This window comes from Amblyomma mixtum, chromosome 3, assembly GCF_055824585.1.
Source record: "Amblyomma mixtum isolate Tamu chromosome 3, ASM5582458v1, whole genome shotgun sequence".
In the NCBI taxonomy this organism is placed as follows: Eukaryota; Metazoa; Arthropoda; class Arachnida; order Ixodida; family Ixodidae; genus Amblyomma; species Amblyomma mixtum.
Window position 1 is genome coordinate 243,826,785 of NC_143014.1, and position 144,179 is coordinate 243,970,963.

Here is a 144,179-nt window from a genome sequence, read left to right on the forward strand (position 1 = left end):
AGAAAGAATAATTTCTACTATCTTCCTTCTAATATTCAAGGCATGGTGTGCAGTCAACTCCTTGGAAGTAGACGAGGATAGTGGAGTGGTGGACGAAAACGACGACTGTCCTCGCGGCGCGCTCGCGGCTCGGTGTCTCCTGCCCCGTGCTGAGGGCGTCGTGGCCGCAGCGCACTGAAGGCTAATGAGATTGAAACGCCCGCATGGAGGTAAGGCCTCGCAGCCTGCATGCCACCGCCGGAGGGCATCGTTCTCACGCGAGAGCGCACACGTCGTGTGCTTACCGCTTTAGTCCTCAAGTCCTGCGCCGCAGGCGGATTGCTTGGGAAGCCTGAGCACTTAGCGGTTTATTAGCGCCTGTTTTCAGCAAGAAGACGCGGGTACCCCCAATGAAAGAACAATGTTGAGGTTTTTTAGTGACGCTCCGCGCGCGCATTGTCGTAGTTGATCGTGCGTGCCAGCAGGGCCCAGTGGTCAGTACTTAGGCCTCGCGAAGGGCTGCGCCAGGCCAGCGCCAAGTTAGGGCACGCCTGAAGCCGCGGCCTGTCGTTCTGTTCTTGCCCTGGAACAGGCATGAGGAGGGGACTGTTTGGCGGCGCCCTCACTCAAATGTCCGGTAGTTCGATGGAGGCTCTAGCCGCGAGTACGAGTAGCAGCGAGGAGAAACAGCTGTCCGCCCCTGAGTCCCGAATGGACACAGCCCGCTCCTGGTTGGCCGCGGCCGCCTGTTCTGGTTACTCCTTCTTCACCTGGCTGCCAGTTGTGTGCTCGGCAGTCCTCTACGCGGGGTACATGGACCAGTATCCCAACGTGGCCCGCAAAGACGCATCCTGGCCCTTCACCATCATGCTGGTCGTCATCAATGTGGGAGGCAAGCCAAGAGCCCTTTCTTTACTGACAGCATTTGACACCTTTACAAACTCGCTTTGTGCCGTTTATTCAGTGTTGAAAAGCCAGAGCTCCCCGGAACAAGCGAACACTTGCGCGGTGTATACCGCAGCTCGGCGGGACGTTTGCAAAGGCGCGTCATCCTCCGGTGCGCAGACCTCTCGACAAATTAAGGAGTATTGTGAGACCTCAGCCGTCGCAGGATTTTTCGCTCGAGCTTATTACCGTATAATTACCGGTCTTGAAAATTTTAGGCACACAGACAACAGACATACTGAGAAAACCCACTCTTCAGCCTTCAGCAGCCTTCAACGTTACCAATTACCAATTACGCATTAAATTGAAATTTTGCTCCATGAACAACTTGCTACCTGCTATTCTTATTTCCGCAGGTGTTCTCTATGCCGTTGCTTTGGAGTGGTTCTCAGAGCGGTGCCTGTTGATTGTTGCTGCTTTCTTGTGCTCGGGTTCACTCGTCATCAGTTCCTTCACCCACGACATCATCGAGCTGGTTGTACTCTTAGGCGTGATGTACGGTAAGTGGATTTGAAAGCAAAGAGCTTTCGTATTCCTATTTGGTTATTTTAGTTCTAGCGTTTTATTTTTAATTTTTAAAGCGACCGTGTTTTATACACTATCACCCACCGCTTACAAATGTTCAATGCCTCCCATTGATAATCTTGATGTAACCACACTAGAAAATCTCATTTTTACATTGTTCCCCTACGCAGTAACACCAAAGGACCATGTCTAGTGCAATGCCCGCAGGGACTAGTGGCCCTACGAGGTACACGAATAAAAAATATTCCCTGAAAATTGTAGTTGCGTGATGTGACCAGTTGCACAACTGGACATCAGATGAGAACCGAATATGAGCATACATTTTGCACCATTCTAGTGTTCAGGCATAGTGTAAGAATACTGATGGTCATCTGGTAACGTCCTTGGGTTCATCGGGTTACGTTTACAGGTTATTTCACATGGTGTAGAGAAATTTAAGGGGAGAGGCATTTAAGGCTACTTACATGCTTTAAAAGCGAAAGCGGTGTTTTTTACTTTTATTTATTGTTTATTTTTGTCTAATTTTTCTAATGACACACTACTCATCAACATACAGTCATATGGCAACTCAGATACTAGGTTCATCTATGTTCTCAGAGAAGCAACGCGGTTTTGTGGCCTGTAGGTTCTCTGCTCACCTCGCAGTCATAAATTTACTGGGTTCAACTCTCCGCACCTTCGGAGGAAGTTTTATTTTTCCTTAATACCGCGGTGACGTCAGCTGAGATTTTTGGGACCACTGCTGCTAGACAACGCCGACGCCGGATTTCATTCCCGATGAGCTTCTAAAAATTTCCCATTAAAAGCGCCCGCCGAATCTATTTCACCAAGCAGTTTAATCAGCGGAAACATACGACAGGATAAGTACAGTCTTTGTCAAAAGTAACCAGGCTCCATTGTTTGCTTCTCATTCGTATAACAGAGGCCTCACGGCTTCCCTAAAGATCAAAAAGTTCTTTGAAGGTGAGAACAGGGGTTTTTCTTACCATACAGAGATTTAGACCTTGAGGCCTGGTATAACAGCTTCAATATTCGACTGAGAAGAAAAACGTGCAGCCTAATTACTTTTGACAAAGACTGTACTTGTTACTTGTGTCAGCTTTTTTATGGGAAACATCTTTGTGAACTTCCCCTCCGCTCTTTCCCCGCGGTCAGTTGAAGCTTGATTCCTGAGTTAAAATAAGCTTTACACCAGTGTCCGTGAAATCGGCTTAAAATGGTGCTTCCACATGAACTGCTGTTGAAAAAAAAAAAAAGCATATAAAATATTAATTCCTAATAAAATGACACACACACTCTTGTGTGCGTTTTGCAGTACTGTCGACAAGCATCTCACATTCTCATTTTAAGAAATGACGAATTTCTTTCACAAGTGCTGCTCGTAAGCATGGCATTTGCGTGTGTCTTGCAGGGTTGCGCAGTGCCAAAATGGCTGATGTTGGCAACTCAGTTCGTTTCCCCGTAGGGGCGCCTGCAATATGTAGTCATGTGGTGTGTCGTGACACTGTGCGCGTCAGCACGCACGCCTTGCAAGGGCCACGTGTGGTCTGTTTCCCTCCCCTTTGTCCTTTTCCCTCTCCTTACATCACCGCGGCATCGTTCCTGGGGGCGCGGTTGAGGTGGAGTCCGACAGAGTGGGACAGTTACTGCGCCTCTCCTATGTCGGCAAAATCGTCCTCCTCGCCGCCGCGGTGGCTCAGTGGTTACGGCATTCGGCTGCTGACCCGAAAGACGCGGGTTCGATCACGGCCGCGGCGGTCGGATTTCGATGGAGGCGAAATTCTAGAGGCCCGTGTACTGTGCGATGTGAGTGCACGTTAAAGAATCCCAGGAGGTCGAAATTTCCGGAGCCCTTCACTATACTGCGTTCCACATAACCTGTGTCACTTTTCGGGCGTTAAACCCCCTCAACCCAAAATCATCCTCCTCGCCATCTTGACTTTGTTTCATTGAAAGCGGAACAAATTATGGAATGTCTAGTCTGAAAAACATCAAAGCTTATCCAGCTGCCCTGGGTTCGGAAGAAGCAGTTGTAAAACATACCATACGAATCGCCTAAAAAAATTGTGAACATTTTGTCCCCTGGGCCAAAAACTATAATTCTAGCAATATTCGTCGTGCCCAGTTATCAGTGTGTTAAATAGCAACATGAAAAACATCCCTGTCCGCACTCGTATCTAGCGTGTTTCTTGAACGTTTTTGAGCAAGGGTGCATCGGCACTGCATGTTGAAATCGCTATACTCGCCGATGCAGTTCAAGAAAAGGAAGCCCTCCAACCAATGACGTCGACCTATTATTATTTTTACGACATCGCAGTCAACGGCCTTGCAACTGCTAGCGTGCACCTGCTAGCGGCTGTGGCAGGTGCAAGGGGGTTGACCGCCACGTCATAGCAGTAGGTCGACGCCATTGGCTGAAGGCACCCTTTGATAAGCATTCGCCGCCTCGTTTTTGAATTGTATACGAGTATAGTGAAAAATGTGTTCTGCCCTATCAACGAGTGTAATATTTGGTTTTGAAAGAGCTCTGAACATCACAGGGATCAGCAGCCAAATTAGAGTAATTAGTTAAGAGAGCAGCTTGCATTCACGAGCTTCAAGTGTGGTTTCTCGATCAACACGCAGGTATGGGTGTGGCGTCAACATCCATGGTCCCAACCGTGCTCATGATCCATCACTTCGAAAAGTACCGAGCAACCGCATTGGCGCTCGTGAGTGGGTCGGTGGATGTGTCGGGCATGATGACCCCGTCCCTGGTTCAGCTGTTCATTGACAAGTACAGCTTTTCGGGCTGCCTTCTACTGCTGGGCGGGCTTTCCCTGAACCTCTTCATCGCATGCATCTTCCTCAAGCGGCCGCGGAAGCACGAAACCACCGGCGAGGCAGCTGCCTTTGGGCAGCACAAAACCGAGGAAGGCGTGGCTAAGGCCCCGGAAATAACGACAACGGTTGGGGCTAGTGCACCGACGGGGCCCGGCAGTGGTCGCGGAGACCACGTCCCAGGCGACTGCACAGACAGCACGGTCGTAGCTGCATGGCAACCCAGCAGGGGAGATGTTCGTGCTTGGCTCAGGAACACAGTCTCCTTAGCCATGGTCCACGTGAGGCCAACGCCAAACAGCAACGTCGGCGACAGCTTGGGGAACACTGACGAGCCGGCAAAGCCGGCCCTCCCCGACAAGGACGCTCTTACTGAACAGGTTTCTTCGCTCAAGCTCTGCGAAAAGTCCGACGAGACATCAGAAGGCAGCAGCAGCATTGAAAGCAACATCTCCAAGCTGCAAAAAAAACGCATGCAGAATCTCGAGGAAGCTCGTAGAATCCAGGAACTCATGGACGTGATCGAAGTCCTACCGGACCCGGACGTCGACGAGGAACAAAACAAGGGCCCCCCTCAGAAGTTGGGGTTCATGCGCAAGCTCCGAGAAGTTTCCACCGGATACATCTGGATGGTGTGTCTGTCCAAAAGTGCAGCCAACTTCTGCTCTTACACGTTCGGCCTGGTGATCGTCGATTACGCCCATGGGAATGGAGTGCTGGGCCAAAAGGCTGCTCTGCTGCCCGCGCTGTTCTCCTTGGGCTGCCTCACTGCGACGCTGCTCACGGGACCAGCCGTGGACCGCAGCTGGGTCTCCAAGTGAGTGCTGGCAGTGGCGCAACACTCAGGACGGGAGGCCGTCGAGACGAAAAGCCGGTGAAGGGCTTTCGTTTTTCTTGGGGCAGACAGCGAGAACAGAAAAAGATAGCGCAAAGGTTACTCCAGTAAAGTACCATCAATTCAAAATACGATATTTTCACTGCATTAGGTTCCTCATAACAACAGTATTGTAAGGGCTGTGGGAGTTGTGAGGCTTCACTGGGAAAGACTGCATAACTCAGGACAGCGAGAAGCTAGTTCCCAATTTATATCGCTCATTTGTTTTCACTTTAGCCGTGAATTGCGCCGCAAAGAGCAACCGCGCCGCGCTCAAACCAAGGTATATACCTTGGCGTACCGTTCGCGCGCATCGGTGTCCCTTGGAGCGAGTTCTCAGGCTTCTCTCGGCAAAATGGCCTAGCAGCGATAAGCTTTGCGAGTTTCCAACACTGTTTGCGCAGTGCGCGATGTCGCTGAAAAACGGGAATAAGCGCTGATTCTCAGCAGCTTGCAAATGGCCAAATTCGGTGGCGATTTGCGTGAGTTCGAGGCTCCTGTAAGAAAATCGTTCCCGCGTGTCGAAAGGACACTGCGCGAGTAATAACATTCTGCACATTGAGAAATATGTGACAGCTGAAAAAAAGGGCAAATGGAAGCCTAAGGAGACTGCATTCGGTCAGAAGTTGGCGAGCAGCGCTTCCGAAGTCCCGAAGGTTTCAACGGAGTCACAGGCAACCTGGTAGGGTTTAAGCATTGTTTTTAAGAGTTTTGTACGCCTGCAGTAAAAGCTTCGCCACATAACCTACATGTCCTCTGAGTGGTTGGCTTCACTGCAGTGCATTAATGTAGTTAGGTGAACGGGTACGCCTGACTCACAACTACCGTCTTTACTGTGCAGTAGCGCGTTCCAGAGTAGCACTTCACAGCAAAAGAGAGAGAGAGGAGGAGGATACGAATCTAAATTCTAGCACATCGTCTCGATGTACTGAAAATGATGCCGAGGCTTTACGGCGCCTCGGCAGTGCTTGATACCAGGTGTTTCAAATTATTCAATATAGATTTTTTTTTTAAAGCCATGAGAGATAGCTACTGCGGCTTGCGCAGGTGGATTCTACGGCATAGCGGATATTATTTGCCTGATAAAGCTCTTTAATTAAACTATTAATTAACTAACTTTAACTAATCAACTTTTATATATAATGGACAAGGTTAAATTGCGAAATTCAAGGCAGGCAACATCGCCGGTGAGCCCAGTTTTTAAAATTGCTTTATCGGCAATATGGTTCAAAATATCGAATAGGCTTTTGAAAACTAGTTTAGTTGGCTTTTCCGCATTGCAGATTTATAAAATGGCGTTGCTGCGCGCAGTATTGCCATGGAAATCATTTCAACTGCATGCTCCTACATCATGAAATACAGAAACGGCGTCTGTATTTGCTGCGTTAGAAATGCGAGCGACGCCATTTCATAGATCTGCAGCGCAGGAGAGCCAACTCAGCGAGCTTTGGAATGCGTATTTTTGTCTTTCGATGTTTCGAATCACATCGCCGATTAAGAACATTTAAAAACTGGGCTCACCTTCGATATCGACGGCTTTTCAGTATGGCAATAGAATGTTCCCGCTAAAATCAAAAATAAAAAGTTCAGTTAAATTTATCTATTTGATCGTTTAATTACAGACCTCTATTAAGTACAGTCTTGGTCAAAAGTCTTAAGGCCAAAGGCTTTTCGCTTCAGCCACATAACAAAGCCATTACGGCACTATTAAAGGGCTGCTGAAGCGGTTTTAGAATTCGATGAGCTTAGGTCGCCGAATGTGCGAAACGGGCACGTAATGTCTGCGAAATCGTTTTGCTCTAGCATTTAAAATGGTGGCGTAATCGCCGAATAAAGTCGTCATCGGCGTTCAGGCTGCTCTGAAGTGCACAGCGACGGGCAGAGGGCCCGATAATGACGTCACGTATGACGGCCCTACATTTCCAGCGAAGAAACGGTTATTCCATTAAAGAAAACCGATGACATGGAAGGTGAAGCTCACGATGCATTGTTTCGCGCCATCTGACGACACACAGCAGCATGCAGGCGTAAGCAGCGGACATCTGAAATTTCGGCAACAATGACGTCACTGCCAAGTTTCGCCGCACTCCTCCAACGTAGTGAGAAGAAGCCAAACATCGTCGTGGTTTTAATCGCTGATTATGACATCATTTTAAATGCTAGTGCAAAAATACTTTTCATGCTTTATCTAGAAGCTTGATAGATTCGAATTCTTGAATAACCTTGAATTGTCAAAAAACCGTTTCAGCTTCCCTTCAAAGACCAAATGACCTTGAAATTCCATCAGAAGGCTTCTGCTTAACTTGTGTTTTGAATGATCCGCTGCCTTAAGACTTTTGACCAATCCGCCATGCTGCAGTATCCACCTGCACAAATCGCACTGCCGTATCTCTCGCGGCTTTTCAAAGAAAACCCTGTATTGAATCATTTCAAACACACGGTACACTGTCGAGAGAGGGGCCGCCGACATTTCTGTCACTGTTCCACATCGAGGCTCGCCACGAGACAATTTCTACCACCGTTTTCGCGATGGGAGCGCACCACGGCGTCTCAATGCGCACGGGGCTCGTGCTCGCAGGTACTCGGTGATGCTGCTCAGCTGCGTTGTCCAGGCAGCCGCCCTGCTGTCCGCAAGCGTGTGGAGCACCTTCCCGGTGCTGGCCGTCTGCTCCTTCTTTGGCGGCGTCGGACGCGGAGCTCGCTGCTTCCTCTTCCCGGTGCTCCTTTCCGACCGCTGTTCGCTGACCGAAATGCCCGCTGCCCTCTCCATCATGAACGCGGCCTGCAGCGTGACACTGTTCCTGAGGACGCCGGTCATTGGTGCGTCCCTGACTGGCATGCATGGCAGGACCGTTAGCTGTTCCGCCTGTCGTATCCGATACGCGTGCAACACGTGTGCATGATTTGGGTAGCAGAAGTCCTGCATGCCGGACGCTTCCCCAAGATTTCGCTCAAATTTCTAAAAACAGGTTTTTTTTTTTTTCACTTAGAAGAACGCTTTTTTCGCCATAGTATTGTCAGTGGCGTAGCGCATTGGAATACAGCTGAGACGTGCTAACTAGCAGGATCGTTAACTAATACTGAATAGTTAACGTTTTAACTATTACCGTTGTAGTCTCCTTGTTTATTGAGAGGCGGGTAGGCCAGCCGCCAGCGTAAGTGGCATCCATGTCAGATTTTAGAATATTGAAAACGCAATTACCGTCGGCGCTGCGGCTCAACTAAGGTTCGGCTGCTTCGACGAGTTACTCGCATTGGAGAAGGGGTTGCTTTTCCCACAAGCTTTTCGGTTTTGGTCCTGTTGTCTACCATAGTGTTCTGTCCTGTTTTTGCGCCTTACAAATCAAAATGAACCGAAGCCAACTAGCCCCACTAACGAGTTCTCGGTGGCCTAAGCATGCAGCCATGAACAGGTGGTTGTGCTCTGTTTAAGGTTTAAACATCAGCTCGCGAGTGCAATTTTACGAAAATATTCCACATGGTAGTTATGCGATGCTTAGGACTTGAGCTGGCACCGTATAATTGGATGGGGTGCATGTTAATTCTGGCCAGTTGCATAGCGCGAACAGCGGAACATGTACACCGGTGGAAAGTGGACTCTGGGCAATATAGCGCGGACTTCAGCTCAGAGCCCTGCGGACAGCGTACAAATTCAGTCCTTATGCAAGCCGGCGCTTAGTGTCCCGGATTCACCGTAGCGAAGCCACGAGACAAGGCGAAAAAGTGTACATATGCCACACAAAAGCGCTGGAAGATTAAAATTTTGCCATATTTTTTTATGTTCTCATAAATGCACACGTAGCCAGAAATCCTAGACAAACGCATTTTTGAACGGGAAGCTTTTTATGAGCGCAATTTTTCGCATATCATAAGCAGCTATAAAAGAGCGCCTGGATTCCTATTCCGTCATTTTAGTTGCAAGTTGCGCCTCTGTCCTGTTGTGTTTGTTTTCCTGTATTCGTCCTTTTAGCGCGCGACATTTTTTCAAGATTGCATCATAACAATCAATATATCCGCAGATCCCCCCTGTGAAGTTCGCTGAACTTTCCAATGCAACATCCAGCCTCCAGAACAGAGAGTACTTTGACATGTGCACCTGTCCCTGGTCGAAGGGTTACGAAATTCGTGGAACCGCGAATGCACGACGGAGGCTCGATGGCTGCTCTACAGTTGCCGGCGGCACAGTGGCCAGAGCGCTCGTTCTGTCCCCGTCTTGCTTCCCTACCATATATACTTTCTAGCGCGCAGCTTTGTGCAGTGTTCAGTGTTTGAATGCTTGCTGTCGTGTTTGCGGCCAGTGGATGTTTTTATTGCGAACGCAATACTACCCTAGGTTTTGAGCCTTCAGCGTGGTCCCGGCAGTAGTCACGTTTGACCTTTAGACGGCCTCCAGTTTGATGACGCGTGGAGGCGCTTGCGTCTGTGACGTCATACCGAGGTGAAATCTGAGCTACCAAGTCGGTTCGTCGGCGCGGTCCCAGCGGTAGCCACGGAGCGCCGCAGATCCCAGGCAGTAAGAGAGGGGACTGCGTTCATTTCGAGGAAAGGAAAGGCGTCATACCAACTCTGTGGTTTAGTGGACACCTCAATAACACTTTAAGCTAATTCCGGCGTTCATTGATGCGCTCTGACATAGAAAGCGTTGTAGACTGCGTTGATTTGGAGGAAAAGAAAGGCGCCTTACGAACTCTGTGGTTTAGTGGACACCTCAATAGCACTTTCAGCTAATTCCGGCGTTCCGTGCAGCACTCAGGCTTTCGCTTTTCACTACTTTAGTCGCTAAAGTTCCTCGTAATTTGCTTTCGCAACCTTCCGGGCTTAACCAAGCTAAGCCTCTGCCAATTTTTTTTTTTTTTTCAACCTCGCTTCCCTGAGTGTCAGTCATTTGCTCTGCTCATGTAAGTACAGGGTCCGTCAAAAGTTCCCAGGCCACATGGTCCGCTTTTCATCGGTATATCCTGGCACTTAAGATTCCGATAGAGCTATCGAGGTTCTCAGATGGTAGAACGATCCTTCTTCTATTCTCTACAGATATTTTGAGCTTCGAGGGTATCTCAACAGCCCGACTATGCTGCTCAAAAGCAAACCCTGTGGCCTTGGAACTTTTGACGGACCCTGTACATAGCTTACTGTGAGGACGCAGGTGTACGGTGGCCGATCGGTACGCGATGCGGCTCCAATGGGTCTATGAGCTTTGAGTACTCAGAAGAGCTGTCGTCGCCACTGGCCGCTTGACCGCTCAGCGACAGCTTTCTTCTTTTTGTATAAAGAACCTGGAGTGATTGTTCCCGGGGCATACGTGTGCCCCGTATGCACGTGTGCGGAAAGGAAACGTAGAAGACGGCAGAGGTTCGGAATGTAGTGAATTCTGTGCTGTTTTATGTGTACTCGGAACCCCTTCTTTCCTAAGTATTCGGTCAGCCGATATCCTTTCCCCAGTCTTTGATAAGCTGACGGAAACTTGATTTTCCTTTCCCTAACCATCGACTGGTGAGAAGTGTCGCCTAATTTATGATTGGTTGCTGTCGCCGCCGAGGGCGGAGACAGAGTGCTTAAATCTGAGCTCCCTCGGTTAAGCGGGGGCTGATTTCGTCTAATCAACGGTTCAGTCATGGTGTAAATAGTTTTCTCTTTGCTCATTTCTTCTTGTTTATTTATGTGTAAGTAAATAGTTAACCTTCTTTTCCCGCCATCGAGTAATGTGACTGTTTGCGAGTCCGAACCATCAATCCATCAAGGAACCTGATTTCATCATCAAATGTTTCCTCACATCGCCACGTGAAGGGGAAACTCAACTCCCCCCCTGGAGACTTCTTTTTTATTTTCTGCTATTTATTGCAAAAATCGCACCCCCTTGGTTTTATATGGTATGGCAGTCATTACTCGGTGCGAGTGCAGGGCAAATTTCAAAAATTTGGGGGACACAACGCCTTCGAGATAGCGTTAGTTGGTCCCGGCAGCGGCTCCTCTCCCCCGCCCCCACACACATGTAAAGCCCCGATGCAACCAAGCTGAACAAACGTACCCGCTTGGCCTGTTGGTAGCGTCGCTGACCTCCGACTCGCAATGCGACTGGGGTTCGATTCCAGACAACCTGCCACAATTTTCTTTTTCAGCGCAATTCCACGGTTGCCGCACAATTGTAAGTAATGTCCAAGAAAGGCGGACTTGATACACAAAAGGTAGTGGTGAGCTTTTAAGACCTTTATCTCCCGGCAAGTAACGCATCTGACGAGTGGCGGTGCATAGATATATGAAATACAACGCAGAAATGAGCTCCGTCCACCTTTGTGATAGGGCTTGGAGCTGAAACCTAACTTCGCTCTTGTGGCCAACGGTAATGAAACGCCCATGTAAAGTGCCCGTATTAATTCACGTTTTATGTCGTTCTCTTTCAGGGTTCATGCGTGACTACAGCGGGTCGTACGCAATGCTGCTGATGTGTCTGGCTGGCGTCAACTTCGTCCAGCTGGTGGTCTGGCTTGCGTACACCACAGCCACGAAGTGTCGCTAGGTGAAACGGGAAAGGAGCTGGAAAAAAAAAAAACAGCTGCCGGTTGGCCGTAGTCGGCATTCACAAATAAAGTGCCTCCAGCAGCTCTCGCAGACCTCCTCCCTCGGTGGTATTTGCCACTTGTTGATCACATTTGCTTTCGCGTTGAGGGATACGCTGCGACGTTTTTCGCTGCGCGAACTTCGCCGAAAAAAAAAAAAACGTCGCATGTATCCAGGCCTTTAGGCGTCCGTTTCTGCGTTGAGCGACGTACCGCGGCGTCGGCCTCTGGAAATAGGTCGGAAATAGGCGAACGAGTCCATCGTAGCAAGAGTGAACACACAGTGCAGCGGACAACGAAAGATAGCGATAGCGAAGAGCGCGCGGAGGAAAACTGAGGAGGGAACCGCAGCAGTGTAAACAGTAGCATAATAACATTGAAGGACTATGATAGAGATGAGTAGCGCGCGTCGTCTTATTTCTGATGACGTCCCCGATAAGGTATGCATGCCAGATAGTGCCGCTATGATCTGAGGAGAGAACGGCGGCAACGTGAAGAGTGGAAGAGCGCGCTGGTCGCTCGCCCGAGGCGACTTGACGGAGGAACGCTGCCCCCCCCCCCCCCCCCCTCCACCAAAGAAAAAAAGAAGAAAAATTAGTTATCAGGAAAGGAAATGGCGCAGTAGTTGTCCCACTTCTCGGCAGACACCTCAACCGCGCAGTAAGAGAGGAAGGTGGGAGTGAAAGAGGAAAGAGTGGTGCTGTAGTGGTGGGCTCCGTAGTACGTTCGGCCACCTGGGTATCTTCAGTGCGCACTGAGATCGCACAGCACACGGGCGCCTTTTGCGTTTCGCCTCCATCGAAACGCAACCGCCGCGGTCATGTTCGAACCCGGGTACTCCGGCTCAGTAGCCGAACGCCCTCACCACTGAGCCACAGAGGTGGGTATACACGCTGCCGCCTAGTCGAAACCCAGAGCCGCCTCCGTACGGCATGCGTGTTCCGTATGAGGTCGCCTACGGTTCGAGTAACGCAGCAGCTGCGCCCAAGAATCGCATTACCTCTCGAGAAGCGTAATAATTAGCTATTTTTTTTCGGAAGGCGCCCCCTTAATTCGTAACGAATTTTTTTTTTTCATTGTGAAAAATCCAGGCGCTGTGTCCCCTCTGTGTCGTTGTTTGTTAGCGCCTGGATTTTTCACAATGAATGTATACCAACTAGCTCAGCTTTCTGCCCTGTTGGAATTTTTTTTTTTTACCCACATGAGAAATTTCGTTCGCTGGAAGAAGGGACACATCGTCCATAGCAGGCGTGTGGAAGAAACCGCGAAATAAAAAGATAAGAAGTCTGCCACTTCTCCTCTACCCTCAACACCCCCGCCATCCTAGAAATTTACACTCCGCCCCATAATTCCCCTGCTCGAGAGAGAGTTCAGAACATCGGGCATTCTGCACATTGTACACAAAGTGCTCCCATAAAATTTGTATCATGCCGAAATGGGGCAAGCAACGCTATCTGACGCAGCGAACGACCCTCATGCGGCACGGTCGAACGTCTCGGCGTCGTACAGTCGTCCACATACCTGCCTAGAGCGCTCGGACGCCGCGCTCTTTTGTGTATTGGTGGCACTGCTTGGCGGGACTGATACTGCTTTTAAAGACATGAAGTTAAACGCAATTCATGGGAATTCTGTGCATGCACGATGAGATCAGGCTCCGAGGCCGCTCGCAAATGAGTGTACTACCCGATGAGCCGTTCGAGCGCTCTGTAGACAGACGTGTAGACGGCTGTACCACCTGTACCACGCGACTTTCGATTGAGTGTACGGTGCTTTCTCTTCCCACGCGCACGACGCGTCGTAGTCTTCAAACATGCCTTTCCCGGCATTTGTTCTCGGTGCTGACAAAAGTACGCGACGCATACGAGTAAGAATAAACGTTCAAGAAATGTAGAGAAACTTGGCTAAGCAAGCGCAGCGATGTAAAAGCGCGTTCGCACTGGCGAGTCGCGAAGGCGACCGGACTCGCGACAGGCGCCGAGCTAGCCTGTGTCCGCACAGGCGAGTCGAGTTTGCGACTCGCTTCCCGGGACCTCTCCCTCCAGGAGAGGCGCCGCTCACGTGCCCTCTCCCCCTTCAGCTCACGCATGAAGGTAGGTCTCTTCGATTTGGCAGCACCAGATGCACCAGTTCAAGGGGTGCAGCACCGTCGTCCTCGTTTTTCCGGTGCCGCGCGCGCCCGCTGCACTTTTCTCCTCGTTTTGTCAAGGTGCAGGCCTGGTTCTGCACGAGTTCTTCGCCGCCTTGCACTCGGTCTGAAGGTAGTGCTGGAAGTAGTGCAGCATGGCGCGGCTGCACTTGCGCCTTCGTTTTGCCAGTGGCCGGTGCGCGCTAGTGTACAGGCTGTATCTGCACTAAGTGCAAATACAGCCCGTACACTAGCGCGCAACAAGTGCAGTGCACTTGTTGAACTGGCGCTGCACGCTCACGTGACCGCTTGGCACCGCTGCAGAACTAGCACAGCCAGTGCAAGCCAAATCGAAGAGACCTGGGGTGGTATTCTGCCGCCGGTGTCGCCTTTTGCCATAGAGTTTCTTACTATTACCTAGAGGGAAAGCTGGCAGCCCGTCTATGGGAGTTTGCATGGCGACCCCTCGAGACCACTTCAGCTACAGAGGTTGTACTTCAGCCACTATGGGCGCTCAAAGCATCATGGGGCGGTGAGCTACTTGTTGCGGAACTGCAACTTTTGGTCAAAAAATAATAGAAAAATTAAGTTGTTTGATAACTACAAACGTCCTAATATTCAATATTGTCACGTTGTAGTGACGGCAGTCCAAAGGTCAGGAAGACACCAGCCAGTCTTGGAAACGAAGCTCTTTATTTGGGCTGACTTGCGCCCGCAAAATAACTGCATCACTCGGCGGTGGCGTAAGCAACAAACGTGCTCGTCGGTCGTCGAACTACGAATGACAGCCGCTCGCGGAAACGCTCAATTTAAAGCCGGCAAGGAAACTTCCAGATAATAGGTCAAGATCATCTACAGTAATCTGGAAAAACCTAGATGCAGCCTTTCATGGCTGCGATCAATCGAGATTAGTCTGGTCGCTTCTCGCGTCACGAACAAAAGTGATAACGACCCTTTCATGCAGCCTTGAGCATGAACGAACAAACACTACAATGATACGTGGCATTACCCCCCTTCCAAAGAAGCATCGTCTCGATGCTTTAAAATGAAAATAAACACGGAGAATAAAAACTTCGAGTCCTTTAGCGTTCATAATAAGGTTTAAGGGCAGCAGTAAAAGCTTCAAGCCTAGCCGTGTCGTCGTAGTTGTCGTCGTCGTTGTCGTCGTCGTCGTTGTTGTCGTCGTCGTTGTTGTCGTCGTCGTCGTTGTTGTCGTCGTCGTTGTTGTCGTCGTCGTCGTTGTCGTCGTCGTCGTTGTTGTCGTCGTCGTTGTTGTCGTCGTCGTTGTAGTCGTCGTCGTTGTAGTCGTCGTCGTTGTAGTCGTCGTCGTTGTAGTCGTCGTCGTTGTAGTCGTCGTCGTTGTAGTCGTCGTCGTTGTAGTCGTCGTTGTCGTCGTCGTCGTTGTTGTTGTCTTCGTCGTTGTTGTTGTCTTCGTCGTTGTAGTTGTCTTCGTCGTTGTAGTTGTCTTCGTCGTTGTAGTTGTCTTCGTCGTTGTAGTTGTCTTCGTCGTTGTAGTTGTCTTCGTCGTTGTAGTTGTCTTCGTCGTTGTAGTTGTCTTCGTCGTTGTAGTTGTCTTCGTCGTTGTAGTTGTCTTCGTCGTCGTAGGGGTCGTCGTAGTACTGGGTCGTCGTAGCTCTCGTCGTAGTTTAGGCATAGTCTTGTGTTTTCGTCGATGCAGGAACTTAGTTCTTGCGCTCAGAAGCAACCTCACCTCCAGAGGCTGCTTTATTCAATTGAACCTTCGAGGGCTGGGGGAGCGTCCACGCACTGCGTAGCTTCGGCTAGGAGATACATAGCGCGATGACGATGGCGACGGAGAACGAGATAGGCGGCTCAGCGATGAGTATTCTTCCCGACGCAAGAACTCTTCGATTGCGGCTGGTCGCAGGCCAGGTCGGGGTAGTGAGGCGTCGCAAGAAAATCATCGGATGCCCATTCTCCTGTATGGGCAGTACCGGAGAATGTCACCGGCTTCTCTGCAGTGGAAGCATAGTTGGCGGCGCTGGTCGGGTGTTCTCCCCTCGTCGCATTTCCTAGGCCGTGTGCGACGCTCGTAGGACGGGCGAGTTGGGGCGAGAGGGTGGCGCACCAGCGCAGCTGGCTAATGGCGATAGGGGCTTAGGTGCCGTCGTCGAGGTGCACGACGGCGCACTGCTGCGGCGTAAGTCATGGCTGGGGGCTGCAGTGGCTGCGTGGGTGTCGGCGTCACACCCAAGGCCTGTTGAACCTCATCCCGGATGACGTCAGTGAGCGATGAAAGTTGCGGCTGCGTTCCCGTTCGCAGCAATCGTTGGAGCTCTTCTCGCACAACTTGACGGATAACCTCCCGCAAGTTATCGTCGTTAACGGTGTCCAGGCAGTTTGCTGAGAAGACGCGCTGCTGGCGGTCATATTGGCGGGCTCGGGCGTCAAGGGTTTTTTCCATTGTGGATGCCTCTTCTACGAATTCCGTGACGGTTTTCGGTGGGTTGCGGACGAGGCCGGCAAAGAGTTGCTCTTTAACTCCTCGCATAAGCAACTTCACCTTCTCTTCTTCCTTCATGTTCATGTCGGCACGCCGGAAGAGACGCTTCATCTCCTCAGTATACACTGCAACGGTCTCGTTTGGGTGTTGTATGCGAGACTGTAGCAGCTGCTGGGCTCTCTCCTTTCGCACGACGTTTGTGAAGGTCTTCAGAAGCTGTTCCTTGAAGGTTTCCCAGTTGGCAAGGCTGGCTTCCTCATTCTCGAACCAGACTCTTGCTGGTCCCTCCAGGGCGAAGAAGACGTACCTAAATTTCATGGCATCGTCCCAGTTGTTGAAGACAGCCACACGGTCGAACTGCTCCAGCCATTCCTCGGGGTCGGCGCCAGGCGAAGCGTCGAAGGTTGGTGGCACCCGGGGCTGCTGCAGAATGATTGGAGTGGTCGTCTGGGGCAAGGTCATGATGGACGTTGGTACTTGCTTTCGCTTCCGGGTAGGGTCCGGCAGGGTCCCGAACTCAGGTGCGTCCCCTTGCAGGCGTCGGCTTGCGCGGTGGACTGGACTCAGGTCCTGCGGTAGATGACTCAGAGGGCTGGCGTCACGACTTGTTGGGGGTGTCCGGAACATGAAAGGCTACCCAGCACCTCCACCAGATGTCACGTTGTAGTGACGGCAGTCCAAAGGTCAGGAAGACACCAGCCAGTCTTGGAAATGAAGCTCTTTATTTGGGCTGACTTGCGCCCGCAAAATAACTGAATCACTCGGCGGTGGCGTAAGCAACAAACGTGCTCGTCGGTCGTCGAACTACGAATGACAGCCGCTCGCGGAAACGCTCAATTTAAAGCCGGCAAGGAAACTTCCAGATAATAGGTCAAGATCATCTACAGTAATCTGGAAAAACCTAGATGCAGCCTTTCATGGCTGCGATCAATCGAGATTAGTCTGGTCGCTTCTCGCGTCACGAACAAAAGTGATAACGACCCTTTCATGCAGCCTTGAGCATGAACGAACAAACACTACAATGATACGTGGCAATATCTTGTCTAATGATTGCAACAAACGAGCAGAAAAGCATTTAAGTGCAAAGTTTGCCCAAAATAAGAGACGACTCGCTCTCCTATTGGCCAAGTAGTGAACACTTTAAAAACTAATATTTCGTAATTAACAGGCGCACTTTTAAAAGTATATATGTTTTCAAAAAAGATGTTGTTGCTTAAATAATATAAGAGGTTTTTTAATGGCATTTCGGAAAAGTGAAACCTTTTATTAGCGTCGTGTGTCGTCGCGTTTTCACTACTATGGCTTTTGCACACTGCGTTCGCGCGAAAGTCGTCTGCGCACACACGGACAGCGTTTTTGGAATGAAACATCTTAGTAATGACACTCCGTGTTCCTGAAAAACTACGACTGTTCCGCAACAAGTAGCTCACCGCCCCATGATGCTTTGAGCGTCCATGGCGGCTGAAGTGCAGCGCCGCCAGCTTTCCCTCTAGGTAATAGTAAGAAACTCTATGCCTTTTGCGACATGTCGCATATGGGCGGGGCCTAAAAAAGTGCTTACAGATGCTCGAAGAAACGGAAAAAGCCGCCGGCACTTCTGCGGTGCATTCATTCACTCCGAGAAGCGACAATTTACCACTGCTGATTCACTAGCAGCAGTAGTTTCGTATCTTTTATAGCAAGAATATTTGCCATCATATGACGTCTAATGTTCAAAAAAACATTTGCAAATTTAATATAAACTCGCTTTACTTCATTTAAGTCTATAAAACACCGCGAAAAAGCTCCAAATCTATTTTTCTTTCGTTCCGGACAGTTGTGCTAGGTTTCGGCTGCGTTTCGGCAGTTGCAGACGGTAGCAGTGTAGCTGGAGGTCCCATTAGGCTTGCGCGCTCCAGAATCGACAGCGTATCTAAAAAACTAGGCTGAATTGCAGCTTAAACTTTATCGTCGAAGCAAGGTAAGTCATAGCGAAAAGTAACAACACCAGTAGTTGCCGGTAAACATGCCGACCGGAATCGCAAGGACTGCTGAATTGGCTGAAGCGGGCGGCTCTCGCTTGAAAGGACGTCGCCATGTTTTCACGCCAAGGGCGCAAAAGCCGCAACTGCCGATTGCGTTCGTACGCTAACGGTAGCCCGTCGCCCGCGCGAATCGCTTCAGCGCATTCCGTTGTTCGACTAAGCGTAGTAAATTTGGGCGACGTCACGATGACGTAGCAGGAAGGCGGGTCCGTGTCGTCACGCCGCCGTCACCGCGGCTCGAGCCAATCAGCGAAGAGCGAATGCGACATGTCGCATATGGGCGGGGCCTAAAAAAGTGCTTACAGATGCTCGAAGAAACGGAAAAAGACGCCGGCACTTTCGTCTGCGGTGCATTCATTCACTCCGAGAAGCGACAATTTACCACTGCTGATTCACTAGCAGCAGTAGTTTCGTATCTTTTATAGCAAGAATATTTGCCATCACATGACGTCTAATGTTCAAAAAAAAATATTTGCAAATTTAATATAAACTCGCTTTACTTCAGTTAAGTCTATAAAACACCGCGAAAAAGTTCCAAATCTATTTTTCTTTCGTTCCGGACGGTTGTGCTAGGTTTCGGCTGCGTTTCGGGCAGTTGCAGACGGTAGCAGTGTAGCTGGAGGTCCCATTAGGCTTGCGCGCTCCAGAATCGAGAGCGTATCTAAAAAACTAGGCTGAATTGCAGCTTAAACTTTATCGTCGAAGCAAGGTAAGTCTATAGCGAAAAGTAACAACACCAGTAGTTGCCGGTAAACATGCCGACCGGAATCGCAAGGACTGCTGAATTGGCTGAAGCGGGCGGCTCTCGCTTGAAAGGACGTCGCCATGTTTTCACGCTAAGGGCGCAAAAGCCGCAACTGCCGATTGCGTTCGTACGCTAACGGTAGCCCGTCGCCCGCCCGAATCGCTTCAGCGCATTCCGTTGTTCGACTAAGCGTAGTAAATTGGGGCGACGTCACTATGACGTTGCAGGAAGGCGGGTCCGTGTCGTCACGCCGCCGTCACCGCGGCTCGAGCCAATCAGCGAAGAGCGAATGCGACATGTCGCAAAAGGCGACACCGGGGGTGGTATTCTGCCGGTGTCGCCTTTTGCGACATGTTGCATATGGGCGGGGCCTAAAAAAGTGCTTACAGATGCTCGAAGAAACGGAAAAAGCCGCCGGCACTTTCGTCTGCGGTGCATTCATTCACTCCGAGAAGCGACAATTTACCACTGCTGATTCACTAGCAGCAGTAGTTTCGTATCTTTTATAGCAAGAATATTTGCCATCACATGACGTCTAATAATCAAAAAAACATTTGCAAATTTAATATAAACTCGCTTTACTTCGTTTAAGTCTATAAAACACCGCGAAAAAGCTGCAAATCTATTTTTCTTTCGTTCCGGACGGTTGTGCTAGGTTTCGGCTGCGTTTCGGGCAGTTGCAGACGGTAGCAGTGTAGCTGGAGGTCCCATTAGGCTTGCGCGCTCCAGAATCGAGAGCGTATCTAAAAAACTAGGCTGAATTGCAGCTTAAACTTTATCGCCGAAGCAAGGTAAGTCATAGCGAAAAGTAACAACACCAGTAGTTGCCGGTAAACATGCCGACCGGAATCGCAAGGACTAATGAAATGTCTGAAGCGGGCGGCTCTCGCTTGAAAGGACGTCGCCATGTTTTCACGCTAAGGGCGCAAAAGCCGCAACTGCCGATTGCGTTCGTACGCTAACGGTCATAGAGTTTCTTACTATTACCTAGAGGGAAAGCTGGCAAGCCGTCTATGGGAGTTTGCATGGAGACCCCACGTGACCACCTCAGCCACCATGGGCGCTCAAAGCATCATGGGGCGGTGAGCTACTTGTTGCGGAACTGTAACTTTTGGCCAAAAAATAATAAAAAAATAAAGCTGTTTGATAGCTACAAACGTCCTAACATTCAATATCTTGTCTAATGATTGCAACAAACGAGCAGAAAAGCATTTAAGTGCAAAGTTTGCCCAAAATTAGAGACGACTCGCTCTCCTATTGGCCAAGTGATGAACACTAAAAAAACTAATATTTCGTAATTAACAGGCGCACTTTTAAAAGTAAATATGTTTTAAAAAAAAATGTTGTTGTTTAGATACTTTAAGAGGTTTTTTAATAGCATTTCGGAAGAGTAAAACCTTTTATTGGCGTCGTGTGTCGTCGCGTCTTCACTACTATGGCTTTTGCACACTGCGTTCGCGCGAAAGTCGTCTGCGCACACACGAACTACGTTTTCGGAATGAAACGCTTTAGTACTGCCACTCTATGTTCCCGAAAAACTACGACTGTGCCGCAACAAGTAGCTCACCGCCCCATGATGCTTTGAGCGTCCATGTTGGCTGAAGTGCAGCGCCGCCAGCTTTCCCTCTAGGTAGTAGTAAGAAACTCTATGCTAACGGTAGCCCGTCGCCCGCACGAATCGCTTCAGCGCATTCCGTTGTTCGACTAAGCGTAGTAAATTGGGGCGACGTCACGATGACGTAGCAGGAAGGCGGGTCCGTGTCGTCACGCCGCCGTCACCGCGGCTCGAGCCAATCAGCAAAGAGCGAATGCGACATGTCGCAAAAGGCGACACCGGGAGAATACCACCCCTGGTGTGAGCGGCTTCGTCTCACCATGCAACACACTGCATACCTTTACTACCACATGTGGAGAAAAGGCCAAGGACATATACGCGTCACCTACCGACGCGTATTTAGAGTAACCTAATCGCGAAAAAACATATCGTTAATCGTCAATCAGGGAAAATTACTCACAGTAATCATCCCAATATGCAAAATGCACGCAATACACATGTTGTCTGTATGAATGTTCAAGACGTCTCTTTCCACGTTTCAGCTCTTTTTTATAGCGGCATATGAAATTGAGGTGCTGCTTAATCAGGCAATTTCCTCGCTGGCGTCCCAGAACCCTCCTCGCAGCGCCGCCCGTCCTCCTCCTGTTTTTCTCCCTTCTCCTCTTTTTTTCTTTCACGGCTGTTGCGCTCTTCGGTCTATTCCTCCGGCGAGTCTGCCTCCGCGCACCGCCGCCGCAAATCTGCGCGTCTTCTGGACCACGCGGTCTGTGTTTTAATATTTTTCATGTTTTATAGTTTAATTTCTTTATTATTTTGTTTCTTTTCATATTTGCATTTTTTTATTTGTTTTATTTCACTCACGAAACCCGCGCGTTCACTAGATCTGCCTTTATTCTTGCTCAAACCGTGTATGTGGAGGAATGGCAGCGACTACCCTTGAAGTATCTCTGGTGCGATTCCCAGTCTCAGTAAAGTTTTTTTTTTCTTCGCCGGAACTCGAACACGCTAGCATTCCCTGCTCACGACAGTATAAGGCATTAAAGGCTTTCGCCTTAATAAAGCGATTCTGCTCGTATTTTCTTTCACAGCTGTTCTGCTCCTGGCGAGCTTCTAGGGCGGCCGGCTCGCGATTTTCTCGTTGCCCTTCGAGCCATTTGTGTGGCCGGCACGTTCCTCGCGCTAAGAAGGCGACTGCGCACGTACTTAAAATGGCGTTAAAGGGCGATTCACACGACGGTCCGTTCGCCCGCGGCCCGCGCACTACCTGGTCTCCTTCCGTGATATTCTCTCGTATTACCGAGATAAACGAAGGGAATACGCACCCCCGCTCCGTCCCTCACCATAGCGCAGGCTGCACATCGGCGACAACTACAAACCCGGACTGCTCAATACCAAATACTGCTGCATGTCCGGTACCCAGACCAGTTCTCGTCATCATGCAAACTTTTGCGGCAAACCAGGCGCCCCTACGATTTACATCATTGGCAATAAACGTTTCCACCACCACCTACCTGTTCATGCGTCAGCACATTGAGAGGCGCGCTGACCAGGCCGCGGTCCAGAAGACGCGCAGATTTGCGGCGGCGGTGCGCGGAGGCAGACTCACCGGAGGAATAGACCGAAGAGCGCAACATTCGTGAAAGAAAAAAAGAGAAGGGAGAAAAACAGGAAGAGGAGGGGCGGCGCTGCGAGGAGGGTTCTGGGACGCCAGCGAGGAAATTGCCCTTAATCATATGATTAAGAATGAAAATTATTTTACCTCACTGTTGATTGCCTCCGCGGAAAATTTCATGACAGACACGAACATCTCGTCAAATATAGACAAGAACAACGAATGCAGCATAAGGCGCAGTGCGGCCGCCGAAGCGCGTTTGCAAACGGACGCCTAGAACGGGCGCGCCCGGCGGAGAAAGAACCCGGATATTAACGTCACGCGTAACACGGTGTCATAAGCCGCGTGTAGGTTCAGGAGTAGTGCGATATGAAGTCGAGTCGCAAGAAATCGGTCAGCCCTAGGAGGAGGAGGTTTGGATTGGTTGGTTTATGGGGTTTAACGTCCCAAAGCGGCTATGAGAGACGCCGTAGTGGAGGGCTCCGGAAATTTCGACCACCGGGGGTTCTTTAACGTGCACTGACATCGCACAGCACACGGGCCTCTAGAATTTCTCCTCCAAAGAAATTCAACCGCCGCGGTCGGGATCGAACCCCCGTCTTTCGGGTCAGCAGCCGAGCACCATAACCACTGAGCCACCGCGGCGGCGGAGGAGGAGGAGGAAAACATTTATTATGAGCATAAATACTGGGTCGGATCAGCAGAGAACCCATAGCTCTCAATCATAGTCCGGCCCCTCTCAACAAATGATTTCTGGTCTAGGGAACTGTGGCTATTAAGGATTGCCTCCGAGCCCTCATACGTCAGATCGAGATTGTTATGCAAGTCCGGGTTTTCTTGACATTCCCAATCTGTGTGAAACAATGTGCCAACTGTTCCACAGAAGGGGCAGGATGAATCGTATCCCAGGTAGCACAAACTGTGATACAAAACGTCTTCAAAGTAACCATCCGAAACAAAAAAAAAAAGTGGCTGCAAAATGTGCCTGAAAAATCCGTGCTCAGCTGGTTAACATCTTATATCATTCATATAGCTCATCTAATGTCCGGGTCAAAAGATGTTTCAGAATCAGTCTTCTAGGCGTAGTCAAGGAACTTCTAAAAATGGCCTACAGAATATCTCTTCCAAATGTTGTAAAAAAACGTCTAGAATTGATCAACATTGAAATGCCTTTTCTGTACGAATGCATAAGTAGTTTAGAAGGTGTTTGCAATATGATTTGTAGCCCGCATTTTGTTCCCGCGAATTTTATTTGTTTTGTTCTGCAAAAGACGAGCTAGGAGACTGCGGGCTCACATCAAGCTGGCACTGTGCACTGCACAACCACCCTGTTGCACGCTTGATGCAGGCGTCAGCTGCAGCTATTCCGCATAAATGAAGAGAAAAAATATCCACCCACGCTCTTTATTACAATGAATAAAATATCTTATCCAAAACAAACGTCCCAAGCAGCATGTTAGCTGGTTGCACTAAATATGAGGTAGCGGTGAAAAGAAGAGCGTACCTGGAATAAACATACCACGAGCATCTCATGCAGACGAATGATGCATCAGAAAAACAAAAAAGCAGCATTACACACAACCAGCTAAGATCCCATTCGGAATCTCCCAAAACGTGCTGCTTTACTTAGACGCGGTGGGATGCACATGTATGCCCGAGCTTGTTATGCCACGAAACATTGGTTATCAGTCGGGCAGCCCAAGAAAAACTAAAAATGACCCTGACTGCACCGTCCACGGCACAACGGTTTAAACCAGTTTAAAATAAATAACGAGGCAACAGATCTTGAACTTCCCCACCTCCTTGCACAGACTGCATGGCACACCGATCGTTATAAGCCACAAAATTACTGAATAGGCTGCAACTCCGGTCCAGTGTAAATAATCTGTGCGCACATCATTCGCCTGCCCCGAAGGCGACGAGACTGCATAAGCACAGCAAATCAATTATCTTGGCAAGGGGGAAAGCAGATTCTATATACTAATTTGATAAAAGAAGCGAATCAAGCCATACCCATGCATGCGAACAAGATAGGAGGAGTACTGTGACAATACTGCGGCATAAAGACTTATAGTTCTGCTGCTGCTCGTAACTCGAGATTGGAGAACAGGATTGTGAAGGAACTGGGCGTGTAACCAAGCAGAGGCAGAGGGAGATGCGGAGTGAGTAGAAGGGAATGTGGTACCTGAGTGCTAATCCAGGACACATGGAAGAAATGGGTCGAATGACAGACTTCGGCACCTCAGCTGGTACAGGACAATGACAATGGGCGGTGGGAAGTGCGGTGACAGTTAAGCCCATATGACACCCGTAAGAGCAGAGGGGCCTCCAGGCCCACACACCACACCCGGTGGTGTCTCCTGCAGTTGGCTGGCGACCTCATCTGCTGCAACATATGCAGTCGCTGCAGCCAATCCAGGAAGCACGATCTACCCCTAGCGTCAGCACCATCAGCTTCACCGAGGCATAGCAGCAGAGCGCGGAGGCAGCGTATAAGTCCAGTGAGACGCTGCAGCTGCAACAGCTCCATACACAATAATTAGACTCACAGGCTGCGTGCCGCGCCTTTGCGACGGGGACTTCATCTCTACAGGCTGTGCGCGTGCTAGCGCCCACGCACTCGCCCAGCAGCAACCTTATGGGCGCTGTAGACAGAAGCGGAAGCAGACACAGAGGGCGCCTTCGTGGCTCTGCACACTTACACTCACATCACAGAGTATTACCGCACACAAAGAACACTACCACCAACGCACCGAACACTGACCAAGGCCGAAGCTATGGCAGGGTGTCAACTTCAGACTCACACGTATCCTAAATCATATCATAAACACTTGTTCTTCCCCACCTATACCCGAACAAACACTGCAATGAATAACGACCTACTTTTTGGGCCCGCACAACACCACCCGGAGGCGTCCCACTCATAACCGTCCCCACCCCTTCCTCTTGGGACGGTGCCCTGTCAAGCACGGAGCCGACCAACCAGCACCGGCTCATCGAGCGCTCCAAGAAAATAGTCATGGCAAATGGGGTCATGGACTGAGTGCCCTTCTCAAGACCGCTCTGATCGGCACAAACCCGCATGACCAGCGACAGCTGCTCTGGCGGTCCTGCAGGATCACGGCGGCACATGGAACCCTGGACTGAGGGCTCCACTCAAGAAAATGAGCACAGTACAGTTTTCTAATAAAAGTATTTCCTCCTCCTCCTCCAGGGAAGGGGCTGTAAGCGACGATCGAGGCGCACATAGAGGCGGCGACAGTTCTCTAGGGTTGGACGGCAGCACTAGTAAATGGTATAATACACTCAGAGGCACGTGAACCGGACTTAGCACGGTGGAAATGCCGCGCAAGCAGGGGAAGATCGCTGAAGAACTACTACACAGCGATGGTGCGAAGAGGTGTGCGCTTTGGATTGTCGCTGCATGGCGGGGAGGTCGAACAGCAACAGAGAACCCGTTGGATACCACCGAAAAAGGGAAGAACATGCGATATCCACCGTGCTGTGAGGAAACCGCACGAAGGACAAAGGAACCACCGGTGTAACCTTGCTATAGTATATTAGCAGCGACGAGGACAGGGCTACAGACACGTGAACATCAGCGCGAAGGCCACTGCAAGATGGGTACTGGGCGACGATGAGAGGTCCACAGGGTACTCACGCATAGCGGTGGTTCGGAGTGCAGGGCCAGCGCACGAATTGGCTAAGCAATGGCCGCTTCGCAGCGGAGAAGCCGGACGAGAGATGAGGGATCCGCTGCTGAAACACGGCACAGTTGCGGCAAGGGGTGCGAATACAGGCACCCTCAAATGTAGCACCACGATGAGGAATCTGCACATCATGAATCAGGCTTGGTGTAGGAATTCTGAAGACAGCGCGCTTTGTTTCAGGTGTGCATCGTGGAGGCCGCAAAGATAGCGGAGCCGCCGCCGCCTGCCAGTGTCGAGACACGCAACTGCCTACTGAGAAAAATGCTGAGATGAAACAGTCCGCCAGAATTAGATGCCCCTTTCTGCAGAAACCTCTGTTGTCTATTACCCATCTTAAAGAGGGCAGTAATATTAACAGAACCTGCCGACAACCCAGCACACCACAAGACCGAAAAGCTCTCCAAAATTGAATGCTTTCCCGCCAAGACTTCTGTCATCTATAAGATGCCTTAAATAGAGGTGACACAGAACCAGTCTTTTGCCCTGCATCCATACCGAGGCCAAAAAGCCCGCCAAAATAAGAAGCCTTTCCTGCCAAAACTATGAGAGGGCAGAGATAGGAGCCGTCTTCTAAGCGTATCATTAGGACAGATGAAATTTTGACAGTAAAAGACCTCTTGAAAGCATTTATTTTGATCAAAAATCCTTTTGTGCGTTTTACCTCTAAAATAAACGTTCTGAAGACCTTGCGTGCTACCTGGGATGTGTCTGGGTACCATTTACTCATTAAGTAGGAATTGGGCAGAGTATTAGTTTGTAGTCGCCTGATTATGTGTTCTTCAAATTTGCTAAGAGGAAGAGGATATTTCCTTCTTTTGATCTTATCGTACCCCATAATTTCTGCGTAGCTAAGTAAGGGTGAGGGGTTGTTAATGGTGTCAGAGAGAGACTACGTGCCAGAAGCTCGGAGGATAAGAGCTTGACCAGCTTTGTTTGCCCTCCTGATTGCCCGTCGAGAGGTGCCCTGGCGTCCAGAAGATGTGGACAAACGCGGGATTTGAAATTTCCAAAATTTTCCGACATGGAGCGCCCACGCGACCCATGCCCCAAAAGGGTCGCTGGCGACTTGCTTGGGGCCCCCCTCCACGACGAATCGGCTCAACTGTGTCACACGATTTGGCAGTGTGAACGCGCTTTTAGACACTTTTAGCATACCGTGTACCATGCCGTGTTACCGTTACCGGAGTACTGGGAGCCCACGCGCCGTCAGTGCGCATGCGCAGGTCGCGTTGACGCCGCAAGAAACCCGGCCACTGCACGTGCGCCTGCCTCAAAGGGACCAATCAGCGCGTGTGCACGGGTGGTGGGTGACGACCCGGTACTCCGGTAACATGGTACACTAAAGTTGTCTATTAACGTCAGGTGAAGGGGTGTTGTATCCCAGGCACTGACGCCGCGGATTGGTTGAGGAATTCTGTGACATGGTTGAAGTGCTCCAGAATAACATGATGTCACTTCACAAGAAATCGGTCAATGAGCGAGTGGCCCAAAAGGGACGCTGGTGACTAGTTCCGGGCAGAGCTCCGTGACGAATAAGCTTAATTATGCGCGCGTCCTCCGCGACTTGCGAAATCCATGGAGGGAACAAAGCGCTCTCAGGAGGGCCGCGCCTAGCAACATGACTTGGGCGAGATTCTAAACCTCCGAGGAGCAAGAAAGGTGGCGCGCCCTCCTGCAAATAGCTCAAATAGCGACCCTGCGTTTACCCACAGCCGAGGTAAGCCAATCAGCTGGCTGAAAGTATATCCTAGGCATTACACTGAAAGCATGCTGCAGAAAAGGCGCGACAGAAACTGTTGCTCAAGGTCTTCGCGGCGCCCCAGCAGCCAAAAAGCACCAGAGGAAGTGAGCTTTCAAGCAACACTGAAGTGGCCGCGATACGAGAACAAGCGGCGCGTAAACTTCGGCTTCATCTCTCCATTCTCAGGCGTTTTCTGGTCACACGGGTGCATACAACTTTGCAATTCTAGACGGCATCGGACTAGTATTTTGAATAGAGAATGTGGACAGTACAAACATGCCAAAAATAGCATAGCGAAAAAACACTTTTGCACATTTTTTTTACATTTTTTTATGGGCAACTCCGGCTTTTTTTGCACCTCTACGGATTTTATTGCAACCTTTAAGATAAGTTCTGAAGAGTTTTCTGATTTCTCCGAAAATTCGCAGCTGGACGACTTTTTGCAGCGCAAATCAATTTTAAATTTTCTATTTCGTGGCCTCGATCGCGACTTCTACGGCAACCTGCGTCTGACATCACCGGTTGGTACACTTTTTGATATTTGCTCTGCGTTTGCTGACAAACAAATTTCGCGCTTGTTTTTGGTCCCTTCAGATAATATAAATAATAACCCAAGCTGTCGCTTACAGTCGACAGGTTAGTCAACCAAAATGCACACAATCAGTTTTGGAACAGTATCCATAACGTCATAGTTTGGGCAGAGCCCAGTTTCACTTCCTGCTGTTTTAAAATACTTGGAATGTCATTCATCAACCGAAAATGTTCAAAACAACCCCGGAGTTACCCACATCCCCCCATAAGAGGTAGCGAATAGAGGATATTTGACATAAATCGTACAGAGTACCTGGCCCTGCCCACGGCTTTTTCAGTTGTCGAGCAAATTTTACATGCTCAACGGCACCGATACAAGAGCCCCTATGATGAAGGCCCTCGCAGATACCTATTCGGAGTTAGGTTTATGAGGTTTAACGTTCCAAAGCGACTCGGGCTACGAGACGCCGTAGTGGAGGGCACTGGATAATTTCGACGAAACTGAGTTCTTTAACGTATTATCATCATCAGCCTGACTATGCCCACTGCATGGCAAAGACGTCTCCCATGTCTCCAATAAAAAGAGTATAGACACATAACTTTGGTGGCACGTTTTCTCTACAATGACGCAGAAGACAGTGTACTGTGCTTGAATCATCATATGGTATTCGCCTATGACCGCTAAAAGATTCTGAATCAAATTTTCCAGTCATGCTGTTACGGTTTCAGCATCCGAGCATGGCTGTTACATAAAAATGTGGTTACATACGACGCAAGGACTAGAAAAACTGCAATACAATCTCTGCTTGATCATTTTAATTCACTACAGTGCTGAGCCAGCCTTCAAGAGTCGGATTGGCAACGAATGTAGAAGCACCAATTATATTGCAGTTTTTTTTCATGCTTACGTGACCTATAACCACATTTTGGCGTCGCAGTCATCGTTTGGCTGTTGAAACCAAATTATCACGAGAAATGAGATTATAAATTATTTTGCGGTCATAGAATAACACTTGGTAAGCCATGTATAATGAAGCCTTAACACCTCAAAAGTTAGGTGTCTATACTCCTTTAACCCTGTCCTCTACTAGCTGTGGCCACCTTAACCCTGCAAACTTCTCAACCGCCCACATTGCTGGAGCCCCCATCGAAATGAGACCGCCACGGCCAAGATCGAACTCTCTTCTTTCAGGTCAGCAGCCGAGCACCATTACTCAGCCAAGGCGGTGGCTACTTGGAAGTACTTGCACACAATGCGCTTGTTCGCACCTTCACATAAAACTCCATGGTTCAGTTTTTTGCCAAAGTTGACGAGCGCCCGACTCTCGTCTGACCTGCAGCGGTCACAAAACGGACTGGGGCTGGCCTTCTGGAAGCCGAATGGAGATGAAGGGCACCTCCTCTCCTCCGTTCACTGAGCTCAAGTGGAAACATAGCGGTCTTTGAGTGGGGAGCCTGTCTTAGGTTACCCCTCTGTCCTCTTCCTTGTTCCAGGAAATTTGCAACTGGCCTACATATCTTAAAACCAACATGCTGATAAAGTAAGGAACAGGGCAAGAAAAACTATCCCAAGGACAATGCGGCTGTGTTCTGGGTCAACGAGAAAAAAAAAGGTAGATTTAGTCACATGAAGCTGGCTTTTTTTTTTTGTTCAAGTCCCTCGGTGCTCATCGCAATATGCGACACAGTTGAAAGAAAGCAGACTGAACAACGTACAGAAACGAATAGTAGTGATTGAATCTTTACTTGCATATATGAAGACATATGTACAAGTTGACTGAGCTTGTGAGAAAAAAACAAACAAACTTGGATATGGTAAGCAAATTAAGGTTGACTTTTTTATTCTTTACAAAATTATGATGGCAATGACTGCACATTGGTTGTCCTTTTGATTCTTTACACAAAATTACGATGGCAATGACTGTACATTGTACAGTGCATCCCCCAAGGAGCGCAGTGTACTTGAACTTCTTCACGAACATCAACACCGCTTTGTCATGTTTTCATGGGCACCAGACATCACAGCAAAGAATCCACATTCAGAATGTGGTCTTCGGTCTGCCGTGTATTTATGAGATTTCATTCTGAACCCACTTAACAAAAGCAACTAAATCCCTGAGTAGTCTGTAAAAGCACAATTCAAAGTCTGTAAAAGTACAACTCAAATGTGACAGTGCCACAATTAGCAACAGCAAGCCCCTTCCAATCAATGCCAGTTCACATCTGTTGCAGGCTGCACAAGAAAATGCTGGAAAATTAAAACCAATAAAAATTTTAGTTGAAAAATTCAGATAAATGAAAATAAACTTCCTTGAATTGAATTTAGCCAGCCTGCAGTTTCAATTCCATTTCATGGCAGGAAGTTCACAAAGTGCACCTGACTTTTCAGGCAGCAAAGAAGTTGCATGTGAGGCAATGAACTTTATCGGCATGGAAAGTAAAAAAAAAAAAGGCCCGCTTCTCGTTTTTCAAAAACTGCGCATGCACGCGCACACAAAAAAACAAAACATGACAGATCACTGAAAACAAAGCCAATGATGCAGGGCCAAATAATGAAAGAAAAATGGCAGTGACATGCCCTCCAGGCTGCTAACTGCTCTGTGGACCAAAGCAGGCAGCTCTGCTCTGGGCCTGAGCTCACACACATGGCAGCCCTCACAGGTAGAACAGCCGGTTGCACAGCTGTGGGCTCGGTTCCCGATGGATGCTGTCCCCAACAAGGTAGGCCAGCTTGTGGGCGTACTGATAAATAGTGCAGGGGAAAGAAGACAGAATCGGTGTTAAAGAAAATGGTCAAACCACACTAGCAGAAAGGGGCACATTAAGCAATAATTGTAGCTGGAATTAAAGAGGGTCACTGGTCTTAAAATGAAAATTTATACTATTAGATGCACCGTCATAAAAGTTGTACATGTATTTCCTCCTGTTTTCAAAACTATAATTTGTTTAAGTATATCTCAATTAGTTTTAATACTATGGGAAAATAACTGAACCTTAATTACGTAATTTTTTTACAGGTCATTAAGGCACTTTCTGTCAACATTTTCGTTCCAACTGAAATGGCACTGTAGCCAAAGACCTGCCCTGTGGAGTTATGCTATTTAAATTGTTACTGAGGCACATGAACTAAAAATATTGAGTTACGCCGAAGGACCAAAATCAACATATATAATTAGGTGACATTATTCACAAAATTAAATATGTTCAACTCTGCCATAGGAAAATAGCATAGCTCCATAGTTTAGTTCTTAATGAATTAAACAGCATAACTGATTAACGGAGTATGGACACCTAATTTTGGTGGCATGTTTTCTTCCCTTCACCATGCCGTACCACCATGTCGTATTCGCCCACGAACGGTAAATAATTTATCATCAAATTTTTTTCTCGTGCTGTTTCCGTTTCGGTTGCAACAGTCGAATGATGTCTGTGACGTCAAAGTGTGGTTTTATGTCATGTGGGGCATGGAAAAATGTCGATATAATCGCTGCTTCACCCCTTCAATTCACTACAGTGCTGATGCCAGCCTTCCTCAAGAGCCGGAATGACAAAGTATGCAGAAGCAGCGATTATATCACAGTTTTTTCATGCCTCAAGTGACCAATAACCACACTGACGTCACAGCCCTCGCTCGGCTGTTGAAACCGAAACAGCACGAGAAAAAAATGTGATTATAAATTACTTAGCAATCGTAGAATACCAGGCAGTAATCCAAGTATAATAATGCCTCATGCATCATTACAAACAATAAAACATGCACCCAAAAGTTAGGTATCTATGCTCCGTTAACTGAAATCGCACCATAAAAATGCAACAAAAACTTCCGCAAGGCTTGTCATGCTGGCAAAAACACACAATTCAGGAAATCGCATTTGAAGTGCATGCAACAGCCATTCAATGAGAAAATGGTGGAACACGGACGTCCCAAAAGGAGTTCACAATAGTGAGTAAAAACAGGATGTAGGGAAGAATGCGAGCTTTCAAACAAAACCAAGATGGTGGCCCCCAGGGATGCAGTTGCGAGAAGTGACCGGCGCAAACTTTTCCGGCATTTTTCTCTGAAATCACCATTTCGGTGCTTCGCAGGCATCAAATACATCAACTTGACAGGTAGGTCCTTCTCTTTCAATACCACACCACTAAGCACAAGACCACCGGTGACAGACAGATTGGAAGCGCAATTTCAATGCTGCCAGCGCTGCCGAGGAGGCTTTGTGCCATCAAATGGATTGTTTGGGCACCATACTTGAGCTTCCTGTGTAAGCTTGTATTTTCCCCGCAAGATGGAAATTTTTTAAATGCCCTTGAAGTTGAGGTTCCAGCATAATGTGCTCGCGGGATGACAGCAGCTGCAGGGATGGTGTGCGCTCAGAAAATTTGTTTCACGCGATTCTGCTGTACCTGCAGCAGAACTGAAGTGAATGAGGTAAAAAACCCCTGAAGGAGTGTTGCGTACGGCCTTGGGAACCAAGCGCTATCATCGTCACAATCGCTGGAGGAAGGAGGGGAGACCTTGCTGGGTCTCAGCTGCCGTGCAATGCTTTCTCACACAAACAGTTTCCACCCACTTCATGAACTGAGTAACAATATTTCTGAAAACACCCCCCAACTTTTGTCGTTGACGATTTACTTTTCTTCTTTTAAAGCGTTGTCTTTTCTTGGCGCGTTCCCGTTTCATGCTTTTTTTTTTCTTGGGGGGGGGGGGGTCCAGATAACTATAATTGGTTATAACTATCGGATTTTCAAATTTTCTCAATATTGTAGTGGACTGCACTAAAAAGTTAAACTGCGGTCCCATTTTGTCTTCCATAAACTATAAATTTTTTATCGTTAATAGTAAGGACTTGATTACAAAAAAGATTTAATAAATAGCGTCTGGCTATGGCAATGTATTTCCCGCAGAATGATGACGTGGTAGCACACATAAAGTCGATCGCGAGGCCAAGGTTCAGAGGCGAATGGATATCGAAGATGACAGGACGGAGCTTTTTGAGTACACTTCACAACCAAGCTCAAGAGCGCAATGAGAAGCAAACTTTGCGAATGTCTTGGAGCCATGAGGCAAAGCGCGCGGCGTGGACAAAAAAAAATTTTAAAAGCTGGCTATGAATGTAAAAAGCAGGCGCTGTCGTTTGCTGAGGAAGGAAGGCTAGAAAAAATGCGGCGACAATGAGTTTTAATTATGGGGTTTAATAATGTCCCAATGCGACTCTGGCTTATGAGGGACGCCGTAGTGAAGGGCTCCACAAATTTAGACCACCTGGGGTTCTTCAATGTGCACTGACATCCCACAGCACATGGGCCTCCAGGATTTTGCCTCCATCGAAATTCAACCACCACTGCTCGGAAAATGCAGTGATAGGTAGAGAAGAAAAGAAAAATGCAAACGTTCGCAGCACTGCAGAGGCGGCACTGCACAGGAGGTTTTGCCATGCTTAACAGTGTCGTGCATTTCTTTACTGCCTCTTAAATGACGCTGAGGCTGCGGAAAACAATGCCACACTCACGCAAACCTTTGGTTTTTACATGGAATTGAACTTTCATTATATTTGCAGCTGCACTGTATTCGTGCTAATGCCATACTTTACAAGACGTAAACGCAATCAAAAACGTGATAACAAAATAAATAATTATCACATAAAGGGTCGATGAGAGCAACACCCTAGAACCCTCCTATTTCTGGAAACCGGCTCTTCTGCAGCCCCTGGAACCCTTTGGAGACAATTTTCTGGCAAAAATCCTGTCTTTTTGCTTCCGCAAATAAGGCACACAATTTTCAAAAACACCAAGCACATGTGAGGCTGCTCAACTGCCATTTGCCTCCACACACAGACGATTCCACGTACGCTCGGGTCTAGGCCGGAACTTTGCTGTCAGGACACTTGAGGTCCTCGCAAGGCCTATCGGTATCCACGACTGCAGCAGGCTAGGTAGGCGATATTGATGTACCAAAATACCAAGCTGCCATTTTCTGATGTTGATGACAATAGGGTGCTGCTGGCTTAGTGTCATTTTCAAACTTTATTCTAACGCACATTATTTTCAGGCGATTTTTTTTCTGACAAAAAGAAAAAGGCGTGTGTTAGAACTGAGTAAATGCGGTAGTAAGAAGCCCACTTCAACGTTTGCGCTTTCCTCATGGGTACTGTGAAGTATGATGGGTCTTTTCAATTTTCATGCGAGCATACAGTGGCATTTGCGAGCATATATGTCAAGTAACACCCCCCCCAGCCCCCAATTTTCACAGTGCAAAGCATTAGAGACGCATGCCAAAGCATGCTCCATGTTATTTTTGCTGCAACTGTACACAATTAGGGACGTGTCTCATAATTATGGCCCAGAACATCGGGCACTGCCTATATATGTGCCTGTTGGTGCCTACATTTCGTGCTCTGGACTTAATTTTTTTTGTCAGCTGTAATTAAATATGGCCAATCTGCATTTTTTTTTTTTTACCTAGGAAAATATACAGTCACTAGGCAGGGTGGGCCTGTGTCATTTCAGTGGATGCTGGTTGCAGAACACTTTACTCTCACTCCCTTGCTCACATGCAGGAAGAGATGGGCGAGAAATACCAGCACTGCCCACTCTAGTGTTGCCAGCCTTTTTTCCCCCCTCTCCTCTTAACATACCTTCAGTTTTCCGCAAGATAAGTGTGCAATAACAACAGCGTATGTCAGTGCGAAAGAAATTTTTTTCGCTTTTAATTTTTTTTTTCTGGAGAAAATTGCAGATCCCTCCTTTCCAGTCATCCGGCAATGACATATCAAAATATTGTAAATCTAAGACTTCAACCAGCCATCTACTGCATTACCTTATCCGAAAACGCTGACCTACGAATTCTAATTAAGAAAGCAAATTAGAGACTCCAATGCATTTTCCACCAATGCAGTCTCATAATTTGAATCCAAGCCTCACCTGACAAGGAGCAGGCACACACACAGTGCCAGGCCAGTTATAGTACAAGTGTGTCAGCTTGTAGGTGAGCCGCTGTATCTGGTCAGGCGTCAGCCCAGTTGAATTCCGCAACACTACGTAGTGAGTTGGCGACACTGTGCCCTGGCGCACTTTCTGGGACACCAGGAAGAAGTCGCACCTGCACACAAGCAAGATCAACAAGCACATGAAAACACATTTTTGCTATATCATGAGCAAGGAAAGAAATTCTAAGTAGAGTAGAGGCACAGCAAAAAAAAAAAAAGGCACAAGGATCCAAGAGTGTAATACAGTCAAACCCGACTATATCGAACCCGTTTACATCGAATTACCCCGTATATTGAACAATTTATGAACATTGTATTGCTAAAATGAGAATATATAGCAAAAAATACTAATATATCGAATAAAAATAGCAGCCGCACTTGATATATCGAACTTCAAGCCGCGCAAAACTGCTCCACAAGTTGGCTTTCCCGCGTGGCGGCCGGGCGAGCTGCGCCAACATCCATCCCCCACCCCCCCTTCGACAAAGTGGTTTAGCCCAACAGCGCTCGCACGGCGCTGCTCTCGCTCCCTCAGACAGCCACCCGGCCACCCCTAGCAGAAGTGGTTCGACCGCGCACTCTGTTTACTCGCAGCCACGTGCGCCTGCATGCTGGTGTGTGACTCGCGCGACTGCCAATGCGACTGCTTTGTTCTGTGTGCTTCGGTTGCTTTGTGGGAGTGGTGAGCTCGTCCGCTTCGTGAAAGATGGCTGCTGTGAAGCGACAGAACCTAACCATATCTTCAAAGCTGGAGATCATCAGAAGAGTTGAGCGCGGAGAAAAGAAGTCGGCTGTCGCCGCAGCGTACAGCATCCACAGAAGCACGCTGAGTACGATTTTGAAAAATAAGGCCGACATTAGGGCTAAGGCGGACAAGAGGCCTGCTGCTACCACCAGCGCTCGACGAGTATGGACGGCTGCATTTGAAGACGTAGAGGCAGCAGTGTATAAGTGGTTTGTTGACGTTAGGTCGGAAAACATCCCCGTTCCTGGCCCAATGATCGAACAGAAAGCAAAGGATTTCGCTTTCATGCTGAACAGACCCGACTTCAGAGGCGGTTCAGGCTGGCTGCAGCGGTTTAAAGAGCGTCCCGGCATTGTCGGCCGTGCTGTCACCGGTGAAAGCCGCGCTGTAGATCTCGGCAGCGTGCAAAAGTGGATTGATGAAAATTTGAACGACATTGAAACAAGGTACCATCCCCGTGATATATTTAACGCCAATGAGACTGCTTTATTCTGGCAAATGCTTCCGAACAGAACGCTGGCCTGTCGTGATGACAAGTCCCACGGCGGGAAGGTCAATAAAGCCAGAATATCCTTGTTGCTTGCCACCAACGTCGACGGGTCAACCAAGCTTCGACCGCTCGTAATAGGAAAGAGCAAATTGCCGCAGTGCCTAAAGAACACACTTTCTGTTCCGGTGTCTTACAGATCGAACGGGAAAGCTTGGATGACAAGCGAACTTTTTGGCAAGTGGCTCAAGTCCTGGGACGACGACCTGGTAAGCCAAGGCAGAAAGGTCTGCTTACTGGTTGATAACTGCTCTGCTCACCATTGCAACGTCAGCGTCAGCAACATTGAGCTTCGTTTTCTTCCGCCCAACACAACGTCGGTGCTGCAGCCTTTAGACCAAGGTGTCATTCGTGCACTGAAGGCAGGCTACAGAAAGCGACTTGTGCAGAGGCTTTTGCTAAACCTCCGCACTGGCCGGGAGCTGAAAATTGACCTCCTGGGAGCAATAACCATGCTGAATGCGTCATGGAACGACGTCAAACAAGAAACCATTCAGAACTGCTTCCGTCATTGTGGACTCTCTGCTTCCGGCGAGGCTGGCGCGAGCTCATCAAATAACTACCATGAACCCCTCGATAGCGGTGAACCACTGGAGGAACTTGATGAGTTGTTCAGCCAGCTTGCCGAGTTCCCGGGTGCTGTTTGTGATGGGACTGCAGCAACAGACTTCGTCTCCGTCGACGACGATGTTCCGACAACCGGAGAGCTCGCTGATGAAGTCATGATTGCCGATCTCACTAGGGATGCCGCCGGCGACAGTAACTGTGAGGATACGACGAGTTCGGATCCGCCATCGTGTTCTGACGCACTTAACGCGCTGAGCGTTGTTCACCGCCACTGTGAGTCAATAGAAGGCTGTGGGCTCAGCTGTTCTCAGTCGCTCGATAACGTTGAGAAGTGCATGCTGAATAATGCTTTCAAAATCAAAAAGCAGAAGAAGATCAACGACTATTTCTCGCATTAATAGTCCCACCGTACATGTTTTTATCAAATAAAGAATGCTTTTTACTGAGGTGCGGTTCGTACATTGTCAAATTTGTTAAAAGCTGTATTTCAAATTACACGATATATCGAGCTGATTCCAGTTTTTTTACGAGATCGATATATTCGGGTTTGACTGTAATACTTTTTCTGACCATCCTGCTTGAGGCCGGCATATCGTTGGAAACACACACAGCCTCGCTTCACACTATCATGGAAGAACACAATGCCTAATATTGAGCCTGGTGACAGTGCAGCTGAACGAAGTCTCTTGTACGTGTTCAACGAGTCAGTTGTTCCTGCAATCATTCCACTCGGGGCGTTCAATTTGTAAGCAGATGCGGTAACCATGGTAACCGTACGCATATGCGCATCACATGATGATCTCCGATATATGAAAACTTTTCCACCATTTTCAGGGCGGCACAGGGGCAGTGTCAATCTGAGCGCAAAATTCTTCCCTCTAATTTGCCTCAACTCTACAGGAGCAATGCCCATTTTACTGATGAGCCAGTCCCTAATGTTGCTGCCAATCAGAGCACTAGAAGCACAGGTTTTCAAGGAGGTGAGCGAGGAAGACACAGGGATTACACAGGGGCAAGGATCCAAGAGTGGCATTGCTTGTTTAAGAACCCAAGACATGCAGATGCTGCATCTGATGGCACAGAATGAAAGCCCTTCTGGAACATCTCTACATGCGAGCAATTGCAACACCGACTACCTACGCATAGCTCAAAAAGGCCAACTAAACACGACTAAACCACCAGACTATAACAGACGTGCTGAGCCGCAGTATGGGCTTCCCCCTCCTGAACTGCTCTACAACCCAAGGACAGCAGTGCAGCGAAGTCCATTCACTCACCAGTCGCAGCGTGTGATCGTGTGGTCTACAACTGTTCCAGGTGCAGGGTTGTCCAACTGCGCTCCATTCTGTTCAAAAAATAAGGAGAAAAAAAAAGTTTTTGAGAAACTGTCCGACAAATGTGCCGCCACAGCGCAGCAACTCGCGAGGATGTATGAAATACACTTTTTCTATGCTTGTGCAATTCAACACCAACTGCCATAATGCGCTCTGTTTGGTTTCATTCGATAGCGCAGCTCGCCGGCTTTCTTTCCCGCCAATGTGGCGCCCACGAAGCCCATTCAAAGCAGAGAAAAGCGGCAGAAACAAAAAAGGAGGATCAGCCTCGCGACTGGTGGCCTCGTGCCACGTGGCAAAATGTACATTGAGCTGCTAACATTGCCCGATTTCCACTTCACTGCCGATCAGTACGCACAGAAATCGCCCGTAAGCATAAAATGCCTTCGAAAAATTTTTCCTTTTGTTTTTCTTCATCGTTCGTCATTACGGACAACTCTCTTTATGGACACTTTTGCTCAGGAACCGAAGTGCCCATACTAATGAGGCACGACTGTATATTAAAAATAAATAATTTCCCGTTTGAAATCATCGGAAAAAGCTGAATAAGTCTGTGCAGTTTCATTAATATTGGTCAGTAAAAAAAAAGCTATAGGACCCATGTCCCCCCCTTATTATTCAGCACCCGAGAGAAACAATACGACCACAGAGTCTGCTCAGTAGCTGGAGGCATCCATTATTAATGCTGTAGCCTTTTCTGCAACTCGTGCTCCTGAAATACTTAAAAGTCACTGTACTTAGTGGACAGAATGTACAGTCTTTGTCAAAAGCATACAGCCCAAGTGGTCGGCTTCTGGTCCTCTTGCATACCCAGGTACCCTAACCTCATAAAGGCTGGAGGAATTTGTCTTTAACCCTCCTATAAGCTTAGGGCTGTCAAATGTGCTAAAGAGCCCCGATATACAGCTTCGAAGCAAACCCCTTGGACTGTATTGTTGCGAAAGCAACACTACACTAGTCGCGGAGCCGAGGAAAGGCCATACTGCGCATGCGTGAGGAGCAGTGACGTCACACGGAGTACAACTGGCGCGCCGCCACCGTCGCTGCAGAGGTGACTCAGAAATGCCACCGCCGCGCTAAACAGTTGCGCATGCACAGTAGCAGTGCACACCGAGCGCGCCAGGGCCGCTGCCGCGCGCTCTCCATCACCTCTCTCTCTCTCTCTGATGCGCAGTAGCGGCGCACAGCTAGCGTTCCAGGGCCGCCGGCACGCCAGCTGCGCGTAGTGACGGCACTTGCTCCTCGCGCATGCGAAGTATGGTCGTGCAAGAGCACGCGAAATGGCGCCACTGTGGGCAGTGTACCTCACGCAACAATATACGGCTAAGCGCAGATGTTGCTTTCGCAATCCTCCAGGTTTAACCAGAGCTAAACCACAGCCAATTTTTTATTTTTGACAAAGACTGTACCTAATTAAACCACCATATGCAAGACCTCCCACAATTCCACACTGCTTTTGCCCAGCTGGAACAATGAATGCCTCATGTCCAAAACCCATTATCCACTTCATGTACACAGCGCTGATGTCGAAACAGTGAAAGCAAGAACTGACTTCCGGAGATAGACGCTCATGCACTACAAAGTGTAGTCTTTCACTGTTCTAAGCAGATTTCAAAATGGCACACTTTGATTTTGTGTAATCTTTCGTGTGCACAGTGACCTTCATTGCTCAAGGACTTCACTGCACGCCTGCCACCATGTCAACCACTCACACACCACTAGTTGGCAACGGCAGCATTGATCTCTGCAAACAACAAGGACCATGGCCCTCCTGTATTAATTTTAAGCTCTGACAGCAGGGGCATGCTACTTCAGAAGCGGCAGCCACTCACCAACTTTGCAAAAATGCGGGTGTTGATGCGCTTCTGGACAATCACCACGGCAATCGTCGGATTGTAGTCGGGGCTCACGCAGCTGAAGGAGGCGATCAGCTGCTCAATCTCATACTCATTCACGTAGGCAAGCTGCCCATCGCCCACGCCATCACGATAGAAGAAGATGCGCTCCGGTCGGGTGTGGTTCACTTCATAGTACCTGACCAGTGCCTCCAAGAAGGCCACCTTAAGGCAGTTTACAAGCTCTGAGCCAGGATCTTGAAAAGAACACTTTGAGAACCAGCGAGTCATGCCGCGGTTCATGCTGGCCACAAAGCCCACCACAGACTGCCGGCCCCGAGTGTTATCATGGTAGACGTCCACACCTATTACCATCACATTTTTCTGCAAAAGAAAAGTAAAGAGAAGAATGAGAGAAGAGAATAGACAATATGGTTAAGCTCACACACAGGGGTGAAACCACTGTGACTGTAAGCAATATGTAGAACAAGTCACTTTGTCCCATTTGCCTACGACACAGTTTCAGCCCATAAGTCGCCGACCAAATATTTGGACCTCTATTTTTGGACATGCTTGACTACTTAGACTTTTACACAGCATAACCACACACCCCATGGCGCCACTGTATAATAGAAACTTGCACTTACTGCAGTAGCACCGCTAACAGCCAAGCTACTGTTTAATTTATACCATGAAACCTTGCTGATGGGGATTCGGCCAGCACCGTAGGCGAGAAAATTGTAAACAAGTCTCCAATTTCCTTCCCTATTAACTCCCCCAAACAACACATAGCTTTCCATGCAGTGGCGGTTGCCCCCCACAAAAGAGTTTGCACATTTTCCTCCCGAACACCCGTTTTTGGGCTCTCAGGGCGAGATCTGATTTTTTGACTTAGAACTGGAAAGCTTTTTCATCTGTATGCGTCAAGTAGCCCCCTACTTTGTACGTTCACCGTGTTAGCAGCAGTCTTATTTCACACAATTTTTGTAGGGCTTGGCTTGGTTTATGGGGTTCAACGTCCCAAAGCGACTGAGGCTATGAGAGACGCGTAGTGGAGGGCTCGGGAAATTTCGACCACCTGGGGTTCTTTAACATGCACTGACATCGCACAGTACACGGGCCTCTAGAATTTCTCCTCCAAAGAAATTCTAGCCGCCGCGGCCGGGATCGAACCCACGTCTTTTGGGTCAGCAGCCGAGCACCATAACCGCTGAGCCACCGCGGAGGCTGGTCTTAACTACAATTGTGTCATTACATACCGTGCTTCCAGCACTAACTCGCGTCAGGTGTCCGAAAGGGGCACCCATCTCCATGCACTTCCAAGCTAGCTCCGCTTAGTGCTTGTGCTGTCGCACTAGATTCGTGAATTTCAAGCAGAGAAAAGCGGCTTGCTGCACCTGCAGCCAGCTCAGACTTGTTCCAGGGAAGGCAAGGAAGCTGATTAGAGATATTTAGTATAGCACGATACGCTTCCGCGGGGAGCCACTGTGCATGCGCAGACTGCCCTGACGACCCCCACAAGGCGACGGCCAGCTGCTTGCACGCCTGTCCTGTCGGGACCACCCAGCACGCACACTGCTGGCGTGCGGAAGCAGTAAGCAGCAGTGCTGTGCTAAATCTCATGCTGCACGCAGCCATGGCGCTTACGGCGTGTTTGCATTGCAGGTGGCGCGTCTGCACACACCTGGGCGTTGCAGATCTGGGCGCCACACTTCCACCTGCTCGCATCTGTTGCTGTGAGCATGCGTAGACTTCAAAAATGTTTTACAGCACGTAGTACAACCAGGCCATCGACTTATCTGTATTCAGGCTTCCTCTAGAACTGCTGTCAGCATCATAAAGGAATAAAGAATATACAGTAGAACCCCGTTGATACGTTCCCGGTTCATAAGATTTCCCGGTTCGTACGATCAAAATCGCATGCAGTAAAAAATGCCCCATAGAGTTACATGTATTTGTTTCCCAGTTAATACGTTCCCGGATAACACGATTTCCCGGAATATACGTTAAGAATTTTGCAAAACTCTGATCGCATAATACGTTTCGCGACGAAGAGAAGATTCATTAGCAAACGAATAGGCTGAAAGCGGGCGCACGTGACATGAGGAGCGCGAGCATGGTGCAAGTAGGCTGTCGCGGCGGCTTCTCCGCAGTGCTCCGCCCGGTGAGGTTGCATGGCAACGCCGCCGCTTCTCCCCCCCTACCAATCCTGTCCGGCCCGCAACCGGTCCAACTGCTGACCTTCCAGATTCCTAGCAGAGTCAGTGCATTCACTCTACGCAGTGAAGACGAATCGCCCGCAATGGTGCTTGGTTTCTGCCATTCAAGCGAGCACCCACGCTGATTTGGTCTTTTAGGTAATAAAGAGTACATAAGCCCTGGAGGTGCATTTGGGACGCAAAAATCCATCAAAATTTTGATCCAATCTCCTGCAGGGCTGAGGGTGCAGTTTTCTTTTAGCCGATGCGGTTTTATTTTTTTACTGGTCACCTATAAAAGCTTGCCAACGTTAAAATCATCATCATATCCCTACCGCCCCTACTTTCAGAGCGTGGGCCCCCGTTTGCAGTTCTCATCTTTGTTTGCGGCGTTCACCGACAGCCATGGCATCACGGAAACGCAAGCCGTTGTCTTTCAAGGAAAAGTTGAACATCTTAGCTGTCGTGGACCAAAATCCAAAAAGGAAGTGCATAGATATCGCCAGTGACCTCGGTTTACCGGCATCAACCTTCAACACGATCGTGTCGAAGCGGAAAGAAATAGAAGGGAACGCATTGGTGTTCAGCGCAGGAACAAAGCAAGCCCGTGGAGCCCTGCATGGCGAGCTGGAGGAGGCTCTCTTGAAATGGTTCAAGCAAGCGAGGGCGTCCGGCGTGAACTTTGACGGCAGTATCCTTCGGGAAAAAGCGATGGAGATCGCACATGTGCTCGGAATCGACAGTTTTACCACCTCGAACGGCTGGATCAGCCGTTTTCGCACTAGGCATGCCATCGCCTATCGGCAAGTGAATGGCGAAGCAGCGAGTGTCAATCCTGCTGACATCGAAAGCTGGGTTTCACTGCTCCCAGGAATTCTAAACGGATACCATCCGCGCAATGTCTACAACGCCGATGAACTGGGCCTGTTTTTCAGAGTTCAGCCAAGCAAGACGCTGTGCCTGAAAGGGGACGATTGACACGGCAGAAAAGTAAGCAAAGACCGCGTAACTGTTCTTCTTTGCTGCAATGAAGACGGCACGGATATGTTGAAACCGTGGGTAATTGGAAAGGCAAAAAATCCGCTTTGCTTGCACAATATAGCACATCTGCCTTGCGTTTACAAAAACAACACAAAGGCATGGATGACATGCAGCATCTTTGAGGTGTTCCTTAGATACCTTGACGGACGACTCGGATGTAGAGGGCGGACTGGCTTGTTTTTAGACAACTGCGCGGCTCACCCCAAGGACACGTCCTTCCTTCGTAACATCTGCGTCATTTTTCTCCCAAGCAATAAGACGAGCCATCTCCAGCCCTTGGACGTTGGAATAATCAAGAACGTGAAACACCTGTATAGGAAGTGCATTGTGCGGCGCTTCCTCGCTCGCATCTCCTGACAGCAGGACCCCGGGAAGCTGTCGTTACTTGACGCGATGCACTACCTGAACAGTTCGTGGGGAAGTGTGACTAGTGAAACTGTGCGCAACTGTTTCCTCAAGTGTGGTTTCCGGCGCGTGCCAGAGGCCGAGGTTTCAAAGCCCAGCTTGCTTTTGGAGCCCAGCGTGCTCAGCGAAGATTGTGCAGAGGCAGAGGCTGACGAGGAATTTCAGTCGACAGGTGCTAATGGCACATCCGCACAATTTGTGGCCGTCGACGATAACGTGCCGACCTGCGAGCCACAAAGCGTTAGTGAAATTGTGGCCGAAGTGCGGGGCGCCGAAGAGTCCGAGTCTGACGACGACGACGAAGAGGACATCCCAGCTACTTTCGCTCAAGCCGCCGCCGGACTAGATGTGATGCGTAGTTTTTTTTGCGCTAAAGAAAATGCAGCTGCAGACAACAGCCTGCGTGACTTAGAAAAGCAACTCTATCTGTCCAGTGGTCGCATCCTTCATCAGCGAACGCTGGTTGACTAATTTGAGAAGTAACAATGCAAATAAATCTGTTTGCACAGCATTGTCGATTCAATCTTTCAAAAATCAAGGTGAGTTTGGATCATACGTTTTCCTGGATATTACGTTGTTGTTTTTTCGTGTTTTAAAAAAAGCGTATCAATGAGGTTTTACTGTATTCTATCTGCCTACAACCCAAATGAGCTGCTGGCGCGCTTTCTACAGTGATGTGTGGCCCACTGGGTGACAGCACCACTCGCTCGTTCGGTGTCGCTGGGTTCAATGTGCTTCACACTGAAGCCACAGCAGAAACCACTTTCAAACTAGCCGCCGATGATCACAGCAATGTCTATTTGTTACCGCCTCTACAATAACTTCATGCTGGTATGAACATACAGCTGATTTCCTTAGCACGTCTCTATCTTGATTCCAGTCGAGGCTTTTAATGCATTATTCCTATGGGAGAATCGTCAGGCCTGCACCAATTCACTGGGTCATTGCATGAATGGGGGACACATGATTGGGGCTGCACTGTATTCATACAGGCCTAATTTTGAGTACCGTAAAAACCCACATAGAATACGAGGTGTAATTTGGGGACAGCAAAAACGGAAAAAAGTTTTTATCCGCGTATAATGTGAGTAAGGAAAGGCAGTCAGCTTGAAGACGTTCCGGAAGTCGTGGAAGCCCAATACCCTCCGATTATTTTGGTAGGCCGGCGCGTCGGATGTGACGTGTGTAGTGCAAACGGCAGGTATAGAGGCGCCGCGGTAATCTTTTCTGGCCAGCGAGCAGTGCGAGTTGGGTTTCGATGTACAGGCGGCAATGCACTATATATATTGCGTATTATTAACTTTGTAGAATCTAAGGATATGTTCACGTAATCTTTACAAAATTTTCACACCCCCTAAAGCACACAATTTACGCTAGTAAATACAAGCACTGTGAAAGCTAGTAAAAGACAAGACAATACCAAGGGGATGTCAATTGTCCAAAGCTCGCCGCCCAGCTTGCAGTTGATCTGTAGGGCCACCTTCTGGGTGACGCTGCGCAGCTTGGCCGCCTGGCCAATGGTGTTGGAGATGATGACTTGTGATGGTATAGGTGCGTCCACACAGCACAAGCGCTTGACTGCACTGTAACGATCATCCCGCGAGGTTGGGAAGATGATCACGACGATCTGCACCTGTGTCATCAACAAGAAACTCTTATGGGCAACCAAAATAAAGCAGACTTTTGCAATCTTTGCGTGACATGCAACGTGTCATCAACATTATTGCATGTTATGATTGTATTGTATGCCTTGTATGCCCCTGGGGGGGGGAGGGGGGGCATCGGTTTGTATTGTGTAAATACAGTAGCCGACTGATATTTCGGATTCCAATAATTCGGACTAGTGCGATATTTCGGACTTCGCTGAGGAACCATCGCGCACCTCATAAGAATGTGTACATTTTTATGACCAATATTTCGGACTTTGTGGAGTAATTTCGGACTTTGTGGAGTCTAAAAGTTCGAATTTTCGGACTAAAATAGGCGCCAACAATATTGTCATGATCGTTTTTCAACCGAAAGTTCGTTATTTCGGTCTAATATAGACGCGAGCGGCATCGCTGTCACAACCAACCCGTTTGCCACCACCGCGAAAGGCGCCATCTTGGATTTAAACGGAATCAGCTTGGCGGGCGCAATCGGACTGGCTTGGATAGGCTTGGCTATTTGTTCTCCATCGTTGCTATTCAAGATAATAAGATAATCTCCATTGCCATCGAGATGGCCTACAAAGGGCGTGCAATCTCATGGAAACGGTATAGCGGGACAGCTGCAGCGGCCGCCGTGGCTTGGACGACGCCCCCGCGGAGAGGGGGGGGGACTGCATTTAGAGGCGCCCGCTTCCGCTCGCGTCTTCCCGTGGGTTACCCATGGGTTAGCTCGGTCTTCGCGAACATCACTGCCCCATGCAAACGGACTGTTCTTGCTTCATGCAGCGAGTGCATTCATTAGCGGCATGACCGCGGCCGCGTCGCACTATCTGGTATCATGATGTAATAGGGTGCGGACATGAAGAAAGCATAGCTATGACTCAGAGTCTAATATTATCGCTTGTAGGCGGAACATGGGGAGCAGTGATTTTCGCGATTTTGAAAGCTGGTTTTTCGCAGAAATGTTTATTTTTTTTAAGTTCACGGATTTTTCGTACTGTTTGATTACTCAAACCATTTTCCGAGTCCTGCCGAGTCCGAAAAATCGGTCGGTGACTGTACAGTATTTATCACGGTATCAAGTTCAAGGTACACCAATTTGCGCGGAAATTAAAAAATCTTATTTTCGCGACCAAAGTGGGGGTGCCCCTAATTTGCGAGTGTGCCTATTATGTGAGTAAATATAGTAATGGCACAGTAAAACTTCACGAACTCAAACTTGAAAATTTCAAAACAGGGGTTGAGTTGAAAGCACTTTGCTGGACAATACACAGCAAAAGCTGTGTGTAACACCTTATCTCAAAAGATTTAGGTCAAGAAGCAAAGACATGCAAGCACATTTAAAAAAGGGGGAGGTGGGGTTGGGGTGGCGAGGGCTGTGTGATGGGGACAGTCATGCAGGAAAGAGCAGGCACCTTTAACCCATAAGGGGAGGCTCAAAGGCTGGTGCACACACCTTATCGTTGACGATGTCCTTGATGGCGCGTAAATAGCTGTCGGTGCTGTCATTGGTCAGCTCCCGATACTGGGGTTGTTGCACTTGGATGCCCATGGTGGGGCAGATCTTTGTCATCATTGACACAAATGCTCGGGTGCGCTCCATATCACGCCTTGTGGCGATCACAAACCAATTCTCAAGATGAACCTGCAAACCAGCGAACATCATCTAGCACGAAGACTCATACCTTTGTGTGCACACCACACCCACCAAAATTCCAAAATGGACGCATGGAACTGAAATCGAACTGGGAACAGCCACAGCATCCCCACGAACACAAACTGGTCCCACATTTCTGTGCCCCACTGCATGAAGCACTCCAATGAGTATACTTTCACACACTGCCAGAGTGCAGCTTTGTCAGCTTTCTTTGCTCTTCACCGGCACCCCAGTGTAACCTTTGGGGCTTGAATCATCAACAAAAGTCTCCCATCCATCTTCAAACATGACAAAAAAAAAGGAACTTTGACACCAGCTCCAAAAATAACTACTACACAAAATATGGTCATGCGACACATACGCCTAGGAAGTGTCCAAGGTGTCAGGGATCTGGCTGTGTACATGCAGCAGTGCCATCCCTTCAGAGATATAAAGTAGCAGTACTTTAAAAAAAAAAAAACTCCATTATATTGCAAACTTTGTTGAGTCGAGGTTTTTGTCTTTTGGTGGCGCAAATGATATCGCACATTACAAAAACCTTCCCATTCCGCTTTATTTTGCTCACATGTGTTTCTGAACATTTTACAAGCAATTTTACAAGAAACACCAAGCAAAACGAGCAGCAATAATAGTTCAGTAAAGCTTCGTTAACTTGAAATCGCTTATCCCAAAATATTGGTATACAGTCAAGCCCACTTATAACAATATTCAAGTGCCATGGAAATACCATTGTTATAACCAATAATTGTTATAACAGGGTTATGCCGAAAAAAAGAAAAGGTGACAAACTTCAGAGCATTTCTTGACAGTACATACCCGGAGGGGTTTGACTGTTCTAATGCCTGTAAAAGCTCCTTAATTCGAATTTCAGGGGACTGAAGAAATGTTCACCGTTCACTGATCATCAAACCACCGCTGTCAGTGCACCGGCGGGAGCTTTGCACACCCCCATGTCACAGGAATCAAGCCGGCTTTCCGGAAGTGATTCTTACGGGAAATTCAAGAAGCATGTAGAACTAAGGGTGCAGTGACGGCTGACAAGAGAAAAACTGCGCTGGATGCACGCGCGTGCGCACTGCAGCGGCTGATTGGGAGTACGCATGGCGCGCGTGGCCAATGCAGCAATGCAGCAGCTCACCTGACATAAGCATCCTAAGCAGCTCACATAAGCATCCTTAGCATGCCCGGTGGCAGCGTTTCTGACTGCGAGGTCACGGGTTCTTTTGCTCTCGTGACATCACTGCGCCGGCTCAGTCCGTTGGTCGGCCCACACACGCGCACTTTCGTGTTGTAAGCATGGTTTTGCTGGTGTGGTTGTAGCATTTCCTTTTTTTTTTTTTCTACTATTATGGTTGACACTCAATTTCCAGATTTAATTGTTATAACCAATAATGTATGTGGACAGCATTGCTATGAGCAGTTTATTTTACCATAGAACACATGATAAAGATGAAGTTGCTGCGATTGACCGTTGTTATATCCAATATATTGTTATAACCAGTATTGTTATAAGTGGGCCTGACTGTAGTAAAAATTTTCTGCCGAGGTGAGCCGCTCCCCATGGCGCTATGCAGTTATATTACCCTTTGCTTCGAAGTACTTTCTCAATGAATCTTGAAACCTCGACTGATAGTTGGAGTACGGGAGCCACTGCGGTAGCCCCCATACAGTACACGGGCCTCTAGAATTGCCTCCACTGAAATTCGACCGCCACGGCCGGGATCGAACCCGCAACTTTTGGGTCAGAAGCCGAGCGCCTTGACCACTGAGCCAACATGGTGGATCTATGTTCTTGATGACAATGCCAAATAAGGCATCACTGTATTCACACTGAAAAGATTTAGGGGGTGATCCTATTTGTACCACTAGCACCATTCTGTTGATTACAATTAAAAATAGTAACGAGAGAAAATTACACAAACATTCACAGTAAATGTCAGTCTATTTTCTTACCTATTACCATATAAACGCGTGTAAGGGCCGCACCCCGTTTTCCCGAAGGAAATGTTAAAAAAAAATAATAAATCCGCGTAAGGGCCGCACCCGAACTTTCCATGACCCAGGTGGGAACAGCCTTCTAAATGAGCATGCCGTGGCCTCCGCGATCAGCTCGCGCTGCGAGCAACGGTGCACTTGATCGCAGAGCACTTGGTCGCGGAGGGCACGCACCATTCATGGATGCCGTTCATGGATGGCGCCCGAGGTTGCAGTCATCATCAACATCGTAAACTTTTTTCTCCGCCTCGACCTCCCGCTATCCACATCAGCATCAGTATCGCCAGCCCCTGCCTTTTCTGGCGTGTTGCGCTGCGTGTTCACCGTAGTAGTGGCGGTTGTGGCTTTCGCGTGCTGCCATTGAGCGTTGCAGTTTTTGCACGATGGGCAAGCACTTTAATGGCTACATGGCTGGGAGTTAGCTCTCGAACACGGCAAGCATGCGGCGAGCAGGAAATTCGATGTGGCTGAGAAGTGCGTCTGATGATGTTGCTACCAAAATGATGCATTGAGAAACACAAGCTGCAAAAAGCGCGCTTTCCGAGGCAAGCCATGCGAGTTTCCCGAACTGGAAGAAGAGCTGCTCCGCTATGTGATGGAATCGCAGAACGGCTACGCGGTGACAGCGGACTTGCTGTGCGGCTTCTTTTGGGATGAGCGTGCACCAGAGCACAGCAACCAGCTCAGAGTCGAAATACTCCGCGAGTGACAATGGAATGTAGAATAAATGTCGCTGATTGGTGTGTTTTTACTTAAAAAAAAAAATTTCCGCAGATTGCACGTACGAGCCGCACCTCGAAAATTGGCCTACGAATCTGGAAAGAAAGTGAGGCCCTTACACATGTTTATACGGTAAATGCTTTCAAATGAAGGAAGATAGCATCACCCCCTAGAGCATATCTTTGGCGTTGAGGCCACACACCACTCTGTGTTTGGTAAGAAGATATTGCCAAAAAGCCCTGTAACAAACACCCTGCTGTTTTTGTTCCAAAACTTAACATTTCAACTAGTGCAATTATCAAAACGAATGACAGATTGAAATCGGCAAGTTTCATTCAGATTGAGCCTGTGGCAGCAATAGAAAAACTTGAAAGGGCTTTCTGGATTTTTTTTTCTTCAAGTGCCAGTGGCACAGAAAGTTCTGATAAAATTTCTATGAACTAATTTCAGTAAATTTGATGGCCTTGTATTGAGCAACAACTGGGCTGCATACTAAAGGCTTATTTTCCTATATGGTCAGTAAAACTTCAGTTGCAATTACCTCTTTTTTTCTTTTTGTTTTGTCCCGTGCCTTTGCCTTACGGAAGTTTTGTAAACGTTTGCATGAACGGATTTCAGTGAACTTGGTATGGTTGTCTTCAGCAATACTTCAGATACATCCTAAAGCTTTCCTTTATTCCTTAAACATTACAGATTAGCACATGGCAAAGAAAAAAAGGTCTGCGGCGAAATCAAGATCGGGCATTCCCATATAGCAGTCCAGATCTTCGAATTTAGCAGGCCCGTGCAAGTCGCCGTTTCGAATTATCAGATTAAATTTGCATTAGAAATTCCAGGACTCCAGAAACTCTTCGAATTACCCAGGATTTCAAATTAGCTAAGTGCAAATTATAGAGGTTTTACTGATTGCATTTAAAGTTTAACAACTGCCACTTCTATCTATTGAATATATAGAAAAATGTAGCAACATTCTGATCGACCACAACAGTACCACGAGGTTCGCTGTATTTACAAGGTGCCATTTACCACGAGTGTTCAAGAATCTAATTTTATTCAGACTGCCGAAACATAGGATGCTCGACTTAACGATGAATCTTCCAGCTGCAATCATGACTGCAATATCGAGGTTCGACTGTACCCGAATGCAGAGTTTCAGCAAGATATGTTGACAAATAAAAAAAAATTGAAGGACACTTAAGCTTTGCCTTTAAGGGTAGAACCAATAAGCGGCAGCCACTTATCGGTGATGGCTGCGCACCGGGAGGGGGGGGAGGGGGCAGGTTCAGCGCATTCACAAAGCAGCTGTGCAACGCCTCCGCTGCTCGTGCTACTGGCAATTTTCATCATGAACGACATGATGGAGCCACGGCAGCCATGGCACAGGAGACCATGTTTAAAAAGACATGGGCATGCAGCCCTGTCCACTCATGAGTGCCACTTTCCTCTTGGCTTCCATGCCACACTGTTCCTTTCCTGCACAAGCAATCCCCAAAGGTTGCTGTGCACATTGCACAGCGCTGTGAGCACATGGAGGAGTTTCCTTTTTTAGCCATTTCCTCACATTCTCGCAACCCATGCTCCTGCAAGTTCACTATATGGGTATTTGAGACTCTGCTCCATAGCCCTAATGTGCAACGTGCCAGCCATACTGCCTTCAACTGTATCGAGAGAGTGCATTATAAATTGGGTTGTTAAAAGTGGCCTCAAATATATTCAGAACCCAACACATTGCTCCAGGAACAGTGCAACCAAAAAGGCCTCAAACACCAACACCCCAGCAACATAGGCTACTCACCGCTGTGATGACAGAGTCCTGTGAGAGAAGGCGGCCCCAGTCGGCCGTGCCACTGTGGAAGTGCGTCTTAGTCCGCATCATGACCTTCTCCTCTGGCAGGATACGAGCATCAAGCTGCCAAGTAAAGGTCAAAGCCACGTATGAAGCTAGCCATGATACAATGCTGAAAATCATCCATAAGCAAGATGAGGCCAAGTACTGACTCATCGTACTGCAAAACCTTAACACTAGCGCTAATTAAAAAGAAAAAAGATAATTTTGACTGTCAGCATGGTACTGCCTAACGCCTACACGGTATGGTACATTTGAAATACAGCACGTTTGAAATGATCAAAAGCCAGATCGAAATTGTGTCCTTCCACTAACACAGAGTGGACATCAACAGCCGTGTGTCCAGTGACATCATGCACACAAGGCTGTCCGCAGGAATCCTCCCACTGAGGCCACAAAATGGTAAACTTTAAAATTTATTTGCGCTGTAATAGAATACCGTACCACTGTGAAACTTGTCACAAAGGACCAGAAAACAACGGAGAACATACCGTAAAAGTTTGAGTAGAATCAGAAGAGGTAGAAAAAACACTCAAGTTACCCATCTACAGCGTCGGTAGCTCAGCAATGCAGAATCGGCTCTGCTCATACTGGCCCCCAGAACCCAGTCTGAGAACCCTTGCCCTAGTATGACATCATAGTTAGCCGGCAGGTACCACCACGAAATGGGATTAACCGCGACGCCATCACAACCGGTCTCGCATCCCTTTATAACACAGTAACACAGTGCACTATCTAGGAAGCCACTGAAGCCAACTTACAGTGAGGGCACAATCTTCGAGAGTGACTCCCCAATCACCGAGGACTCTCACTGCATCGGGACAGGCCTTCACATTCTCCACATACTTCATAAGAGACTGCTGGCGCTGGTCAGGGGATACCCGTGTGTGAGCAGCAATGTCCTGCATGAAAACAACAAGGAACAAAACTATTTTTCACCAAGACTTGGCAGTACCAGCAGAAACCCGGAACCACTATACTGAACCCTCAATTTCAGTTCACCTCAATTTTCAAGCAGTGCACACATCAGACACATTTTCACAAGATTCCAACTACATCTGAACTTCACATCTAAGACTTTGCAGATGACAACTTTGTCACTCCTTTCTTATAGATACAGAAGTTCCATTAAGCGACTGAAAGCTAACCACACAGCCAAGCACTACTACATTTTGAAACTGAGGAGTACAGTCGACGACCGAAAATTCGAACGCCTGATTTTTCGGACATGCTTGATTATTCGGACTTTTTGCGCGGCACCGCGACATGGCCCATAGGGCCAATGTGTAAGAGCGCTTGAAATTTCGGACGCACCGCAACTGACCACTCGATTTTTCGGACCTCGTTCGCACTCGCCACCAGTACCCAAGCCGCCATATAATGTGTACAGTGGAACCTCATTAATTCAGACTGCAGGAGATATCGAAAACTTGATAAAAAAAAAATGAAATTCAAGCTTAAAGGGAGCCTCTTGCGACGCTGAAATTCTGCGCGAGTCGGCACATTGTGCTCGCGTGTTTTCGAATTCGTACTGTCCTTGAATGTCTTCCGCCGCACGAACTTGAACCGTAGTCTGAGTTCGCGGAACTCATCTGTGCCGAGTCTTTAGTCCCGAACACGGAATGTGAATACGATCGCGGAGGCTACGCGCACGCCGCCGGATCATATCACGGCCGCGATCTGCTCCGGCGCTGCGCCGTTCGCGGAGGCCACACGCGCCCACCGGAGCTTCCAAGTGCCGTCTATGGATGGCGCCGTGATCATTATCATCAACTTTTTTCTCCGTCGCGATTTTCCGCTGTTCACATCGGCATCAGTATTGCCAGCTCCAGCCTTTCGTGGAGTGTTAGCATGCGTGTTAGCGCGTTCGCCGTGATAGTGGTTTTCGCGTGCTGCCGCCGAGCTTCACAGTTTTAGCGTGATGGGCAAGCACCTTAAGCTACACGGCTGGGAGTTTGCTCTCGAACGGGGTCGGTAAGCGTGAGGCGGGCGGGAAATTCGACGTGGCTGAGAAGTGCGTCCGATGATGGTGCAACCAAAAGAGAAACACAAGCTGCAAAAAGCGCGCTTTCCGAGGCAAGCCGTGCGAGTTTCCTGAACTGGAAGAAGAGCTTCTCCTCTATGTGATGGAATTTCGGAACAACGGCTACGCGTTGACAGCGGACATGCTGCGCGGCTTCTTTTGGGATGAGCGTGGACCAGAGCGCAACAACAGCTCAGAGTCGAAATACTCCGTGAGTGTCGATTGAACGTAGAATAAATGTCCCTCATTCCCTGGTTGGTGTGTTTTTACTTAAAAAAAAAAAATTTTTTCGCACATCGCGTGTATGGGCCGCACCCCGAAAATTGGCCCTCGAATCTGGAAAAAAAAAAGTGCGGCCCTTATACGCGTTTATACGGTATTTCGCGCGCCGAAATATAGTCATGAGGAGCTTTAGAATGTGTGCAATACAATTGGCCGCTTTCTCCGGCATAGTGGTAATAAGTTCGTGATTTTTTCGGTGAAATTTGATTTTCCGGACTGCCCGATTTTTCGGTCGTTTTCGCGGTCCCTAGAGAGTCCGAAAAATCGGTCGTCGACTGTATTAGAAGAACCTGCACTAGAACTGTGTGCTCTCCATTGTGCTCTAATCAAGAGATTTCTGGGAAGGATTTCATTAGGCTTATGTTACTACGAGCAATCAATATTATCACAATGAAATCTGACTAATCTCCCTTACCATACTGAACAGTCAAAGTCAGTGTAACACAGTTCATCTTGGTTTTCAAGCAGTACGCATATCACACATTTTCACAAGATTCCAGTTACATCTGAACTTCACAGCCAAGACTTTTTAGCAGTTGACAACTAGGTCAAAGTCGCCGGAATGAGTGAAAGATGCCAGAAGGCACAAAACAGTAAAACCTTTAAGGGACAGCATATATTTTTTTGCAAATTGATGAAAAATTTTTTTCACACGAGCAGATGAGGTGGACAGAAGCAGTTCTCAACAAATTTCGCAATTTTGGTAGGAATAGTTCAGTGGAAAAAAGTAAGAAATATATGTCTCCTTGGCACTAAATGGGGATAAAGAAAATGTGACGTTTTTGTCCCATTGACCTACATGGGTTTCCTCACTGAGTTAGCTTTTTCCAACCATTTCCTGAACTCTGGGTTTCCTCACTGAGTTAGCTTTTTCCAACCATTTCCTGAACTCATTCGCACTACATCTCCCATCTTCTTGGAACACCAGTGGCGTCTGCGCTTTCGTCCGACTTTCACAGGATTGTGTTCTTTGCCGATGAGCCAAACTTCACCCGAGACATTAACTAATCTGGGCAATTCTTTTTACCCTCCATGCTCATTTCGAAGGGCTTCTTGCTGCTGGCAGTTCTGAATGTTTGACTAGAGATGATTTGCAGCCCAAGAACATACTCTACATACAATGTTTGATTGGTTTTGTTCGGTTTATTGGGGTTTAATGTCCCAAAGCAACTCAGACTATGAGGGACGCCGTAGTGAAGGGCTCCGGAAATTTAGACCACCTGGGGTTCTTTAACGTGCACTGATACCGCACAGTAAGCGTGCCTCTAGAATTTCGCCTCCATCGAAATTCGGCCGCCGCAGCCAGGATCGAACCCGCGTCTTTCGGGTCAGCAGCCGAACGCCGTAACCACTAAGCCACCGCAGCGGGGCGTACAATGTTTGAGAATTACCGTATAAGCGCGTGTAAGGGCCGCACCCCGTTTTCCCGAAGGAAATGTTTAAACAAAAAATCCATGTAAGGGCCGCACCCCAACTTTCCACGACCCATGCGGGAATAGGATGGGATAGGATAAACTTTATTTGCTCTATTTCACAAGTTATTACGGTCGACAGAGGTCAGCACCCCTATTCCAGGGCACCGCTGAGTTTGGCTGCTCGCTGGGCATGGATGACCAGTTCTCTCTGGAGAGCAAACTCTCCCACTGTTCCGCACTCGGACTTTGTATTCTATGAAAAGCCTCATTCGTTTCTTCTGCATTCCCACGTGATATGATATAGGGTGGGTTCGGCCCCACACCATGGGCATATGTCCCTGTATTGATCCGGGTACATTTTGCTTAGTATATGCAAGTTCGGAAAGGTTCCCGTAAGCAGTTTCCGCCAGTATACTGCTTCTTGTTGATTTAAAAGGTTTTGGGAGGGAGGATACTTTGCCCTCGTTCCTCTGTAACAATTCAATATCTCTGAATACTCCGGGACTACCCGCGAAAACTCCTCAGGGGCCGCGTGGTGAAGCGCTCGGTTCGTGTGCTCGCGAGCTACTTCGTCAGCCCTCTGGTTGCCCTCGATTCCAGTGTGTCCCGGTATCCAGAAAAGTGTGTGTCTGATTGGTTCTTTGGGAAAGTCTGCGCGAAGGAGAATGCGAAGTGCTTTCCGACTGATTCTGCCGTTCATATAGTTACGGCACGCCTCTTTGGAGCCGGTGAGGATTACTAGGGGTCTGTTTGCGCGGTATCCCTCCACGGCCGCTAGCCATTTCTTCTTCGGTTATCGTGCAATCCCATGCCGATGCGCAAGTGATTTCCTTATACAGTAAAAGCTCGTTAATTTGACAATGACGGGACCACAAAAAATTGTCGAATTATCCGAACGTCAAAATAGCGAATGAACAACAAAAAACAATGTTTGCCGCAACAGGACGTACCTGTATTTGGCAAAGAAATCTGTTATCATCATCTGCTTTTTCAAGCTAATTTAAGCGACAACGATAGCTCTAACAGCTGCCAGGTGCTCTGCGGCACACGCACAGTCAGGGATTTCTTCACAGAAGTCCTCCAGCACGGACAAGGCTTCTGCGGCTTCTTTCATCGCGCGCTTCGGCATTTGGGGCAACTGCTCACAATCGTCACCTTCCGATGAATCGTCACTGGCAGCGCCTGTCACTTCTTCAATTATTTTATAATTGATCAGCTGACAGGACACAAAGGCGAGGTGCGCAGGCACTGCGCGCTACCCATTCGAAAGCAGCACAGTAAACACGCAGTAAACAGCGCGGAACACGCAAAAACGATGACACATGCCAAAACGAGACTTGCTGTCAATAGGGTTAAGCAGACGACACCAACACAACTGCTGCAACACAACAAAGCACAAAGAAAGACGCCAGCCGCTTTGGCAACCGCTAAAGTCGCTTCCCTCGCCGTCTCTCACACTGCTGATGATGACAATCACACGGATGGCCTACCAGCCGTACAGTGGCACCGCCTGTGGCAGTGTTCTCTTTTTTTTTTTTTCTTCTTGCTCTCGGCGCACCGACTTGGCGAGCTGCAGAGTAAAGTCAAGTTAACCGACGCACAGCAAAATTTGCTCGAATTAACGAGAGTTTCGCTCCATAGACTCTTATGTATAATTGTAGGGACCTTGATTGCACGTCGAATTATCCGATTTTCCGAATTAACGAAGGCCGAATTACCGAGCTTTCACTGTAGTCCGAATTTATCACTGCAGTTATGGCTTTCTGCTCTATCCTCCCCCTTTTGTAGGGGTATTGTGCGGCGTCGGTGTATACCGTATTCGCCTTGCCTGCCAGATACTTTTCTACATATTTTGCTCGGGCGCTTCGCCTGGCTGCGTGTAGGTTCAGATCCATATTTTCTGGCAGCGAGCTTACCTTAAGCGTGGAGCGGATATCGTCTGGTATGCTCGCAGTTTTTCGTTCTAGTCTTTTAATTTCTGGATACCCTAGTTTTAATAGGAGCGCTCTGCAAGCAGGAGTCTGCTGGAGTCTCTCTCACTGTGTTGCCAGTTGCGCTTCTCTGAGCTCTTCGAAGGTGTTGTGAACCCCGAGGCTGAGCAGCTTCTCAGTTGCTGTATTGGATGGGAGATGGAGAGCTGTCTTGTACGCTTTTCTTATGCGGGTGTCGGCTTGACCCCTTTCACCCTTGTTGGTGTTGTGCGGGAATAGCCTTCTAAATAAATGCGCGCGCGTAGCCTCCGCGATGAGCTCCGGCTGCGAGCAATGGTGCGCTTGATCACGGAGGTGACGCATGCATGCAGGAGCTTCCAAGTGCCATCCATGGATGGCGCCCGAGGCTGTGGTCATCATCATCATCAACTTTTTCCGCCGCGCGGCCTCCCGCTATCCACATCGCCATCAGTATCACCAGTTCTGGCCTTTTGTGGCGCAGTGGCGTATAAGCACGTTCACCGTAGTCATTGTAGTAGTTGTGGTGGTTGTGGCTTTCGCATGCTGCCGCTGAGCGTTGCAGCTTTAGCATGATGGGAAAGCACCTTAATAGCTACATGGCTGGGAGTTAGCTCTCGAACACGGCAAGCGCACGGCGGGCAGGAAAACTGACGTGGCCGAAAAGTGCGTCCGATGATGGTGCAACCAAAAGGATGCATTGAGAAACACAAGCTGCAAAAAGTGCACTTTCCGAGGCAAGCTGTGCGAGCTTCCCAAACTGGAAGAAGTGCTGCTCTGCTATGTGATTGAAGTGCGGTACAATGGTTACGCGTTGACAGCGGACGTGCTGTGCGGCTTCTTTTGGGATGAGTGTGCACCAGAGCACAGCACCAGCTCAAAGCTGAAATACTCCGCGAGTGATGATTGAACATAGAATAAATGGCGCGCATTCTCTGATTGGTGTGTTTTTACTTTAAAAAAAACTTTTTTCTTCGCACATTGCGTATATGGGCCGCACTCCGAAAATTGACCCTCGAATCTGGAAAAAAAGTGCGGCCCTTACAGCCGTTTATACAGTACCACTCAAAATTCAGTCATTAAATGTTCAACTATTTTCAGCAAGGTAAAAAAGTGCTTTCCTATCATTACTTATCATCTCAAATATTCAGAACAAGTGCATGCTGTGATCTAGAGTTGTTTCTCTCTGCAGAAAAAAGGAATCACTCACCAGGCAATTTGACCTTGCCTTTTTTGACACATCAATATAGCCAGAAATTTTCAACGTGCACAAAAAAAAATAACTAAGTTTCAAAGTCTCGATTCCCTACTTCATCTAGTGGATGTGGCTGAAACCATTTTTTAACTGGTCACTGAAACCTTAAGATAGGTGGTAGCACAGCATAAGTGGGACTGCTACGTCCCACTAAATCTTATGAGCTCTTTAGTATGAGGAACAAAGTGGGATGTATGTGTCCCACACTCGCACAGAGGATTAACATAGTCTGAAAGACTACAGCTGTAGCAGACTACTGTTCATGATGCGAATGCAGTTTGACATGTTACTAGCTACCATGACACAATGAAAAGTGTGTATAGAGCCAGCGTGCACAACTGCCAGAAACCACATCATGTCAAATGCATAAGTTGTGAGCCTCACAACTGTCAGGCGTGAGCAGGGCACACACATAATGGAACGAAACTCAGATGTAAATGTGAACACATCGCGGCACGAGGTGTGGTGTGCTCATCACACAGAGGGCCCAAAGTAGGAAAATAAGATGATGAAAACTTAGGAGGAGGCAAGTGCTGCACAGTCATTGATATACAGTCAACGACCGATTTTTCGGACCCTCAAGGGACTGCGAAAATGACCAGAAAATCTGGCAGTCCGGAAATCAAATTTCATCGAAGAAATCACAAACTTAATGCCAATATGGCAGAGGAAAGGGAGGAAGGAGTTTTGTGTACATTCCTCCTCAAGCTCCTCATGACAATTTCCCCGAGCGTCATGTGCACAGATGACGGGCCTCCCATTCGCTTCGCTGCTATCTCTTCCTGTATTCAGGACGAACGACACAGCACACATGAATTCCGCAAACTATGACGACTGTTGAAGTTTGTGCGGCACACGATGTTTAAGAACAGTACGAATTCGAAACCATGCAGGCACAATATGCCGACCCGTGCAGAATTTCAGCCTTGCAATTTTGAGGGGCTCCCTTTAAGCTTCAAATTTCATTTTGTTTGATGAAGTTTTCAATCTCTCGTGCAGTTTGAATTAATGAGGCTCCACTGTACACATTATATAGTGGCTTGGGTATTGGCGGTGAGTGCGAACAAGGTACGAAAAATCAAGCAGTCAGTTGTGGTGCATTCAAAATTTCAGGCGCTCGTATACATTGGCTCTATGGGCCATGTCGCGGTGTCGTAAAAAAGTCTGAACAGGCTAAAACTGCAGTGGAGTCCTGTATAACTCCACTGGCCAATCACAACAGGAACAAAAATCAACTTTTTAATGTTTGACTATTATACCATTCCAGGCATCAAAATTCTTGGAGCTCATAACTTTTTCTTGTGCTTAGCTACTTGTTCAGGTAAGAAGAAAAGTTTTAACAACGGACTAGTTTTTTGTCACGGAGGAATTCTGTGCGGCGGTCCTGAATGTGGGCGGAGCTTCACTGCAGACCTATGTTGTATCCAACTATCGGCAATTTCACCTACAATTATCTTCAATTTGGTTTCTGTTCTGAACTGTCCTTCAAGTCTGAACATAAATACTGCACATAACAAAGACCTGCAAGTGCAGAACTTTCTGAGTTTGTGAGTATTATGTGTGAATTGTGGGTATGTGTTCTTGCTTCAAAGAGGACTACCAGCTCATTACCTCAAAGCCATATATTTCCTTGGCACTTTGCTGCTTCATCTTCATGCATTTGGAATACAGTGACCTGTGTCAAATGACTAACCGTAATGAATGCCAGTCTCACCATGTAAACTGACACCCATTAGTTTAAACTCTGCTTCATTGTAAATTGTGGGCCTTAACACCCTGAAACGACAAAATTTTCTCTCCACCTAGATTGGAAATTTACAGCATTCCAATGAAATGTAACTGTCAACATCCAGGAAATACCAGAAACCCCCCCCATCCTCTCAAAGGCATTAGCAAAAAGCTTCACAAATTTTTAACATTATACTCCCAGACAAGGCACGACTTCTTGCAGGCAACTTTGGTTGCAGAGTGCTCACCTTCATGACATGGAAATCCGAGCGCAAGTCATCTGTCAGGCCTGTCATGCTGCACAGCTCGGGCACAAGACACACCAGCCGTGGATCCTCAGCCTCCTGTGGAGGGGGGGGGGGGGGGGGGGGGGGGCAAACGGAAAAAGGGCCCGCTGAATTTTTAAGCTCTGGCCACCAAGTAAGCGTTGCAAGAAAAATAGAAGCACGCTCTATATTATAAGAATACCTAAGTAATCTGCGATTTGCTGATGACATTGCCTTGCTAAGTCACTCAAGACATGAACTGCAAAGCATGATCAATGAATTAGACAGGCAGAGCAGAATGATGGGGCTAAAACTTAACATGCAGAAAACCGAAGTAATATTCAACAGTCTAGCAGGAGAACAGCAGTTTGCAATTGACGGCGCGGTGGTGGAAGTAGTAAGAGAATATGTCTACTTAGGGCAGGTAGTGACCGCAGATCCGGATCATGAGAGGGAAAGAACTAGAAGGATAAGAATGGGGTGGAGCGCATATGGCAGGTTCTCTCAGATCATGAATGGCAGTTTACCATTATCCCTCAAGAGAAAAGTATACAACAGCTGTATCTTACCGGTGCTCACCTATGGGGCAGAAACGTGGAGGCTAACAAAGAGGGTTCAGCTTAGGTTAAGGACAACGCAGCGAGCTATGGAAAGAAAAATGATAGGTGTAAAGCTAAGAGATCAGAAGAGGGCGGAGTGGGTGAGGGAGCAAACATGCGTCAATGATATCCTAGTTGAAATCAAGATGATGAAGTGGGCTTGGGCAGCGCATGTAATGCGAAGGCAAGATAACCGCTGGTCCTTAAGGGTAACGGAGTGGATTCCAAGAGAAGGCAAGCGTAGCAGGGGGCGGCAGAAAGTTAGGTGGGCGGATGAGATAAAGAAATTTGTGGGAATACGGTGGCCGCAACTGGCGAAGGACAGGGTTAATTGGAGTGACATGGGAGAGGTCTTTACCCTGCAGTGGGCGTAGTCAGGCTGATGATGATGATGAGGACCAGGGACCCCAGAACGGGAAGGGGGCAACCCTATCTGCTTTCACCATCCAACATTAATACAATGTCAGATAACTTACAGGTGCATTTTTCCTGGGCTTGTCCCTGTGTATGAGCAGTGGTTGCTCATAGTCTTGGATCTCAATGCCGTAGATCCGCCTGCAGGGTTGCAAGGTATATATATCACATGAGAAATGGGTGCCCAGCATGAAATGCAATGTCAGGACTTGGTTTTGTTATTGGCTCATCTATAAGCCAGGCGTAGCAAAGCAGCAGGAAACGCAAATCTAAATAGAATGATGAGAAAACTTCACAACATTGTTAGGAACTTGACCGTGCATTCTTTGGTTCTTCAGCATTACGGTGTGATCACATAAACCAGGAACACCTATACAGAATCATGGCACTCAAGAAAAATATTCCTGTGCCTACTCCAGTTCTCATTCTCAAAAGCTTTGTCACCATTACGCCTCATACTGAAAGGCACTCAAGAAAAATATTCCTGTGCCTAATCCAGTTCTAGTTCTCAAAAGCTTTGTCACCATTACACCTCATACTGAAAGGCAGACGAAGAAAAATATTCCTGTGCCTACTCCAGTTCTCATTCTCAAAAGCTTTGTCACTATTACGCCTCATACTGAAAGGCACTCAAGAAAAATATTCCTGTGCCAACTCCAGTTCTCATTCTCAAAAGCTTTGTCACCATTACGCCTCATACTGAAAGGCACTCAAGAAAAATATTCCTGTGCCTAATCCAGTTCTAGTTCTCAAAAGCTTTGTCACCATTACACCTCATACTGAAAGGCAGACGAAGAAAAATATTCCTGTGCCTACTCCGGTTCTCATTCTCAAAAGCTTTGTCACTATTACGCCTCATACTGAAAGGCACTCAAGAAAAATATTCCTGTGCCTACTCCAGTTCTCATTCTCAAAAGCTTTGTCACCATTACGCCTCATACTGAAAGGCACTCAAGAAAAATATTCCTGTGCCTAATCCAGTTCTAGTTCTCAAAAGCTTTGTCACCATTACACCTCATACTGAAAGGCAGACGAAGAAAAATATTCCTGTGCCTACTCCAGTTCTCATTCTCAAAAGCTTTGTCACTATTACGCCTCATACTGAAAGGCACTCAAGAAAAATATTCCTGTGCCTACTCCAGTTCTCATTCTCAAAAGCTTTGTCACCATTACGCCTCATACTGAAAGGCACTCAAGAAAAATATTCCTGTGCCTAATCCAGTTCTAGTTCTCAAAAGCTTTGTCACCATTACACCTCATACTGAAAGGCAGACGAAGAAAAATATTCCTGTGCCTACTCCGGTTCTCATTCTCAAAAGCTTTGTCACTATTACGCCTCATACTGAAAGGCACTCAAGAAAAATATTCCTGTGCCTACTCCAGTTCTCATTCTCAAAAGCTTTGTCACCATTACGCCTCATACTGAAAGGCACTCAAGAAAAATATTCCTGTGCCTAATCCAGTTCTAGTTCTCAAAAGCTTTGTCACCATTACACCTCATACTGAAAGGCAGACGAAGAAAAATATTCCTGTGCCTACTCCAGTTCTCATTCTCAAAAGCTTTGTCACTATTACGCCTCATACTGAAAGGCAGACGCCCGCTGCTCTCAGTACAGCTGAACCCATTATAAGAGCCACGGATGTAATAGACAATAGGGAAAAAGAACCATTTTTCACACACTTGGTTTGCCATCCTCTATCTCCCATGATGTGGACCTCTTTTGTACCACACATTGGGCACGACAGACATTTGGTAACAAAGAAGTTATCTTTAAATTTTTGTCAATCTCGTTCATAATAGACATTTTGATCAAGATGAGACGCCGTAGGTGGCAAGGCGTGATCACTCGGGGCGTATTTATTACAACTGCAATCAATGCAGGGCACGTCAGCTAGGTGCAAAACAGAGGGGGGCTCCTAATGCAAGTCATGCAAAAAGAATGACCATCCTGTACCAAGGATGGTGGGAACGTGCAGCGAGCTTCCCTGCTGGCACCCCTCTCACCATGAGAAGCTGACAGCTGAAAAGAGCACTCAGCTGCTGCTGCTGAGCATACATTTCCGGCGAAAGCCAGTTTACTGCGCACTGTGCTGTGCAGCTTTTTTTGCTTACACAGCAAAGAACAGCTACGGATAACACAGGCCTAAAGAAAGGACTTCTCTAAGGTGGTGGTGACTTCCAAGCTGCAGAGCAAGGCGGCGGGCAAGAGCTTCTTTGTCAGCCATAGCACAGCCTAAACCACAGCTGGTGTGCACACACAGCACAACCAACAGCTCAAACTTGGGACGCGTGATGGTCATGGCGTCACTCCAACTGAGGCCACCATTTGCTTCTCTTTGTTCTCTTTGTTCTTAATATAGGGCGCACAATGCCTCTGGCGTAGTGTTTACCGTGTCGTCAGATTGAACTGAAACTCAGCTCCGGAAGCGGGGCTCTGTAAAACGGGTCTCACCGCAAATAAAGGGCAATCGGCCTGCAGTACAGAAGAGCGCCCCAACGCACAGCCCTCTCATCCACTCTGCGGTCAGTGTGACTTTGGTGCCACGCCAATCACCCACACGCACCCACCTACATTTCTAGAGTGGAGCGAAATTACATCTGATGCTAGGAGGGTCCACTGCTGAAGGCAATGATGCCCAGGAAAACTTAACGAGAGGACATGCGGGAAGAAACGAGAGAATGAGCCCTCCAACCTAGCAGGTGTCCATGGTGTCACTACTTAAAAGCACATCTGTGTAACACTGCAACCACAACTAAGGCCAGCACCACACAAACAAGTCAGCTCCATATGCAGATCGGCTCCCCAAATTTCCAATGGCCATTTTCAAAGATAGTTGATGCTGTTTCAAGTAGTGTTACAAAGCTTTAATGCACACTCTTTTTCAAGTAATGACCTTGTGTGTCAGAAAAATAAATTACTTTGAAAATGCCTAAAGTGGTATTCAACTTACAGTAAAATCTTGTTAATTCAGAAAGTTCAGACTGTTGTCGGATTCCCGCCAAGTGCTCGTGCATGTCTATGGCATTGGAACTCTTATTTGGCCGCCCTGTGGCTAGCATCGGTTAATTCGGCATGGCTCCCAAAGTAGCCCCGTGTCAAGATCTGACCAACTCGACAAAATATCAGCCAAATATTCGTGCTCAGGCTTTAACTGAATACTGAATTGGCATTCGATAATCCGACACTGATAGTTCGGACATTTTCCCAATTCCCTCCAAGTCCAAATTACCGAGGTTTTACTGCCAAAAATAGCACCTTTACTTGTGTAATGAACCTAATTTTTTTTCACAGAAAAGTTAGCAATTAGAGGGGAGGGTTCATTATGCAGGGAAGAGCTGAAAATCCATATGATATACCTACCCCGTCGGTCACAGTCTCAAGTTGAACCGGCTGAGCCCGTATCGCCCAACACGTGGGTGATATGAGGAACGGCCAGTGGCCACAGTACTGGGCTGAGTGCAACACGAGAAACGGTTTAGGTTTATGTTTAACGTCCCAAAGCAACTCAGGCCATGAGGGACGTCATAGTGAAGGGCTCCGGAAATTTGACCACCCGGGGATCTTTAACATGCCCTGACACCGCACAGTACATGGGCCTCTGGAATTTCGCCTCCATTGAAATTCGAATGCCGCAACCGGGATCGAACCCGCGTCTTTTGGGTCGGCAGCCGACCGCCATAGCCACTGAGCCACCGCGAGGGGCGAAACGGGAGAAATGGCCCAGCTATCCCAACAATAGGGCACCTGGGTAGGTAGGAATCTGCGAGAGACTAGCCCCTTAAATTTGCCAGAACAGAACACTTGTTCTGTGGTTGTGGCCGCTCTACACCTCTGGAAATGGTTGCAATGCACTCTCAATGCAACCCCTTGAAGCTGGTGGGGAGGGTCTTGAAACAGAGTACCACTGCTCATCTAAGTCAAACCTGCTACCAAAAGGCGGTGTTTAGTGCATTCGTTACGCTAGGCAAAGTGGTTGGTTTGGTTTGGTTTATGGGGTTTAACATCCCAAAACGACTGAGGTTATGAGAGACGCCGTAGTGGAGGGCTCTGGAAATTTCGACCACCTGGGGTTCTTTAACGTGCACTGACATCGCACAGTACATGAGCCTCGAATTTCTCCTCCAAAGAAATTCAACCGCCGCGGCCGGGATAGAACCCGCGTGGTAAACGGACTAGTTGTCTAAGCAGCCTTCAAAACCCGGCAGCAGTGCGACTCATGCTACTAGTTTCGTTGGTGAGCACTCTTATTTCATAGTTTAATTGCACAGCTTGCTTTATTTCACCTGGTATACCTCTTCAGCATGATGGTCTGTTTGTTTTTTGCTTGCTTGCTGCACCCCAATTTTCCCATGCAACTTTGTCTAGTTTTTGTTTCAGATCGTCTGTCTTTGCTATGCAATGACCATCTACGTTTAATCTTTGTTTCAGATGAATCCAATTTATTTTAGATCTCTTTCAATACTTTTTTTTTTCTGATTTTATGGGCTGCTTCATGGCCTTTAGTGTTTTGCACAAAAACATGATTATTGCTTTTTTTTTTTATTCCATTACACATAATTTCTATCTTCACCTCTCGTCTCCCGCAATTTTTTTTGTTCCTGCTGCAAACAGGTAATCACAGTCTCACTTGAGTAAACTAAAACCTGTGCAGCTTCTATCACCATCCCCTGAATGGGTACAAGACCCTTCTGTCGTGTCAAAGCTTTAATTAGGAGCAGCAGTAAATTAAGAAGGGCACAATCTTCTGCGCGCAAAAAATTGTAAAATTATGCGCGTAAAAAAAAAAGTACGTAAAATCATTAGATTCATTTCTTGCCACTTAAAAAAAAAAAAACGTTACAGACGGTTTATGGTTTATGCCAGCAAAATATACCATTTTTGCAAAGACAACCCTTGTTTTTGTGCTGCCGAGCCCCCACACTGTTCCAAAAAGTATGAGTGAATGCTTTGCAATGGCAGGCTTGTTAGTATACTGCCATTTGGCAACCCAGAAGAAAATCACAGGCCTCCTACTAGGGAAATTGTTTCAAGAAATGCTCCCTCACTTTTCGCCCTACCATGGGTGAAGAAGTGAGAATTAGCTATGCCACCTTATATTCTACACAAGCAGCTACTGCATCCTTCCTGGATCACATGACCACCCATGGCACAGTCCTGACGGGGCCCACTTTGCCATGCCACACGACCTATGTGCACCATATTCTCAGTGGCCAGCAGGTGAATCCAGGCTTTAGGTGTGTCATTCCTTTACACTGAGCAACTACAATTCAACAAACTAGAAAGCCTCCCACAGCACTACATGACAGGCACCCGGAAGGAAGTGCACTGGAAGCTGCCAAATGCTGCGGCAGTCAAGAATCAATACGAAGCTTCGGCCAGCATGCCATCCCCATCACAACTGTAACATAGGAGCTCAGTTTGCATTGCACAGGTTTCTACGAGAGCTACACAAGGACTAGTTCACAACATTACAGCACTTCGTAATGTACAGCTAGGTACTCTATAATAAGCATCTGCTGATTTTGCTGTAACAGAAGACTAAGAAACTGGAACCTTCGAGTAAGTGCTAATAGGATGCCTACGACTACAGACTATGACCAGAGGCTACTTACTTGTAATATTCGATGTAATTGATCGTCTCGTCATTGTGAAAGAGGAAAGTGGAGGTTGGCTTCAAGTCCCACGCAATGTCATCCACACGATATGTGCGGAAATTGTAGCGTGTCATAACGACTGCACCCACAACGGCTTGAATAGCTTTGTCCTTGTATTCTCGTGGATAAGAATTGTATACATCAAACCTAAAAAGAGAAGCAGGGTGGAGGGCATACATGCGTAATCACAGGTGGGAACACAAGCACTTTACTAGTACATACAGTAGTCGGCCCATTTTTTGGACCCCGATAATACAGACTGTGCAACTTTTCAGACTTTGTTGCAGCAGAGTCATGAACCTCACGGTAGGTTACATACACACAACCAATATTTCATACTTGGTAGAATCCGAAAGTTAGATTTTTTGGGATACGGTCACTGAGTGGTTTTAAGATTTGGCAAAACCCAGAAAATGGTTCAAATAATCAAACCGTCCAAAGAATCACTTTTCTCCGAAAAACCACCTTTAAAAATTTAAAACTTCACCACTCCATAAATTTCATCTGCTGGCGACATCAGACTATCTGAGCCACGGTCATGTTTTTGTCATATACGCACCACCTCACACCACGATGCCAGACGGTATGCGCTCGCAGGTCATGCTCCGAACAATGTAACCATCGCATGAAGCGAACAAGTCCATTTCCACTTGGGCAATGATGCTCATTGGCAAAAAGCTAGCACCTCCGAATGCACCCACTGAAATCTCCCCAACTGAGACTACGAAATGAGAGAAGTTTTAAAGTTCATTAGCGTTGCAACAAAACACTTAGTCAGTTTGGCCGCAATATGAGTGTGCAGGACAGGATGGAGCGCAGCTTCTTGCTTTTCGCAAGGTTCCAATAATCTCCAGGGTGCATGTCGCACCATAATCCGAAACCACAGGACTGATGGTAGTTTGGTTCACTTAGTCAGTTGGGCCATACTACGAGTGTGCAGGGCAGGATCGAGCGCAGCTTTCTGTTTCTCACCTCCACTGGTTTCAGATAGCTGACCATATCATCCTGCGGGACACCACACAGCAAGCAAAGTGCAGCGCCGGGACAGGGCAGGAGGGGGTGGGGTTTGAGTAGACTTAAGCAGCCATTTTTTTTTTTTTTGGCGAGGAAGGGGGGGGGGGGGGGGGGGGTGAGGTGTGGGCAACAAATTGGGGAGGGCCTACTTATATCAACGCATTGGAGTTAAGGGCCCCGTGTTGCAGAAAAGCCGATGGCAGCGACGTTGGCCGTGAGCGAAAAATCCCAGAAGCATTAGTAAATAAAACCAAGAAGGAAATTGGTCGAGTTTAGGAATCGAACCAGGGCCTCCAGAGTGCGAGACAAGCACGCTAACCACTCTGCCATGCCAGCTGAATGGTTTGCAATGAACAAAGGCGAGTCTAGTGAATACGGTGTTGTCTTAGAAGGGTGCTTTAGGGACATGTACTGCGGTGTATATCAGTAATTATGAGCACTGAAATTGCAGAAGTCGCAGTTAAGAGAGTAGCAAGGTATGTTTCCACTACTTTTCTTCTCCCGCTTTGCACACACGTACCGTGGCACCCACTAAAACCACTCCCTCCTCCTCACAATATATGCCACTGCCCCAACAGATAGCGCACGATGGCAATGCCTCCCGTTCATCTCGTTCGGGCGCAGTGGGGCCGTGTTGGGACGCAGGAATCACGCGGTGAGTGGCGAACACCGCAGCGCACATCCAAGGCACATTCACCACGAAGCTTGTGGTTTGCTGCCCGTTCCTTCGGCGGAAGCTATGCTGGCGTTTTTCGGGTTTTTTGAGACGCCTCCTAGAGACTCCGGGCGATTTGTCGAACGGCAAGGCATCGCGCCAAACGGGCGATGGTGTTCCGCGGAGTCCCTGGCAGGCTGCGACACGCTGTCGCGTTTCACTCTCAAAGGAGAAGCTTAAGCATCCTCCAACTTTTGTTACTAGCCCCAAGCAGCATCACTGCTTCAGCCAGGCCAATCCTTTACCACCAGACATGCGCATTTTGGATTCAATGTGCTATTAGATTGGCTTAGACAGACGTGAAAATTTCTTAGCCTCTGCTGCCATATTAGACTGGCTTGGACAGACATGAAAATTTCTTAGCCTCTGCTGCCATATTAGATTGGCTTGGACAGACATGAAAATTTCTTAGCCTCTGCTGCCATATTTGATTGGCTTGGACAGACATGAAAATTTCTTAGCCTCTGCTGCCATATTAGATTGGCTTGGACAGACGTGAAAATTTCTTAGCCTCTGCTGCCATATTAGATTGGCTTGGACAGACATGAAAATTTCTTAGCCTCTGCTGCCATATTAGATTGGCTTGGACAGACATGAAAATTTCTTAGCCTCCGCTGCCATATTAGATTGGCTTGGACAGACATGAAAATTTCTTAGCCTCCGCTGCCATATTAGATTGGCTTGGACAGACGTGAAAATTTCTTAGCCTCTGCTGCCATATTAGATTGGCTTGGAGAGACATGAAAATTTCTTAGCCTCTGCTGCCATATTAGAATAATGGAATTGAGTGGGCGAGTTGGTTTTTCATCTTGACAGTGAAAGCGCTCAAAAGGACAAGGACGACAGAAAAGGAAAGACATACAAAGCGCTTACTTTCAACTGATTTTATTTCATGCGAAAAACAACTTTATACTCATAGTAATCACTTGCGCATCACTTGCGACGCTTCAGCTCGGGCCTAAGTTCGCCGTTGAGCAAGAGAATTCAAAACCGGAACTGTTGGCCATGGTCCGAAAGGTATCGAAACTTGCACCTATGTGTGAGCAAGGGAGTTGTGTGTCTCAGGGTGTTGACGTTTTAAGGAAGTGTTCGCAAACCAGGCGTCTAGTTTTCCCTAGAAACGTTTCGAATTTCCTAAAGCGCGACGATTTATGTCTTCTTCCTTGCGATAAGGAAGGTGGTTTTGCTGTGATGCCACGGAACATGTTTCAAGAAAAAGTGTATTCTGCTGTCGAGAACGTTTTTGACAGGCAAGAAGGTGTAAATCTTTCAAAAATAAGATCAAAAGCGAAGAAGCTGTGTGTCTCTTTGAATCTAATCCGTCTAGCTCAGTCTGTAGAAAAAGACAAAGGTGTGAATCTTGAAATGTTTTTTTCCGCCAAGACACATAAAATCGACTGTCCTTTAAGAATTATTGTTTCGGAAGCGGGTACTTGGCAAAAGTCAGTCTCTGATTTTCTGCAAAAAAGTCTAAAGCAAATTGTTGTTGATGATCCCTTCTTGATAAAAAATTCAGAAAGTGTGATTTCCTTTCTTCAAAAAACTGAAAGGAAGAATCTGGTTGCTTTCTCAGTCGACATAAAAGATATGTATTATTCGCTCCCCCAAAATGGTTTGCTACAGTGTGTAGAAGGATGTATAGAGAAAGCTGGTGTCGTTGCCTTCCAGAATTCTGTGGGTGTGAGCGTTGGGGGTTTTTTGGAGCTGTTAAGCACCTATCTTAAATCTACATTTGTTAAGAGGGACGATGACCTGTTTTTACAAAAGCAAGGAATATGCATAGGATCCAGTGTTGCTCCTATTTTAAGTGACATCTTTTTATCTGAATGTGACCAAAGGCTTTTGCCCGGTTTGAAGCACTAGGAGTGCTTAAGGTCTTTCGTTTTGTTGATGATTTTTTAATATTTTTAGACACCACTTGTATCCCCCACGATGAGGTCGTGGGACGTATTTTAGATCATTTTTCAGATTGTTTATCTCCACTGGTCGTCACACATGAGCTGCCTGAAAACAATAGCATACGATTTCTTGACATCAGGTTAAAGTTTTTAGAAAATCACACTTGCTGGAGTTATCATCCTAGGGAAGGAAAAATGCCTTTGCCTTTCACTTCTGCGCATTCTAAGCTCATAAAACGAAACATAGTTCGTTTAGGGTTTCTAAACTGTATAAAAAAGTCATGCCCTCATGTGACTGAGGAGACCCTGTTTCTGCAATCAAAAAGATTACAAGACGCGGGTTATCCGCTTCATTTGCTGGTATCAGTGGCCGAAGGACTGGTCAGGAGGAAAAAAGGAAAACTACGACCCAGCAAGAGCAGGATAAGACAACTGAAAAAAGAAAATTGGCTGTTATTCCATATAAGCATAGGCTATCACATAACCTGAGAAAAATTGGCAACAGGGTAAACGTAAACGTTTTGTTTTCAGCCCCGAATAAGTTCAGCGCCCTATGCAAGAAAAGCACTTCTGGAAACCAGGGAAAGGCTGCTTGCACAATCAGGCACCAAAAGCCATTCGTCAGATGCGTAGAAGGCGTCGTGTACAGGGTGCCCTTGACATGTGGCAAATGTTATATAGGACAGACGGGAAGATGCATAAACGAGAGGTTAGGAGAGCATAGTTACAACGTGGAAAACAAAAGAGGTGGGCACTTGAGTATCCATTGTCTTAAGTGCAAATGGAAAAGCAAGAAAAGCAAGGAAGGCTGCCGTCCCGATTTTCACAGGTGTAAGGTACTTTTTAAAAGCAGATGTCAAATAACAAGAGAGATTGTGGAGGCTCTTGAGATAGCACGAGCGGGCGATGATTGCGTAAGCGCTCCGTCAATTTTGGTGTCGGATAAAGAGATGTCCTATCTTACATCGGGAATGCCGGTTGTCTGAAAGAACGGGCCGCCTATCACTCGTTGGTAATGTTCTTGTAAGCATGCGCAAGTGATTACTATGAGTATAAAGTTGTTTTTCGCATTAAATAAAATCAGTTGAAAGTAAGCGCTTTGTATGTCTTTCCTTTTCTGTCGTCCTTGTCCTTTTGAGCGCTTTCACTGTCAAGATGCCATATTAGATTGGCTTGGACAGACATGAAAATTTCTTAGCCTCTGCTGCCATATTAGATTGGCTTGGACAGACATGAAAATTTCTTAGCCTCTGCTGCCACTTGAGCGAATGGCACACACTCAAACTTTCTGTGCAGCAACAGTAGTGCAAGAAACAACGTACGAAGAAAACCGTGCCATCGCAATGACAACACTACAGCAGGAGCATCCATCGCCACTCATACAATGAGGAGCAGGGAAAGGCGGTGCCGTTGGAACATGTCAGAGCTGACCGCTTCCCGCCTGTTCTCTCTCTTGGTCTGCCCAGCTACCTGGAAACGGACTTCTTTCCCAGGGACGGAAGAGCAATCCTGCGCAACCATGCTCCTTGCCACAAGGGTCTGCCAACATCTAGCACAGAGCCTGTTTGTACAGCGCACCAGCAACGGGCGTGCACTGCAGCACAGTTGCCGCAAGACTGTTTACCCGCTCATGACATGGTTTGCAGCTTGACCTGTGGGCCACGCAAATGGTGCAAGTAGCTTGCAGTGTGGCGTTGACGCCTGCAGTCCAGGCATGACAGAAGTGTGACTGATTCAAATACAAGCTGACATTGCCACTTGTCGGTGGAACATAACAGAGGGCAAAATTAGCAATTATTTTCAAACAGAGTTTACCTCAGCAATGTGATTTTCTGAAGATTTATCGGATCATTTTATTATTGCGAACCAATATTCAGGTCCTGCAGAGCCCGTAAAATTAGTCAGCGATTGTGATTTATGCGCAACAAATCTACCTACTGCTGCAATTTTGCACTGGCTGAAGCCAATTTTGCAAATGGCTGAAGGAGAAGTAACAAATGGTAAGCACACTTGAAGTCAAATGACAATAACAAATGCTAAGCACATTTGGAGTCAAACGTCAATAACAAATGCTAAGCACACTTGAAGAATTTTCAATCTGAGAACATAAAGCACACCCAGAGAATGTTACCTTCTCATGTGCTTTGTCTCTTCATGAGAGCACTGAGCTAACAAAACAGCATGTTTTCTCTTGCTGAATGGAGCACACCCACAAGAGAACGCGGGGAAATGGGCATGGCTGTACTACTCACAACACTTCCCGTATAGTGATGTTGCGCAAGACACGAAATGACACGTCACAATTTAGCAGAAGCCCTCCTTCATACTCTGCTACAGACTGTACATAGCCCGGCCACACCTCCAACCTGCAACGGAAGAACAAGAAAAGGTGGCCTTTGTTAAAACCCACAATGCAAGGCTGAACATGAGCAAATAAGTAGAGGCTGACAACAGAACGACCGAAAAATCGGGCAGTCCGGAAAATCAAATTCCACCAAAAAAATCACGAACTTAATACCAGTAAGCCGCAGAAAGCGGCTAATTGTATTGCACACATTCTAAAGCTCCTCATGACTATATTTCGCCGCGCGACATACCGTATAAACGCGTATAAGGACCGCACTTTTTTTTCCACATTCGAGGGCCAATTCTGGGGGTGCGGTCCAAAAAAAAGTTTTTTAAGTAAAAACACACCAACCAGGGAATGAGCGACATTTATTCTACGTTCAATCGTCACTCGCGGAGTATTTAGATTCTTGAGCTGGTGCTGTGCTCTGGTGCACGCTCATCCCAAAAGAAGCCGCGCAGCATGTACGCTGTCAACGCGCAGCCGTTGTTCCGAATTCCATCACATAGAGGAGCAGCTCTTCTTCCAGTTCGGGAAACTCGCACGGCTTGCCTCGGAAAGTGCGGTTTTTGCAGCTTGTGTTTCTCTTTTGGTTGCACCATCATCGGACGCACTTCTCAGCCACGTCGAATTTCCTGCCTGCCGCACGCTTACCGTGTTCGACAGCTAACTCCCAGCCGTGTAGCTTAAGGTGCTTGCCCATCGCGTTAAAAGTGCGAAGCTCGGCGGCAGCACACGATAGCCACAATCACGGGGAACGTGCTAAGACGCCACAAAAGGCTGGAGCTGGCGATACTGATGCCGATGTGAATAGTGGAAAATCGCGGTAGAGAAAAAAGTTGATGGTGATGATCACGGCCTCGGGCGCCATCCATAGACGGCACTTGGAAGCTCCTGTGCGCGCGCGTGGCCTCCGCGAAAGGCGCGGCGCCGGAGCAGATCGCGGAGGCCACGGCGCGCGCCTTGGCCACTGTGATCTACTCCGGCGCCGCGCCCAAAACGCTCTTCAATCGTGGAGGCCATGGCGCGCGCGCGTAGCCTCCGCGATCGTATTCGTGTTCCATATTCGGGACGAAAGACTTGGCACAGATGAGTTCCATGAACTCAGACTAGGGTTCAAGTTCGAGCGGTGGAAGACATTCAAGAACAGTACGAATTCGACAACACGCGAGCGCAATATGCCGACTCGCGCAGAATTTCAGCGTCGCAAGTTAAGAGGCTCCCTTTAAGCTTGAATTTCGTTTTGTTTGATCAAGTTTTCGATCTCTCCTGCAGTTTTAGTTAATGAGGTTCCACTGTACACATTATATGGCAGCTTGGGTACTGGCGGCGAGTGCAAACAAGGTCCGAAAAATCGAGTGGTCAGTTGCGGTGCGTCCGAAATTTCAAGTGCTCTTACACACTGGCTCTATGGGCCATGTCGCGGTGCCACGAAAAAGTCTGAATAATCAAGCATGTCCGAAAAATCAGGCGTCCGAATTTTCGGTCGTCGACTGTATGTCAAGCTATACACAGCCCCTCACAAAGCAGCAACAAACCATTGCGCAGTCTTTTGAAGCCTTCATTTATTGCGGATAACAGCAATAACTACTTTTCGACAGCCACCGCTGCCAACTCGTGTGATTCAGCCCATGTCATCACGCAATCGGAAGAAGTGGCTTTCTCTCCACACCTCTTACTTGCTAACAGATGTTGCCATGACAGATGTCAGATTTGTGTTTTCAGTTGTGTTTTCAGTCAGATTTGTGTTTTCACAGCAAGTGCCAGAGAGGAAAGTTGCAACGATCCATGTTCGAAGCTGCCAGTTAAAGTGCACCACTGAGCTAGTTCATGATAAGTGTCCCACACTTAGATATCCCTTGCAGCGCCCTTTGAGTGCAGGCCACAACTCACTGCGTGCCAGTCAACAGAGAGCTTTGCCCCAGGCCTTGCAGCACGTGCAGCTGAACAAAGATTAGCTCTAAACCCAACAAGGTTTGGGCTGGTTCTTCCCTGCCGTAGCTCCCAACAGATATGGCGACCCGGCGTTGAACACGCAACTCCACCCCCTCTGCCATGGCTGTCGCTGGCTCTACCCTTCCTGCCAATGGCTTGGTTTGTTTTATGGGGATGTTTAACGTCCCAAAGCGACTCAGACTATGAGGGAAGCCGTAGTGGAGGGCTCCGGAAATTTCGATCACCAGAGGTTCTTTAATGAGCACTGACATTGCACAGTACAGTAAAATCTCGTTACAACGAACGCCGCATTAACGATTTTTTCAGATTTGCGAAAATTTCAAAAATTCCCGCCAAAATGCCTATATTTTCAATGCAAAAATATTTCACTACTACGAATTTCAAAATACCGAACATTTCAGAATAACGTGCGTAATTTATTTGCTCCTCCGTAGAAACGGACCTCGTTACTACGAAGTTTTTTGAAAATTAAAATGAGTTCGTTTCAGCGCATGAGCGCTGTAGCTATCATCATCATCATCAGTGTCTCGCCGGAAGTTAGATCCATCCACTAGACTTCCGCCATTTTTTTTTTGTTCTGTTGTTTTCATGCAAGTGCTGCAGCTCGGCGGTGCAGGCGAAGTCTCGCTACCTGTTCTTTGTCCGAATTTCACGAAGACGCGTATTTCTGTGTGGTGCTGAGTTGAAGAGCGTGGCTATGAGCTCCGCTGGTGCCCGTGTTAAAAACAAGCGACGGCAGTTTTCGCTGAAGGAGAAGGTCGAAATTCTCCATGAACTGGACGCCGGAAAAAAGCAGGTGAACTTGTGCAAAGAGCGCGGCATTGCGCCGTCGACCGTTGCTACCATTTTAAAAGACAGAGAAAAGATCACCAAGCTTCATCGACAGTCCCAGCTTGATCCCGCGAGGAAACGTTTGCGGCTTGGCAATCATGAAAATGTGGACGAAGCTGTTCTCGCTTGGTTCAAGGAGGTTAGGCTTCAGAACATTCCGGTGTCCGGACCGATGCTTCAGGAAAAAGCGCGTTCATTCGCCGTTGCGTTTGGAATTACCGGATTCGAAGCAAGTTCCGGCTGGCTTTTTCGGTTTCGACAAAGGTCAGGAATTACTTGGCAAGTGGTTTCCGGCGAGGAGGCAGCTGCGGACAAAGAAGGCGCAATCTCCTGGCGCGACGACCGCTTTCAAGAGATCGCCGAGGGATACGCGGAGGAAGACATATACAATGCTGACGAAACAGCCTGCTTTTATCAGCTTCTGCCCGATAAAACAATGAATTTTAAGGGGGAAAAGTGCAAGGGCGGAAAGAAATCCCGTGTCCGGGTATCTGTCCTTTTTTGCTGCAACGCACTCGGAACAAAAAAACTGAAGCCCCTAGTCATAGGGAAGTATGCCAGCCCTCGCTGCCTAAAGAACGTAGTGTCTTTGCCATGCGAGTACAGGGCTAATAAGCGAGCCTGGATGACGCGAGAGTTGTTTTCAAATTGGCTCGTGAAGCTGGACGACCAGATGAGGAGGGATGGGAAGAAAATACTCCTCATCGTGGACAATTGCTCCGCACATATCGTGAATGTGCGCCTCACTAATGTGCGCCTGGAGTTCTTGCCCCCCAACAACACTGCATTGCTCCAGCCCCTAGACCAGGGAATTATCAAAAGTGTTAAAGCAGAATTCCGAAAGCGGCTGGTGCAGCGACTGCTCATCAACATCCGGCTCGGGCGCCCGACTGCAGTTGACATCCGCCAAGCCGCAGAAATGCTCACTGGAGCGTGGTGGAGCGTGAAAGCGTGCACCATTAAAAACTGCTGGCGGAAAGCTGGACTTTTGAAGTCGGCACAGGCAGAAGATTGCTAAGTCGCAAACGCACCGCCTCACTCAGAACAAAGCGACGAGATACGGGATGAAAGCGGTGCCTTGTGGGACGAAATTGCTGAGCAAATGTCCGTAGACCCGTCAGTAACTTTTGCGGACTACGTTGCATGCGACAGCGAAGCTTTAACATCAGCTGAGCTGACCGAAGAAGACATTGTCACCAGCTTGCGCGAGAGCGATCAAGGAGATGAGGATGACGAGGAAGACGACGCAGAACCGCCGCGCACGGACCATGCGGACGAAGCTGTATCAACTTCAGATGTTTTGGCGTCGTTTGGCAAGATTCGCGCTTTCATCGCACGCTGTGACGAAGTGCCTGAATCTGTTCATGAGAAATTCGACGACGTTGAAACGTTTGTCTTGGGGAGCATGTGCCACAGTCGCCAAAAGAAAATTACCGATTTCTTTAAATAAAGACACAAGAAAGCGTGCTTGTTGTGTTGTTATTTGATGCATGCCTGGCCAACGCGAGAGCCCTTTCTAAAGGTATGAAATTTTCTTTGTGCGGCGTATTTATTACCTTTTGTTTCCGATTATTTCGTTACTACGATATTTCAGTTTAACGAACGATTCGCGGGAGTCCCGCGAAGTTCGTTGTATCGAGATTTCACTGTATACAGGCCTCCAGAATTTCACCTCCATGGCTGGGATCGAACCTGCGTCTTTCGGATCAGCAGCCAAGCACAACAACCACTGAGCCACCACGGCGGCTCCTACCAATGGCGACGTGCACCAGAATGCCCGGCTTATCAGTAATTCGTTGGAAGCGTTCCAGCATGTCCACCTGCCACCATTTTGGCCCAACATCCCCAGCGCCTGTCGGTCAGGGTGCACTACCATCTACGGCCTATGACCAGTCAGGAGACCGGGCTCCTACATCTCGTATCCTTCCGACGTTGCCGGGACATGTCATCAATGCTGGACATGGTCCCCCCCTTCGACAGGTGGAAGGCAGCTATCATTGCCCGCAAGTGAGAGTCTGAGCACAGCAGGCTCTAGCAGCCGCTACAGATTTCAGTGACAGCAACCCTCCATTGCTTCTCCACTGTATGCGCCAGCTGCTTGGAGCCACCGCAGACCAGCACAAGCTGCTGTGCGAGTTGTTTCTCCTTACACAGAATATGGTCCTTGTCCTCACGGCCGCAGGCATCGTGCCATTTAACAAGCTCGCCAAACTCACTAAGTTGCGGACTATTCGCGGGCCCCCAGCCTCAGTACAGCTACCGCTCTACCTCAAGCTCCTATCGCAGCCTCCAGTTTTCTTGCAATTAGGGCCGTTTGGACGTTCTTACCAGGCAGCTCAAGCCAACAGCCACCCAGCGCGACAACCCTGAGCTGCATCGTCTTCGTACTTCATCTATGTCCCTGCCCTTCGTCAATTTCCCCCTTCAGTTTCCCTCCATGTTGATAACATGCACGACATCCACTGGTGCCCCTCACCCCTTAGGTTTTCCATCGCGCAACTTTCAATCAACTATACCCTGTAGCCACCCTGGTATTCATGCAATAGACCTTATGCAAAATTGCTGCCATCTATCGGAGAAAAGAAGAACCAGTGGAAAGCGGCCATGTTGGAGGATGACTGAAGCTCGTTTCGCCTCTGCTCTCTGGATTTATGCGCGCCCTGCGATAGCTTCATTACGGCTGTGCTGGCTCGAAAGTCTTATTTCCTTTCACTTGAGCCTGTAAACATGACTGAATGGACAGTCGACCTGTCTCTGCTGCCCAAGTTTCCAAGTGACTTCGCAAACACTTATTACGCGCCCAAAACACTTTCCGAACGTTTTTCACGGAGTCCTACGTCAGTCTGCCGATGCCGAAGACCAAGAAATGTACGAGGCAATTACAGTTTTCGTTTACGGCTAAAAATGTGCGCGTTTCGGTCTAGTTTGAGTCAGTTTTTATTTGGTTCGATACTTTTTGCGAACGGGCATGCCGCTTGAATTGCTGTTGTTTTGGTAGCGTTTTGTGTGTGTTGCGTCGGCGCCGAAAGCAAACGATAGTGAACCTCACGCTCATGTTGGTAGTGTCAAAAAAGTGGCCTCTCAACATGCAACATTTTCCTTTCATTTTCCTTGAAAACTTCATGCAGCATTTGTTTGTTTGCCCTAGTGCTTAAAGTCGCTTCGTGCGGCGAGCGGCCAGTTCGTACCAGTGGTGAGCAGCCTTGCGAAGAGCCTCGGAGTGGTGCGCTGCATGATAAATGAAGTGAATCCTTGCTAGTGCTTCCGTCGAAACAAATATTCGCACTAAAACTAACGCATGAAATCGCTGCGGCGGATAACGCTAGGAGCGACGGTTCACACAAAGCGCGACCCGTACCACTGAACAGCTGATCATGATTACTCTCTTGCGAGGCCGATAATCGCAGCACTTCACGGGAAATCGCAGGAGAAAAACAGCTTTTGTGTGATATTTTCTTCGTGCCTACAATTTCTGATTTCATTAGCTGCATGGAGATAACGAAATGCATTGCGCAATGCCTCGACATGTAGCGACGGTTCTCCAACATTTGCGCTGCGGTTGTCGGGGATCGCAGTCCAAAAATAGAAATGCGCTAAAATCAAGCGCTTTTTTCCCTGGACGTCTTTGTGACCCGTACAGCAAAACACTGAACAGTATGTGGGCATATTGGGGACGGTGAAACTCGAGCGCGTGCGACGAGCGTGTACCGGTGTGTGCTGCGAATGCGGCGGCTATCCTCCAACATGGCGGAACGCGCGTGGCGACCGCTAGATGGCAGTGCATTTCGCATAAGGTCTATACAGCAGCTAATAATTGCTCACTTCCTTTGGCCAGGCATGAAGGCCGACGTCTGTCACTTGGTTCAAACCTGTCTTCAAGCCAGCTAGTCAAAGTTCACAGGCACAGCATCACGCCTGCCTTTCCTTTTTGGCCCCCAGATGCACGGTTCTCCCATGTCCATGGTCCCCTCCCGTCACCACGTAGGGCTTATCTGCTCAAGTGCATGGATTGCTTCACATGTTGGCCTGAGGCCTTGCCCATTACTGACACTACAGCAGAGCTTTCATCACCGGCTGGGTGTCTCATTTCGGCTGCCCTTCTGTTGTCACTGCCAACTGAGGCTGCCAGTTTCAATCAGCCCTGTTCACTGCCCTTGCCAACATACTGGGCAACCAACACATCCATATGACCATCTACCATCCTTCAGCCAATGGCAAGGTCGAATGGCTCCACCAACAGCTGAAGGCTGCCCTCACCTTATATCATCCATGGGAACACTGATGCAACCACTTTCTCCTCATTCTTCTGGGCACCTGCTAGGTAACTCAAGGTCCGCCTGGGCTGCTCTGCTGCAGAAATGGTCTACGGCGTTCCCCTGACTTCTGTAGACATTTTTCTCATCCCCGTACCCACTGTCCATCCATGACACTTCTGCCTGCACCCGGGAACTGTGCCCCACTTTTTAAAACCTTATTAGTATTACCATCATTCCAGCTGACCGCCATCACTGGTCTGTATTTGTTAGCCAGGATCTGGACTCCTGCAGTTATGTCTTCATCCAATGTAGCCACATCCATCCACCCCTAACATCCGGCTACGAAGGACCGTTCCACAAGCTTGAAGGGGGGGATGGGGGCAACCCTATGGCACCCCTCTTGTTGCACTCTGGCTACAGGCTACAACTCACTCTGCAAGTGCCGCCCATCAACGAAGAAATTTGCACCAGGCCTCACAGACCTCACAGCATAAAGAGTAGATGCTTGGGCTTCGGTAAAAAAAAAAAAACGATGATCACATATGTATTCATGTAAGAGTAGCACTTTTTTTTTCTATATTTTGATGGGGTGCAGCCCTTACACGGGACCAGCACTTTTCAGAAAAATTTTCCAGACAGCAGCAGAGCCCCGATTATGCATATCTTTTTTATGCTGCAACACGCATTTTCATGACAAAGAGCACAGTCCCAGGCAAACTCTCAAATACATAACTGATGTTTTTAGCGTACTGGAGACAGACTACCGGAGACGTATACTGGTTTACTGGACGCCTCCTGCGCACGTGCAGTGGCCCCGCCTTGCCACAAGCATGTCACCGTACATGCACGAGAGGCGACTGGTAAACCAGTCTACATCTTTGGTAGTACGTCTCCAGTATGCTGAAAACGTCTAATGCAGTCGGTTGGTTGGTTTATGGGGTTTAACGTCCCAAAGCAGCTGAAGGCTATGACAGACACCGTAGTGAAGGACTCCGGAAATTTCGACCACCTGGGGTCCTTTAATGACCACGCTAATGCAGTGAAAGTATGGATGACAGGACACGTGCCCGACGACCAGCATGGATTAACCTCATAAAGTAAAACAGGTTGCTAGATCAGTTTACTGGCAGACACCATGTAAAGATCCTCTGAAGATCTGTCACTCGACTTGACCGACAGTTCGGAGCAGCACGGCCCGCATGCCCATCAGTGTAAGGTGCTAGTATTCACCTGGCCTGCTTTTTCACGCACTTCGCTGTCAAAGGCATTGAGGAAATCAATTATACGCTAATTTTAATGTGAGGTTATTACGTGATGGTGAACAGGCAACAAGGTTAGACCATTTATAGAGAACCATAACTAGATTCAAAGCACTTTCAGTGCAGCCTCAATGCAATGCATGCCACAGTGACATCAGGCAAACAGTGCGCTGCAACGGTGTCCAAGCCTGATGGGCCCTGTGTCATGGCAAAGAAATGCACCGCTAGCATGGGTGCACCTAATCCTAGTTTTTTGGCGCAACGTAATGTTTTGTCCTTTCTGGCACGAAGGCTGAGTGCACAAGACAAGTTAGCAGTGCTGCACATTCAGGGTTCCAGGTGGGGTCCGGCATGTGGGATGAGACACATGCGTGGTCGTACAGAACGTCGCAGGCAGTTATCGTCCATCAGCTCCCAGTGTAACGTTCCAAGTGGGCAAAATTATGCATACATGAAGCAATTCTTTTGGCTGACTTTTTTTTTTTTTTCAAATTAATTGCTGCCAAGTTGGGGTGCGGCCCTAACACAATACAGTCGAGCCCACTTGTAACAGCCGCAGTTATAACGAATGCTTGATTATTACGAATGAGGGTGGAGCTACCGTCACAATATGCATTATGGAAATGGCGCTGAGTCTCAGATATAACGAACAACCGCTGCAGCACAACTCGGTTAGAGCGAACACGAAGGCACCATAAACTTGACCCTGCTGTCGAAAAATTTGCCCTTACCACCGGCGCGACTTAACCCTTGCCCCCCCCCCAGTTCCTTCACTCTTCAGTCCATCTCCTCATTTCGAGAAAACAAAAAAAAAACAGGCGCCCCAAAAAGCAATAAAAACAGCACTGGAACTGCAGAATGCAGGCCTACCATGCGCCGACGCCCGCTTCGGTGTTGTCACGTGGTATGGCTAGATTGCCCAGATGATCACGTGGCATGCGTCGCACTTTTTCTGCCACCGAATGCGACATGCAAGATTCAGCCACTGGACATGGGCATCATTCCCGCGCCCACGGTTTCTTATCGGCGGCGCGTAATCCAGCAGATGCAACGCTCCATTTCGGATCTCTTTGAAGCTGTGGGAAGGCCTCTTGGATTAACCCAAATGCGGACAGCATCGCGAATTGTTTCCGTAAGGTGGGGTTTATGGGCCCAGGAACGACGCAGGAGGTTGTCGAACAGTCTTGCAATCTGACACAAATGGATTTGTGGCAACGCGTTGTTGACGCACAACTGGCGGTACCTCATGTTGCTTGGAACGACTTCGTTGGTGCGGACGATGACACTGGGATAGCAGAGCCATGCACTGACGAAGCCATAGTGTGTGAAGTACAAGCAATCGAAGGTGAAGACATCGAGGACGATGACTTGCCGCTACTTGCCGTGAGCGCTTCAACAGCGGTTAGTTACATTGTGCCCCTGAAACAGTCTGCCGCTAGCAAGGGCCTTGGAGAGGAGCGCGTGGTCGCTCTGGACAGGCTAGAAAACGCCGTAATAGGGTGTGGTTTGAAAAAACAGATGCAGGTCACAGATTTTTTAAAGAAATGAATGCCGTCTTTGATTGATTTTGGATTTTTGTCTGTATAATATGAGAAGTCCACTTACTATGACCTTCAGATATAACGAACGCAATCAGCGTGACCATCTGGTTCGTTATAAGTGGGCTCGATTGTATATACAGTACCTAACCTAACCTAACCTAACCTAACCTACTCTACACACTTTAGACAGTCAAAGTGCCCCCTGAATTTCTTTTTCTTTGTAGCTCACAGAGCACTCAAGATCACTGTTGTTGCATTCTGTCATGTAATGTGCGCAGCCTGTAAATCAGAAGGGTAGATGCTTGGGCTTGTTGGTTCATGATTCATAGAAATCTAGCGCAAAAAAAGAGGACTGAGAAAAGTTCATGAAAAGACCTTTGCAATAAGGGCTGCCTGGGCGCTGCCATATTGTTCACTGGACTGTCGTGAGCACCTCGCACTAGCGGGGTGGAAGCGAAGGCGGAACCGGTTTCAGACAGTCCAGAGAGGCGGCATTTCGACAGCTCCCTCACCCAATGCAAAGGTCTATACATAACGCTAAACAGACGGAGATGACATAATACAGAGGACCTCTGTATTCAGTGTCTAGCCCTATGTACACAACAACTTTGAACCTATCTAAACCAAGCTTCCGCTGACTGAGAAAGATTGACACACACACACAGCACAGTGTGTATCCGTCTTTCTTAGTCCTTGTCTTTTTTTTGCACTACATTTTTTTCCCTCGTAGTAAAGATCGGTTCAAAAACCAGCAATGTCGAGGCTGGTTATCTTAACCATAGCTCTGACACCCTCATTGTCATCAGTGCAAAGCAGAGTTTCCCTTTCCATTGCTCCTTTTAGAACTTGCTCCTTGCTTTCCATTGCTCTTTTTAGTTAGAACTAGCCAAGAAAGTGCACTGATTTTGAAATGCAAAGGCATACTAAATGGGTATACAGTAGCCGACCGACTTTACGGACCGCAATAATTCGGACTTCGCTGAGGAACTGTCGCGCACCTCATAGGAATGTGTACATTTTCACGACTGATATTTCGGACTTTGTGGAGTTTAAAAGTTCGAATTTTCCAACCAAAATAGACGCCACAAATATTGTGGAGATCGTTTTTCAACCGAAAGTTTGTTATTTCGGCCTAATATAGACCCGAGCGGACATCGCTGTCGCAACCAACCCATTCCCGGCATCTAGGATTTAAACAGAATCGACGGGCGCAATTGGACTGGCTTGGATAGGCTTGGCTATTTGTTCTCCATCGTTGCCACTCGAGATACAGTCGCCGACCAATTTTTCAGACTCGGCGGGACCTGGAATATGGCCCGAATAATCGAACAGTCCGAAAAATCCGTGAACTTAAAAAAATAATCTTTTCTGCGAAAAATAGGCTTTCAAAACCGCGAAAATTGCCGCTCCCCATGTTCCGCACACAAGCGATAATATTAGACTATCTGAGTCATAGCCATGCTTTCTTCATGTCCGCACCCTATCACATCATGATACCAGATAGTGCAACGCGGCCGCGGTCATGCCGCGAATGAATGCACTCGCTGCGCGAAGCAAGAACAGTCAGTTTGCATGGGGCAATGACGTTCACGAAGACCGAGAGGTAACCCATGGGTAACCCACGGGAAGACGCGAGCGGAAGAGAGCGCCTCTGAATGCAGTTCACCCCCCTCCCCCCCTCTACCGCGCCCCACGGGGGGCTTCGTCCAAGCCGCGGCGGAAGCTGCAACTGTCCCGCTGTACCGTTTTCAGTGCGAGCACGTGCCCTTTGTAGGCCATCTCGGTGGCAATGGAGAGCATCTCATCTCGAATGGCAATGATAGACAACAAATAGCCAAGCCTATCCAAGCCAGTTTGATTGCGCCCGCTGAGACGATTCCGTTTAAATCCAAGATGGCACCTTTCATAGTGGAGGCAAACGGGTTGGTTGCGACAGCGATGCCTGCTCGCATCTATACTAGGCCGAAATAATAATCACCGCAATATTGTTGGCGTCTGTTTTCGTTCGAAAATTCAAACTTTTAGGCTCTACAAAGTCCGAAATATCGGTCGTGAAAATGTACACATTCCTATGAGGTGTGTGATGGTTCCTCAGCAAAGTCCGAAATATCGCGCTAGTCCGAATTATTGGAGTTCGAAATATCGGTTGGCTACTGTAATGGCATGCTCTCCGTTGCCATCGAGACGACCTACAAAGAGCGTGCAATCGCATTGAAAACGGGACAGCGGGACAGCTGCAGCATCTGCCGCGGCTTCCCATGGGTTACCCATGGGTTATCTCTCGGTCTTCGCAAGCATTACTGCCCCATGCAAACTGACTGTTACTGCTTCGTGCAGCGTCGCATTGTCTGGTATCAATATGTGATAGGGTGCGGATATGACGAAAGCATGGCTATGACTCTAATAGAGACCAATGTTATCGCTTGTAGGCGGAATATGGGCAGCGGCAATTTTCGCGACTTTGAAAGCCAGTTTTTCACAGAAATGTTTTCTTTTTTTCAAGTTACCGAATTTTCGGACTGTCCAATTATTCGGACCATTTTTCGGGTCACGTCGAGTCCAAAAAATCGGTTGGCGAGTGTATCTAGATGAGTTTTTGAGAGTTCCTATGCTGATACAGAACAATTATTTGACAATTTTTCAAGAACTACGAATTCTCAGAGCCTTCGAACTTCAACTGCAGAGAACAAAATCCCGCAAATTCGAACATACCAGAATTAAAACCTTTTCTCTCGTTTTTCCAATTGTTGATCCAGAAAGACCACTGTCCCCTCTATATCACCAATTAGTCATTCCTGCCCAGATGTGCAGTTCAGCAAATATTCAACTAAAGCCCCATGCTGGACAACAGAAGCATGGGTATGCAACATGCAAAACAGCCCCTTTGCCAAGTGCTCACCTGTGCTGTGGCACCTCAACAGAGCCGTTTTTGTCAAAGTAGTTCCGACCAATCTGTGTCAAGTGCAAGCAGTGCATCACTTTCTTGAAAAGCACGTTGTACAGGTGCGTGCACTCTGACGCCGGAGTAACTTTGATAAACTTGATGTGCACTGTCACGAGAGTGCCATCGGTAGGCAGCTCAGTTTGTATGCTGGTCACCTGGGCAAGGATAAAGAACAACAAATGAAACGAGCTGTAGGCAACGACATTTGCTGTCAATCTACAAGGCAATGCTCACAAGGTATCATTCTCCAATGGTCTGATGGTTTATGGGGCTTTAACATCCCAAAAGCATACAGGCTATGAGGGATGCCTCAGCGTCCCGGTGCAGCTCGGTGCACCCGATGAATCTCGGTGCAGCTCACCCCGATCTCCGCAAACCAATTTGTGACAAAAGTTTGCAACATCACAGGCGCGCCCGATTATCTGAAGCGATGTTTTTTACTTTGAGGTTAAAAAACATACAGGACGGTTACGAGTGTTGTGGGGATTGAGCTTCTTGGGCTACCCGAGTGTGCGTCGCTTCTGCCGTTTCGTTCGTTAGAGACCCCCCCGTGGGGTGTCCGCGAGCGGATTGCAGGCAGCCACGCTGCTTGTCCTCCCTTGCAAGGGAAGCTCTTTCGAGAACCACAGTAAATCACCCTTCCTTCCGTTCTTCCTGCTTCGACCTCGCGTCCCCATTGGGTCACTCCGAGTGGCAGTTGGGGGGCGTTGTTTCGGCAAGAGGCCCCGAGCGGGAAATGAACAGAGAGATCGCCACCGACTTGGGCCGCAGAAAGGTGCGTAGAGTTTGGCTCCCGGGTGCCCCGGCCTTTGCCGGGGGACCAAGAGCGCGGGTGCTTTAACATGCGCACCTAGTGTGCATGCTTGAGTCTAGGCCCAAACCTCCGGAGTCGTGTAGCCCGCCTGTGCGGCGCCAATGCGCTCCAGGTTCGGGAGGGCCTAATTTGGCTGGTTCTGCGTCATCGCCGGCCACTGCCGGTAATGGCGACTTACGGCCTGCGTCGTCAAGATGTGCTCCACGTATACCCCATCCTCCCTCGTGTTGCATTGCGCGCGATTTAAACCTTTGGTTGGCCGCGCGGCATGCGATCGCCCTTAGCTGTGCCGTCATGCGCGTACGTAGTCTTTGCATTGCGCGCGCGGCTTCGCGGGCCCGCTTTCGGTGCTGCGGCGGGGCTATGGGTTGCACCGAGGTCTGGGGATCAGTGCAGTGTTCTGTAATGCAGCTTCCTGTGTAATAAACACTTGTGCTTTCGAATAACTGTGCCTTCCTTCCTTGGAGCGAGAGCCCAGGCATGCACCAAACGCTGGCAGTGCCCTCAGCTTGCTCCGGCCCGAGCCCACGATATGTGGGCCACGATATGTGGGCGAAGTGCCACCGTCACCACACAGTCACTGGGTGGGAGTGTGTAATGCGAATGTTTAAGCTTTAGCTTAGGGCACACACGTCTTGGCGTTCTGCCAAGTTCGTCCAGCATGGCGGCACCACAACCCCACCTCTCTAGCAAGAGCTCTCCTCAAAAACACCCCCTGATGCCATGATGTTATTCAGCGGGCACGCTGCCATGGTCTGCGCTGCGGATGGCGCGAAAACTAAGAAACCCACTACAAAAAGCTAAAGGTTCAAAAAATTCTGGACAGCAAAAGTGGGGGGCGGGTTCATTACATACGGTATGTGCAGTGAAAGCTTGTTAATTCGAACCTCGATAATTCGAATCTGCGGATAATTCGAACTACACCGCTTGGTCCGGCCAAGCTACCGGGCCAAAAAAGCCCGGTAATTCGAAAGCAAGTCGGTTCCACTATAGATAATTCGAACTACGCGCCGCCACGTCGGGGCAGCTTGAGACACAGCACATGGCCAAAAAAAAAAAAAGCACCTCCGCATAGTTAAAAGGCTGTGCATGTCCTAAACGGGGACAGAAGATGGAACCAGATAAACCCTTGGAAGAGTGGGTAAAGCCTAAATGGCGCCATCACCAGCGCGACGGCTGGCGGCGCCGGAGGGTTGGGGTTGGCGGCCGCGGCGGCCCTCTTTTCCCAACCTCCGAAACTCTCAACTAAATACTCGTTAATTCGAGCCCTGTTAATTTGGAAATACGGATCAGTAGTGTCAGTGCAGTCCCAGCCAATGCCCATGGAAGGCTATGACTTCGGACGGGCGCTACAATTTACGTGCGAAAAACTTTTCTTTGCTAGTGTCGTCCATCCCACCCATCCGCCGCCAACCGAAGCCACGCGGTCAGCCACGATCATGACGCCAGCTTTTAGCCTTTAAGCATTGTTCGCTGCAAAAAGCATTTGCTGTTATCACACGTTCCAATGTTTGAGTGGCAGTAGACAGCGTCCACCCCAATCCCTCATGGCACAATAAGGCGAATGTACTGAAAACGAGGCACTCTGCCAGTTCGCTTCCCCCCTTGCTAGAGCTAATGTCAAAAGGTAAACACACCCTGATGTTATCGCTGCCCAAAATATTGGCCCAGTGTGAAATGGAGGGAAGCGTTAACGACTGACGCTTTCTTTTTTTTTTTTCAAATTCTTTGGCAAAAATCGGGGGTGGGTGGGTTCAGTATGTGAGTGGGTTCCTTACGTGAGTATACCGTAATGCAAATGGTTCTTGTCAGTTTTTTCGAGGCCATTCGATAATTCGAACATTGGATAATTCAAACTTTTTTTCCAGGTCCCGTGAAACGAGCTTTTACTGTATATGGTCTATGTGGTTAAACAGCCTCCTTCCTAGCTCCCTACTGACTGCTATTGCAAAAGATATGCATACCTACCCAATGTATAAGGTGTATGTGTGTCTGAATTGTAAATGAATTAAAATTCACATTTTAACACACTGTTGTCAAACAGAAATGCAAATGAGAAATTATGATGTTTCCAACCATTTGGAGAAGGTAAAATCAGTTGTAATTAAAGCAGTTCTGCATTTCACAGAACAGCGACAATGCAACAATAGCGATTTATTTTTTGTTGTTTCCCAGGCAATCATGAAAGCCAAAATAGAAATGGCACTGTGTGGCTGCAAAGGGGCTTAGACGTGCATTACTCAACTAAAGTCCACAGCCTTGTTCTGCACAGCAACCGCAGGCCATCAGATCATTCTTTCCTGCGCTCATATTGTAGTTGCACAAGACAGAAAGCAGCGATGAAAATAAGTATGGGAAGTTCGTCATTGTAGCCATGTACAAAACAAGCTGGCATATACTCTGTGCAGCTCTAAAGCATTCTCAAATGTCGCTGTGAATGCAAAACAAAGCGGATGCCTTTTGCATAAAAGTCTATACATGCCATTCTCATTAATATCGACATAATGAGAAGTGGGAGCTAGTAAACTAGAATTAAAGGTAGAGGAAATGCATGAACCAATTTGGAGAGTTTACATGGCAATGTAAACCCTCCATACATTTACCCATAAGAGGGCTATGATGTCGCACAATAAAATTAAATTAAAAATGAGCCATTTAAGTATGTGACAGGCATATATGCATATTTTATTTTTTATTTATTTATTCAATAGTGCCAGCCGCCTTTTGGTGGCCAAGGCAGGAGTGTTCTCTGATACAACTCTGAGGAGTGCTCTCTGATACAACTTTAAAGCAACGTTTAACAGTTCTTTTCACTCATCAGTAAAATGTAGAGTGACTGAATATAAAGGTGACCAGTTCCCAAGCTCGCACGCGAAAGTGAGCATTGCTAACTGTCATCTGATGTTTGTATCACTTAACAGATGTTGAACTTCTGAGTGTGCTATTAGTTGCTGTCAACATCTCCAGCAAAATACACCCATTTCACTGCCATTTCATTGTACAATCCAGTGAAGCAACCTACCAAAGACAACGAACAGCAGTGACATAAAAGCACAGTGCAATGTGCCACCTTCAGAGAATCAACAAACAGAAAAGATAGCCTACCGTGTGCTGCAGATGATGGGGTAGGTACAGCTTTGCACCATCAAAGACACGGACGCGGCCAATGAAGTCCACTACGGGATCACTGCTCAACAACATGCAGCGAGTGCGCTTTGAGTCGATGACCGGCACAAAGTCGGTGTGGTACTCAAACACACCCATGCCCTCCCTGGTACCAAGACGCACATAGTTGACCTCCACAGAAACCCTGTTGGAAGAACACATTACCAATGTACTAAGGTTAGTTACACCCAACGGCACTGGTAATGCTGTCTGGCTTGATGCCTCAATGTGGCATAGAGGATCCCTGTTCCACAAAAGGACTACAGCTGTACTGTATAAGCAAAAAAGAATCTGACCATGAGACAAAAGCAAAAGTTTAAAATACACCTTTTATGCTTTTGCCAAAAGACCCCTTTAAAAATGCAGCTACACTGACAGTAAAAGTACAACTTACTTTTATGCACCCAGACACATTCAAAACGGGTTCACAGAAATGTGTTGCAAAAAAATAGTTTTGTACAAAATGCAAAAAGCCTCCTGGTAATTAAAGGGACAGTGAGGAGAGCACTATTAATATTTTCTTTATAGCAAAATCCGATAGTTCGGCATGTCATGGCTTTGTTGCCACTTGGCCGGCAGCGAAAGATGCATTTATTTCTAAGAAATTTGGATTCGAAGTTGAAAAAGTTTTTCCCGCCGCTCTGATTCAAACTTGGGATTCTCCTATGACGACACAGGACTAAGTGACGTGAACATGACGTAACGCAGACTCCGTGATTTCTGGCGGCCAGCAGTGCGGCCTAGCAACAGCCGAAACGAAAGCTACCGCCGGCCGAACGTTGAAGGCATCTATCGGCTATTGCGGCCGTCGCTACAGTCGCTTCGCTTACGTTTGCACTGCCGTTTTGCCAGCGTTACGATGGATCCTGTTCTCGAAGTCGTCAACGAAGTTCTCGCAAATAGACACCTTTAGCATACCGTGTACCTTGTTACCGCTAGCGAAATACCGGGAGCCCCCCTAATGCCGGTGAGCAGGTGCTGATTGGTCCCGATGCTACAGGCGCGCGCATAGCTGCCGGGCACGTGGCGCCATCTGGCGACGTCAAGGAGATTTGCGCATGCATTGGCTGCGACTCAGTGATTTGTTGCTTCTCGGGTCCTAGAGTTACTAGAACCATTGGTTCTAGCAACACTGCTTTGTCCTATGACGTCATCACGCTTGTACTTGCGAGTTTGCCCTGTGGCGGCGAGACCTGTATTTTGGTTCTAGCTCTTTTCTACGTTACAAGAGCTTTGTTGTCAGTATGAGTGGCGTTTTTGTAATCAGGAGCTGGTATTCTGCCGATACAAGCCAACTTCAATTTCTCCTCAGTGTCCCTTTAAACGATGGTACATACAGGTGACACGCTTTGCCTCACTACAAGGGTGACTGGTGGTGATGCAGCAAGCATTCATGCGAGAACAGCTGGCAGCAAGGCGGTCGGCACCAGTTTCCACCTCTTGCACCCATCGGTAGTGCCCCATAACTAGCGACACAGTCAGCTGTAGCTTCCCAGCTGCCACTGTCTGCTCACATCAACTGTCACAGAGTAGAGGCGTTGAAAACGGCGACAGCTTACATCCTGGTGTCCATTTTTTACACAACACTGCTGTGATGCAAGGAAGCCACTCTAGCTGGTGAATGGCTTGCCCCTGCTGCGTGCTGTACGGGGAAGCCAACCTAACTGGAGTTGGCCACTGTTTTTTTGCAGCCACTGTAATTGCTGTGCGCGGCTTCTAAACGATGGTAGAACAACGAAAATGGTTTGGTTTGATTTATGGGGTTTAACGTCCAAGTCGCTTCCCAGTTGTCGTTCTTTCACTGGCTAAATTTCACTTCTCCAGAGTAAGTTTTTGGTGCAGTTTTATATAATGAATTTCAGCTATATCAAACTATTTCACACATTTTTTTACCAGTTCACTATGACAAGGTTTCACAGTACATGCGGCCCATACTAAGCATGCTGCATAAGTCTGGAGTGGGTGTGGCATATGGAAGTATGTAGAGAAATTTGAGCTCAACTCAAATTAGTAATTCATAAGTACTGATAGCCACTGCATTCATACAAAAAGTTGCCATTTAACAACCCCTTTAGTACCATGCAAGGGGACAGGAAGATCAACAGAGTGCAAAAAAGCTATCTAAATGACAGAAGCACATGGAAAAAGCATCTGCTGATGATGACATGGAGACAAACATGAACGGGACAAATGTAATCCACTCAAATCTGCACTACTAGGTCCCTAAAAACTGCATTTTCATGAAGAACAGATGATGCACATAATGTACTCACGGCTTGCCAGCTACGCCTCTAAACTCCTTGGTGCTCAGCTTTGACATTGCAGCTGTGGGGGGTTCAAGCCTGCAGCAAACATAATGAACATGTCACTATTCTGGAACCAGCCTGGTATGAAAAAAATGCCTTCAAGAATGTATTACCCTAAAAACTCATGTATAACAAGAGGTTATTTTTTTTTTTTCACGTCAAATTTACGCCTCGTATCATAAATGGACCCAAACAATTTTCAGCCTGAATTCGCAACTCAGGTCTAGTTATTATTCAACACTACCATCAACAGGCTTCTAACAAGAGGTGCAATCTAATGGTGGCATCGACTGACTGTTTCGATAGTTTTGACTTCGACACCATTTCGCCATGCTGAACTTGCAATGCCCATGCTATCGAAAGCAGGGCGGCCACACCTCGCGCGATGTCAGGACCGTGAAAGTAGTACTAGGCTGCTTTTAAAAGGCAATTAATTGTAGCTGCTGAAAGCATCGGCACGGCGCCAAGTGTTGCCACATAAGAGGGATGAGGCAAAGAGAGCGCGCAGTTACTGCTGCCGGACGGCTGAAATGGTCCTTTCCAATCCCGCTCTGCAGTCGGATACTTAGGCCAGCATTCCTGAGCAGCTCATTGGTCGCACTGTCAAAAAATATGGAAAATCGAACGCGCTCTACGGCACAGAAGAAGAGCTTCCATAGAAAAATATCTCTGACAAGGGGCTCTCGAAAAACTGTGCACGCAATGGCGATGATCACTAAAGCCGTTACTCCGAGCGCACATGTTGGGCGCACACGGATCGCGTATGCCGAAGCCTTTGAAGTTCACAAGAGATACCAAGCAGCCATTTTGCAGTACTGATGATCACTGGATGTTGCTGATGTTTCATTTTCATAAGAGATTCTAACACGTGTCATTTTTAAACGATTTTTTTTTACGGAAAAAAAGATGCGCGTCAGAACAGAGTAAATACTGTATGCATGGTTCATCATTAACTGCCTTATTTAGTACAAACTGACATTGGTCTGAGCAGATTTTACAATAACTTTTCTACTTCAATGGAATTTTTTCAGATCCTATGTATTTCGTCATAGCACTGTTCGACTCTGGTGAATTACAAATGTAACTCTCCAGACCCGCCACACACAATATCAAAGCTCTGCGATTCAGTGCCAAGGCAGTGGCCTGCCCTCTCACCTTGAACGGGCTGCACCACTGGCTGGCGGCTCTGGCGGCGAGGGTTCTCGCATCCGCACGATCACACTCTGCTCAGCTGGCAGGGGCACTATGTTGCGCCCATACACCACCTTCGGTTGGCGTCGCCTGCTGGATGGTCCTGCATACAAGAAGGTGCTGCTCATGCCCCAGATCTCAACAAACACATACTGAAGCGCTGGTTTGAAAGCCACGCATGAACGCACAGAGAAGGGCCTTAACTCTTTCGTTACCACGGGAAAAGGACCGTTTTTTTACGTGTCTCAAACATTTTTTTCTAGAAACATGTGATAGACACAAGTATATAAAATGCATAACAATGATTGAAATAGAATGCACTTTCTAATGAAATTTATTTGGACACAAATTCTGGTTTGAAATGGTGTGAAGAAAATCAATAAACACAACAAAAAAATAGAAAAAAACAAAATTTTTGTGTTTATATGACAATAACTGTCACAACACTTTTACTAAAAAATTCTAAAATACACAAAATTCAAATCTTTTCTAAAACATAACTTGCAATAGTTTTCGAGCTGGAATTTTTTCCTTTATGCCTCTTGAAAAGGCCCATTTGAGAGTGTCCTTGATATGATTTTTACAGTCCAACAAAAAAAAAATTGGAAGTGTAATGTTATGTGCCAAACGAAAGCTCGGTAAGCGTGGTTTAAAAAAAATACAGATCGGAACTTATTTAATTTACGAAAAAATTGGAAAAAATAAAAACACAACTAAGTATAGCTGCGATATAGCGATGTATAGTATGCGATAAGTATAGCTGCGATATAGCTGCGGAATCAAAATCCGACGTTACAACATCGTTGTCCGAATCACCGCTGCTAGGAGAATCTTGAAAATCAGCTGCAGACGCTGAAGAATCACGTGCAGCGGGACTCTTCCGAGCGCGCGAAGTGCCCGGGTTCAACGCGACGCCATCCTCACCGCGTGTTATGTCGCAATAAACCTCTGCTCCAAGCGCACTTCAAAAATGCACGACTCACGTGGAAATAACGAACTAGGTCGAAAATGGAACTGTCTGAACAACAAACCAGATGCGCCCGCACAAGCGGATGGGAAAAAGAAAGCGAAACTAACAGGGCAACATTCCAGGAACGCTTTGCGCAGTTACAGCGTCTGAACCAAAATCCTACAATGCAACATCGTCACCAGAGAGACTGCTACTCGTAACATAGATAATAATCACAGTCGATGCAGTAGCATTGCGTGCAGCAAGGCTTTCGGAGCGCGCGCCCGACGCCATGCCCGGAGCGTCCTCGCCGTACCCTCCGCTTCAAGGCCATTTCAAAAATTCGCGCGTCAATGAAAAATTGCAGCCTATGCAGAAACCGAAACTGTAGTCTCTGAAGGACAAATTAGATGGCACCATATCACCGTAACGGTTATATAATGAGGAGCGTCGGTTCACACAAACGAACCGGAAGCAAGAAACTGAACGCATAGGCCAGCGTTCCGGGATCTAGTTGCGCAGTTTCAGCTTCAAAACAATACCTGACGATACAGCATCGTCATCAGGGTACGTGCTAATCGATGCATCAAAAATATGTGATGCAAACGCAGGAGAATTGTGTGCAATGGGGTTTCTTCGAGCGCACGCCATTCCCGATGATGACGGCTTGTTCGGAGCACCCGACACCTCACCCCCAACTACAAGAGTGTCTCAAAAATTGCTGTTTTTTGGCGAAAATATAAACTAAGCAGGAAATTTAAGTTTAATGTGTGAACAACAAACCGAATGACTCAGCAAGACCGCAGCGGCCGCGGTCGCAGTGCCGTAGCGCTTCGAATTTTTCGATCATCGGCGATCGAAGCACAGTGGCGTGGTAACGAAATAGTTAATTTGATGCAGAGTTTGCGCAATTTGGTAGCAACTTCTGAGTTTGGTTGAGACAATAAGAAAAAAAATCGAGTAATCCTGATTCAATTTCTGGTTTATGAGGGTTTAACGTCTCAAAGCAACTCAGGAGGGACACCGTAGGGAAGAGCTCCGGAAATTTTGGCCACCTGGAGTTTTTTTAATGTGCACTGACATCGTTGAAAAAGATTATACGTGCTCTTTATGCGACATCCTACATTTTGTGCTGAATAAGCCTAGGCCCTGTCAATCGTTCACAGTGAAAATGCACTAGGAGTCTGGATTATGCAACAAAATTATGCACACCCTGTCTCATACAACAAACAGCAGGAACCACCCAGAATGGAGGAGGCATGGTAGAGAGCACTCTATCGGCTGGCATCACATCACACTAAGTTATTCCGAAGTGGAATTAAGGCAAAGTCATGTGCATGTGCAATTAAGGCAAAGTCATCGCTCCACGACGCGATCCACTGTGCTCAGGCTCAAGTAGTGCTCTCTATGCTGCCTGTTGCCGGCAGTACCGATATTCCTGCGTGCTCTTCTGTGATTGTGCCTCTCTCCTGCGATTCTGTTCGTGATCAAGTGTCATCTTTACGCAGTCTCATACTTTTCTGCACCGCCATTGTCTGCCGCTGCCATATACCCTGCTCACCCCATCCGCCGGCCTCACCGCATTGTGGATCGCCAACCCGTTTTCAAGCCCATTCGCACTGTGCCACGACGAATGTGTTGGCATCGTGCTGCTCTTCGATTCTATACTCAACCACACCGCCACTGCAGAATCACCGCCTGTCAATATGGACGCCCACAGCTCCCCTACTCCTGCACCCGCCCCGTTGTCAACCGACCTATTCCTACACTCTATTGACACCGCTCTTCCTCACTCTGCGAACCCAGCTTCTTGAGGAATTTCACTCCTCCTTCGATTGCCACCTACCCGTTTTGGGGCGCACGTCGACTGCTGAGCACCACATTGACACCGGTGCCCATGACCCTCTGCGCCAGCGCCCATATCGTGTTTCTGCCACAGAACTACAAGTTATTGAAGAACAGGTGGACACCATGCTTAAAAACGGAGTTATTCAGCTTTCAAACAGCACATGGGTCTCCCCAGTTGTCCTTGTCAAGAAGAAGGATGGCTCGGTTCAATTCTGCGTCAATTATCACTGCATTAATAAGATCGCACGCAAAGACGTTCACCTTCAGCCCCGTACTGGTGACACTCTGGACTGTCTACAAGGCGCTGAGCTCTTTTCTTTGCTTGATTTGCGCTCCGGTTATTGGCAGATCCCAATGGTGGCTGCAGATTGTGCCAAAACCACTTTGTGACCCCTGACGGCGTCTACAAGTTTCGTGTCGTGTCTTTCGGCCTACGTAACACTCCTGCTACTTTCAAGCGAATGATCGATATAGTTTTGTGCGGCCTTAAAGGGGCTGCGAAACACTGCCTGGGGGAATACCGGCTATACTTCAGGTGGGTTCTTTATGTCACACAGATGCTGACTTAAAAAGAATTACAGGAATCGATGCACAGGAACGGGAGTTATTCAGTGAAGAAATTTCAAAATACAAGCAAACAAAACGCTGCCCTCAACTCGATTTTGGCGGGGCTTCCCACTCCTATTTCGCTCTCCCAATGACGGCACGTGGCGCAACCAATCAAAACAGCCAGCCAGAGCACGTCGCGGAAGTTTGTACTCCATGGTTGCCTGCTCTCTGTGAGACTGGCAGCGTTGTTTCCATGCCAGAGCGCCCCTGGTGGTGTATTTTTATTTTACTTGCCTTGCAGGGCTTTTATCTAAGACAAACAAATTGTCTTTGTTGATATAATATAAAACGCAGACAGGTGACAAAATGTTTCTCTATTTATTCACACAATTTGCAGTATATTTACTGTTTGTCCGGTCATCAAGCTCGCGCCAGGTGATGTCATATCCGCTGCTAAAAACCCGCCACTGTGTGGCGACACCATCAGAGCGATGAAGTTGTTTTTGGGGGGACATTAAAATATTAAAAAACGGAATATACGCGGTGTTACCGACGCTAATAGCACCATTATAACTCACTGTATGCAATCAACAGGCAAAACAGTTAACTAAGATTGTGTTTCTGGGCCCCTTTAAGTGGAAGACGTGCCTGTGCTACCTGGACGACATTGTCATCGTTTCGCCTGACTTTGAGATGCATCTATATGGTCTGAAGCCAAAATTCGCACCGTGACTGCGTTTCCCAAACCATCCACCGCTAAAAACCTCCGTAGCTTCCTAGGGCTCTGCTCTTATGTTAGGCGTTTCATTCGCAACTTTGCATCAATTGCTGCCCCTTTGACTCAGCTGCTCGGCAGCAATATTGATTTTTCGGCTTGATCACCCACATGTGACACTACCTCCTACGTCGTCTCCTCACTACACTACCCATTTTGCGCCACTTCGACCCAACGGTCCCGAATTAAGTCCACACAGGTGGCAGCGGTATTGTTCTCGGTGCAGTGTTCACCCAGCGCAAATGTGGATGCGATGAATATGTCATTGCATATGCCAGCTGCACACTTACCAAAGAGTGCAACGACTCTTGTGGCAGAAAAGGATGGTTTGTGGTTTGGTTTGAGGGGTTTAACAGCCCAAAGTGACTCAGGCTATGAGGGCGCTGTAGCGAAGGGCTCCAGAAATTTCGACCACCTGGGGTTCTTTAACGTACACTGACATCGCACAGTACACGAGCCTCTAGAATTTCGCTTCCATCGGAATTTGACTGCCACGGCCGGAATTGAACCCGCATCTTTCGGGTCAGCTGCCGAGCACCATAACCACTGAGCCACCGCGGCAGCTCGACTGAAAAAGAGTGCCTCCTCACCATTGTGTGGGCCATAGGCAAGTTTTGCCCTTATATGTATAAGGCTGTTTTTTCAAGGTCGTTACGGATCCCCACACCCTTAGCTGGCTTTCTGCACTGAAAGATCCTTACAGCCGCCTGGCATGATGGGCTCTGTGTCTCCAAGAATCCGCATCACCTACCGGTCGGGTCGTAAGCATCAGGATGCCGACACCTTGTCTCGCTCCCCGCCGAAATTGCCAGCCTCTGCAAAATCGAGGCGCCTGCGCAGTTTCCCACCATCGGTGACCTGCCTTCTGAACAGTGTAAGGAACCCTGGATTTGGAGTCTTCTCGACTTTCTCTCCGACCCACCAGCGGTTACACCATCCCGCGCCCTGCGCTGTCAAGCTTCACATTTTGAGATCAGGGATAACCTGCTTTATCGCCGTAATTATCATTCTGATTGGTGAAAATGGCTCCTCCTCATTCCTAACCACCTACGGTCCAACATCTGCTCATGCTTTCCCGCTGACTTGCAATGCGGTCACACGGGCCTTTTCAAGACTTACACGCACCTCCACCTCCAATACTACTGGCGTGGCATGTACAGTCATCAGCACACTTGTCTAGAGCATTGGAGCGGTGCGTTCGCGAGCAGTAAACTGAAATCTTGACTAAGTTGCTCTCTAACTGGTACAGTGCAGTTGCCAAGGCAAATTGTACAGCTATGTAGCTTCGCTTCAGCGCAAGCATTGTCTTTAGAACTAAACACCTGCTTAAAAGTTTTACTTCCTTTGTACAAGGCGGTGTTCGAGCGCTCTAGACAGCCGTGCCGATGACTACAACTTCTTTTTGAAAAAGAAGTACGTACGTTTGCGCCTTAACTGCCAACACCGCAAGACACCCACTAACCGTACTGCTGGTGAGTTGCAGCCGCTGTCTTGTTTGCCTCGCCCTTTCGACTGCATTGGCATAGATTTATATAGGCTCTTCCCATGTACTGCTTCTGGCGAACGATGGGTCATTGTTGCCGTCGATCACCTCACGAGGTATGCTGAAACCACCACGCTCTCTGCTGCCACAGCCCAAGATGTGGCATCCTTTCCTCTCCGTCAGTTCCTCCTCAAACAATGTGCCCCTCATGAACTTCTCAGCGACAGAGGCCGCGTCTTTGTATCTGACGTCAGCAAAGCTCTGCTCCGCGAGTGTAACGTCAGCCATCGAATTTGCACTACTTACCACTCTCAAAAAGGCCTCACAGAGGCTTTCGTCATCGTCAATGATGGCAATCTCCCAGAATGTAGTGGCTGCCAGAATGTCCATTCAACTGCTTCGCAGATCAGCAATTAAGTTTTCGCCATCGTCTGCTGTTGCGTTGTATTCAGTTGTAGCTGCACTGTCAGCAGCAGGCTATTCAGTGACACAAAGCCACATACACCAGAAGAAATTCGCAATCGTTGACTCAATGGCCTTTCACAAATCGGCAAGCATACAAACTGCCGAAAAAAGTGACAGAATACACTTCTCATTCCAAATGCACAAAACTATGTGGCGAAGCAGATGGGCTACTTTACAAGATTCTGAATCGCACTCTGGTCCATTGGCTACAGCTAACTTACAGTGTACGAGGGCAAGAATTCTAATCGGATGGCCTGAAGATTGTCTACAGTGCCGTGTGCTGCCCAATCATCAATAAAAATCACTGGTATTGTAGAGACCACTACATTCTGTCCAAGCAGCGCAGGTAATCCTCAAAGACTGGCTGTTATCCACGCCTTGGTGCTGCTCATATACCATATACACTCGTGTAAGGGCAGCACTTTTTTCTGCGGTTTTGGCTGGGAGCAGCCATTACACAGGGCCGGCATTTTCCCACAAAATTTTTCTTACTACAGCGGAGCCCAGATTAAACGTCCCTTTTTTATGCTGCGGAACGCATTTTTATAACAAATTAGAGCAGTCTCAGCAAATCCTTCAAATACATAATAAATTGAAAGCATGAACGATGGGATACGTGCTCGACGAACAGCACAAATTAACCACACAAAGTAAAACAAATCACTAGATCAGTTTACTGGCAGGCGTCACATGATTCTAAGTGAAGATCATGATCCTCTGAGGAACTCGCTCGAGTGACCAATGGTTTGGAGCAGCACGCCACGCGTGCGACCAGCGACCGTCAGTGTGAGGTGGCATTTACCTGGCCTGCTTTTTGGCGTGAAGGACTTGCGGAAATCAATTACACGTCCATTTTAATGTGAGGACACTGTAGGTTGACAGTGAATTGGTAACAAGATTAGACCAACTGTAACACTTTCAGTGCGGCTTCGAGGTGAAGCACAGGCCTAATGGCACCGGGTGACTGGCAGGCTCCTACGGCGCCACAGCCTAGTGGGCGGCGCATCGCCAGAAACGCGCCGCTAGCGTGGGAGCACCTCGTTTTAGTTTTTTTGCACAACATACCGTATTTTCCGGTGTATAAGACGCGGTTTTTTTTCAAAAATCTTGCTGGTGCGTCCTATACAAGGGTGCGTCTTATATGCGAATTTTCCGTTTTTTTTTGCGAGTTCAGAAATTACTCAGGTTCATGTTCAAGCTTTTTTCACCGAAAAAATATTACTACCAATAACGCGGTTGTAACATGGTTAATACTTCAATACGGAGACCGCCGTGCGCAACTTTTTTAGGTGAACTTTATCATGAAACGGCGGGGTTGACCACTTCCGGGATCTTAAACACGCGGCTGTTTCGGAGGCCCCAAGCAAAGGTAATGTGAAGTGCCAAAAGATGGCGACAGTCGCGCTTCTCGCCATTGTCAAGACAAGCCAAGAGAAGCCGATATTTTTTTTTTAGTCACCCTTTGCAAGTACGAAGTGCGAAGAGAATGCTTCAGACGTGTTGCCTTTTCGATAGCGCATCCGAAGATGAAGACATTGAAGGTTTTATGTAAAAATAAATTGTTATGGACATAAAGAGAGTTCTTTCGCTTTTTTTCTTTTGTGCTAAGACGTGGGCTGGTATGGCGTGAGTGTTGCCTTTTTCGATCACTCAGCGTTGCTTAAGAACTTCTCACACGCACGGTGCATTTTGCGATGGTCGCATAAGCATGTTTAATTAAGCCTCACTAGCCTAACTGGGTAAATTGGGGTGCGTCTTATACACGGGTGCGTCTTATATACCAAATTTTTCAATGACAGCCTGCATATATGGCGGGTGCGTCTTATACAAGGGTGCGTCTTCTACACCGGAAAATACGGTAATGTTTTGTCCTTTTAGGTGCGAACCCCGAGTGCGCAAGAAGAGTTAGCAGCGCAGCTACGCCACATGTGCAAAGTTCCAGGCAGAGTCTGGTGTGCAGGATGATGTGTGCATGGCCGTGCCACAGGCAGTCATCATCCATCGACTCCCAGCATAACATATCCCATGGGCAAAATTATGCACACATGAAGCAGTTCTTTTGGCTGACTTTTTATTTATACCAAAAAACTGGCTGCCAAGTTGGGGGTGCGACCCTTATACGAGTATATACGGTACCATGCTGGCAGGTTTCTGGTGCCCTTAAAGCGTTTGGGGCTTGGAGACTTTCCAATCACGAAGAGTGGCAGTCGGTGCTGACTGCGTTTGCGCCAACCATAATGGTAATTCCTTTCTTGCTGTGCTGCTCTTTGGAACACAGGTCACCTGAGAAACCCAGTGAACGAACCAGCAGCACCTTAGAGGGCCACTCGTCTTAAAACCATTTTCCTTACTTTAAAGCCAAAATTAATAAAACTCTGGATGCTTATGCAGTTTTTCATGCAGACTTCAAAACTGCTGTTGTATTTTTGTGTGTGTGGTGTATATATTGATGGAAAGTAGTGGCGGAACAACTTGAAGGTACCAATTTTTGCCCGAAATATTGAACTTCCTACGTACATGTTGTCCAAATTATTAGTAGCTGCCATGTACAGTATCCTAAGGGGTAGCAGACAGTACCTAACGGATGTCCAAAATATGTAGCGAGTCATAACTTTCAGAGTCCGAAATATCTCTCTGCTGCTGTAGTGCGATTCTACTGTTAGGTCAAGGAAATAAAAATGCCGCTAAAGTAATGCCAACATATGATACCTGGCTTGGCCAACTGCTCTGCGGGGGATTCTGGTGGGCTTGCGGATGATAAAGCCTCTCCCATTAGTTGCAAGATGCCACGTCCCATGGCGGGTACAGCAGGAGAGCTGCTACTTGATGAAGGATCCGAAAAAGGAGACAGCAAAGGGCTGCCTGTATAGGTTCCAGAATCAGGGCTTGATGACTGCAAGTTCGAAAACAAACATGCACATCAATACAGTCAAAAGAGCAACCGCAAAGGAAAATGCCATGCGCAATTTCAAGCATAGCAAAAGTTGGCATTTCCATTCCTGGAGTGGCAATTTAAAAACCCTATAACTCGGAGTTCTAAGATAGGCAGGATGATAATTTTAGCCTTATTTCATTCCTTGATGTTATGAAAAGTAATGGCATTCATTTCCTTGCAGCAAAATTTCTTAAAAGCTCCCCCTAAAGTTACATGACTTCCTTTACATGAAATTAATTTACATAATTAGAATCAGCACAAAAAAATACACATTCAGTAATTGTGACTTCATTCATAAAATTCTTTTCAAAGAGCAGGGTCCCCCTTTAAACTCCACTGGCATGAGGTATTGATATTTTTAAAATGGGAATTACTTTTATTTACCACCACTTCCTAAACTTTTCATACATAAGCGCTGATAACAAATCAGTTCCTTCACGCACACCACTGTGTCGATCGTCGCTTCACCGGAGTTATACATGTGTACAACTTGTGAAAACATTTCCACAACCAGAGAGACAACCGAAAATCAAGGTTCACCCATCGGCACTTACAGAACTCACCCTTCGCACGAGCCCAAAGCAGGAGCAGCTGGAAGCTAGACACGCTACAGAATGAAGCAACCTCTGCCCGTGCACTGCACAGCGTCGGGGTGTGGAAACAGAACTGCTCACTCCTCAAACACAAGCACAGCAGAGTCTCGGAGATACCAATCTCAGAAGGGGGCACAAAAATTTCGGTACAACAGTATTACAGTAAAAACAAAATTTTTATGCAGAATCACAAAACTGCATCCACACAGATCTATTCACGGCCATGTGGCCACAGCTCGCTACCCGCGATGCATATTGCACAAGTGGCACTCATGACGGTGATGTACTGGCCACGCAGTACCACTCACTGCTCATGGTGCACACAGACCAATTGGCAATCGGTACACGTGTATCACGCTCCATCACTGGTCGTGAAATTAGCGAACTCTGCATCTGCCGTCACGGTCAGCCATGTTGTATACGATAAGTAAGCACTGAAGGTATATCCCAAGTTAATGGGCTGAAAAATATCTTGAAGTAACGTATACACTCGCAAAATGAACAGACTTGCATAATGAACCCACCCCCCCAAATTAGTATCAACTTTCCTGGAAAAAAAGTGGGTTCATTACGCGAGTATATACGATATAAGGTTGGTTTATGAAATTCATCAAGGCGCTGCTAACTGATGGAAGGGAAAAGATAATTCTAATGTCCGCTTGTGAACATAGGGGCCAGTCTGACCACTACCGGCCTGGGAAACTGGATCTTCTCGTGTTGCTGGAGCTCTCTGCCATCCCTGCTCCTGCCACGCACCTGCTGTCAGCGCCTGAATCGTACAAGCAACCGAGAGGCAGCGATGGGGGTGCAGTGCTCGCCCTGAGCAGTCTTTTCTTTGTCCTGTTGTTTTTGCACTGCTTGTGGACATGAACTGTTGCACTAACTGCACTGGAGCACTACGCATTGTGTCAACTGCGTTCGCTCGTTACGATCATAAGTGTTGTTCCTCTCATGGCAGTTTACCATCATGAAACTCTCGTATAATTCAAACACATTTCAAGTAGTGCAGTACTAGTTCACGGATAGTCAGCGCGAAGAGTTCGTTATATCATGGTCAACACAGCACCTTCGTTACATGAAGTTCGCAAATACACACACTTCAATGGGGGCAGTGTTGGGGAATTGAGAGACTTCACATAGAGGAATTAGCTACACGAAGGTTCATTACATCCAGATTTAACTGAACTGTCACTCAGGTTCTGGGTTTGCAGAAAATTTCACTCATCACTCGGAAGTGGCTCACGAGACTAGCCAACAGCAAAACGCGTTATGGGTCCATATGTGACTTCGAATTTATTTTGAAAGGTAAGTTCGCCTTTCTAGTGCAGTTTTAGTGAAGAAGCTACCAACGCTCGTTTCGTGATCACCCATGTATACAATATGGTCCAGTGAAAACCTGCTAGGAGCTGTGGAACAGACAAGGGTGTTGTACAGTATATCTCTCACTAGTTACAAGTATGGTTTTATGGTTTGTGGGGGTCTAACGTCCCAAAGCGACTCAGGCTATGACAGACGCCACAGTGAAGGGCTCCAGAAATTTTGACCACCTGGGGTTCTTAAAGTACACTGACATTGCACAGTACATGGGCGTCTAGAATTTCGCCTCTATCGAAATTCAACCGCCATGGCCGGGATCGAATCCGCGTGTTTTGGGTCAGCAGCTGAGCGCCACAACCACTGAGCCACCGCGGCGGCAAGTTACAAGTATCAGCACCTCAAAAATGAAGTTAGGTGCCACTGTGCAGTGTTCCTCGGGTCTACACATTTTATTATAGAAGAGCAATGTATTAAAGAAGGAGGATTTTTATCAACCTTTTATTGTGCTGCATGCTGTTTGAAGTCTTTAAAACTGGGTACTATTGCAGGTCTACTTTTCTGAAAACGTGAGGGGACTGAACACTCTGCAAACGCAGTCTCAGCACTTCAAGGCAGTTACCATTTTGAGCCCCCCTCCCCTCTAGTTCCTCAAAGAGAAAATGAACCCAAGGCGTTATGTTACCTGCTAAAAATGAACACTGAATAAATCACTTACAGGTTTTTGAGACTATTTTCTGCATTTATGAATTTAACGACATGCAAAACCACGATCAAAACTTCCGGAATATACTGAAATGTTAAAGTTCGAAAGCTCCTTACACTGCCATATGAACGCCCAGATGAAGGCCCAGGGTCATCTCCACGAGATGCATCCTCTGTCCCAGGCCGCCTGGTTTGCTGCTGCAAAGCAGCCCGAAGTAACGCTCCACGGCCGCCACGGCCGCAACCTGCATAGTGCTCATCATCCTTGGAGGCCTGCATGTGAAATGGAGTGGTGGAAAAGTGGTTACACCAGTGCAGAGGGTTGATATCTTAGCACCCAGATACCGTTGGTAAGCTTGTATAAAAATGTCACTGTCTCAGCAGGAACCAACTCCGAGATCAGCATCATAGCAAGCATTTCCAATGCACAGCACAGTGGTATTAAACAGGTGACTCTCATGATTACAAAGTTGACTGTCAAGGTACGAAATCCACTGAGACTGCAAAGGACTTCCAATGAAAAAAACATCTGCCAATGTTGCAAAGCATGACTTTTGTCAAGAGCACAGACATCCTCAGAAACAGAAGTAAAAAGTTCAAAGCACTTGTCTGAACTCTAGAATGTTTGGGAGAACTTCTGAAAACGGTTCTTCTATACGAGACATTTGCCTTGTTATGCGAGGTTAGATAACGAGCTAATCAGAGAATATCGTACAGAAGATGTATCCTCTCCTTGGTGTGAAACTTGTCATCCTACTGAAGAACCTTAACCATGCACCAGTAGCAGGCCTCTGATACGCAGGAAACCTGATGAACATGACAGACAAGGACATAAGGATGTAGCTCACAGCATTCTACAAAGTTCTCAGACAAGCTGCTTAAGAACAGATGAAGCAACACGGTAAGAACTAGGGGGGCAGGGAGGGGGGTTACCTGGTTATTGAGACCGAGCGTTCCTTGCACAAAGAGCACACACTATTCCTTCCAGCTCACAAATGACCTCCATATAGACAACCAAATTTTTGATCCCTGTGAAAACAGGAGTTGCCAGAGGAACCAGCGCACTACGAACAGGCATAGACTTGTAGTGCGGGATGAATTAAACTTGAATAAGCTACAGCCAGAGGTCTAAACTTGCTGCCTTATATTGTCAGTGCTGCTGTCGTTGCTCTACTGTTTTGGAAACTACATGCGTGCGACTAGCCCGTATTTTGCTGAGTGTAGATTAACTTCTAAAGTGGTAATGAGAAACGATCATTCAACAACAAGAGCAACAAGCCTACTACTAAAAGCAACTGGTCACAGCTCATGTACCAGTCAAGTAAAATTGATGCTCTTTGTTTCTATCACCGCTTTGATAAAGTGATTTTTTTTTTTTTTGCCGTTTATATCCGCTTTTAGCGTTTGCACCCAACACCTAGCCGAAAAATGCCAATTTCCCAAAAAATAAATAAACGCCGAAAAACATCTGACGAATTTGCTCAAAAATAAACACTGGAAAGTACGCGGCCCAGTTCTACGCCAGCGTTGCTTCCAGGAGTCGTTCGAAGTTATTCTTTGTCACCACGGTGGCAAAGAATAGCACTACAAAGATTACCCTCTCTCCCGTGTGAGCGAAATAAAAGTTTCAATCACATCATGCCAAAAAAATCGGTCATCAGACAATTTCTGGGCACGATTTAAATGCCAAGGAACAGGTGAGACGCCAACTCCTGCAATGGCCAAGTAGCCGCAACAAAACAGTAATCGAGAGATCAAAGCCTCTACAGAATTGTGACACTGCCTTGAAAATTAAGTAGGCCCAATTTACATCCAATATACTTTTTCTCTCTCGACAAAGCCGGGAGTCCAGCTGCGCAGTGCCACATTCGAAACCACGACAACTAAGCCTAACTCGCTTGTCAAATCTCGTACCGTGCGTACAGCGGTCAGAACAGAACAGAACAGATGACTCAATAGGTCGTCCGTTCCTCCTAGTAGCCGTCTCCGCTTCAAACACTTATTTCGGCGTAGCAAAGAGACCAAATGCATACTCTCCATGCGTCGGTCGCCAGATGCGAAGCAAAACAGCACTTGCACACACTGCGCGGCGTCCCTGAAATCTTGCACCGGGCGCCTTCGCAAGCAAATACAAATTTTCACGCTGCAAAAGTGTGGACTGAAAACTACGTGCGTACGTCGAGAATCCCCACTGTTCAGCGACGTAAAGACAGATGCATGTTTTCCTCGACGACAACTGCGCAGCGCCAAACGCAAGCTTGCTAGCGTTCATTGCGTGCATGGGGTGCGCACGCCAAGAACGCTGAACTTAAAACGCGACTCGAAAAACTAAGCTCAAAACAGGCTGCAGAAGGCGAAGCCTGAATAGAAGGAACAATCAAATCGTACGTTCGAAACAACTATAAACGGAAATCGAAAAGAGTAACGTAAGCATTCGAAACATCTGAACAAGCCAACACTCGCACGAGCACGTTGTATGCGCAAACAGCCACCATCGCCAAAAACGACAAGTTCCGTGAACCCCTCGTACAAAAACAGCTCTCACCATTTTAGGCCACGACGAGGATTACAACGAACCCAACTGTTTATATGTTGTCACTTCGTCAATTCGCCGGCTTCGCTCCGAGACTACACCAACTTTCAACTTCGCAGAAGACCGCGTTCGTTCGAAATAACCTCGAGACCATGCGCAACGCACGCCGCATATGCGCACTTCCGCAGCAGAAAGGATAACGGGAAGGGCGGGAAGGGCGAGGGACGAATTGGCTGCCTTGTGGCTGCAAAGTGACCACTGAATGGCTGAATGGCTTCGACTGCTTCTTTGAACTACCATATTTGAACTAACCTTAATGATTAACAATAGAAATAGCTAACATGCTTTAATTTCTCAATAAGCGTCTTTTTTCAAGGCGCCTAGAGTTTCAAAAACCGTCTGAAACTTCATACAAGGTTTTGATCTGCTATATGATACCATATAAATGATCTGCCAGGTGCAAACTATTACGTAGGCTGATGATGCCAACGTTTTTAGATCCCTCTAAAAACGTTGGATGATGCAGCCCTACTCTTAGTCGATCAACAAATATATCTTGATGTCACTCTAGATTTAGCGTTCTTTCTGAAGCAAATGCAAACGACCATGAAAACATTGTCTGCCAGCTACTTTCGGTTCCAAATTTCTCCCACGCACTGCCTTTCAGGTAATCTAGTAACGTTGCTGCCTTCCACTAGCTGGATGCCGCATCGGGCGCCCGAAAGTGAAGCCACCGGAAGTAAGCGGCCTTGTCCCGGAAGTCAGCCTTTGGCAGTGCATGAAATCGGACCTTAGCACGGTTTTTCAGTTCCAGTTTTGTTTTCACACTTAGCATTTCGTCTTTTCGCCGTTCTCGTCTTTTTCCATGACAATACCCACCATTTGCGCCGCCAACCGAGCGAGGAGACCAGCGAAGTCTTCGGGAAGGACGTTTCAAAAATAAGGGCCCATTGTATTTCAATGGGGCGACACTAGCAGACGACAGGACGTCGCTACACACAGCAAGTATGGAGCCTCGTCTACTCGGCTCGGTGTCGTCTCGTTTGCCTAACTAAGTTTATACAGGGGGCTAAGATACAAATACCCCCCACCACACAAAGAGCTAAGCAAGGAAGAAGCCGCAAAATGGCGGAAGCTACAGACAGGCTCCTTCCCCAACTTATATATACTAAGCAAGATGTTCCCGACACAATACCGCGCCACATGCCCTTGGTGCGAAGCGAGGCCAACACTATACCACATAACATGGGAATGCGGCAGAAACATATCGTTCCACAAACACGACACACCAAGTGCGGAGCAATATGGGAGAGCCGGCTCACCAGCTGCGAGCTAGAGGCCCAAAGGGCACTCATAGCACACGCAAGCGAGGTGGCCAGACTCAGTGGAGCCCTGGACTAGGGGACCACCCAAGGCTAAGGAGGCAACCTCAAGACTTGAAGATAAATATAAGAAAGAATAGGTTGAAACATTCCCCAGGCAGCTTACTTTGCAGCGACCATTTTACCGAATTATATTTAGACCGAACCGGAGCGGGCTAGGCTACTATCTTGTGAGGTGTCGACGGTGTTCGGTTGGTTCATATTAGCGCCTCCAAAAGGTATGGTACTGCTTTTTCGACGGAGCGTGTCATGTACTGTTTCGTGTTGTTGCAAGTTAAGCCTGAATGGTCTTTAATTCGTGGTGCTTGGTGCAGTTGACTTCTAACAGCGCTTCTCACGCGCACTGCACCATTCGCCTTTCTTGTCAGTCGTTCCTCTCGCGCTGTGCCTTTTGTTTACTGCACGAAAATTCGGTTTTAAGGTCATCGTCATTCCACTACTTCTCCTTTACGCTCGGAATACAAGAACCAGGCAAGAACATAGTGTTTAATGCACGTACCCCTTTGCCGAGGCAGGGTGAGACCTGCATGCCTGTTTTCTTCGCTTTCGCAGAAATTACAGGGTTCTGCACACAATGCTCACATTTCTCGCGTTCAGCTTGCTTGTTCCTTTCATAAAACAGCAGACATCACACGAAAACAACGCAAAAAACTGAGAACGAAAGGGCGAAAGACACGACTTTTTGCATTGAAATACACAGCAGACACCGGACTTCCGGGACAAGCGGTCCAACTTCCGGTGGCTTCACTCGCGCTCGTCTCGGTACAGTGAACTAGAATATTGGGTAGTGTGCTCACTGTGCCGCGCCTCCATAGGCCGAGGTGAAGCCGCTGGTGTCGACATTTTTTAGTTTCCCGCTTGTCCGCTAGGTGCCGCCGCTGTTCCGAGCACTGTAGTCGGCGCGGCACAAGTAGGCGCGGTCTCGCGCATTGGCTGCTTGGCGTTGTTTTGGTCGTCGTTGTGTGCTGTGCTCAGTTCGTGCTTGATTTGGCGGATTCACTGGCGTGCTTAGAACATTATTCGTGTCCCACGAACTTGCAAGGCAAGGATACAGCATCCTGGATAAATCGCGAGAGTGTTCATGAAAGGAAAAAAAATGCCCGGTCGCCGGCAGAACCATTGCTTCGCGCCGGGTTGCAATACCGGCTACGCAAGCACTCTAGAATTGCTGACTTACCTCACAGAAAAGCTGAATTATAAGTACTTGATGACATCTAAGCTATGCCAAGACCCACTGGAGGACCTTAGCGGCCACATAAGACAATCATCCGGCAGTAATGAGCACCCGACACCGACTAAAAACTGCCTTTCATTTTATGGCTTGGTGAAATGCATTTCTCAGGGAAACTGTGAAGATTCTCTGTTGCCTCCTTGCTTGACGTGGGATATAAAGACTCTGCCGAGATACATGAACGTCGCATGCCAGAACTACAGTGAAGTTGTCAGTTGATCAGGCTGGAGCGCGCCGTAATCATAGTCAGCGCATAGTCAAGAGTGGCTCACAACTGTCTTTCATATTGCAGGCTATGTAGCACGAAAATAAGGCAAAGCATGAAAGCTGCATTAGCCTCCTAACTATGCCAGCCACTGATCACAGTTTTCAGCTGGCAAGGTACACAAGATAATGCGACAGGGGGGACTCATCTACCCTTTCACACAGCTGTATGATTTTGTGCTGAAGCTTGAGAACCTTTCTACCGAATGCTTCAGCCAAAGCCAACTCCATTCAGAGAGCATCTTTGATGTGCTGGACGTGGTCAGGGCAAGATTGTGTAAAGAGGTCGGTTGCCGCAAGCAGAAGATCTTTCGAAGGAAATTGTAAAATTTTACATCGTAGCCAGGCTTCACTTTTTTGTGAAATGAGTGAATACTGAGAGGCCTGGCAGACGTGAATGGGCCAAACACTTGAAGTTGAGCCGTAGCTGAAGCACTGCCACAGTTACTTTCCCTCTGTGCTTATCACAAACAATGTAAATAAATTTGTCTTTGCCCAATTTGAAGTTGACGCTTTGTGTACCGTTTCATTTCAAATCTGCTGAAAATTAGCCCATGGGCTGATGCTATGGCAGAGGAGTTACTGCACGCAAATTCAAAGGAATATTAAGAAGAACTCCTTGTTGGGTGAGTCGGTGCATACTGTTGTAGGTACGAATTGCGCACAAAAGACACACACAGGTCTCCTTCGCACAGGTGCGCTCTTTCAGACTCCCTCGTGTTTCTTCCTGTGTGTGTCTTTTAATTGTGCGCAATTCGTACCTACATCAAAGGAATGGGTGGGTACGGGCAAATCGAAAAGCATGAGCGAGTCGCAAAATTAACTGCAAGGTAGTGGAACGCCAGGGTTGGATTTGCGAGCATGTGTAGAATTTCACAGCATTCATTGGCAATGATCTAAAACGATCTTTGTCTTTAATATTGGGAATAATGCGACACGCCGTAGCCGAACTGGTGTGCTCAAAGCATTTGCTTAAAGTCGCGCTGGTAGGACGACTGAGCGTCGTGTTTGCAATTTGAGCCGATTAGCTCTCGGAATCTCAAAGTGGCGGCCGCTGCGCTCCACGCGCTAGACCAAATGGCTAGACCCACCCTGCCTTCTCGCGGATGAGGATTTCATTAAACCTTCATCTGCTAATGTTGAGCAAAACACATGATGCAAGATAGTTTACTCCGCGCAAGCACGATCTTGTGGCAATAACGCGGCCTTTCATCCCGCATACGCTTGGACCGGTTTCTCCCGGCCTTCCTACAGTGAACACGACAGCAGCGCCGCCACGGCACCGCTGCCGTTTTGAGACACCGGTGGCTTCACTCCAGCCTGGCCGGTGAGCACACTACCCCTATTCTAGTTCACTGTAGTCTCGGAAAGCGGGAATGCGGCATCCAGCCACCTAGTGGAGATCAGTGCTGCCTTCTGCATAGCAATCGCCCTGCATTCGTGCATCGTTTATTCGTTAATATATTTGTGCTGCGGCATTGCGTATTGCACAGCATCACCGTAAGATCAGAGCGTGCTGTGTATGAACGCGTCCTGAGCGCAGAAAATGACAATTACGAAAGGTACGAGTGTTCTCTCGTGGTTATAATATTGCCAGCGTAGACTGGATGTTCTGCTTATGCACGGAATTGGACTGTGTGCGCGATTGAACTAGGGTGCGTTCCAATTCTCCCGAGTAGACGTCTACTTAGACGTCTTGCCGGACAGCCGCCATTTTGAGACGCGTTCCATTTCTCACAAAGCCGTCTAAGAAGACTGCTTCGCCGAAGTCAACATCGATGCAGGCTAACTTCCTGTCTAAAGATGGCGGAGCATTTGGTGCAGTTCTAGTGCAGTCAGAGCTGAGTGAGCCGTGCTCTTGGCGGGCACTGGAGGCCCGGAGACGCACCATCTTTCAAGTGTCATTCATTCCGTTAAGTTGATTTTTATAGGAACTGGCGGCAAATAAAGCCGTCTTTGTGGACCTACGATTATATTTGTGAATCGCGCGAGAGGAAATCATGCGGGTGAGATCGTCTGCTATGCAGGTGAGAGCGTCTGCTGAAGCGGTAGCGATGAACGCACCATTATTGCAGAAAAAAAATAAAATAAGAACTAGCAAACTACTAACAGAGCGTTTTTAACTTGTTTTATTAAGAATTTTAAAGAACATAGGGGTGCAACTATTCGCAAATGTTAGTTCAGTTTATATGCCGCAAGGCGGCGCGTGAAGTAGACACGTTCCAATATGTAGACATGTAGACGGCTTCTTAGACGTCACACTAGACGTCTTGTTGGACGTCTTGAGAATTGGAACGCACCCCTAGTTTCACGCGTTGGTCATTATGTATATATATATATATATATATATATATATATATATATATATATATATTTTTTGCTCAAAAGAAAACATTCGACAGAAGTCTGTCTGGTTGGGAAATTTAAGGGGCTTGGGAAGGTTGGGAAGGGGCTTAAAAAGCCAAGCTGCGCTCGCCCGTAGTCACACCGTGAAGAAGGGGCCGAGCCGGTCCCGAAACGTCGTGTTTTTCCTGTATTTTACTTGGTTGGCGTCACTTACCTTCTCCTAACATATTTTTTGCTTCACGAAGGCAACGAAGGCTGAGCTTGTACAGTTTAGCAGACGATTGATGTATTTGCCTCAAAGCGTGTAATACCCGTGCCACACGCGCACAAGAAATGGCAGTAAATGCTTAAGGCCTTAAGTTTGTTAATGCCATTATTTTAGGAGTTGGTGCTACACGTCCACATTTAATGCCATTATCGAAAGTGACGATGACGATAACGCTTGCGAGGTAATCAGAAGTTTCATCTGAATATAAACATTGCTAATGAGCACAATATATGGGGAATGTTGTTCAAATGTAATATAAAAACGATTTTCCAGAAAATACGGCTGTTCCAGGTTTACAAGTCGAAAAAGTAGCCATAAACTCGCATGTCAGCACCCAAGTCGAGAGTACCTGTCAATAAGGCTGGTTAAAATGGCGCTCTTCGCATCGAAAATGCGGTATAGATGCCTCATCTGATTGAAAGTTAAGAATAAACCATTTCCTACTGGTTGTTACAAACAAATCTGCATGCTTTTCTGCACGTGCAATGGGAACGAGAGTACGCATTGCACGGGCGAATGAGTTGCGGCGAACTCAGTAGGTCGCGAATGGCAGTAAGGCTAATGCCATTAAATTTATGCGTGTGGCACTGCACGAATGCCATTAAAACTTAAGGCAGTAAGCACTCAATGGCATTAAATCTGTCCGTGTGGCACGGGTATAAAAGCTGCCAGTGGGCTAGCAGACCATCCATACATGCACCGTGCGCACAGCGCGACTCAACACATTGCACTGCATACGCATCCGACCGTTTACATTATTTTGGTTGTGAAACCACGCTACGAAGCAGAACAGAGTCAACGTCTAGTTGCTTTTGCGATGATGCAATACAATCAGCGGTGTTGCAGTGGAAATAAATTAGTGGAAGAAGCAAATTAACACAGTGACTGGCGTGAAGCAAGCGAGCTGGGGGAGAAATTTGGAACCGGAAGTAGCGGTAGCAGACGACTTTCCCATGAGCCTTTGCGCTGAATCTGGAAACGTACCTCACCCATTCGTACATTAATAGTAGAGTCAAGGACTTACGTATAACACTTACTTAAATTAAATAGCACTTTTACAAAAAAAGAGCCCTTCGTTTAATCACGCATAGTAAACCCACAGATAGATCCGCACCGCTCTTTCGTTACACCTTTCTTTGCTATGCGGCATGCTATGCGGGATCATTTTTTTTTTACCTACACTGGCTACACTAGTGATAAAGCCGGTCGTGCACCACGATGTAATAAAGCCGGTCGTGCACTAGTGTATCATGGTTTCTTGATACACTTTCTACACCAGTGTAGCCAGTGTAAAGCGCGGTCTCATATCGGACGCCGCGCGTAAATATCTGGTGGAACCAGCGGTGGGCTTTTTAAGGCGAAAGCCTTTAATGCCTCATACTGTCGTTAGCAGCCGTGTCGGCAGATGTGTCCGGCTTTTGACGGGTGTCTACCGAGATATGCAAGACAGTTACTGCGTATTTATTACGGCCCCTCTTTCTCTTTCTTATTTCACTCCTAAAGTCCCTAGATCAGCTTTGCTATACTCCGTTTCATACATCAGGTGCAACGCTGTCAAAGCTAGCGCTCTTTTTTGCGCAGCCTGCATCCGTGACAGAAAATAGTGCGTTGCTTGTGGTGAGCGAAAAATAACAAATGCATTGCCGACAGGCTTCGTGGGTAATACATTTGTCATCAGCGTGACAAAAAACGATGATATTGCGAATGAATCGGTCGAGATCTGTGATTTTGCATTTTGCGTGTGTCGTCTTTTTCCATTTCACGTTTTCGCTGTCCCCGCTGGCCGCCGTGTTTACTCTTTCTGTCCGCCTCCCTTTTACTTTTGAGAAAATGGCGTCCAGCTCAGCGGCGTGACGACAATTTGGACCAATCTGAAACGCGGACAAATACGCCTTGCTCGTCGGTAAATTGGTTTTTGAGGAAAGGAAATGTATCTGTCATATCTCGGTGGACACCTAAACCTCGCCGTAACGGGAAGGGAGGAAGATGGAGCGACGCGTTAGACCGCACGGCCACAAAACAGCGCGGAGGGATACACCTCTCTTTATTTTTTTCTGCGGACTACTTCCGTAGCCTTCACCGCGTTGCACATGATGTATGAAACGGAGTATAAGTAGCGACAAGTCCCTCCTCTCCTACCGCCCTTTCCCCTGCGGCTCGCGTCGTCCGCCATGTTCTTCCTGACGCGCTCCGATGGCGCGGTTGTATGCACTGGAACGGCGGACCTTGCAGAGTCGCGGCTTTGCTGTAAGGGGCAGTGAAAAATGTAGTAAATGAGCTTGGTATGAGAAGAATGGAAACGTGCCAGTAATGCGCTCCGAATGTGATTTGCGTTCAGTTTTGTCGGAGACAGCGAGTGCGGCAAAACTGCAGTTGTGGTGCGGCGGCCAGTTCGCGAGAGAACACGGACATGCGTGCAACTTTATATATAGCATATTATTGCAAAGACTACCAACGGCGGTTTGTGGCGGTTTGCGGGGCAGTTTTGCTGGCCGGTGAGAGAATATTGACGGGACAGCAGTGCATTTGTTTCTTTATGCTAAGCTTCCTCAGAATTATGGGCTCGAATTGATCTTCAGTAAAATGGAGCTTTAAAGAAGGGTAGTCGTATTAGGAATATATATGAAGATGAAAAATACAAAAACCTAGCTGTGCAGGTGAACACACTGAAGTCCCTTCATGAATTTCTAGGACAGACGGAAGCCGATGTGGGGTGCCGGTATGCACGAAATAATTACGGTGCTGCCTCGCGGATTACTTGTATGGTGGCAATAGAATGAAAGGAATATTATGGGCACTGGATGCTGAGACTGACCGTTGGTTTCGCACAGCAATAAAATTCCTTTGCGCCCGCGTCACAAACTTTTGGCACGTAGACTAGCACTTGTGCAGCAGACACTCCAATAAATCAGACATGCTATGCGCGAGTGTGAACACATGTAAATTCATCTAATTGGCGCGCGAGTTATGTACACACCGCCAATCTTTAATAGTACCGCGCGAGCGTCGACTGGACAACGCCATCATGGCGCGGAGCGCGAATCAAGCGAGAATAAGCGCATTTGTTTCAGATGCACTGGTTCTCGCTCGTTTTGCCGCTCAGCGCTGTCATCAGGCGCTGACAAGCCGGCTGGTCGACGGTCGCGCGGTACTATTAAAGAATTGGCAGGGCGTACCGCAGAACACTTCGCAAGAGGTTACGGTTTCAGGGCGCATTACTGAGCGAAAAGGTTTTGGCTACTTGATCTCAATGGACCAGCTACAGTGCGTGCCGGAGTGGGGCCGTAGGCTGAAATACGCGCGCATACTTGCACTGACATGCATGTTTACGAAATGACAAAGGCGGACAGCAGCGCGTAATCAAACAATCGTCAAGCATAGTGCGAGCTGGGAGCTTTAGCAATTCTGACTCGCCAGCCAAAGTTTGCTACTAGAGCATCGAATCTCAACGATGGAAAACAGGAATTGAGCTTACATCGTATAACTTGCTAGAATTCGTCAGCTTGAAATTTTTTTCTCCCGGTCCTGTGGAGCCACGCTTTCGTCGCACAATATCGTTCTTCGCCAGCGGCACTGAAAACAACGCCAGACCTTTTCCTGACTGGGTTGAGTACCCGAAGGTGCAACAGCCCGGAATTTCGGCTGCTGCTGCGGACACAAAAAAAGAGCCCGATAAACTAAAGTGACTTCCAGCAAACAGCGACAAATATAAAGTCACCTCCACTGAATGTCCGTGGCCAGCACAAATATACTGTCACGTTGTAGTGACGGCAGTCCAGCGGTCAGGAAGACAGCAACAAAACTTGCAAACGAAGCTCTTTATTTGTGCTGACTTGCGCCCGAAAAACAACTGAATCACTCGGCGGCGCCGTAAGCAACAGACGTGCTCGTCAGTAGCCGAACTACGAAATGCCGGCCGCTCGCGGCATCGCTCAATTTAAAGCCGGCAAGGAAACTTCGAGACAACCAGGTCAGGATCATCTACAGTAATCTGGAAAAACGTAGATGCAGCTCTGCACGACTGCGATCAGTGGAGGTTAGTCCGGGCGCTTCTCGCGTCACGAAGAAACGTAGCGTGCAAGCGCCGTCAAACTATGCAGCCGGACGACTTAGGAAGAACATGGCGGAACGGAACTAGTTCCCAACCGGAAGTGGGCGCTGTCCAATAGTGTGCGTCGGCGGCGCCGCAAACGTTTTCGGTACTTAGCTTTTTTTAGAAAAGCTCATAAAGGGACTTTATTCACTCCCACTTCCTTCCTTCCTGTACGATGTGGTTCGGGTGTCCACCGAGATATTTACTGCGCCATTTCCTTTCCTCAAAAAGCGCTGCGTTCAAAGGGCAACGCATCGCGCCGAACGGGTTCCTCCCTTCCTATACGGTGCGGTTCGGGTGTCCACCGAGATGACTACGCCATTTCCTTTCCTCAAAAAGTGTTGCGTTCGAGGGCAAGGCATCGCGCCGTATGGGTGGTGGGCCTCCCTTCCTGTACGGTGCGGTTCGGGTGTCCACCGAGATGACATTTCCTTTCCTCAAAAAGCGTTGCGTTCAAAGGGCAAGGCATCGCGTCGAACGGGTGGTGGCGTTCCTCTCTTCCTGTAAGGTGCGGTTCGGGTGTCCACCGAGATAACATTTCCTTTCCTCAAAAAGCGTTGCGTTCAAGCTAGGGCATCGCGTCGTATGGGTGGTGGCATTCCTCCCTTCCTGTACGGTGCGGTTCGGGTGTCCACCGAGATGAGAGAGAATTACTGTGCCATTTCCTTTCCTCAAAAAGCGTTGCGTTCGAAGGGTAAGGCATAGCACCGAACGGGTGGTGGTGTTCCGTGGTCATGCCCCCAGGTAGCACCGAACATTAGAATAGTGTTATAAAAATGTTATGTAAGTTGGAGTAATGTTACATGTTGCATATAGTAACTTTACATTAACATTAAAAATTAACATATAACGTTATAAGTTACATAGGAAACGTTACTTTCACATTCTAAACAAATGTTGTTTTAATATAATCTTCTAAATTTTATTATAATGTTAGAGTCGCAACTATAAAATAACATTGCAAATATATTTCGAGCACGGATTTCCAGACATTTTCTCACTGTTCTTAGAGTAAAGATGTTTTTCAACTAACAGTACCTTGTAACCACATCTCTTAGATAGTACTCACCATAGATTACATGAAGAGCCCCATTATTTTGTCACAAAACTTTAGTTATTACCCATTCCCCACTGTCACTCATGGGACATCCCGCAGTAGCGAGTATATAAGCTCGGCGGCATGATATCCGTTTGGAGGTGAGTGAATACGAGTTGCTGTGCTGTAGTGTAGTGGAGAAGGTGTCGCTCTTGTTGTTGGTTCTTGCAAAGTGTTGTAAGTTGTGTGCCGTCACCACTGGCAGGCCTGTATGCTTGTGCGGGGCTGCTTCACAGTTTTCGAGAATGTTGCATTTATGTTGTTTACATGTTTCATGAATGTTTGGGGAAGGTTATTCGAACATTTATATGTAACATTACAAAAACATTAGAAAAAAAGGACATTGAAATAACATTTGAGCGTAACAAAAATGTAACATTATCGCAGTGTTTCGGTGCTACCTGGGCCTGGCAGCGCTACAACATGCTGTCGCGTTCCACTCCTAAAGGCGAAGCTTAAGGTGGCGGTCCCACTCTGACGGTGAGCGGGAACCATTTTTGGTAAAGTTTGTACGTCGACTGTACCTCGCTCGTTCGCTTCATAAATATGGTTCAGATATCTCCGAAAAGCTAGTTTTCTCTGCTTTCAAAAGATGCATTTGGTTTAACGATAGCTGCAAATTTGTTTCAACTGTAAAAGAAAACGCAAAGGTGAAAACTGGCAGTTGAGCTCAACTTGTCTCAGGAAATGCAAAATTGTGAAAAACCTCTTGCACCTACAGAAATATCCTTCGAGATACTTTGAGATGTAATGCTAGTGCGCATATTTAAGCATGTAGAAGTACGTGTATAGATTAGTTTATTAGCCACGCTTGTTTGAAAAGCATAGAAAACAGAACAATGTAATCTGCAATAACTTTTGGGATATGCATTGCACTGCGGCGACTTTTTGTACAGTTTGAGATTGTTCAATCGCTCATCCATTCTGTAAATTTCATTTATCTGCCTTGTTTAGTTTAAAAGTTATTCCTGATCAAAGTTAGCGTTTTTTCGAAATAGTAAAAAACGGAATGCAAAACTGTTCAGTTAACCAGCACTTTAGATTTTGCGTGAAGAAACTTAGTACTGCGCTCTACGCGGCTAAGCATCGCCTTTACTCTACGACTTTTAGGGAACGTGCACTGTCTAGTTGAAAAAATGTTGATTTTAGCTACCTTTTTCGTTGTGCTTATGAAGGGCACAGGCTCTCGGAACGTTCCGCAGCTTCGTTTTTTCAGGTAAATATACTCTTAAAATATCGGGCTCTTATTCTTTTATTCAACTCGTAAAAATTATCGACTACAAAGTCCACAAATTACAAACAATAATAGCAATAACGCAACCACATGCGATAAATGTAGTAAGTAGCGCCATCTACATTAGCGCACATGTACTAAATGGTCACAGTTCCGAAAAATGACAAGTGTGACGCTGCCAAACACCTAAAATCGGGGGGTGTTCACGAGAGGGAATCATTTCTCTACGATATTTGCACGTTCCCTTCCATTTTGCCCTCTGTAGCTTCCGAGCAGATTTACACCATATTGCTTTGCTGGATTGCTTTTTGCGAAAGCAACACTACGCGAGTCGCCTAGCCATTTCGCAGAGCTGAGGAAAGGAGGTACTGCGCATGCGCGAGGAGCAGTGACGTCACACGGCGCACAGCTGGCGCGCCGCCGCCGTCGCTGCGCGGGTGACTCAGAGGTGCTAGAGTTACTGTATATGCTACCAAAGAGGTGCCGCCGCCGTGCTCGCCAGTTGCGCATGCGCAGTAGCGGCTCATAGCTAGCGTGCCGGGGCCGCCGCCGCTGCCGCGCGCTCTCCATCGCCTCTCCCGCCTCTCCCTGACGCTACGAAAAGCATTCTAGGCGTCGTTTTATTTTTCGAGGACAGCTTTGTTCGTTGTTGCGGCTAGCGCTGTGGAGGGGAAGTTGGAGAGCGCTCGATTCGCCTGCACTCGCTGTACCATTTCGGCAAAGCTGTGCGGCGGTGCCCCTGAGTGTGTAGCGCTAGTTCCGGCAGTTTGAGCCACGGTGTAAGAGTATGCTATGTCTTTCACCGTGGTTTGAGCGCAGTTTGGCACTGTCTGCTTCCAAAACGGATGGTCGAGTGCAGGCTTAGTCGTCTGCCAGCCCTGGTGACGCCAGTGAATAGCAGCCAGCTGTTTCTGTTTACACCCCACATCAGCGGCTGCCAACATCTCGTATCTCGTGAAGAAATGTTCAAAGAACACATCACAATAAAATGTTGCCATGAACAAGCCTCGATGCGTGCATGTGCACCTCGTGACAGCTGGCGCGAAACGCCGCGGATGAACTGTGTCGACGTGCATCATGCTGCATGCACGTCTTTGTATTTTACAGTGGTGTCAGTTACGTGTAGCCGTTTTTTTGGAGAACTCGAGCAGTGTTCTAGCTTGTCGACGAGTGGAATTACTTGAGCCTCCGCCGTTTATCACTACGCGCAAACCATCATCACGCCTACTCCTACCCTACTCTCTTCCAACCTCTTTTCCATTTGACTCACGTATATCATGAAAAGTAGGGGTGATAGTGGGCAGCCGTGTCATAGCCCTCTTAATTTTAGCTGGTTTTGTAGTTTCTCCCTCTCAGGTTACTACCACCTCATTGTCGGAATATACACGTTGTAGATAGTCCACCAGATTTCTATCGGCACCATATCTCTTCAATTGGTCCCAAAGTTTTTCCTGATTCACATTGTCATATGCTCCTTAATGTCTAAAAATGCCATTCTAGAGGCCTCCCACTTGCCTTACCTATCTCTATACACTGCGTTATGACAAATAGATTGTCCTCCAACTGTCTGTCCTTTCGGAAACCGTTCTGCAACTCTCCCAAGATCTCTTCACGCTCTGCCCATTCTTCCGTTCTCATTTTCACCGTCTTCATTGCTAGCCTGTATACAACTGATGTGACTGTAATTGGTCGGTAGGATTTGATGTTGTCCCTGTTTTCCTTGCCTTTGTATATTAGTCTCATCCTGCTCACTTTCCAGTCTTTTGGAACGTCTCCTCCCCCTACTACTTTTTCAATGATCTGTCGTAATTTCAATTTTCTTTTTTCGCCTAGTATGGTAATTAATCTCATAGGTATGCCATCTGGTCCTGTCGCTGTTCCGATGGGAGCCTTGCCTTCTATTCTGTCCCAGTCCCCTGCTATCATCTCCCTAAGCTCTTCCTCGCCTGCCCCATTGCTATCCCTGCTCTCCTCTAGTCCATCCGCCACAGGCTCTGCAAATGCTGCTTCGATTGTTTGTCTGATAAATTCTTGTGCTTCCTCTCCCTCTATCCTTTTTCCATACTGTGTGGTCAGAGTGTGTTGGATGCTCTCTGTCCTCTTCCCTTGTAGCCTTATGTGCTCCCAAAACCTCTTTGCAGCATTCCTATCTTTCTTATTTACTTTCATCATCCACTGGACTCCTGCCTTCACTATTTTGACTTGGACTAATGCCACTGCCTCCCTTTTGCTCTCAAGGTATTCATTCCATTTTGCATCCACTTTGCCTGGTGGGGCCTCCTTTTCTTTGCAAATCTGTGTTCCCTAGATGCCTCTTGTTTTCGCGCTATGGCTGCCTTCACTTCCCTGTCCCACTGGCTTTTTGGTGTGTCTTCCCTTTTTTGCTTTGGGCCTTCTCTAACTCCCTTTGAAAAACCCCCACTAGGGCATCATATGTCCAGTCCCTATCCGACTGCTTGGATACTATGTCTTCAATGTGTCCCGACACTTCCTGCAGTTGTGTATCAGTGAGGTTATGTTTGCTTTCCCTCCCTTGAGTTCCTACTGCTGGTATTGCCCTACCAAATGTAATTTTGATTCTTCTGTGGTCACTTCCCAGGCTTTTCATACCTTCTTCGTCAATTTTCATGTCCCTTAACCTGTCATACAGTTAGTGTGACATTAGGCAATAGTCAATAGGTGAGTGCGAGTTATTTCTTACCCATGTTACTTTCCCTTCGCATTTTATTTCTGTATTAACTATTACTAGATCATGGACCTTGCAGAATTTTCCTAGCATCTTCCCCATTGCATCTGTAGCTCCGTCAAAGTATTCCAAGTGAGCATTCATATCTCCCAAAATGATTATTTCCCGATGCGAGCCTAAGTGCCTGATATCTTTAGACATACACTGGAAATGCCCTTTATTCTCCTCACTCAACTCACTCCCTGTTTTCAGGTATATAAACCCTATTATTGTTCTTAGACTCCCCACTATGCACTGGAGCCATAGATGCTCTCTGCAGGTCTCTCTTACCCTTTCCCAATCTTGCCCCTTTACTAATGCGCCCAGGCCTCTACCTTCACGGTCTTTCTCTTTTCTGTTACACCCTAAGTGTAACCTGCAATGTGTGGCGGTTTTTCCATGTCTCTGGTGAGTTTCCGCAACCCCATATACCCCAATGTTTTCAGATTTTAGTTTTTCTTCGATTTCATCCAATTTAATTCGACTTCTTCCCCCCTTGTACGTTAATGAACCCAACACTGAGATAGTGCTTCCTTTTCGTTCGCTGTGCCCTTGTCCTGCCCCTCCTCCTTTCACCTTTGCTGTCTACTCCTTGGCCTGCAGGAGTATCCTGTGTGCCTGTAAAAAATCCAGTGCCCTACGGCCCATCCTCTTACCAACCTGCCATCCCGCTGGCTCTTTGTAATGGATGCCATCTGGGCAGAATGGGGGAGAGTTCCTGTCTCCGTAAATCACCCTCTTGACATTTATCACATCGCACCTGAGGGACTTTCCCATCTCTCTGATTATTGAGTTGGCCCTCATGACCTGGTCCTCAATGTATGGACCCTGTCCCCTGATCTCCGGGACTGTGCACAGAACAATGTGCACTGCCTCGGAGGTTGCCCTGAGTTTTCCACTCCTGTCTGTATTTGTTTTAAGAAGGTTTCAAATTGGGCTACTTGGTAGTTAACATGGTCACACATGTTTGCGCTTTTGAAAAGACGGGACAAAACAGGGACGACACACGAGAGTTTGTGTTGCGCACGAGTGTTTGTGTCCCGTCTTTTCATTGCGCCCGAGGGTTTGTGTCGTCCCTGTTTTGTCCCGTCTTTTCAGAAGTGCAATTATGTTTGACCATGTATTTGTTTTCCCAGGTGCTTCCCTCTATCCTGCAATACATCACTGAGCCCTGCGTGGAGAACCACGAGGTTCTCACCTTCCATGTTTTCCCAAAGCTTAGCCTTGGCCCGTACTGCCATCTCTCTTAAAACACCCACTCGAAATGTTCTCGGCCTGCACTTGCTCATTGTACTTTACCGTTTTTAGCAGTGCTCGTTTCACTGGGTGTATATTTGAGCTTCTTACTACCCAAACCTTCCTACTACTGCCTGGCTTTGCTTGGTCTACACCCTGCTCCTGTTGCATATCTGGTCTTGACCCCTGGGTTTGAGTTTAAGTTGAGTTTATTGACGTTTTTAGTTCTGAGTACAGAAAACTAAGGGCCGGGAACAAAAGGTATAAACCGGTACCTGGCTGGGTCTCCTGACCCCATAACGAGGTTCATAGTGATGCACTCCGAATAACCAAATCATAAACTAAGGAAGAAACACATACAAAGCACTTAGAACGAAAACAATTCAACATGATGTTTGAACTTGTGCACAACACTCGTGCGAATATTTAAACACAATAAAATCTGTTTCAGCAAAACCCTGTGCAAAATCCATCAGGAGAGACACTTATAATCAATAATGCACAACAAATAAGTATGACGCACATATATCAAATATAGTCCATTCCACTCAAAAACAATCATTACAGAAAAATCACTCCCCCTCTATTACCACGGTACTTCTGTTCTTCTCTGCCTTTTCCGGCTGCTCGCCTCTCTTCGGCGCGCTCCACACTGTTGCGTCTGCCCCCCAGTCTGTTATGCCGGCTGGCCGTCTTGCCTTCCCCTGCTCTGCCTCCAATCTTTCTGCCTCTCGTTCTCAGCTCCTCAACCTGCCTTTCCAATTGGGCTCTTTCCTCGCTCAATCCTCGCTTGAGGGACTCTACCCTGCTGCTCCACTCCCTCTCGATTCTAGTCTCGGATTCTGCACACCTCTCCTTTTCCTCCCTGAATTCCAAACTTATCCTCTCCATTTCACTCGCCAGTTGTTTTTGCAACTTCGCGACTGTTTCACACAAGTTGCACACAAAGCTTGTCCCCTCCGCCTCCATCACACTTTCGAACCCCGTCTCGTCCATGAAGCATCATCTTTTGCATGACTTGCATTGGACGAGGTCTTCTCCTTCCTCCTTGGCTTTTTTTGCCGGACGCCCGATGTTTCTCCTGAGTGAAGGGCCCTGCTCCGCCAATATACGCTGTGTGCATGCCCGAGATGAAAAACACCCACAAAAGAGAAGACACACCCGTCAGAACAGTATCCTGCACGTCCAAGACCAAATTACACAAAAAAGGGAACAAGAGAGAAAAAAAAGGAAAAACTTCTTAAATATAGGCCTAGCACAAGGTTCACGGGTAACCCTTCATGGGTCCAGTGCTAACCTACTTCCCCTTCGCTAACTTCAACTCACTGAAACCTACTTCCTAATCTACTTTCCTAGTCCTACCACCTGTTTAAATGTTCCGCCGCTTTCTAGTCCATAATCAACCCCCCAAAAAAACAAAAACAAAACATAGATGGTACTTAGCTACGAATGGATCGATGCTGCGACGGCTCACCGGTTTTTTTATATGTAGCTTATTTCAGAAAAGCTTTGAAATCAGGTGGTGGACTTTTTGGTAGCAAAAATTGATAATAAACGCGGAGGGTATCCGGAAAAGGGGCATGGGCGCTCACTACATGGTTTCGGGAAAAGCATTTTGCAGCCTAAAATATGGCTTTCTGAGGAAAGTGCGATCGTGTAATATGTCTAGAAAGAATTGAACTTCTCAAAGTGCAAAAGAAAAAAAAACGTTTTTGGATGACAGGCCTTTTCAGCTGCACTGTTAAGGGCACAGGCTAAGGTAAAATTAGAAAAAAAAAACGTTTTTTTTTCTAATTTTACCTTACCCTGTGCCCTTAAAAGTACAGCTGAAAAGGCCTGTCATCCATGCCCGACTCCTTTGCTGGAAGAAGCTAAAGAGCATATGCAGAAGACTGCAAGACATCCTGAGGCATGTGTATGAAATATATAGCACGCAGAAAGTGGCACGAGACAAATCGAACGTGTGACACGCAACATTCTCTAGAGTTCAATAAGCACTTTCATCTGGGCGGGTTGGTTCATAACAGCAATTAAAGGAATAAACTTGTGCAAAGGGATTGAAGAAGAAAATGAAAGAGACCTGAGGACAGGACAGACTGCTCTGTCCTCACGTCTCTTTCGTTTTCTTCTTCACTCCCTTTGCGCAGGTTTATTCCTTTAGCTGCTATTCCCTGGAGTGGCTCAGCTACTAAAAGGGCTCCTTCACTGTAAGTGCTGCTTATTCATGTGTAGTCTGTGCATATGCTCTTCATGTGAAATTCACATCAAACATCTATTCCTTATTCAAATCCAAAGAAGTGAACGTATCTGCACCCTAGCTGTGGCTGCTTGAACCACGAAAGATAACACTGTATCTGTTTCCTGCAAAAATGGCAAGGAATGGAGCTGAGGACTACTGACGTGCAAGACAGGTATCACTTCAGTTTTCTTTCATGTGGTGATCTCCTGATGGTGTCGGCCATTTCTCATCGAAGTGCTGTGGGGTCGAGAGATAGTTTACAGAGCATGTGTTCAATGAAGCCGCAAAATTTCTTTAAAAGTTCTAAGTACTACTTGAACAGCACCATATAATGGAGGCCACTCACCTTTTGCAGTTAATATTTTTGCTGTATTAGTGTGCATTTTGAGGCCACTGCTTTTCAGGCATTGAAAAACTTGATTGACGAAATGTACACGGTACAAGTCGTGTCACACTTCCTTCACAAAGTAAGGTGTTTGGCATCCCTAATTGCCACTGGCTTTCACACAGGTACTTCATAAATTGATAATTTGGCAGTCACCATCCTGCAGCATAGTATAGTTTGCATCTACATTGGTAAATAATATATAAATTTACCCTAATACACAAATTGTAAACTAGGGCCACGCTCCGCATATGAGTTAAACCTGTACAGCATGCAGTGAAATACCACCAGGATGAATGCCAATTTATCAGTTAAACATTTTCTAGAACCTCATGTCCATCACACGTAATATCTGGTAGGCTGTAGTTTGTCTTCATAACTTCAGAATGACTTATGCTGTCAAGAAGACTTCATGCGGCTGTATGAAAGCTGATATCACTTTAAAGCCCCTTAAATTTCTTATTTCATTTAGATATTTAGCTTATTGCTTTCAGTCTGGTTGCTGTTTGTATTCTGTAGCTCTCCAAGGATTCACATCAGCAATATTTTTGTATTGGTGCTCTGTAATTCGTTCAACTGAGGTTTCACTGTGCTCCAATGTTCACCAGTATTTTGTAGATACTGCCGGTGGAGATTGGTATGCATTTTCTACACTGGGCTCAAAGAAATGTGATAATTGCTGTGAAGTAGTGGTTGGAATGATTGAGATAGGCAAGTACCATAAGACAGTGTAATTTTTTCAACAATAAATACCACATTGCGCTTAGCATAAAACTAGTCTCATTTATTTATTTATCTACTCTGCTGTTTGATGCAAATGATGTCGCTGACACTTAGCTGTGCTGTTCCCTCCCTGCTGAAAGTAGGGGAGGACGTTGATGTCTTTGGCACAGCCGTGTGAAGTGAAAACTGGCGTGTCATTCTGTGGTTTATAATAAAAATGGTCCATGCATGGTGTCTCTGTGAATATGCTTAGTAATGAAAGAAACAAAATTCCTTCACAGTGCAAGCTCATTATAATCATACTGTGGTCGAGATAGCAGAACACTGCTGTAAAAATTGAAAATTCAAAAATATAATCTCGTGTATGTCAACTCAAAGTGAATGCATAAGGCAAAAGTGCAGCTCCAGTGGCGGATCAGGCTATGTAGGTATATAGCAGCCAATAGCTCTGTTAATAACCTTGTCGGTGTGTGCGGTTAAGTTTTGCATTTGATGCAAGCTACTGTAGAGCAAGCCATAACACATGCTTGTGAGTAACACCACATGGCTCCTATGTCTTGTTTTTCCTTGATGGTACCATTTTATTATTCTGCATTACTGGAACATTGCCACACTTGCTGCTGGTGCCTGGTAATCCTTAGGGAAAAGTAAACTAAATAAGTGAGACTAGCGTAAGAAACAGTATGAAGTATGTCGGATGTAGATGCATCAGCATGTACAGTAGGTCCCTATAGCCTGTTTCACATGCCAGCGAAAATGCTAGCGAATCCTGTCGCCGCAGCGGAAAAACCTGTTTTGAGTCGTCCCTGCGACGAGCGGCGAGGTTTCAACAAGTTGGAAATTTTCGCTGCGACGCGCCGCTCAATCGCTCAGTCGCCTGCATGTGAACTGGCCTTATCATGGGGACACAGAAACACCAGTGCTTTGTTACGTCAGTGTGCAAATCTACTGAAAGGAACTCCCGACAGCCTTCTCGGCTAACTCGCTGCTGAGCCTGTGCGGCTTATTATTCAGTGCTTGGCAGGTACAGCAAGTGTGGCTTGGTATGGATGTCAAAACTACTCTGCGTGTAGACGCACATCAAATCTGGAAGGAGCTCCTCCGTGCCAGCGTGACACCTTTTTGCGAGCGAGTAACGCATACCTTGGAGCGCGCATCTCTGCTTACCCGCTGCTGTGTGCGTGGACGTGGCTTCTACGCGTGCCGTGTCGGCCAGTCGTCGCTTTACTGATGTCCACACAAAACAAATACGAGGTCCATGCTTCAAGTGCAAAAATTTACAGTCCTGCGAGCGGCGCCGAACATGCGAACGGTCGCACTAGTGACGCTTGTCGCAGTAACGCGCGCGGTCCAATATTGAGCCTGGTGCCATGCGGCGAAATAAGCGGACAGTCATCGATTGCTCTCCTGCACGCATTTGGCGATAGCTGTAACTTATTTGCACGAGATCGAAGGGCGCTCTGATCCCAGCTGTTGCAGTTGTTTATGCGTGCCCACGTTGCGATAGCCAAGGCGAGTACCAGCATAACAGCTGCATAAGAGTTTCGCACGTTAGAAACCTTACGGAGGTGATATTAGATACTAGGAATGATGGAATCGTACCACCAGAAATGGCGAAATAGTGCTCTCGGTGTGACTTTTTCAAAATCCGCGAAAAATCGCAATACGTCCAATCGTCCGGCGCCGATCATTACAGCTCGAAAGACATTTATGAGACAATGTGTCACTCCGTCGACATGAATTGGTGCAGATTTGTTTTCCTGTTCACATTTTCCGTATTTTTTTTTTTTGCGGCTCTATGAGCGTTATACAAACGTGATTCCGAGGGGCGTCTGCTACTGCACCTCCACTCTTCGTTTCTTGTCTGCGCCGCCAGGTGCCGCACACTGATCTCCACTAGGTGGCTGGATGCCGCATTCCCGCTTTCCGAGACGAGCGCGAGTGAAGCCACCGGAAGTTGGACCGCTTGTCCCGGAAGTCGGGTGTCTGCTGTGTACATGGAGGAAGGAAAGAACCATGGAAAGAACTAAGGAGAGGCCCTGACGTCACTTTTTGTGAAGCCGCCCCGCAACCGGAAGTTGGCTCGGCTTTCCTCACTATCTTCTTTCTCCACCGAGCTACGGGGCGGGTATCGCGCGCGGCTCGCAGGCGCTTCGTAGTAAAAGAAAGGTATAAAAAAAAAACCGCGCCGCTTGCCGCTACACTCCTACACCTCCCTCCCCGCAAACACGCACCTAGACACAGACCGGCGCACAGGTGCGGTGAACCTTTTCCGACGCCAGGCGAAGAAAGACGACATTGCGCGCCGCTTATATTTCAGCTCACCATCCTCCTCGGGCTACCGTACACCCGCTGTGTGGCCTTCGAAACGCAGCTCAGCATCGTCGAGAGCGGCTTCATGTTTCTGTGCTGTTTGGTGAGGTGCGAAAGTTCACTGATCAAAACAATCAACGCTTCTTCGCGTGTCGAAGCGCGGTTTCGGAGTGCCACCTTTTCGCGAGATTCATTTCAATGCATCGATCGCTCCGCGTAACGACACCAAGTTTGACGAACAAAATATCAAATGAGCGGTTATTTGCCGCATATAAAAGCAATCCTAGATGCGTGCGTAACGTCACGACGCCAGGCATGTAGACTTTAACACGCAAGGCCGAACACACCGTGCCGAAAGCCCGTCCACCGCCACCGAGAAACACTCGGGCCTCTAGCAACAACGACGCTAACGACGCCGTACGCCGTTGCTAGTGGCCCGAGTTTTCTTAGCAACAACGACAACGTTGCTAGTGGCCCAACTTTTTAAGCCTAAATTTTGACGTCACTTCCGCCACATTCTTGCCAATGCATTGGGAATACGAAGGGCCTCTCCTGAGTTTTCCTTCCTCCATGGCTGTGTATTTCAATGCAAAAAGTCGTGTCTTTCGCCCTTTCGTTCTCAGTTTTTTGCGTTGTTTTCGTGTGATGTCTGCTGTTATATGAAAGGAAGAAGCAAGCTGAATGCGAGAAATGTGAGCATTGTGTGCAGAACCCTGTAATTTCTGCGAAAGGGAAGAAAACAGGCATGCAGGTCTCACCCTGCCTCGGCAAGGGGGTACGTGCATTAAACACTATGTTCTTGCCTGGTTCGTGTATTCCGAGCGTAAAGGAGAAGTAGTGGAATGACGATGAGGCTAGGTCACCTTAAAACCGAATTTTCGTGCAGTAAAGAAAAGGCACAGCGCGAGAGGAACGACTGACAAGAAAGGCGAATGGTGCAGTGCGCGTGAGAAGCGCTGTTAGAAGTCAACTGCACCAAGCACCACGAATTAAAGACCATTCAGGCTTAACTTGCTACAACACGAAACAGTACATGACACGCTCCGTCGAAAAAGCTGTACCATACCTTTTGGAGGCGCTAATGTGAACCAACCGAACACCGTCGACACCTCACAAGATAGTAGCCTAGCCCTCGCTCCGGTTCGGTCTAAACTTAATTCGGTAAAATGGTCGCTGCAAAGTAAGCTGCCTGGTGAATGTTTCAACCTATTCTTTCTTATATTTATCCCCCATTGATAGCATAACTTGGGCTTGAGCGTGGGAACAAGCATCACAGTAAAGAGCAGAGTAGGCGAAGCTAGGCAAACGAGACGACACCGAGCCGAGTAGACGAGGCTCCATACTTGCTGTGCGTAGCGGCGTCCTGTCGTCTGCTTGTGTCGCCCCATTGAAATGCAATGGGCCCTTATTTTTGAAACGTCCTTCCCGAAGACTTCGCAGGTCTCCTCGCTCAGTTGGCGGCGCAAAAGGTAGGCATTGTCATGGAAAAAGACGAGAACGGCGAAAAGACGAAATGCTAAGTGGGAAAACAAAACTGGAACTGAAAAACCGTGCTGAGCTCCGATTTCATGCACTGCCAAAGGCTGACTTCCGGGACAAGGCCGCTTACTTCCGGTGGCTTCACTTTCGGGCGCCCGATGCGGCATCCAGCTCCCCTAGTGGAGATCAGTGGTGCCGCATGCATTTGTTAATTCGCGAATACGACACTAACATTCTGGAATCCTTGCTACATTCAAAAGAAATGAAAAGAAGCAGCGAATGAAAATAAAACTGTTATACATGCAGAGTGATGATTAAAAAACTGTAATATGTGCTCATCTTGCAAGTGTAACAAATAAAAATTAGAAGCAGAGTAGCGCGTGGCCACTCGCCGCGAGCATCTCTTGCGTCACAGCGTGTCACCGTTGCTTCGACTAGAGCGCTGCGGCCGTCATTGTGCAACAGCCAGTGAATGCAGCGAGACTCTCTGTACGTAGGTAGTCATTTATTGTTCCTGCACTGACTGCCGCTGCGCAGCCGTACTAGGTGAGCACCGTTTCTCAATTCTGCGCTTTCCTAGATGTTCGTGGTGATTTAGCAGCATTCCCTCAGGCAAACTTTCGAGGAGTCTCGCTTCTCGAACCGCGAGTTCGAACGCCACCCTCACAATCCCATTGTGATGCAGGGCCACGTTTCACAACGTATGACAATAGGCTTGAGCCTTTAGCGCTGAGCGCATTGCGCCTCTGTTTTCAGAAGCTGAATGTTTTTCATATTAGGCGAGGAAAAGAACTGCGAGCGTTTCAGAGCGCTTTAAAAAGGGACCTCGCGTTCGGGTGGTAGATACCGGGCGCTTTCTTCCCAGTGTCGCGCTCCAGCATGCAGGGGGGCACAATTAAAGAATTTGTCTTTTCTCGTCGTCGAGAATAGATCTAAGCACTAAATGCACAGCAGGAAAAGCGTATATTGTAGAGCCGCAATGTAGTCTCGAAGAGCCTCAGTGGTTATACCGCTTTTGCTTTGGTAAATTTTCCTTTTGCGAGCGAAAGCGTGGACGGCGGCATCTTTCCCGGCTTTCTTTATGCGTCGACGCGCGTGGCAAGCTGTCGCCACGTGCCGAAGTAGAAGGGGTGGCGCCAGCACGTGCTGCACAGAACGCTGGGACGTTCGCCTAGGCCGGACGCCGCCGCCGCCGCTGCGTCGACCAGTCCGTCGATGCAGCTTTAGGTCGTGGTTGTGTGGTAGAACACGAAGTGATCCAAATTAATCATGAATCATGCTATTGCGGCCCTTTCTAATGTGGGATGAGGCGAAAGCAACTTCCGCCTGTGTTGCTGCCCCGACTACTGTGGTTTTCATGTCATAGTTGACGTCACGGGCATGCTCCTGCAGCTTCCAGGGTGGAGTTGGAGAGGCGGTCGGCGTTAGTAGGTGACGTCGCGCGTATGCCCAGTACATTTCCGGTTACAACGATTTCAGATGATGTATTTAGTGTTTATTTTGAAGCGAAAAGCTTCACTACCCGCACCACAGTCGCGCTTCGCGTGAGCCGTTGGAGCCAAGATTAGCCACAGCTGCGCATGCGCAAAACCGAGTGAGGTCACACGCGACACAAAAAGTAAGACAAACAGTGCGCCAGGAAACTCTCATATCTCGGTGGGCACTCGAACCGCGCCGCAAGGGAAGGAAAATGAAAAGAAAATTGGTTTTAAGGAAAGGATGCCTGTCCCTCATATCTCGGTGCATACCCGAACCGCGCCGTAAGGGCTTTAAGGAAAATGAAAGGAAAATTAGTTTTAAGGAAAGGAAATGCCTGTCTCTCATATCTTGGTGTACACCCGAAAGGAATGGACGCCACAGTACATGTCTCTAAAGCAACCTTCAAAGACAGCACTGTATTCACTACACGGGCGTCTCCTCCTCCGTATAGGCAGTGTGTGGACGGCCGAACGCCTGCACCGTTATCGTGGCGCTCCCAGTGCATTTTGCGCCAACTGCGACAGCCATGACGTCAAACCAAGCACAACTGCAGCTTTTCGCTTGTATATCCAGGCGTAACCAGAGCTAAACCACTGCCTAATTTTTTTCATTTTTATTTTATGAGTGTTTATGTGTTTTTTATTATATCTTTATTATTGGGAAATTTTTATATTTATGTTATTATTATTTTTGTTATTTTTATTTTACAGTGGTTTCAATGATTTTCGGTTACGTCATTAATGACTAAGATATCAGTATTCAGGCTAGGAGATACTACACCACCGATGACGTCATCAGTTTGCTTGACAGTGATAGTATGACAGAATTTTGGCCAGTAGTATGAGCATTAACGGCTTTTGCCTTTTTTGCCTTAAAATTTACTGCGCAGAACGAACAGATCAAATATTACACTTTTAGTTGGGCGTACACTCGCCCTGTCCGCCCATTTCGGAATAAATACGTCGCCGCTGGATTCTTTGGCGCGATAGCTTGCTGAAATGGCAGCAGTTCGCTTTTCTTTCGCACTCTCTCGTCCACACGTTCAGGTATAAGTGTACTTTAGCCCTATTTTTCCGATAATTTGGCGATTTTCATGCTCTTAGGCCTAACTAAATGCAGTGTTTTTGTTAGCAAGGACACGTGGCGCAGCAGTTCTCATTCATAATATATTCAGTTGTTACATTTTCTTTTATTTCTATAGTTTTTCTTGCTTGTAATGCACTCACCCTCATTATTAGTACTTACGGATGAAAATGAAACTCAGCGTTGGTCCGCCGCGGTGGCTCAGTGGTTATGGCGCTCGGCTGCTGACCCGAAAGACGAGGGTTCGATCCCGGCTGTGGCAACCGAATTTCGATGGAGGCGAAATTCTAAAGGCTCGTGTACTGTGCAATTTCAGGGAACGTTAAAGAACCCCAGGTGGTCGAAAATTCCAGAGCCCTTCACTACGGCGTCTCTCCTGAGTGGCTTTGGGACGTTAAACCCCAGTAAACCAGTAAACCGAATCAACTCAGCGTTGATGTGGTTTTGTGTGTTGTTACTAGATGGCGCTACCGTTTACACATGCCCCTGTGCATTGTGCTCCTGCAGGGAGTGGAGAGATTTAGTATAGGGTCACCATATTGCTTTGGGTCATAGGGGAATAGCGGTACGCTACTGCGCATGCACAGAACGCTAACGGATCTTGGGTATTTGGGTGAGCAGGCGACGCTAACGCTAAATCGGCGAAATAGCGTGCGCCCCAAAGCCTCCTTCGCGTTGGGTCAACATGGCGGCGCCCATCGAAGCGGGCTGTCTCTCTTCATCACCGATTTGTCGTTGCCGCTACTCTGTGGCTCACGCTCACAGCAAACTAAAGGCGCACTAGGCTTTCGCTTTGGCTGAAGTTGCCTGAACCACAAAATTTTAACGATGAAACACGCCAAATTTTCAGATTGCTTCCGTGTTTACAGAGCTGCTAGGCTTAGCTAGTACACGTCGAATGACTTCAGAAAGCGCAGGAGGTTCGAACTACTGATCTCCACAAACAGGTTTGCAATTTTGGGCCCAAAAAAAAGGAGTCACAAAAAATGTACATTCCGGTAACACACTTTTCTTATTTAGGCGGTATATTTTATCCGCACGGACATAAACAAAACTGAAAATAATTACATTTGCGAGAGTTCCCATTGCGGGTTCTGCCCGAGATGGCGCTGCACGTGGCAAAAAATTTAAAAATGTCAAAAGCATTTCTTGTAGAGCTAGCGCCAAAGCGAGCGCAGAACTTATGCCTAAAAATAAAGCAAGGCACGTACATGGAGGGGCAATCTGCTGTTAGTGGCGGCGGCGGCGGCAACTTCCTGTGTGGATAGTCTTGGCTCGATTCAACATGTCCGCTGTATAAAAAAATCTTTGCATCATTTTTTGCACTTCCTAAGTAGAAATTGGTAACTGCAACAGTTCGCGTGTCGTTTTATTTACACAATGAAAAATATGGCATGTATATTAACTGATTTGTTCTGAAAGCTTCTCTTTCCTGCCGTCATGGCGCGGCTTTCAAGCAACGTAAAGCCACCATCCGCGACCGTATTCTATAGACAGAAAACATGAACCCGTTCCCCTAACACTAAGCGCATGCGGATAGGGTCACCCTATTCGCCCCGACCCTAGGTTTAAAATAGGGGGCCTCAGGAAGATTGGCAAGGCCCGCCTTGCGCGTTGGGTAAGCGTTTGGTCTCCTCGATTTAGCTGCACTTCCTGCACCACTTCAGGCGGCGCTGCACTCACGCCTTCGATTTCCCTGTGCATCTAGTGCCAGCTGCGCTTCGGCACCCGATTTGACGTAGTGCTGCTCGAGCTCTCCTGCACTAGCCTCCCGGCGAGTTCTTTTCCCATGCAAGTAGTGCAGGGTGGTCTACTGTCTCTTTTGTGTGCAAATATTATTACTCGTAGCGCGACGGAGCATTTGCATAAAAGGCAGATGGTGATATTTAGGAGAAAGATTACTGACGTCAACCTAGTTAATTTAAAAAAAAAAAACACGTCGTTTCGGGACCGGCTCGGTCCCTTCTTCATGGTCGAGGCGCAGTCTGGCTTTCCAAAATGAACATGGTTGGCATCAGTAATATTTCTCCTAAAATTAATTTCCCAGCCTGATAAACTTCTGTCAAATGTTTTTGTTTGAGATGGTAAGATGTTTTTCAATACGTGAGTGATCGCAATGTTTGTGATAACTCTGATAGTCACCCCGCTGTCACCGTCTGCCGACAGTGGATGCGTGTTGTGTTCAAATATAGTTTTAGTTATCAGGCAACTCTTTCCTTCTGTAATTACGGCAGTCACTTTTTGATAGAACGGCAACAGCTTGAATTCCGTGTATGAACTGTCAAACGTCGTCTCGAACGAAAGTCTGAGTAACCTCTCGAATTCAAAGTTTGTTGCCTCTTCAAGGTACCCGTTGAATCGGTGACGGTCGACTGGCCTGCGCCACTCTGCACAACGCAACGGAAAGGACGGTGTCAAATTCTTCAACTTTTGGAATTAAGAAATTTCATAGCCGCTCCACGAGATACACTTTGAACAAATGCGCAGCGTTCGGTACACCTAGCACAATCCCACGCATATGTCAAACCACGCAACTCCAACAGACGGCCGCAGCAGAAGAAAGTTTGTGCACTTTTGCACTCAATTTGACCGCTGCATTGAGAGCACTAGTGTATTCCAGATATGGCTTTCTTCTGATCTTCTATATTTTGGCAGCAGCTGTGTATTTATGCAGAATTTCATTGATCTAAAATTTCGTGCCCTTCACCTCACTGGGGAAGTTTTCCTGCTACGGAAGGTACTGGGACATTCTAGAAGGTGATGACTCATGCATATCAATGAAGGGCAGTTCCAACCGGGGGGGGGGGGGGGGGGGACGATGCATTGTCGTTTTCTGCGCTCATGGAAGGTGATGGTGCTGGGTAAAATTGTTTTCTTGAGAGCTCCCCCACGCAAAAGAATCAGGCTTGTGGATCGCGCTCCGCTAAAACTATGTGCTAAGACACCTGTCCTGTCTGCGTGGCGCTGGAGTTGTTCCAATGCACAACGAAACCGAAAACTTGCCGAAACCATTTCTGACGCGACACCGGGTGTCTTCTCTAGGCAGCCCCGTTGTGAACCCTCGTGTTCAGGTCGGATCGATGGCGCCACAGTGTTAGTGGCTTTAAAGTGAAAATAAATACATGTCCTTCCCGCAATGAACCACATGCCTCTAAGCTGTTAAGCCGTACATAGCTTCAGCGAGGCAATTGAGGCTATGTATACTCTCGGTCAAAACTTGTCCGGCCGCATGACCGGCTTTTAAGAGCCTTATAGTGGAGAATTCACGGTACCCTTAATTAAACACTAAAGTGGCTCGAAAGGCTAGACTAAATGCTCCTCTTGCCTTAAAGAATTTTACAGCCTGAAGGGAGCCTAAAATGCTGTACTAAATGGATGCAAAGCAAACTCTTTGGCCGGTAGACTTTGCAATGTGTGCTGCAGTTTTGACGGTGAGGTGGAGACGTTTTTCTCTGCTTCTTCATCCTTGCGTTCTTTTTTGTTCGTGCAGACCGTTGGGAGCACTAAGCGATCTACTCGACCTCACACCCTTCGGTCTGCCGCACCTGCGGTGTGCTTTGATCCGCCCATCTCAGTTTTTGGCGCCATTCACCCCTTACAGTCTGTCTACATACTGATCGCATACCATTCTATGCATGTTTTCGAACGCACCAAACTATGCCCTTTACTCTTCGTTTTTGTACCAGCAGATGAGCTCAGTTGTTAGAATGCGCTTATGTGGGTCTGATCAAATTTCCAGGCAATTTTTCTTCGTATGCTCAAGGCATCATCAGCATGAGCTGCCACCACCACCGATGGGACAGGCCCGGTGAAGAGGCGACACGCGGAACGCGGAGGAGTCAGCTGGCTCCGCCTCTTTGCTCCCAAGCACCAGCCACAGATCCCCCTGCGAGGGCCAGCAGACCAGGCAGGAAGCTGATCTCGGAATACCTTCAGAGGCAAGAATCTCGCTGTATTCTTGGGATGCTTAAAGGGGTACTGATGCAAAATTTAGAATGCACACAAACAATATGTGTTTCATGGGTGATGCCTTCTAGAATGCTTCGGTAGAAAGCACTAGAGTCGAACATAATTTAATATGATATTGAATTCTGTCCGAGGAGCCGCTCAGCATTTCAATCTGAATGGAGGGACGTAAAGGTCCTCTTGCCTCAATTATTGTGTCGTCACCGAACCCAGTGGTTGTTCGCATGCAGGAACAAGCAGTGGTCTCCCGCGGTGCCGACTTGCTCAGAAATGTGGGAGCCCAGCAGCGCTGCCAACCTCCAGAGCCACTTCTCCCCCAATTTGCAACCAAAAATTCCCTAGATTTCCCTAAATATGAAAAATATTTTTTGTTGTATATTGTAAAATTGTATATATATGCGTAATTCAGTAGCAAATTTTATCTTGCAGCTACTCTATTACCAGATCTTGTTGAGTAAATTAGCTGTGTATTTGAAATGAAGGATGTAAAATGAACTTCTAAATGGAGCTACAAGGTAAACTGTAGCACTCTTTGAAAATTACAAATTAAAGGCTCTATGTCGTATATGTCTTTTTTTTTCACTGTACGCAAGATATTAGTAAACATGCATCGGCATGCGGAATTAATTGAATTTTTTTCCCTCATGTTGTGTTGGTTTAGACAACAGCCGAATGATATCATGTACAAAATGCCTGTGCTTGGAGGTTGCTTGAGGAGTGTACGGGAACTGTGATATAAAAGCTGCTTGTTCATTTGCTGCAATTGCTGTAGAGGGTGGCTGACATAACAGTTTTAATCAATTAAAGCAATGAAGCAGTGATTTTCTTTTGAATGCCTCTTGTGACCTTAACTCACTTTGTTCGTCGTGATGGAACTGGAAATTATGGTTTATGATTTTGAAGGGTCTAATGTCCCAAAGCGACCCAGGCTATCAGGGATGAAATAGTGAAGGGCTCTGGAAATTTCGCCCTCCTGGGGTTCTTTAACGTGCACTCACATTGCACAGTACACGGGCCTCCAGAATTTCGCCTCCATCGAAATTCGACCGCCGAGGCCGAGATCGAAGCCTCGTCTTTCGGGTCAGCAGCCGAGCGCCATGACCACTGAGCCACCACGGCGGGTGGACTGGGAATTGTTCCCTTAGTTAGACCAGTTCAGATTTCCAACACGGCGCTTCTTTATAAAAAAAATGGCGCCCTTGTTCTTTCCTAGTTATCAAAACGAACATGCAGATATGCTTACTGAATAGGAATTTCACGTCGTGCGGCGAGCTCCAAATACAGTGTGAGGAAGGGGCGCGCGTGTTGAGAGAAGACGGTGGCGCGCGAGATCACATCAGTGGGTGCCACTGGGCACGTCAGGGACCATACACGTCCTACGTCCGTTTAAAGGCTGGTTCGCATGCACGCAAGCGACTGAAAATTGAGAAGCGCAGCGCTGCAAAAATTTGTAACTCGTTTTAACATAGCTGCTCTGACTGCTGCAGAGCCCCCGTGATGGCTCTAAACAGCTTTTGCGCTGCAGCAACAAAGAGTTTTCACCTCCATGTGAAACAGGCTTTACTCGAGCGTGCGGCGGTGTTATGCGGGCCTCCGTCAGTTGTAGAGGAAAAAGAACGAAAAGCCTGTGCTGTCTTCACAATTTGAGGGAGAAAAAATTAATTCTCTGAGCAAATGAAATTTCCCTAGATTATACAAAAGATCCCCTTTCCCCTAAACGATGTCCAAATGCCCTAGATCTAATGAAAAATCCCTAGGGTTGGCAGCACTGGAGCCCAGGTTCGCGGGTCGACCGCGACGTCAGTGTGCACTTGAGCGCTGGCGCCGACGAAGATCGAAACTGCCACTACAAAATCTTTTGTAATTAGCACTGCGCATTGACGTTTTGAGCTAATTTTAGTGATCATTAGGCCCGAAGGCCTTTTTGCAGGGCGAAAATAGGGACACTTCAAAATCATGTACCCTTTTCTGTGCCCGTTTAAGCTCGTTGTGCCGGGAGGCTCTCACCGGCGAGCTCTTTTGATAACCTAAGCACAGCGCTGCTTCTTGTGTATGAGACACGTCGGTACGTCGCGGCCCGAGCGCACCGCATAGGAAGAATATCTTACTGGAGCCCACGCCTCGTCTCTGTTTCTTCCAGTAGCCAGCACAAGCGACGGCAACCAGTAGTCAGCTATTCTCACGTGGTCATGAGCATTCCGGGAGGCTCTCACCGGCGAGCTCTTTTGATAACCTAAGCACAGCGCTGCTTCTTGTGTATGAGACACGTCGGTACGTCGCGGCCCGAGCGCACCGCATAGGAAGAATATCTTACTGGAGCCCACGCCTCGTCTCTGTTTCTTCCAGTAGCCAGCACAAGCGACGGCAACCAGTAGTCAGCTATTCTCACGTGGTCATGAGCATTCCGTACTATATATGAGGTCTGTTAGAAAAGTATCCGACCTTTGGCCGAAGAAAAAAAACTGGCATAACTGGAGCGTTGGAAACCTAATAACCCTTAAAGTAGTCTCCTTGGGGCTCCATATACATCTCCCATCGGTGCTGCCATTGTTGGAAGTATTCCGAAAAGGCCCTTTTCGGAATGGAATTTAGCTCTGCCGTCGTTGCAGCCACAATGTCCTTTCTTTTCTGAAATGGCGCTCCTTTCAATGGCCTCTTCATTTTAGGAAACAGCCAGAAGTCGTAGGGGGACATATCAGGAGAGTAAGGAGCCTGTTGAACTACAGGAGTCTGGTTTTTCGCCAGAAAAGTCTGAATCAAATGCCAGGGATGTGCAGGAGCAATGCCGCGAGGGATGCGCCAATTTCTTGTTGACCTCAATTCCGGTCTCTTGCACCGCAGAGCACCACGTAGGCGATGGAGGACATCCCTGTAGTACTACTTAGTCATTCTTTGACCCTGTGGGGTGCGTACTCGTGGTGTGCCACACAGAGGGAGTCAAAAAAGCAGTCAGCATCACTCTGACATTGCTGCGCACTTGGCGGGCCTTCTTTGGTCTCGGTGACGTGGAATGCGTCCTCTGTGACGACTGGGATTTGGTTTCCGGGTCGTACCCGTACACCCAAGACTCATCACTAGTGATTACGGCGTCGGTGAAGTCAGGGTAACTGTTTGTAGAATCCAGCATCTCCTGTGAGACTTCAACACGAAGCTTCTTTTTCTCCACCGTCAGCAGCTTCGGCACGAATTTCGCCGCATCTCTCTCCATGGCCAAATCTTCGGTGATAATGGAATGTGCAGAAAAATTGCTGATGTACACCTCTCCCGCAATTTCTCGGATAGTCACACAACAGTCCCGCATCACCACAGCGTTCACTTCGGCAATGACCTGGTCATTTCGGCATGTTGATGGCCGACCGGAGCGTGGCTCTCTCTCCACGGATGTGCGGCTGTCTTTAAACCAGTTGCACCACTGCTTAATCTATGTGCTGCTCATAGCATCATTACCGAAAGCCGTCTGAATATTTCGAATGGTTTCCACTTGGCTATCGCCAAGTTTCTGGCAAAATTTGAGGTAGTAGCGCTGCTCCTCTCGCTCCGCCATTTTCCTTGCAACAAAAAACCGACGAGAGCACTGCGCACTGCCTCACTCAAACGCTGCTTCCCAGTGACTGACGCTATCGGCAGGCGGGAAAAAATTCGTGCATGCGCACGAGGGTTCAAGGTCGGCTGCTGTAAGCGCGCTTGTTTCACATCCATCAGGTGTTCGCAAAAAAAAATAGTCGGATACTTTTCTAACAGACCTCGTATAGTCTAGAAATGCATACTCGCCTCCAGCGCATAGATTCTGCCCTCTTCTAAGTAGGTGCAGGTCACACTGGCTGGGGGAGGTCAGCGTGCACTGCATTTCTTAGCCACATGCGACGAAATTCAGACACGAAAACGGGGACGTACCAGCTATGGCCTATTGATCTCCTAACTGTAGGCAGCAGCTAAGGGCCTTGAAGTTCGCGACCAGAGCGTGCTGTGGAACTCCACTTCCGCATTTTGTCGCGTCTCGTAAATAATGCAATACAGCCAGCCATGCATGACTCTGTCCGTCGCCAACTGAAGGAACAGTGTTCTAAGAGGGAACAGCTCTCTGAGAATTTGGTGCTTTGTGATGGCGTGGTGTTAAGCATTTCGCTTAGTGCTGGTTTCACTTGCAAGGTGTGCCACTGTGTGTTAAGCATTTCGCTTAGTGCTGGTTTCACTTGCAAGGTGCGCCACTGCGAGTTGCGCCATTGCGACGGTCGTGCAAAGCATCCACGGGGTGGTGGATGTACCGAAGGTTGCGCGCCCCTTTTACTTCGTTTCATTCTATGAAGATTGTACATGAATTGATCATGCTAGAACTCCATTTCAAGTGGTTAGGTAGATTCCGTTCAACGGGGCAATGAAGTGTCTTGCAGTTCGTCAATAATCGGTTCATTCTTACCCCTAATTTATGTTTAAATTTTCCAGAAAGAAAAATGTTCTGTCTTTGCAAAAGCACTAGTTATGCAACATACCTGCTGATCACTGCCAGACTAAATAGTAAGGTTGGATTCTCATCTATCGAATCGAGTAATAACATAACCAATTATGCAAAAAGTTAGCAGGGGCAATGAAGTATGTAAGGGAAAATGAAAAGGTGTCGTGAACCTGTTCAAACTGTCCATATCCCTAAACACATATACTAACTGCACAAAAACGAATAGCTACTGTTCAGTCTGTAGGTCTGCTCTCGAGAGCTGCTAACACGCTTCTTAAGTTATCTGATGAACTAAATGCGATTTGCCCTTTGGTGGGCCCCTCTCCCCCCCCCCCCCTCCCCTTTTTTTCTGCATTTTCTTCTCGCTTGGTTTCACTTCATTCAAGCATCCTGAGCTGAGAATCGCAGTGAAAATAGTGTACAGTGATACTTGAACAACCACCTTTAGCGGTGGCTTAGTGATCTGAGCATCCGCCTAGCATGCGGAAGGTGCGGGGTTCGATCACCAGTGCCGCCGGGTACCCACCAGTGATACAATGGGCACAAACTTTCCCCTTGGTCTGGTGCTCGGCTTGCTTAGGGTGGAATGCTTGGGAAATGGGTCTTTGACCCCACCTTGAGTAGGAGAACACCTTGCCATGTCGCTCTTTGGCTACAGATGCCCTTGCACCATAAAAAATTCATCATCATCATCAATCAGCTCATTTAACAACCATTCTTGGCTGTGCATTCTTGGTTGTGCCCCTAACTGCATCTCATTTGAGAACGTACAGTGCACTTCCCGTGTGGTTCGGGGAATCGGATGAGCCCCAACATATTGCAGCTGCTCATAGGTTCTAAACTCAAAGCTTACAGGCATATTTTTGAAGCAGATATGGACAAGCAACAAACTGTCGTCCGTTTCGAAAGCAGAACGCTTTCTTGCACTCTATTTCAGACGGGGAAAGAGGACTATAGCTTCTGCCCTGCCGACTGCTTGCTGCTGGGACACCCATTCGGCAAAGAAGTGGAGCCATGGATTCCAGTCCCTAGCGAGGCGCATCGCACCCGGCTCTGCGGCAGGCTCCAACTTGTGCCACTGACGGATGTGATGTGGCGTCACCTGGCTTCAATTGGGCCTCTTCTGGGGCCCCTGCCTTCCGTAGACGCTCTCCCTCTCCCGTTCCCAGTGAGTGAACGTTCACGAAATGGGTTACACACCTGAAACTGCTTTCTTCCAAACGGTTCATATGCCCGCAGGTTACTTACCGTAACTTTTATGGCTGGTTCGTAGCACAAGGAAATGCGTTACACGCGGGCTTCAAAATGAAATGGGTTGGTTTTTTATATTTCTTTTGACAACACTTCGTCTTGATTTTTATTCTGCATGGTTAGACTTTTGGATGTCCACTTGGAATCTTTACCCAATGGAACTCAGAATGCTTGATGTAGTCTTTAAGGAAGACCGAAAATTTGCCATCAGATGGTAACAATGTTGATCAGTCGACTGGTCTGCAATGTTATTATTGATCGAAGTTATTTCATGGATCTGCTTTTCCTGTTGCATTGTAGATTATCGCCGACTGTTTCATTGGCAAAGGGAAACGTCTTCGCGCATGTGCGTGAGTGTGCATCAGTGAGTGTGCGTAGACACCTACAACCTCTGTTGATTGGTGCACATGCTAGGCTTAGATGTGTGTAGAGAGCAAAATTTTGCTGGCATGTTTTCTTCTGTTAAATGATGGTTTAGACATTATACCTGAATCACCCTGTAGTATTCCCCTATGATGGCTAAATAAATTATATTTGAATTTCTTCTCGATGCTGTTTTGGTTTCAGCTTCATCCAATTGAACAATGGCTTTGAAGTCAGTGGTGATTTTACGTCATGTGATGCATAAAAAAAACTGCAGTATTATCGCTGATATGTGGTTTAAAGTCACTACAATGGTTAAGCCAGGCTGCTTGAAGAGCCGGAAAGGCATTGAACGACGTATCAGCGGTGGTATTTCAGGTTTTTTTGTGCTTGACATGCCTTGAAGCCACCTGTCCCGCCGCCGGTTGATGGAATGGAAACCTAAATTTAGTGGTCGCAGGCAAATAGCCCGCGATGATCCAGGTGTCCTAAAGTTTAATGCATCATAGTACAGAGAAGAAAACATGCAACTAAAAATAAGTGCATGTACAGAGGGCAAAACACATGCCTAGAACGACTGAAATATCTGTTACATAACTCCCAAAGCAGTTATGACCAGGAAGGCAAAAAATGACGATGAAATCCTGTGAGCTTAAGTGCAAATGCTGACGTCCAGACCATACTGAACCAATTGTTATCACTAGATATCGCGTGCTTATCCCAAAACACGCCCAGAACGTGTTGTAGAGAAGTGCTTTGACCTCTTTACTTAAAGAACTTCAGGTGGGCGAAATTTCCGTAGCCCTTCACTAAGACGAACATCATACCTCATAGCCCGAGTCTCTTTGGGACGTTAAGCCCCATATCTCCA

General features: G+C 47.6%; 3 protein-coding genes across 3 annotated transcripts in view; 2 read left to right on the forward strand and 1 right to left on the reverse strand.

The window, feature by feature from the left end:
• The first annotated feature begins 573 nt into the window (after positions 1–573).
• Positions 574–11,657, forward strand: LOC149354206 (uncharacterized). Its single transcript, XM_089575947.1, has 5 exons — positions 574–871; positions 1,281–1,424; positions 4,075–5,086; positions 7,722–7,963; positions 11,542–11,657. The coding sequence occupies exons 1-5, from the start codon at positions 574–576 to the stop codon at positions 11,655–11,657; spliced, it is 1,812 nt and encodes a 603-aa protein (XP_089432073.1).
• An 18,358-nt stretch (positions 11,658–30,015) lies between these two features.
• On the reverse strand, positions 30,016–107,869 carry LOC149354207 (piwi-like protein 1). Its single transcript, XM_089583164.1, has 19 exons — positions 107,712–107,869; positions 105,284–105,439; positions 102,329–102,512; positions 93,515–93,653; positions 92,327–92,395; positions 89,994–90,198; positions 86,030–86,229; positions 73,193–73,306; positions 67,272–67,460; positions 61,720–61,798; positions 60,627–60,722; positions 52,488–52,628; positions 51,676–51,789; positions 46,965–47,153; positions 45,280–45,492; positions 40,213–40,599; positions 38,324–38,391; positions 35,123–35,300; positions 30,016–30,946 (listed from the first exon to the last, which is right to left on the reverse strand). Exons 1-19 carry the CDS (start codon positions 107,712–107,714, stop codon positions 30,860–30,862), a joined length of 2,811 nt encoding a protein of 936 aa, XP_089439290.1. The 5' UTR covers positions 107,715–107,869; the 3' UTR covers positions 30,016–30,859.
• Positions 107,870–142,174: 34,305 nt separating this feature from the next.
• Positions 142,175–144,179, forward strand: part of LOC149354208 (uncharacterized) — a 15,341-nt gene continuing 13,336 nt past the window's right edge. The window contains exons 1-2 of the mRNA XM_089575948.1: positions 142,175–142,183; positions 142,632–142,862. Coding sequence (XP_089432074.1) covers positions 142,175–142,183; positions 142,632–142,862 — 240 coding nt within the window. The remainder of the gene's footprint in view (positions 142,184–142,631; positions 142,863–144,179) is intronic.

What these genes read in the sequence shown, in the direction of transcription:
- LOC149354206 (XM_089575947.1), top strand. Translation starts at nt 574, where the DNA reads ATGAGGAGGGGACTGTTTGGCGGCGCCCTCACTCAAATGTCCGGTAGT. An exon ending in GGTCGTCATCAATGTGGGAG is followed by an intron (nt 872 to 1,280) that starts GCAAGCCAAGAG and finishes TTATTTCCGCAG; the next exon opens with GTGTTCTCTATGCCGTTGCT. An exon ending in CCTGAGGACGCCGGTCATTG is followed by an intron (nt 7,964 to 11,541) that starts GTGCGTCCCTGA and finishes GTTCTCTTTCAG; the next exon opens with GGTTCATGCGTGACTACAGC.
- LOC149354207 (XM_089583164.1), bottom strand. An exon ending in AGAGGCGTAGCTGGCAAGCC is followed by an intron (nt 90,199 to 92,326) that starts GTGAGTACATTA and finishes TTCTTCCAACAG; the next exon opens with GGTTTCTGTGGAGGTCAACT. An exon ending in CCCGCATTTTTGCAAAGTTG is followed by an intron (nt 38,392 to 40,212) that starts GTGAGTGGCTGC and finishes TTTTTTGAACAG; the next exon opens with AATGGAGCGCAGTTGGACAA.